General features: G+C 34.7%; 4 protein-coding genes across 6 annotated transcripts; 3 read left to right on the top strand and 1 right to left on the bottom strand.

The window, feature by feature from the left end:
* Positions 1–6,755: 6,755 nt before the first annotated feature.
* On the top strand, positions 6,756–24,166 carry LOC147388305 (inosine-5'-monophosphate dehydrogenase 2-like). The gene is made up of 4 exons (XM_086420445.1): positions 6,756–7,899; positions 9,800–9,979; positions 21,480–21,737; positions 23,810–24,166. Exons 1-4 carry the CDS (start codon positions 6,877–6,879, stop codon positions 23,879–23,881), a joined length of 1,533 nt encoding a protein of 510 aa, XP_086276571.1. The 5' UTR covers positions 6,756–6,876; the 3' UTR covers positions 23,882–24,166.
* A 23,018-nt stretch (positions 24,167–47,184) lies between these two features.
* Positions 47,185–52,392, top strand: LOC147388306 (Haloacid dehalogenase-like hydrolase (HAD) superfamily protein). Of its 2 annotated transcripts, none has more exons than XM_086420887.1 (4): positions 47,185–47,534; positions 49,440–49,868; positions 49,972–50,178; positions 51,844–52,392. In XM_086420887.1, exons 2-4 carry the CDS (start codon positions 49,611–49,613, stop codon positions 52,189–52,191), a joined length of 813 nt encoding a protein of 270 aa, XP_086277013.1. In that variant the 5' UTR covers positions 47,185–47,534; positions 49,440–49,610; the 3' UTR covers positions 52,192–52,392. The 2 variants fall into 2 exon arrangements, with proteins under 2 accessions (XP_086277013.1, XP_086277014.1); XM_086420888.1 differs by lacking the exon at positions 47,185–47,534 and adding an exon at positions 47,572–47,711.
* A 13,561-nt stretch (positions 52,393–65,953) lies between these two features.
* On the top strand, positions 65,954–72,788 carry LOC147388307 (metacaspase-4-like). Its single transcript, XM_086420082.1, has 2 exons — positions 65,954–66,396; positions 71,715–72,788. Exons 1-2 carry the CDS (start codon positions 66,051–66,053, stop codon positions 72,623–72,625), a joined length of 1,257 nt encoding a protein of 418 aa, XP_086276208.1. The 5' UTR covers positions 65,954–66,050; the 3' UTR covers positions 72,626–72,788.
* Positions 72,789–73,692: 904 nt separating this feature from the next.
* Positions 73,693–117,689, bottom strand: EMB1135 (RING/FYVE/PHD zinc finger superfamily protein). Of its 2 annotated transcripts, XM_086420080.1 has the most exons (32): positions 117,041–117,688; positions 110,404–110,469; positions 109,869–110,042; positions 109,651–109,781; positions 108,443–108,519; positions 107,943–108,124; positions 107,060–107,137; positions 102,955–103,087; positions 102,589–102,649; positions 102,430–102,511; positions 99,226–99,354; positions 98,970–99,113; positions 98,759–98,858; positions 98,137–98,268; positions 97,330–97,400; positions 97,069–97,241; positions 96,857–96,950; positions 95,331–95,428; positions 95,104–95,239; positions 94,396–94,502; positions 89,435–89,530; positions 89,258–89,345; positions 89,038–89,158; positions 88,634–88,748; positions 88,415–88,538; positions 88,259–88,336; positions 87,530–87,648; positions 81,005–81,058; positions 80,810–80,912; positions 79,169–79,297; positions 75,093–75,204; positions 73,693–74,065 (listed from the first exon to the last, which is right to left on the bottom strand). In XM_086420080.1, the coding sequence occupies exons 1-32, from the start codon at positions 117,455–117,457 to the stop codon at positions 74,034–74,036; spliced, it is 3,756 nt and encodes a 1,251-aa protein (XP_086276206.1). In that variant the 5' UTR covers positions 117,458–117,688; the 3' UTR covers positions 73,693–74,033. The 2 variants fall into 2 exon arrangements, with proteins under 2 accessions (XP_086276206.1, XP_086276207.1); XM_086420081.1 differs by lacking the exons at positions 73,693–74,065; positions 75,093–75,204; positions 79,169–79,297 and adding an exon at positions 79,318–80,477 and having other exon boundaries at positions 117,041–117,689.
* Positions 117,690–123,831: the final 6,142 nt, after the last annotated feature.

The raw sequence follows: 123,831 nt of genomic DNA on the forward strand, positions 1-123,831 counted from the left end.
TGGTCTGCAAGATGATGATTTCTATGTTTCTGGGGTCGTACTTTCCTAGCGTAGCGTGGTTTCTAAGGTTTTGTCAATTCGAGATACCTCATCTAGATTTCTGAAACAAATCTGGTAACAAAGTAAAGCAATGGAATACACATCCATCATTGGGAATCCTTACGATCGGGTTGACGAGTTGATTAATCAGGCGGATGCAAAAATGGGGTGTCTACAGCATGAAAAACTAAAGGGAAAAATCCCAAATTCGACACATGAAGAAACTAACATAAGCCAAAAAAAATTGGTTGGCCGATGAAGGTAGGGATATTTATCCTGCTCTTGAAATCCAAAATAACGTAGACATATTAGTATTTAGAGATAGAAATTCTCTGAAGAAAACTAATTTTATTAATACTTCTTGGATAGCGATTTCATATCCAATTTTATTTAATATTTATGAAGATGGAAAGATAGTCAATCAGTCCTGTAGCAACCAGATTCTCGAGATGGAATTGATTGCCACATGGTACAGATTCTTAAGACTTTGGCCTATGTATTTATGCAATTTTGAAGTGTCCACAAGTTCAATACAATATACCTAATTGAACCTCATTAACCCTAATTGATGCAAATCTATGATCTTGAAGATATTTGATGAGGTACACCATATCATTATAATGCATATTATTATAATGCACACACCTTATCTCTATCACACGATCACAATTGATGGTCCTTTAGAGCACAGTGACAAAAATCTGTGATTTGTCCAAAAGTCACGATTAATCCTGATTTATTCTCGATGTTTTCCTAATTTTATCAAATTTTGCCATTTTTTCCGAAGCTTTCGCTTGCAAAATTATTCTTGAACCCCAACTTTGTCGTTATGCTTTAAAGAAAGACTATGCAATTAATTTTCTCCTATCTATTATTCTTAAAAAAATTCAATAAAAACCACATCTCTTTCTACATCTTTACAAATCTCCCAAATTCAGATATTCATGTATCACAATTTCATTTTTTTCCTCATCTAAAATCTCTCCAACAAGAGTTCTTTCACTTAAAGTGAACGATCCTATTTTGTATAGTTTTGGGAGAGATCATGGCAAATCTAATCCAGTAAATCATTAGTTCTAACAAATTCAAAAAGAGTTGGATGCGACAATGAAGAACTTCATAGACAAACGGTGACCACCAATAAACACGAGTGACACGTTGGCAATCAATGAACATGTTAGTTAGTGTGATAAAAAAATTATTCAAAGAAATCAATTGCATATCCCTCCTTCAAATAACCATGCAATTGTGGGAGGATATTAGCAAATAAGATGCATTGTATCTCATCACAAATGGAAGGCTGTGTTGGAAGATTATATATTTAAAATAAATCATCAATATATTCTAAAATATTTATTTATATTTAGAATATATCAATTAGGCTATTCTAGAATATTTATATAAGGATAGTTTGCATTTATCTTGGTTGATGTAATGTTCACAAATACCCTATTGAGGTTTACGTAATATTCATATAAGAACTCTCGATAAAAATAAATTTCTACATTCTCCACTTGTTTGGAATTTTACATGTATACTCCTAAGAGGTAGAAAACTTTCCACATGTTAATATAATTATTTAAGTGAGAATGAGCATATTGTGAGACCGAGAAGTAAACACGATTGAGACAAGTGGAAACTTTGTCTATGAATCTCTATCATCTCAATCGTTGGTTTGATCATTTGTTGTTTTGTTTGTGCTTGCATTTTAAATCAACCATGTGATCATTTTGAGATACAAGTAGTAAACAAAATCGCTCTTGAAGTATGATTTGAAATCTTATTATGGTTTGTTGAGTTCATTTTGTGAGATCCAAAATTCCAAAAAATGTGATCTGATGCCATTGGGATGTTAAGGAAAATATTCCAAGAATAAAAAATAAAAAAAAATTAAAATATTATTGTAGGAACCAAAAAAATCACATTCATTGGGATTAGTAAAGTTGTCAAATCAAAGCATTCGGATCCGGTTCAACCCGATCCAAACTTGATTAATCAAGTACCATGGATCTGACCTTTTAACCATTCTGCAAGATGGTTTGGCCTCTATATTAGTTGTCCCCTTCACCCCCTCAAGGAGGTTTGACCTCTATATTAGTCGACCCCTCAACCTCTTCAATCCCAAGATGGTTCGACCTCCCTTAGTAGTCAATCCCTTCACTCATTAACATAAGTTGATTCGGCCTCCTCAAGGAGTCGACTCTTTGCTACATCATTCGATTCTTCTCTCAAACACTAAAGTGATTTTTACTAAATTCTATCAGCATCAGCAACTACTGCTACTACTTCTTCTTCTCCTACTCCCGCTCAGCAATTTACACTTCTCATACTTCTTCTTCTTATCATATTATTGTTTAGTAGCTTATGTTGTTGTTGCTACTTCTTCTCTTGCTTTTACTTAGTAGCTAATACTACGATTATTGTTACTACTCCTTTTTGGAGTTATTATAAGTAGTAGGGGTGCACATGGTTCGGATTGGTTCGGATTTTGGCAAAATTGGAACCGAACCAAACATGATCGGTTCTACAAATTTGAAACCGAACCAATCCAATTACCCTATAGAACCGAACCAATCCAATCCAATCCAATCTTGGTTCGGATTGGTTCGGATCGGTTCTCGGTTCTAATACTTATTGAAGATAGATACCTTATTCCTCAATCCAAGCATTCTATCTCCTCCAATATTCAAACCTTAAAAACAAGTAGGACTTTTTTTAAACGTGGATTTTGGGATAATAAAAAAATTAAAAGGAAGAAGAAGAAAGAAATAAAAAGACGAAATTTTTATTTTTTAAATAATTATATATATATATATATATATATATATATATGGGAGCGGTTCAGCAGCCCCATTGTGGTGCCCCATATGGTGCCATGCATTTTTCAAAACATGGGTTACAAGCTTTGGAATGAGCTGATTTTTTGTGAGGATGATCTTTATGATGAGGAGATCATCCTCATCAAAAATCAGCTCATTCCAAGACTTCTAACCCCGTCAAAAGTGAATTACAAAAATTGGACGGTCTACGATTCTTCAACTTGTAAACTAGGGTTAGAAGTTTCAAAATGAGCTGATTTTTTGTGAGGATGATCTCTTCACCGTAGAGATCATCTTCACAAAAAATCAGCCTATTCCAAAACTTGTAACCCCATCAAAAGTGATTTACAAAAACTACATGGCACCATATGGGGCACCATAAGGGGCTGTTGAACCGCTCCCTATATATATATATAATTGGTTCGGTTTTCGGATTGGTTCGGTTCTATTATATCCTAATCCGAAACCGAACCAAATTAATCGGATTTTTTTTTCTTCGATCCGTACCCGAACCGTGGGTGTGTTTAGTCCGAACCAATCCAATCCAAAAGCTTCGGATTGGTTCGGATCTCGGATTTACCCAATCCAATGTGCACCCCTAATAAGGAGATTGATACATTAAGGGAATTTTGTGAAGCTACATGAGTAGCAACATAACAAAGTACTATAACTAGTCACTATTAAACTACCTAAATAGAAAATATCATTATAATATACTCTACAACCAAGGTAAAATATACATGATACCCGATAAAATTGCAAACACATAATTCAATTGAGTCAACTCGAGGAATTGAACAGTCATCAAGTTGAATCGGCTACAAAGTAAAAGTCAATTCTCTTGTTAGTTGCAAAAGCCAATAGAGAGTGGAGCTTTAAGTCTATTATGAGCTTAGATAGTTGTATTTTAAATTCATTATAAGATGAAAGAGTGGGTCATTAAGTTTATAATGACATCATTAATGAACATCATGGGAAGAGGTTACATGCTTTTAGTAAATGAGTCAATTCTATAAATAGGGAGGCCTCTCCCATTCCAAGGTAGGTTAGAACAGTACCAGTCTATGCCTTCAAACTTCTTCACATTATTCTATTTTTTCTCAAGTTCTAACTCGATTGTTAGAGGTCCTTTGGTCAACATGACATCGGTGTCTTATCAGGTAAGATCAACATAAAGATTATCTCAAAAACAAAGTCCAATCGGAGAAGAATATCAGAGAAAGTAGAAAGTTAACACGCAATTCAAGAATCAAAGTATCCTCAACAATACAAATCTCGAGGAATGGGAGATTCAAAATATCTCCTAAAATTAATTTTACAATTGAATTTTAATTTTAAATTTGGGAGTTTGGTAGGAATTCAATAGCCGTCTAATTTCGAAACCTTGGATCAAATTCCAAAAAGAATATGAATTATTTTTTAGATATGATTTTTTCCATGAAATCTAGAGGGGCTGTGGTGTTGGATTACCAATTTGGTTACCCATTTGAGCTCAAGGACCCTTGCTAAGATAAGAAATCTTACCAAGTGTTTCTCTAAAAACTTTATCTCTATTTTTTTCTAAACTCAACCCTTACGGTTGAGTTATTAGTCAAACAAACATTTGAGACAAAAGCCAACACAAATTATTTTCAAACACATGTACAAAGAAAAGCAAAATGATAAATTATAAGTCAAAATTTGTCGTTTTCCTATGCATTTTTATATAGGGTATAGATAAAAGTGATGATGTGGAAAACAACTATAGTATTAAAAATATTTGTTTAAGAAATAAAAAAATAATAATTTGGACAGGAAAAAAGATAGATGCTTTTGCTTTTAAGATGGTGGAGGATAGAAGATAAGCATAAATAATTTTGTTTAAATAACATAAACTAATGCATCAAGATAATGGCTTCTTGCAAGCCCACGTGAACCAAATTTGTACTGTCGATTATACAAGAGAAATTTTATCGGCACACCAACATTTACTTACAACTCACCAATCCTTATGAAATTAGGGATTTTTCCTAAAATGTTCGCAACTTATGTCCAAATTTTAATTTTGGTACACCATTTATTTTAATTCCCAAAACATGTATTTTGAGTGAATTTGCCACTTTTATAATTAAAAAATTCATAGATATTAAAATTGAAGACCTCATGAGTTTGTAGGTTATAAAAACGACGGATACAAGCGTTTGGGAATTAAAGTGGACAATGTACCAAACTCGAAATTTCGTCATATTCAATGCACCAAAGGGAGATTCACCCTTGAAATTAAATGACAATTCACATAGAGATTGGTGTGTTATAAGTAAAAGTTGGTGTGTTAATAGAAGTTCTATTATTAAATTAGATTATCTCGTCCCATTTAAAATCGTGGGCAATTTCTCAGTGGGATCCCTTTCCAATCACACTATGCCAAACGCGCATACGTTGCTCAAGTCTCCCTCGTGACGGTGGCAGTGATGGGACTTAGGCAACTTTTTAAACTACGCTTTACGGCGCATGTTAGAACATCAGACATTTTGGCCTCGCTTTCAACAAATCACGTGTCACCATTCTGCCTTTTTGAGCAATTTAGATATGTCTCCCCACATTTCGTTTAATTTAATATTAGAGATAACCAAAGTGACTTCAAACTGACATGCCCACTTGTGGTAGATTTTGTAATAGTGATCAGTATGAAATGACTTAAATACCCTCATCTTAAACCTATGCAAAAATCCCCTTATTTTTGTCCTTCAAATCAGTCATCTTCAAGTTATAAACATCTAGGTTAACCTATTTTTAACTTGATCATGGCCTTCAATGTGTTATAGAAAACTCCGTTACTTTTCTACCCTAAAAATTAATCCTTTGTTTCAAAACATCTTAATGTGTTCTCGAGGTTTGAAGGTTGGAAGAGAAATAATTTTAAATTTGAAAAGAATTCTAATTATCTTTTAGAGTCGTGCTGAGTAACATTGAAATGTACATTGATTATGACATTATGATGTGGTGGTGCATGCATGATCATAGATGCTTTTCACTCGTATCTTGATGAAAACGTTTACGATAATGTGTGTACCACCACATTAGAATGTACCATCGAGATACATTTTAATGTTACTTCAGCATTATCCTATCTTTTATCTTCGAGTTTGTGACTTCTAAAGTAAATCATTTTTGACTAAATCAATTTCTTCAACTGAGTCTCAAGAGTTTTGTAAGAATCTTTGAATTTTCTACAAAAAAAATATATCTTTGTACTTCTCTACAAATCATATTTTATCCTTGAGATTTGAAGGTTGAAGAAGATAAAATTTTAAAGTTTAAGATCAAGGTAAAAAATGTAACCTAAGCTTAGAGATGACTGAATTTTAGGGAGAAATCAAGAGTGTTCAAGTCATCTTTTATCCTTCATTATTAAACTAGAGTTAACACAATCATCCTCTCTCGGGTTAAAAATAATTTGGGAGTTAAGAATTTTCTACAAAAGATAAAGGAGAAATGAAAAAACGATGGTGTAGAAGACTAGTATGAATAGTAAAAAATAACCAAAAGAAAGAGATTGAGATGTTGAGCTAGATGGTTAGCCGAGATGCTCATAGGTTGACTCCCTTATGTATCCCGACTAAGGTCTCACAAACGTCCCTTCCCTCTAGATTTCAATATTTGTTTCTATCTCTCTCTTCAAAATCCAAAACCCTAGTTGTTCAGGAAATAAACCAAGGAGTTTTAGTTGATAACTTTGAAGACAACAGATTTTCTAAAAAAATAAAATAAAAAATAGCAGTTTTGGCTAGAGGGTTCAGATAATGATATTTTGGTCATTTTAATAGTCTCTTGAACAAAGTCAATACTATTTTCCAAGAAATTCAAACGACCATACACTAAACAGAAGTCACAAAATCCGACTTTTCTATTCCCTCCAGATTTCAATATTTGTTTTCTAGCTTCAAAGTTACATACTTACGTCTCTCTGTTTTCACTGCCCCAAAACCCTAACTCTCTGCAACTTTTCCAACAACAGATCTCTGCAAATCTCTTTGCCATGGATGGATTTGGAATCGAAGACTTTACATTGGGATTTCAAATCGACGATGGCTTTCCAGCTGATCGATTATTCAATCAGGGATTTTCCTATACATACGACGACGTAATCTTTCTTCCACATTACATCGATTTCTCGACTGATTCAGTCAATCTAAGCTCGAAACTTACTCGAAACATCGATCTCTCGATCCCTTGTGTTGCTTCCCCAATGGACACTGTTACAGAATCATCCATGGCTGTCTCCATGGCCGCACTTGGAGGTATCGGTATAGTTCACTACAACAACAAGGCTTCAGAACAAGCTTCGATGATTCGATCTGCAAAATCTCGTCGGATTCCATTCATATCAGATCCAATATTCAAAACGCCTTCTGATTCAATCAGTTCTGTTGCTGAATTTGATACATCGCCTTGTGTTTTTGTTACTGAGTCAGGGAATTCGAAATCGAAGTTGTTAGGTGTTGTTGGGAAGTCAGATTGGGAGAATTTGACGGATAAAGAGAAACCATTATGTGATTACATGTTAGCATCTGTCGATTCATTTCCATCGAGCTATACATTTGATCAAGCTGCGTCGGTTCTAGCCGTGAAGAAGTTGGATTACTTACCTTTGGTGAGCGAGCGAGATGGTGAGGTTGTAGATTTGTTTACAACCGCTGATGTGGAGAGGATTCGGGGGTTTCCAAAATTAGGACTTCCGTCGTTGGGGAAGGATGGAGAATTCATGGTGGGTGCTGCAATGGGGACGAGGGAACAAGATAAGGAGAGGTTGGAACATTTGGTGAGGGCGGGAGCAGATGTTGTGGTGTTGGATAGTTCGCAAGGGAACTCGATTTATCAGTTAGAGATGATCAAGTATGTTAAAAGGACATATCCTGAGCTTGATGTTATTGGTGGGAACGTGGTTACAGCTTATCAGGCACATAATCTCATTCAGGCTGGTGTGGATGCATTGAGGGTTGGAATGGGCTCTGGATCGATTTGCACGACACAGGAGGTCTGTGCGGTGGGGCGAGGGCAGGTAACACATTTACAATCATTATATGTATTTCTATCTATTTGTTAGAATGTAGAATAGATGCTGAGTTAGAAAATATAAGGTTGTTTTGATCTTTAATTGCTGTGTGGAGACATGTTTTATTGTCTTCCATGCAGTATTATTGTCTCCAAGTTAGGGTTTGGGAATAAGTTGGCATGGGAAAAATTCAATAAAATCGAGAAAAAAAAATCGGGTTTAAATTATTCAAAATATAATAATATTCAATGTCATCCTCATTATCAAATGTTTCATCAAGAAAATGGTCATCATCATCTTCTCTTACTAGTGCTTGAATTTCATATTTCATTTTAATCCGATTTAATCACTAAGTTCATGATTAATCATGAAGTTTGTGATTTAATCGCGAAGTTCGTAAAAAGTCGTGATTAAATTGGTGAAGGAGGGTTTAGACCCACTTTGACACATTGCAAGACAACTTTGCGGTTTTGGGTTCAAGTCTAGCTTACCCATTAAAAAAATTGGTGAAGGAAAAAGTCCTGATTTAATCACAACTTTTTTAATAAGTCGGAGAATTTGGTGATTATATTTACCAGTGTTTAGATGTATGGAATCAAGCCGAGATGAAATCACCCAATTCAAGCTGCCAGAGTACACTTGTAGTTCAAACTAAATCTATGATTAAATGTGAAAGTTGTAAGGATTTTTTATTTGGCATTCTTAATTTATTTTTAGTCCTTACTTATGTACTAAATAAGGTGGCCAGAAGATATTAACTTTTGTACCAAATTATTAAGGATTCTGCCCAACCTTTTCTACATTAGAATTCATCGTATCTGTATTGCTATTGCAATGGGGTTTACCTTGCAACGTTTCTCCTGTTGTTCTTCATTTGGATTTTTATTAAGCCAGTTGATTTGTATCAAATCATTGCCTGTGGGTTTTACAAGACCATTTTTCAAAAACGGAAAGAAGCCTTTGGCTGTGTGATGTCCATAGTTACCCTACCGTACATTTTGCACTTTCCTAGGAAAACAAACCTTGTTTTTTTATTTTATTTTATTTTATTTTATAAAATTTTGCTTAAATTATTTTTTGGGGCAAACTTTCTCTTTTTTCCAATGTGGTGGTGATAAATATGCAGGGAAATTTGATGCAATAAGAGGGGATGTAGGTGGACCCATGGTTTAAAAAATCGTTTCATTTCGTACAAAACATTTCAGGATTTTACCTTGTCGAGATGAAACCACCTTGAATTCGAAATATTCCACTTGACTCAAGTTCTTTTCTTGTTATCAATTTCTTGTATTGTTCACTGAATTTGTATATGAAAATATCTAGACCTACATCTAAGGCATGCCATTTGGAATCGGTTAGTATGGTGATCTTTGTACAGTGATATCTTTAATGGGTAAATCCCATAATAATTGCTTTGGAGGTTTGTTTTGATATGGACTGTTGACAGCAAGCCACCATATTCTGTAATAAAAACCATATGCTCATTTGTTTCTTTCAAAACAGAGACACTTGTTTCCAATTCAAATAATTAGGTCTGATGGAATTTAGGATTAAAAATAAATCATACGATTTTTACAAAGTTGTAAGATTCATCTAAAAAAGGATTTAAACCAAGCACTCAAAACGTTGGAGTTAATATTCAATTTGAATTGTTGATTACAAATGATATATGGTTTTCACCACATTGAGTATATCGATATAGGATAATGCATGCAGTTTGATATGAGTACAAGTCTTTCTAAGGCCCAATACAGGCCTATGTACAACTTGAAGTAGTACATGTTACTAGAATTTAAATATTTCTGTATATTTATTATCATGATAAATGGTTGAGACTTGATAATGTGAAATGGAAACCTTTCTCTTATAGAAGTGCTAAGTACTATTCTTTTATAAAACTCTTTAGGCAACGGCAGTTTATAAGGTTTCATCTATTGCTTCACAAAATGGTGTCCCTGTAATTGCTGATGGTGGCATTGGAAACTCTGGGCACGTTGTCAAAGCTTTGGTACTTGGTGCATCTACTGTTATGATGGGGAGTTTCTTAGCTGGTAGCAACGAGGCTCCTGGAGTTTATGAGTTTCAGGTATTTTCACACTACTAGGTGTCATTTTCTGATACTAAGAGTAGGTTTGCTCATGCTTATCCTTATATCTTCTCCTTTCCATATAATGAGGTTTTATTTTTAGTTAAATACGAACAAATCTTCACGTTGTCAACATTATTTTATTTCCTTGTGATGCATCTTGACGGTGAGCTTTTGTTTTTTGGAGATTGCTTTTCACTAGAAGTTATTGCTCTAGTATTCATTTGTTTCGTGTGTGTTATCTATTGGTTTTGCCTAATATAAATGTCAATGGGACTGTTTGTAATTTGAAAAGCATATTCACTTTTAAGGAATACAAGCTGAATTTGGGATGTGAATTGATAAGGCATCTTGTGGGTTTCAAACTGTGTTGCAATTTAGTTCTCTGATTGAAGCTATTTTGTTTTGTTATAAATTGTAGTTGTCTTTGTACTAGTGTTGAGAACCATCTCCAACTATTATTTTCTAGATAAACACACAAAAGGCAACCTTCTTTATAGTTGGAATAAATTAATCCCCTTTACAGTGACACTGTTGCTTGGTAGGGTATCTTGGCCAGCTTGAAGGTTTTCTAGTTCCCCCAGAGAATGTTAGGTTGGATTATGGAGTGCATCTCAACAGTCACCTACACTGTTCCCATCATTGGTACTTACAAGTGGTGGTTTGAAGGCAAGAAAGGTATAAAGCAGGGAGACCCCTTATCGACCTACCTCTTCATTCTGGTAATGGAGCACTTAAATCCATTGTTTCAAACCAGAGTCATAGAAGGGAAGTTTGATCACTACACCCACCTGAGTTTCGTGAATGACTTGCTCATCTTCTTCCAATGCAACAAGAAGTCAGCTGATGCTATTCACGCAGTGCTTAAGAAATTCTGTGGGCTGACTGGTCTAGAGGTTAATCTAGATAAGAACATGGTTTTCTTGGCAGGAGCAAGTAGAAGAGTGGAAGGCACCATCCTTGCAGCTCTGGGATTTAAGAAGGGAATTCTTCCTGTAAGGTATTTAGGCTTCCTTCTCATGTCTTCTAGAATGAATTACAAAGATTGCCAACCTCTGGTAGAAAAGATGTCCCAAAGAATCCAATCAGGGAACAGTAGATTCTTGTCTTATGTTGGTAGGCTGGAGTTGGTAAAGTTAGTCCTAATCAGAATTCAAGTGTACTGGAGCAATTGCTTCCTCCTCCCAAGCAAAGTGGTGAAGCAGCTTGAAAGCTTATGTGCCAAGTTCATTTGGTCAGGTCCCGGAAGGTTGAAGGAGGCCTAGGGCTTGTTAGCTTCAAGGTTCCTTGACACTAACAAGTAGTAGTGGCTAGTTATGTGTGAATAATAGCAACACAATAGGAGTTTTATGCATCAGCTGAGTTAAAAATACCTCATCATGGAAAATAATTTTTGGAGCATGAAAAAGGAAGGCACTAAAAGCAAGGGGAGTTAGCTTTTGCTCTCCTTTGCCTCCCTCTTGCTCCCTCATTCCCCTCTTCATCATCTCCCTTGTGGAGTGTTTTTCATCGCCAATCAACGCCAAAATGATGTTGCTCAACAACTCTCTTGCCCTTGTTACTCTTTTCTCATTGGTTTTATCCATTGGGATGATGGTAAAGCGGAGAACTCCAACCCACACCCCTCCCTCTCGACGTTCAGTTCGGCAAAAACAAGCCTCTGTTTCTCAACCGTCATCTTTATCTTCCTTGGGTGGGGACGATAATCTTCCTACTCCCTCGACTTGGATGATGGCTTGGATGAAGACCACTGCATGTACACTGAGCGTCAACAATCGCTCAAAAATAGACCAATCATTTGTGAGCGAAAGATTGAACTGGACATTGTACACTTGTTCAGGATTCCGGACATGCTCCATCGAATGGGTTGGGAAGCCCTGTTGGACTTCGGTGGTGATATGTTTCCATCACGTGTCCAACAATTCTATGTTAGCATCATGGACACCCGGAAGAACCCCCCCCCCCCCCCCTTGATGTTGTGGCATTTAGTGTAGACGATCTAGTTTTCACTTACGTCACTGCAGCCACCATTGCCACTATTTTGGGGATTACCTGCACTAATGTGGAGCACCCTCCTCCAATCGTCGATCTTGGAGCCCATCGGAATGCCTACATGGATACTTTCTACGGACGCAGGGATGTCCAATGGGTTAAGGAAGTTGCATTGCGAGGCACGGAGTTGCTTTCGATGTACAAGATCCTCCACAAGATTTTTACATCCAACCTGTATCCTCGTGCCGGCAAAAAGACCGATGTGGCAGCTCATATGGCGGACACAATGAATTGTGTCGCCTCAGGACAAGTGATGTGTCTCTCAACATATATTCTGCACAATATTGTCCTGTTCGCTCGTTCTGGACGATCCTCAGGCACCTTGCGATTCAGGCATCTCGTCTCTCAATTGGTTGTTTTCTGTGGACTACCCACTGATACAGCCCCGATGATTCATGTTGAGACATTTCATGCAACCAACCTATCCAGGATGTGTACTGAGATCCCAGCTCCTCCGGTTCCTCCGCGCCAAGCTCGCTAAGCTCCAACACTATCTTCACCTTCCGAGCCCATTCTTCCTCCAAGCTCTGGATATGACATTGAGTCACGTTTGACTGCAATGGAGGCCTGGTAGTTCCGCATGGAATCTAGACTAAAAAAGATAACCTGATATTTCTAGAGTATAGTTTGTGTATGTCTTCCTAAGGATGGCCTTTCAGAGGATAACACCTTGTCCTCGGGTCCCTCTGGTGGCTTGTAGATGTTATTGGCATAATTGTAGGTCACGTGCTTTCTGTTTTGTTTGTTAGGTCTGTTTTCACGGATTTAGTAGGTTTGTTTATCTATGTTGAGTCTATTTGTCAGAACTAAATCAGGCAATGCTATGTGCCTTGATCAGTTCAATTTTGAACTTCTATGTATTTCAAGACTCCATTTTGATATTTATGAATATGTTTGTGATTTGTGCTGTGTACTAGTAAATATCTTCATTCAATTCATATTTATGCACTTATTGAATGCACTGCACTTGATTAACATATTTTTCATTGTGCATTTTTTTAACATATGTTCATGCTTTGTATAGGTACATCTACTATATATGAACAATATGCTATGTTATTGTCATGTATTAGTTGCTCGTATCGTTAAATTTAGCAAAATGCGTGTCTCCATTCCCCTGTGCTTATAGGTAAATTTGTGTGTTGGCGTTGGGTTGATTACACCTTTTGTCAAGTACTGACAAAAAGGGTGAGAAAGAATCCCATCTGTGAAATAATGTTTTATGCAAGATTATGTAATGATGTAGGTAGTAAGGGGGGAAGTCTTCTTGAGAGGGATAACTTTGTCTTCTGCGAATTAATTTTCATGGGATGTAAATTGTAATAGGAGTTTTCAGTTTTGTAATTATTTATTTGTTGTAAAAACACATTGTAAGGGATATATATGTCTATGGTCATGTTTGAGAATCCCAGTTAGTGGTCTAAGATTGGTTTTGTCTCGTAATTGACAAAGGGGGAGATTGTTAGTACCTCATTTTGTCAATCCCGAGCCAGTCGTATATTGTCGAGTATGTAACCAACAGGTAAACTAGTCCAAGACACGTGAAGACACATGTCGTGACAAATAAAGACACGGCAGACACATCGTGATACGTAGTCACATGTGTAGACACAACTTAGACACATCGACGCACACACACGTCATCGATTTATCTTTCGAGTGCCAAACCCAATCAGGTATGTGGACCAACCCAAGACTCATTAGACATACATGTGAGATGTTAGAATGTGTCTGTACATGTTCATTCTTGAACATTCATGTCCCCACCCCTTTCGAGTCAAATTTCTGATGAAATTATGACTTTCGGTATGCGTGGAAGTGCTCTCGAAGCCGACGAGTCATTTCAAGTGACTCGAGTTTTGGAGATGGCAGAACCATATTTCTGGCGGTGCCACCACTAGTGTTGCCTCCAGTGTCCAACTGTCATATTTTTGACTGTTATGACACGAACGATGCCACCGTCAGGAAGTCGTTGGAATGCTCATTTCTATAAATGAGAAGCACTTGGCTTCATTCCCTCTTGATCATCAACTCCATTTCGAAGCTCAAGCTCATAGTTAAACCTCAAGAGCCTCAACGAAGCTAGGAGACACTACGGGTGAATTCGAGACCAAGTCCATCACGCCGAATCATTGAGATTGATCAAGCTTCAGTTACTTCATTTTCCTTGCAACCAAATAGGCAAATCAAACCAAACAAGGAGTAAAAGACTCTGGAAAAAGTGAAGATCCAAGGATCGACTAACTCAATGTACTCGATAGGCAAATTTGTCGATTTTGAGTAAGTCCTTGTTTGTTTTCAAATTCCAAACATTGTAAAAGTTTCTTGATTTTCTTTCTAAAAATCAAACGCTTATTTGAGTCGAGGACTCAAGTCAAGTGTGAAAGGTTGTTGAGTTTCCGAAGCACAAAACTCAAACATTTCGAGTGGATGTGTTTCACTCGATCTTAAGGTTTTGGATTTTGTCCTAGCGAAAAATTCCATTTTGAGTAGATGTGTTTGACTTGATCTTAAGGTTTCGGATTTTGTCCTAGGGAAAAATTCCATTTCTAGTAGATGTGTTTTACTCGATCTTAAGGTTTTAGAATTAGCCTAGGAAAAATTCTATGTACAGTTTTAGGTGAAGCATAAACCTATGTTTTAGTGAACACCAAAGAACTAATGATTTTGTTTCCTTGGGAGTGGATGTAGGCACGATTGCCGAACCACTATAAATCGCTTGTCTCGTGCATCTTTTTAATTGCCGCAAACTTGTGCAAAATCATGTATGTTTGTCATGAATGAATGTGCCTTGTATGTTTAAAAAACCCATATGACATGAATGACATGTATTGAATGCTCAAATCAGATTTTGCATAATCCATAAAATTGCACATGTGAGACTTAGCACCAAATAGGAAATCGGTGAATTGACACTTAAAATGAATTCGTAGGCAAACTAGCAATATCTAAGTGCACATATTAAAATTTTTTTTTTTAAATTATCCTATTCACCCCCTCTAGGACTTGACACGATCAAAGCTCATAATTTCAATTGGTATCAGAGAGGGTTACTCTAGAAAGGTCTAACAACCTTGAGTTGATCCTTAGCTTTGAATCATGTTTAAAGTCGATAAATGGTCTTCGGCTCGTCCACCTATGTTCAATGGCATCAAGTATGTCTTCTGGAAGAACAAAATGATGATATACATCAACTCCTTAAGTAGGGATGTGTGGAACATGATTGAGGAAGTTTGGGAACCTCCCATTGACATTGTCGAGGTAGATGGTGTCTCTACAACCGTTCGAAGACCATCAAAGAAATGGTTGGAACAAAATAAAATAGACAGTAGCAATAACTTCAAGGCTTTAAATGTCATTACTAGTGCCATTTTCGATGATGAGTATCAATGGATATGTATGTGTCTGTCGGCCAAACAAACTTGGAAAATTCTAGAGGCCGCACACGAAGGCACAAATATTGTCAAGAAGTCCAAACTTCAACTCCGTCGAACTGAATTTGAAAATGCTAAGATGGAGGAAAGTGAAACTGTCCAAGAGTTCTATGAAGACTTCTTCTTCGAAGTCCGCACCGAAGTGAACATCTCGCCTTTGGTCTCAATCCTCTTCCTACGACAATAGGAAAATCATAAATGAGGAGGACGAGGAGACTGAATCGAATGATGAAGACATGGCTTTATTAGCCTCGAAGTTTCATAAATTCTTCAAAAGAAGAGGACCTAGTAACACTAGTAAACGCAGTCATCCGATTGGTAGACGTGCACTTATAGGTAAATCTTTGTCTAAGCCAATAGAAGACATTGAGTGTTACATGTGTGGTGGCCGTGGTCATTACTCGAATGTGTGCCCCACATAACTTAAGTCTAAAGGTCCTGCAAGACCCAAGACTAAGGGCACAACTATGGCTGCGAAAGCCATGTGGGATGACTCAGATGAGTCAGAGGGTGAACAAGAACCTAATACATCTTTAGACACTGAAGATTACAACACCCTTTGGATCCTTATGGCATCCACCGCCTGTTCCATCCCAGAAGTGGATGAAGATGAGGCCGATGATGAGTTATACCTACTTCCGCTCATAACACCTTCTCAAATGAAGAAGAAGAGGATGAAGACATGGATCTTTAGTCTGCTTATGACGAGTTGGTCGTATATCATGTCAAGCTGACCAAAAAACATGGTCAAGAGAAGTTTGATTAATGAAAAACTGAAGATTGACTATGGCAAGGTTGTTGAAGCAAACGCTCATTGGGGTTGGAATTTAATGATTTAAAGAAGCTGTCTGATGAGAAATATGAGGTCCTCACTAATATGAACAAATTAAGATCTTATCTCAACATGGCAAATGTCTTTGTGGCTCGCTTAAACATTGAACTCTCTAGATTAGAGCGTAACTACGCTCAAGGTAGTGTAGAGCTTGAGAAACTCTTATGAGTTCAAAAGCCATATGGGGATAGAGGAGGATTGGTCTATGATAGGTATATGGCTACTATACCTCCTCTACCCATTGTCTTTGTTCACGGAGACTCTTTTGTCTCTAAAGAAACGCCTGTTAAGCTCGTCATGTGCCATACCTGTAGAGTGTTGGGACATATGAAATTTGAATGTACCAAATCCAAAAACAACAACTCCAAAACCACCCAATCCCAAATAGGTAAATCTTTTGTGGTCAAACAGGTTAAGCACGGTGAGAAGGAGGCTTCTCCAAAAAGGTAGGAACCACCTAAGTCCAAAGGGAATAAGAAAGTCAATACTCCAAAATTGGACAACAATGTAAGAGATCTATTCAAACAACTTGCCCTGATCAATCAAAAGACACTAAATATCTTTGGTGCAAGTGAGAAGAATGTTGTGGTGCAAAAAGACAACAAGAAGAAAACCAGGTCAAAAGCATCCAACAAATGCAGATCACCTTACGAGAACTTACCAGGAGAAGGGCAAGCGAAGAAGAAGAAAAACTTCCACTCCTCCTAAACACAATCCTAAATCCCCAAAAGAGACCTTGATGTGGAGTATCAAGTCTAAGGATGAGAAGTCCCTCGTGATACAAATTGCTCTAAAAACGGGAAGTGTCACTCGATGGTATCTGGATGGCGGTTGCTCCAGACATATGACTGGTGACAGGAGTCAATTCAGTCACTTTGTCGAGTTTGATGGAGGCTCTGTCACTTTTGGTGATGGAAACACCGCTCAGATTGTTGGGCGAGGCACGGTCAGTGGACCGGGTATGCCCAAGGTTGAAAATGTGTGCTATGTAGAGGGCTTAAAACATAACCTCTTGAGCATATCTTAGATATGTGATAGAAACCACATAGTGAGTTTCAACTGTAATGTGTGAGATTTTCGATCCTAAAGGGAATATCTTGATGAAAGGTCTCTGCACGTCTGATAACCATTACGACTGGCTCGGGATTGACAAAATGAAGTACTAACAAATTGTAGGATGAACGAAATCCTTGAAGATGAATTCAGTGAAGGGTTTCACTTTGATTCATGAGTGGGACCGAATGCCAAAGTCAGTTCCCTTATCAAAATTGAAGAGTGGAGTATTTCCTGAAGAACAATTTTCTTTCCAAAGAATGGTCCAACATCTGAGCAGCATTCCCATTCATATTGGGGAGGAAGACAAGGTCATTTGAATACTCATCCTGAAGACAAGTTCACTGTCAAGTCAATTGTAAGTTCCACCCTTACCCGCTCCTCTAGGTCCAGCTGGAGTCTCCTAGTTTGGAACAATGGTAGGATCCCTAGACAAAGCTTCATATCGTGGTTGGCCTTGAAGGGCAGACTCAAGATTCTTAAAAGACTCAAAGAATGGGGAATCGCCGACAATGCAACCTGCGGATGTGTAGAGTTCAGGAAGAAGACACAAGCCACTTGCTCATGGATTGCTCATATATATCCTTTATATGGGTTGAGGACCTGAGGAGATGTTCAGTAAAGAAGGCAATAGAGCCATGGGAGGAAGAGGTCGCTTGGGCAGCAACAAACTTCAAAAGGAATTCGTTAATTCCAACCATAAAGAAGGTTGCCTTCTGTGTGTTTATCTACCTCGTGTTAGCCTTAAGGAATGGTTGCCACAAGGTACAAGTTCAGTCTGTTTCAAGCGTGGCAGTGAACATTCTAAAATGAAGATGGGGCATTCCTTGGCATGTGCATCATCTGGTCCTAAATATTAGAAACCTTATCAATAGTTTCTCTGAAGTGTCTATTTGTTATGTGTTTAGGGAGTCCAATAGGGTTGCTGATTTATTAGCCTCTCTTGAGAGAACTTTTGGTTGTACTGAGTTAGATAGGGGTGCCCTTCCCAGAGATCTGTACTATCTTTTGCCAGGATAAGAGCATAGATTGTACCTAAGGTTTTAATTGGTTTGGGGCTGCCTTAACCCCAATAATCTTTTTAAGAAAAAAGTGACGACACTTCATCAAAGTAGATTGGGATTCGCCTCCAATTTATGATAAATCGATCTCATTAGATATGATGAGCCTGCTTTCAATAATGGGACAATTGCAGAAGCAAAGACGAGATTGTGGTAAGAGATGGTCTGATGACAACAGAAATGATAAAGATTCTAGTGTAGATTCTTGAATGCTTGTAGTTGGTGACATATTCTCATTTACGACCAATATCATCAATATGGTGGCATCACTTGCTAGCCAAGACTGTCACAACTCACAACAATAATCATATCATTAGAAAGGGTCCAACTCATTTTATAGAAAAGTCAGGAAATCATACCAATTGCAGCCTCCTAAGCATAAATACATAAAGCGTATGACTCATGTGTTTTTATTTAGTTTTGTCTTCTCTATTTTTTGTTTTGTTTTTTCTACTGACTTGGCTTTGGACATAAGGGAATGGGGGAACAAGATTCATGTAGTAGACCCCAAATCTTTGGGAGAAGGCTTTGTTGTTGTTTTTACTCTTGTTTTAACCGCCCTTTTTCCCCTTGCTCATCTTCTTCTTCTTTCTTTTCTCATTTTATTTTGTTTCTTTGTTGCTGTTGGCCTACAACACCATTAAAACATTCAAAAATAGATTCAAACATATAATGCTAATACATACAAATCAAGTTGTTCAATTGATTCCATTCATGAATAATTTTTTGTAATATTTAGTACCATATGGTTATTCAATTGATTGTAAGTATGTGAAGATTATCCTAATTTTTATATATATTTTTATATAAGTTAGTTATATAGTTTATATTGTTTAAAAATTCCATATATGCGAGGCTTATGGCTTCAATGTCAGCATCGGTAAACATGGGTAGTGATATCTTTAAATGATCCAACCATAGGATTTAGGTTAGGAATACAATCCATTGCTTTGAGAACTGCATCTCCATCTTTGAGAGATAGTGAGTTCAGGAGCATGATCGCAGAGGATTTCAGTTGCCAAACACCAACCTTCCGTTGCGATTTACTGCGCGACAGCCACTATTACCCATGCAAGACTCTTATTATCAATAACATTGTCTTCTTCCATCCTTCTAATCTTCTCCTCCACTTTATTTGACTTCTGATTAGCCGTGCAACTGGATTTTAAGTGCACTACACAAGATCTGACGATTCACCATCTCAAATGAGAGGAAGAGTCACAGAAAGGTAAGTGCTAAAAAATGATAGTTAACACCCAAGAAAGAAAGTAAATCTTCCATGTTTAATTGTTTCTTTCTGATGAAGCTAACGAAACAAGAACACTAGTGCTTCCATAGCCAAACGACTATTCCAAATAATGCCTTGTCTTTTCCGCAAGAGAATCAAAAGAAAGAAGAAAGGTCAAATGAACCATAAATAAAAAGAATACAACTTATTTTGAAAAGCACATCCAAGAATAGAAGGCCACAAGAGGTTTAAGCTACATAAAGAAAATAAACTAGAAAAGAATAATGCCTTGTCTTTTACGATAGAGTCGTCATTTGATTCATCAATGACTGAGGTGAATCTGACTCAACTGTCAATGATTGATAATGATAGAACTCCTTGACAATTCTTGATTGAGCATGCTTGTAGTGTTTTTCGAAAGGTATTATTTTACGAATAATGGTTATCTGACATTTGTGCAAATCAAAGTTCGTTTGACCCTCAACCTGGCTAGAATTCTTGGGGTATTCTTTTAACAAATTTGGAATATACTGGATCTTCCATACATATGGTTGATCCTTTTAGTACTAAGGAATGATAATGCATTTTCTTCTAGAGGAAGGTTTATTTGGAGGCTTCTTTGTTTTGCACCTCTATAAGGCCTGTGGACTACGAGAAACTATTCATAGGCAAGGAGAAGGAGGTCTATGAAATATTTCTTGATAATAAAGCTCTTTTTCTTTTTTTGATTTATAAGCTGAGGCTATAAAGGGTTTCACCCTATTTTAAAGGGGCTACAATCTTTGAAATCCACTAGAGAAATCCTTTGCAAGAATTATCTTTAGCTCAATAATTCATGATCTATCAATTGTATTCCTATTTCTCTTCTACCATTCCTTGCCAAGCAGTCCGTTGCTTGATTAGGTTCCCTCCATGGTTACCAACCTAAGTGTACATTGTTTATGGGTTGAATATACTGAAATGGTTGTGATTTGTGGTATCCAAGGGTTATCTGTTTCTTGTTTATGGAGAGCCATAAAACTTTATTGAGTCTTTGTTGACTATCTGCTGGTTCAGTTATACTGGCTTTCCCCCATTTTCTAGTATTTCACCACAGAAAATTTCCTTTCATTAATTTTGAGAGCTGCTATTGGCACCCAGCTTTTTTACTTATTACGCCCCAGGTTCTTAAATTATTTATCACACCACAATTAAAGATTAAAACACTCTTCAAATGTTACAAAGATTTGGCCCAAATTATAATCTCAACATTATAATACTCATTGAAATAATTTCGGTAGTTGTTTACAATTATGATTAGGCTCATATAAAATTTTAAACTAAAAAATTATAAATCTAGTAAAAAAAATTGAGAGAGCTTCTTGGCACCCCATAAAAATGGTTGTGATTTATTTTCTTTAGGGTGAATCTCCAAATTGTGCACTGAATATGTCGAAATTCCAGTCTCAGTACACTGTTCATTTTAATTCCCAAAACATGCACGTGGTATGCTGTTCACTTTTTACACGTCTACGAACTTGTAAGTTCATCACTTTTAATATCTACGAATTCATAAGTTCATCACTTTTAAACTTACAAGTTTGTAGATGTGTAAAAGTGAACAGTGTACCGAAGCTGTAATTAGAACAAAAGTCGTGGATGTTTTCGTAAATATCTCTTTTCTCAATTCGTAATTGGGGTGTCAATAGTAGTTCCCTTAATTTATACTATTGTAGTAGACTTAAACAGAAAATTCTATATTTCATTATCCATTGACGGTTTGTTTTGAAGTGTACTCCATGCATACTATTTCATTGGTGATTTTTTGGATTTTCTTGTAATTAACCCATTGCTTAATTAGGGTGGTCGTCGAGTAAAAAAATATAGAGGCATGGGCTCCCTTGAAGCCATGACGAAAGGGAGTGATGCCCGATACTTGGGTGACACATCAAAGCTGAAGGTTGCTCAGGGAGTTGTAGGGGCTGTAGCAGACAAAGGTTCTGTCTTCAAGTTCATTCCTTACACAATGCATGCGGTCAGACAAGGTTTCCAGGATCTTGGTGCATCTTCTGTGAAGTCGGCTCACGATCTTTTGAGAAGAAGTGTACTAAGGCTAGAGGTATGGTCTATTGTTCGGTACTGCTTTACATTCTATGAAGTTTATTCATGATGATATAGAATTTTATATCCCAATTAGTCCTATTATTTCCATAGGAGTAAATCGGAAGTATGACTACTTATAGTTGTTGAAGTCGCATGTTTTGACAATAAACCAAAATAGAATAGACTAAACAGGAATCAGTTGGAGCACAATGGGCTTAGAGCTTATTACAATGATACCACTGTTTTTGTTAAGGTCAGACTAGTGTTGGATTCTATGAATCTTGAGAAAATAGTTGTGGCCTTGACAATTGAGTTTAAATAATGTAAAACAAAGTAACTATATTTGTAAAATAATGAGGATAGTCAGATAACAGTGATAGGATATCCTATGAAAACTTTATCTGGCATGTGCACTTAACCCTTTTAAGAAGAGTCTATGTAACACAATTTAAAAGAATCCATCCAACATAGGCTTTAGAGTATATACACTTTCTGGTAAGAATATATAAATGCTCAGGGCTCTGAAAACAAGGAAACCTAATATATAGGCTAATGTTTAAAAATATGGTTCTGTTCCATTCTTTTGGTTTTTTCAAAAATCCAAAACGACATTGAAACACTGGCTTTGAATCAATTAAATTAGTTCTCATTCATAAAAAATATATAAAACTGTTTGAAAGTGTTCAAAATGAAAGTTAGTGTTAAAAATTATTACATTTTTCACATCAATATGCATTAGAAATGTTCCAATGCAAACAAAGGTATCTCAAAAAAAAAAAGAAAAATTCACTTCTGTTCCTTGTAATTGGTATAGGGGTCCATGACATGCATCATGTTTCATTGTTTAGTTCTATGTTGAGGAGCATATTTAGTCAAAGCCTGGGTTTTCATATTATTTTTTCTGTGCTTACCTCCATCCACTTCTTTTTTGGGCTTTTTGTCACCTATTTTATACCTTTTGAGTTGCACATAACTTTCGTTCTATCAGGGTCACCATTGGGTTTCATTTTTCATGGTCGAACCATATCAATTGACTCTCATTAGTTTATCTCCTATTGGGGCTATTCCTAAATTCCCTAAATGTACTCATTTGTGTTTCTCAGTCTGCCCACTCATCAATCTCAGTATCCTCATCTCTGCCACATTCATTTTTATGAACATATGGATGGTCTTGTTTTATCTTATAGAATTTCCCTTCATTGTGACCAATACATGTCAGTCGCGCTACTCTAGGAATGCTTTTATGGTAATCCACTTGGTGCTAATTTTATTTTTCACGTCCTAACCAATTTCTCTATTTCTATGGATGATTGAGTATATAATGGAAGTGCTCTCTTTTACAACACTGTTTATTGAATCTTTTTCTACTATTATACGTGTTTTATATTTAGCATTATATTGTTGAGTGTATATTTTCCTCCACTCTCGGGTGTGTTATATACCCCAGTTAAGCCCCGTGACCTCTTATATTCATAGTTCTCCCCCCTCTCCAACAGATCGGTCATTTGGAGTAGTTGGTTGGTTAACATGGTAGCAGAGCGCTAGGTTCGTATAGGTCACGGCTCACGGGTTTGATTCTTTCCACCCTTATGGGTGAGGGGGAGTGTTGAGTGTATAGTGTATATTTTCCTCCACTCTCGAACAGATTGGTCTTTTCATGGTTCTCCCCCTCTCCAACAGATCAGTCCTTTTGAGCAGGCAGTTGGTTAACATTATCACCTTTGTATTAAAGATTATAATCATTTTCACCAAGCTGAGGGGCTCTACTTCATGCATATTTCTCTCTTTGTAGTCATATCATGTCAGCTCTGTTCCAAAAGCCCCAAATTCCAAGCAGCCAAATGACATTTTTTCCTCTATATGGCTTTTTTATCGGCACTTATCCAACACAGTTCTAGAACTCTTGCCTATTCTCTCCCACTACCGGGGCATCGTCTTTCTCACTTATCATGTAGTCGAACTTTTTGACTTGCTCAATTTTGTTGAATTTAACCAGTGTAACTTCTTTTTTTTTGGCCCTTAACCAATATTGCTTTGTCATTGATTGGGATTATTCATGTCTTAACTGCACCTGTTTGCATTTGACAGGTTCGTACAGGCGCGGCACAAGTTGAAGGTGGAGTGCATGGTTTGGTTTCTTATGAAAAGAAATCTTTCTGAGACCTCTAATCTTGTCCATCAAAGGTTATTTACAATCCGGGAATCAGTGTTTTTGAGCTCCTAATTTGGTTTGATATTTAATTTGGCAGCATTAGAAATGCCCCAATGTCTGGCTGACGAAGTCTGCTTGTATATTTGAGTTTAGAGGTGGATTTCAAATTCCTGTTACGCAAACTGAAACGTTCTTTGCCCTAATCTATTTCTTCAATGTAGTTTATTTTGTTGGAGAATCCCAAAATGTTAAAACTGTATTGATTATTATTGTTATTATTACTACTAGTTTAATACGACTCTTTATTAGTTTTTATATATATTTATTTTTACGTATTTGTTGCTTCCAACCATCTGTTCGTATACTAGGTGTCGTTGACACAAGTCAATGGCTAATTTATAATGAAGATCATACTTGATTGATGTTTATCGGGCCAAGGTAGTGAGCACACATACATTTCTTCTATCAAAGTGATCCTGCTTTCGTGCTGTTTTCCACCCATGGAGATGCCCTCCCCTTGTGTCATTCTCCTCTATGCTTCAAACACATTATCAGATGAGTTTAGTTGAACCAAAATCGATCGGATAAAAATATCAAATCGGATTTTTATTGGGTGATAGCCCCGAACAACCACTCATTTAGATAGGTTAGGTTACTTTTAGATTCTTGATTTTAGTTGAAAAGAATTTTCTTAAAACACATGTCGAGTTCCGTCGATCGAGACGAGCGAAGAAAGAACTTGTAATTTAATTGTTTCATGTAACTTTATTGGTTATACAATTATTAGTCTCAAAAGGAATGATTATACAATCATAATTATGTCTTTCAATAATTTTTCAAGATAAGCATTAGGATTAAGTAAAGATTAAAGATTAATCAAGGAATTAACCAAGCAAACAAAAATCACCAATGATTACCCCTCCAAAATAAAAATAAAAAATAAAACTATTTAGAATGGATTATAGGATCACTTAGATCGAAGTTGAAACAAATCTCAAGGAATTACCTCGAGATACATGCAACAAAGAAAATAAGATCTGATTGGGTTTGACCAACAGAAAGATATATATAAATCAAGTAAGATAGACTATTAGATTGTGTAAATTGGACCTTGAGACATTGTCTCGAGATTTTCTTAATTACTTGTAAGACGACCTTTGATCGGATGATCATCGATGAGATCGAACCACATCATTGTGTAGATCTCATCGAATAAATGAGAATCGACTATTAGATTGTCAAAATAGGACTCAAAACAAATTCGGAAGAACGATCTGAAATCTCGTTTATTGAGAAAATTTTTGTATGTTACTACCTGTAGCATACAATAAAAAAAATTTGTCCTTTGTCACCTTGAAGTGATTGCTTAAATCAATAACTTCATTGTTGTAATTATTACATATGGTCTTGCATGTAAGACTTGGTTGCCATGTGTCCAATCCACCTACTATGCATCCAACCACACTTGTCAATTAAAAATTTAATCCTCTTATTACTATCCACCTCACCATAACTGCCACATCAGATTTTCACTCAAAGACATCATATCTTTAGCTAAGAGACAAGTGTTTAGTTAACCATCATGCATTACTCCTAGTTAGAACTTAACTTGACCATGGTTGCTCTAAATTTTAACTAACCCCAACCACCCCTAAACTAGGTTGAAATTCTAACTAATCTTAATTAACTAACTTGATCCTAGTTAGTTTACCTCCACCTATGATTAAATCTCAATCCAATCTATATGATCCTATGTAAGTACTTTTTTACAACTTGACTCCATCTGCTTAGTCCATATGAATCATATTGCCACATCAATTCATAATTTTCTCCATTGTATAATAATTAGGTAAATCTCTGTCTCTACTCTTTCATGTATTCTCCATTGTCTAAGCATCTCTAGAGACCTCTCATCCCCCTCAATTACCTCCATAAATCTTCATAACTCAAGTCTAGTGTATATACCTCTTCTAAAGTTCTTATCTCAATACTATTAAAAAGTTCTAAATGATTCTTGAAGTAAAAAATCAGCAACCTTCTTATGTCACTTAGTTTGGTATTTGAGAAGAAGTTTTCATTTAATACTTATTAAGGTAAATGGTTTCCCACTACTATATATTATTCTATCTTTTTTTTAGCCAATTCTTATTCTTACACCTTTCTTAGTTATTAGCTCATCCCTTCACTTAGAAACTATAGCATCAATTCTTTTAGGAGAGTCCACCTTCAAACATCTTGAAGAGGAACAAATACAACCTTAGGTAGATCTATTAGTAAAAGAAATTTTAGTTAGAATATGAACTATAAACATTCATATTTAATGGAATCTTCTTGTATTTCAACCTTAAAAGAATTCAAGGTGGCGGAGCCGGAACATGAAACCAAGACTGAGGAATAAGGTTTTTGCAAGTTGCGCTTGCGATTTGATAATGTATGCACCTTCTCACCCTAGGTAGGCCACCCAATATGTTTTCTAAAATACTTGTAGTGTTGATTTTAAAATTAATAATTTTAAAAATCTTATTTATTCAACTTATTTAACATAGGAAGATGACATATAGTGTAGACATTCTATTTTTTGCATCTGCCTAATTCGACGATTCGTCACTCGGTTGTTGTGGATTCCTAATGATGAGCATAAAGAATTCGAAGGCTTGTGAGTACTGCTTGATTCATTTTGTTTCTAGTTTCTTTTCATATCCCTACTCGTCACAACTCAACATAGAAGTTTACGCATGCTTAGGATCACTACATCTTACTTCTGACTTAACAAGCATATACGCATAGGTTCGCTACACAGTTAGATAACTTATAGACCTCGCTACGCTAGGAAAATATGGATTTGAGACTTAGAAATAACCACACAGGGACTGAAACAAATCTCATGCTAAAATTCGTAAAAATCACAAAAATGACGAAAATACCTTTCATAAATTTTGGACCTTCGAAAAATCTCGAAAGTACCTCTATTGCACTCAAAATGTGATTTCGAGTCTAAATAGACCAAATTCGATAAAAACAGAGAAATTTAGGAAAAATCATAAAAATGACCAAAATGCCCCTCAATATCCAACTCTAACATAAAGACCCTGATCCCTAGGAAAATCAAATTCAAACTGAAAATCAAAATAAAATTCAAATCGAAAATTAAACTAAAATTTAACTCAGAAACCAATTAAATATTCAAATCAAATTCAAACTGAAAATCAAAATAAAATTCAAATCGAAAATTAAACAAAAATTTAATCAAGAAATCAATTTAAAATTCAAATCAAATTCAAATAAAAAATCAAATTAAAATCTAACCAAAAATCAAATTAAAATGCAAAATCAAATTGAAAATCAAAATTAAAATTATTCAACTGATTAAATTAAAAATAAAAACCAACCAACCAATACATTCAAAATGGAATACAACTAAATTCAAAATTGAACTCGTTCGACCGAATCAAATTTAAAATAAAATCAAAATCAAATTAAAATTGAATCAACCAAACTAAATTTTAAAATCAAATTTAAAAAAAAACATCAAAATCAAATCATAATCAAACAAAAGTTAAATTAAAATCCAATCGATTAAGCAAAGTGAAAATTAAAATCCATCAAACTTTTAAATCAAAATCCAATCCATCGATTAACATTGAAATTAAGATCCAATCGACCAATTAAAATCGATCAACCAAATTCAAAACTAAAATTGACCAATCGAATTCAAAATTAAATCAATTAACCAAAAACAAAATCCACTTGATCAAATTGAAATTCAAATCCGATTGAATTAAAATTGAGTTTCTACCGACCAATCAATTTAAAAATGGTCTATGAGAAATCATTAAGGCGAGTAGTTTGGGATCACCACCCCCTATTTTTCAAAAATAAAAAAATAAAAAAATAAAAGAGAAAAAACGTGGACACAAATTTTCTTCTCCAACTCTCTCTTCCCCATGTCCTTCATCTCCATCTCTCAAACTTCTCATAACTACCCATGTCCTCCACCATCTCTCCCTTTCTCATGTTTGATGGTAGAACCACCATAAAAGATGATCAAGAGAACCATTGAATGAGAGGGGGGGAACGTTTTTGGGGCTGTCCTTAAAAAAAAAACAGCAACATTTTTTTCACTATTAAACCTGTAACCTTCTTCTTCCTTCTTAAAAAAAAAAAAAAAACACACCTTCTTCTCCATTAACTTCTTGAACTCTTCTCTCCCATGTTGGACGGCAACCCCACTCCTTCTTCTTCTCTATTTTAAAAAGAAAAAAAAAATCTGCAACAATCATCTTCTTCTATTAACATTTTTTCGCTCTCTTCAAACAAAAAAAAAAGAAAAAGAAATCAATAATAGAAGATACCCCCCAACCGTCTTATTTCTTTCACTCTCTCTATTCTTCTTCCTCTTCACTACATCATTTTTTTCAACCATTCAAACAACCCCGCCCCCCCTCCCCTCACAAAAAAAAATATTGATTTTGGAGGAAGATTCACACAGCAAACTCGCAAGATCACGGCACTACTCATAAGTTATTTCGAATTTTTGTTGAAAAAATCCAAACGTTCGTAATCATTCGGCAAAGATAATTTTTCTTTTTATTTATTTATTTTATTTATTTATTCTTGATTTCATAATTTTTTTATGTACTCGAATGGATTCGCCGATTTTTGATATACGTGACACTAATAGCAATATTTGAGTTCTCGAAGTATTAGTGGATCGATTCATTGATTTTTAATGTTGATAATCAATCAAGTTAATTTTTTTTATACAAAATTAGAGAGCCGACTCGTTGATTTTTTTTAATCGGATCGACTCATTGATTTTGTGATGATTGAACCCATTGATTGATAATTTAATCGGATCGACTCATTGATTTTGTGATGTTAATGGATCATCTCATTGATTGATAATATTATTGGATTGACTCGCTGATTTTGATGCACATGGCGATTTCAAAAATCAATTTTCTTTGATCAAAATTATTGAGTCGACTCACTGATTTTTTGTGCATGTGGCGTTAAAAGTCGATTTCATACTTTTCATGATGTAACCAAATCAATTCACTAATTGTTGAATCGACTCACTGATTTTGTGTACATTGGAAGCTTCAAATCGAAATTTTCTATGAAATGGGCACGTGAGTCAACTCACTGATTTCGTGTACATTGGAATTTTAAAATAGAAAATTCCTATGAAATGGGCATGTGAGTCAACTCATTGATTTTGTGTACATTGGAAGGGGAAGTTACAAATTAAAATTTTTCATGAAATGGGCACGTGAGTCAACTCACTGATTTTGTGTACATTGAAAGTTTTAAATAGAAATTTTTCATGAAATGGGCATGTGAGTCGACTCATTGATTTTAATACACGTGGCAATTCAAAAATCAAAATTTCTTTGGTTAAAAATGTATGAGTCGACTCACTGATTTTAATGCACGTGACGATTAAAAGATCAAATTTTCTTTGATAAAATGTCGTCAATGAGCCAATCCATTAATTTTGTGTACATGGCATTAAAAATTGATTTCACATTTTTTGAAATGTAACTGAATTGATTCACTAAATTTTGGTGTCACGTAAACCCTATTAAATCATGGGATTCCACTACACGATATTTAAGAAACCATGTAATTATTTTAGCCATAGGATTTGTTTAGTAAATCCGATGTGATTTGATGATGATTGAACCCTAGTTTGACATTTAGTCTTTGAATGTTGATCGTAGGATATTTTTGGATCGTAGTAGAGACTGATCATCTTGATCAGGCGGGTTCGGTGCCTAACACCTTCTGAAACCTGTAATTTGACCCCTTACTCATTATTCGTGGACCAACCAGATCTATTTTGGAGTTATCTATGATTTCTAGACTTAAATTAGGTGGCGACTCCCTATTCTTTAAAAATCTTCAATTTGAGTAATCGGACCCCTATTTGCAATTTAGTGCCTGCGGGAGGGGGGGAGGGGGGTCGAGGCAATTTCATATAGTGTGTTTTATATTTCACTTTTCATGTGCAAAATGATTTTCTTGACTTAATTATACACGACTTGGTTATTTTATATGAATCGTTAGAGAAAACAGTTTCATTTTTAAATGTTTATATACTTCTAAATTATGGATTGTTTTCACTATCTTGTTAGATATTAGGAATATAACTATTCAAAGAAAGAACATCACTAGAAATCTTAAAACCTATCTCTCATAATTGTTATGTAATATTTCTATTTAATAACATAAAAAACTCTTATGTCATTCATCTAATATTTCTATTTTATAACATAGAAGTACACATTGTTACCATAGGATGTTAATATGAAGTTTATATGTTTTATTATATCTACAAAGTTCTCAATATTTCTATTTTGCTATATATATATATATATATATCATTTTACCATGATATACTTTGTTTTATTACCTAAAAAGTTATCAAATATTTTTATTTTACATCATACAAATACCTCATTTTTATCAAGAAAATTTATGTTTTGTAATATGATTTATAATCTAGAACCATTCATCTCACCCATGAAAGGTGTTGTTTTGTAAATCATAGTAATGTTTTTCTATTTACCATAAGAAATTTATAATTTATAACTTAAAAATCTCTTATGTTTACTATGAAATATCATATTTAGTAACATAAGAAAATCTCATTTTCTTATCAAATATTTCTGTCTTGAAAACAAAGAAACCTCTTCTATTTTCAAAGTTATCTATGCTATAAGTATGTGCATTTACTAAGTATGTATAGATGACTGTTGTGATGTGTACTCATCACATAGATACCCTGTGATGTAATTTAGGTATGATGGGCAATCAAGATATAGATAATACATTGTTTATGATTATAGATGGATTATTTAGTGAATACATCGAAATGAAACACACCATTGGAATTAACGGGCAATTTCTGGGTATCCATGGAACGAGTTGTAATATTTTGTTTTCGTGTTTTGATTTTCTTTTTAACAAATCAAAATTAAAACAATTATTATACCGATGATTTAATATCTCACTATTTTCTTCAGGATTTCTTGCAAATAAAATACATACTTATATTATTTTAATACAATTGATGAGTTGAAAAAATACCGTGAAACTACCTTGCGGGTAATCCCTTGGCTCTTCCAAAAACGAGGAATTACCAAAGATGTTGATAGATTTGACTTGCTCCATGGTGGTATGAGACGCTTTGGAGATAGTTGCTACCAACGAAGATTGGGAAGTACTGGTGTTCGATAAACTTTGATTTTGGTTGTAAAGAGGTTGAGGTCAATAGCTAGAAGGATTTGAGATTTCACGTATGCCTGATAGGCATTAGACGCGAGGTTCACATCTGGTTTAAACATGGATCTATCCTAGACTATAGTCGTCGAATGGTTGACTATCATTAGGTTTAGTTGGGTCGTTGACCTTATTGTCAAACGACAACCTGGGCCGAAAAAGATGGTATATTGTGAACGTCCCCACGTTCTCCATGGGAGCCAAAGGTTACCAGGCCAGATAGGAAAATCAGGGCAGGTGAAGACGCCCGACCCATATTAAAAGGCCAACGATATTAAGATTTCTCATCGGTTAATTAATGGTACCTCGGTTCCATTCTACACTAATACATAGTAGAACTCTCCACGATTGGGCAAGCCGATGCCCAATCGGAAGATCAGCTGCAAGCTTGGACCTGTTAGAGATACTCCTCACTCCATGTATTGTAATGTGATGTTGTATGCATATTTATTATGTCATTATATAACTATAACTAAACTAAAATCAATTGATTATCATTGCAATGCTTTAACTATGCGACTATCATGAGATTTACTTGCTTTCTTTTATTAGTAGATGCATTTAAACATAGTTATATATAATTCACGATTTATACATCATGATTTCCATAAATAAAAATTCATTTCACACACTATATTTTAAATATACAAAACTTAGAAACTAGATTGTTTTCTCGCCCTTGGATGACTAGCTTAGGGTTAATCAATACGTGCTAGGCAACTTTGTCGCTTATACCATTTTTTTCCACCTTTTATGTTTTCTTATAGAGGACACATTCTTGGTGGAAGAGTATGTTGAGGAGAAGTTGTACTAGGATCTAGAGTCAGAGCCGTACTACGAGCCAGACCCTAATTAAGAGGTTGTGCCTTGAGAAGCCATCTGTTTGCCGTTGCTACAATCTGTTTTCCTCGATAGTGGGTCTTTTGCTAGATGTTGGGATGTTTTTTTTTTTTTTTTTTTGTTTATTTATGTATTTTGTCCTTTGAGACTTACTTGATTTCTTACTTTTTCTATACTCTATCTACTACTCTTTTGTTATCGTTATAATATGTTAAGTCACTGAATATTTATATATGATAGTATCACTTATACTTTACATAAAATTCTTGTGTTATATAAATTATCAGCTTGTACAATAATTAATTCTTTCTATTGCTAAGTAATTAAAAAAAAATTTGGGTAGAAAGGTCCTTGAGTTACCTTAAAGCTTGATCTATATCTTGTGAATCACAGGAGTCCCAGGGCGTGGTATTTAGACCAATAAGCTTTAGGTGTTAGAGGATCTCTCACTCTCATAATATTTAGGTTTATGCTCATATTTCAAGTTTGGGAGGGGTCGAGTATCCCCCAGTCATGTGGCTGAGTCGATGATAGTCGGATTTGGGACCTTCGTCCCAATCTATAATTTATTGGATTGAAAAAGATCGAATGTGACTTTGGTCTGATCTGATCTATTGTCATCTTTACCTTTACCTTCATTTTCAACATTATCCTTTCTTCTTGATCATGTTATAGGGCCATTAATCCTACGGAAAATATATGGTGTCTTGGTCATGAATTATATTGCAATGACTTGGATAGTGATACCTAACGTCTCATCTCATGAACAATATCAAGCTCGATCTCAAACGAAACCATGATTTGAGCACCTATTTATTAAATTAAAGGCTTTTAAAATTCAATCAGGTGGCAAACAGACTACAAATGATTTGAAATTATTTTGTTTTGTTTTTGGATCTAAATCCCAAAACCTATTCTTCCAAGATATATCAATTTATGGCATGAACCCATAATTCCGAAATTTGGAGCCTAATACAAGCTTTTACCTGAATTTCACTAATAAGGTTAAAAAATAGAGTTGTGATTTTCGGACTTGCATTTTTTTTTACTCCATATGTATTCGGCTGATGTGGCAAGAGCACAAAACCATAGATCAGTTTCTCCAGGGTACACAAGGAAAAAGGATCTATGATTATGTGCCCTTGCCACATCAGTCGAGTGCAAACCAAATGAAAAAAAAAATGCGAGTCCAAAATTCATTAGCCTAAAAAATAAGGAAAAAGAGAAGTAACACTTAACCAATTAAAGTTCATAAAAAATAGAGAAACCCAAGCTATTCACAATCTAGATTCAACAAATTTTCTTTGAAACAACCTAAAGAAATTAATATTCATGTAGGATTTATTACAAAATAAAAAAGAAGAGAGAAAGTAGAAGATGGTTGATCCACTAAGTCATTAGGATTATATTCCCTTTCTCATTATCTTTAAATTGGAATACAAGAAATATTTATAGAAGAATCCCCTAAGAAATTAATCATAATCCAAATTTAAATTCATCACAATCCAAACGTCTAATATTTACGCACCTTTTATTTTATATTATCAATAAGCCTATTTTTAATGAGTTCAATAATTCGATGCTGGTGGGATTTGAATCCGAATCTCCAATATCATCATCCAAAGACTTTACCAACTAAGTTAATATTTGTGTACCTAACACCCCACTTCACTTGAAAATGGCCTTGTCCTCAAAGTTGAAATAACCAGAATTTCAAATTGCATTTAAGGCAAACACATTTATCTTAACATGCATTATGCACACTAAATGTCTTATAGTTTACAATGATGTTCACCCAATAGTATTTTCAACTTTCTATTCTTAAATCTTCTTGTTTAGGTGAGTTATGAAAAAGATTGATACAATTATGTATACCTAAATTTTATTTAAAAAAAAAAAAGAAAATAATTCTTCTTATTCTTCAAAATTTTCTTCTCACATCAATGTTGTCTTCATATTATTGAAATGTTTTGTTACGAGATCTTTGTGATCATCATTTTCCTTTTTTCTAAGGATTCTAAAAATCGATGGATTTATGTGAAAATGGGTTTAATTAGCATCAACAACAAGAAGAAGAATGATTAACCTAACCATAAATATCTTATTGAAATTGATTGATTGGGATGTGATAAGAAAAGTTGGTGTAATAATATACTTCTTAATCTCGAGTGGTTGGCTCAATGGAAATTTCAGACCAATAAGTGGTTAATGGTCGTAGGTCGTGAGTTTGATACTTAGTATGAGTATTAATTTCCCAGGGGCCACCTGTGAGGGCACCCTCACTTACCTGATGCATGTGATGTGCGGATGTTGCACGTGCAACTGAGACTAGTCCTTGGACAAGACCATGGTTTATGGCTTGGGCAAAGCCCAAATATAGGCCAATCTGCCGTCTGGAGGGATAACTCGATGATATATATATTTCCCTTAAGGAAACGACAGATTGAAGATGAAACTATCATGAAGGGTCTATAAAAAATCTTAAGTACGAAAGATCATGATTTTGGAACTCATCTCATACCAAAATGACTCTGGTGAATCTTTTTAGTCTTAGGGGCAACTAAGCCAGATGATCATTGTGAATCGTCCATCACATTCACTTGTCGTAGATCCATGATGACTTGGCCGATATCTTGAAAATATTGACAAATTAAATATAAAGTTGATAGTCTAATAGTTGACTGATATTATGTGTTTTTTGTAAGAAATAATTAAAATTTAAATATTTACCATGTATAAAATAAGATTTTGTGAATATATTAATCCACCTTAGAATGAGAAAAATTATAAATTATAAACACAATATTATATATATGGGTCCTATTCGTCGCCTACTACTTACCAAATGGTTTGACAAACGTATTTCGTGGGTTGGATAATAAGCAAATGGGCGGACGAGACTCAATTAAACGGCGTTTGCGTTTTAAGTTATGAATTAATGAGTTTTTTACAAAGTCATCCCTCAATTTATTCGTAATTAGTGCCTTCTCCCCGTTCAATTAAAACCCGATAGAACACAGAGTTCTCAATCAACAGAACTCTCAAATCCACTCGTTGTTCTCTCTAATAGTCATTCGGCTTAAACCCTTGAACCTCACTCTCTCCTTCTCTCTTGCTCGAGCCCTACCCTTGAACCTCACTCTTTCCTTCTCTCTCGTTCGAGCCTTCTGCTGTAACTAGATCGTTCTCAACCCTCTCTCTCACTGTTGCTCTTGCTCTCATTCTCGCTGCAACTTGAGTCATGTGGGTTCATTGCCAAATATCAGGATTATAGATGAATGATGTAGGATATTTAATGGGTATTTCGGAAACGTAGTAGAAATGTTTGAAAGAACAGGTTGTGATGTGGTTGAAGTTATTCACGAGACATTAAGAAATGGGTTTGAAAAATACATGAGTGAAGCTTCTGGAAGAAACATACATGGCTATCTAATGCTTTTTCATGAACTTCATCGTTTAAGCATCATGAGATCGACATGGCTACGAAGAATGTTACTTGTGTTAAGAAATATAGGGTTATTTTGTTTTATTGTTTATTAGGGGTAGAATAGTCTTTTCAATTTCTTTTGATTTAACCTATATATAGTTTCTTTGTATTTAGGTTATATTATCTTTTTGTATTCAATTGCATTACACAGAATTAAAGAAATAGCAGTAGCCTCCTCTTCTTCTTTGTTTTCTCTGGATTGTTTAACATGGTATCAGAGCTTTCATAGAACGAGGCTTAATCTCATACAGAGTTTTCACAGATCCAACTCCGTAGTGAGTTGGTTGGGGGTGCAGGGGGCAGCACGCCCCTGCCGGGGTCCGGGGCGGAGTCTCGATTTAAAAAAAAAAATGAAGAAGAAGAAGAAAAGAGACGATTTCGAGAGGGTTTTCATTCAGTTTCTGCAATCTGGTATTTCGTTTTCCTTTCTTTTGTGATCTGGTTATCTTTGTTTTTTTTTAATTATGACTACTGAAAGAAACGATTCACTTCAATCTGTGAATGTGAGGTTGGATGGAAAGAATTATTTGTATTGGAGTTACGTGATGAGAAATTTTCTTTAGGGTAAAAGGATGTGGGGATATGTTAATGAAACTTCTGTGAAACCTAGGGATATGGATGTGGGTTATGCTGATTTGATAGATGCTTAGGAAGTAAACAGTGCAAAAATTATTATATGGATTAACAATTCTGTTGAGCATTCCATAGGTACACAGTTAGCGAAGTATGAGACAACAAAGGAGGTTTGGGATCATCTACAAAGATTATTTACTCAGTCAAATTTTGTAAAATAGTATCAATTGGAGAATGACATATGAGCTTTTCAACAGAAGAACATGAGTATTCAGGAATTTTATTCTGCTATGACAGATCTTTGGGATCAATTGGCTCTTATAAAATCGGCAGAATTAAAGGCATGTGATGCCTATATTGCTCGTAAGAGCAGCAATGATTGGTGCAATTTTTAACGGACCTTCGCAATAATTTTGAAGGACTTAGAGGTTCAATTTTGCATTGTTCTCCACTTCCTTCTATTGACTCAGTTGTTTGTGAGTTATTGGCTGAAGAAATACGTCTTAAGTCTTATTCGAAAAAGGGAATTCTTTCTACTTCTAGTCCTTTTGTGTTAGTAGTACCTTCTAAATTCCTCTCTAATAATCAGAATAAGCCTTACACAAGAGTTGCCTTCGATGAGTGCAGTTCTGTAAGCAGAAAGGACATTGGAAGGCTTGGTGTCCTAAGTTAAGACGGCAGAATCAATCGCAGTAGCAATCTCAAGCTTGGAAGCTTGGCAACCAGTCACAATCTAATGCTCATAGACCACCTCAGGGTTATAAACCACCACAGTCTAATAATGCAGCAATAGTTTCATCAGGTTCTATCACTGATCCTAGTACTCTGGCTAAACAATTTTAGAAGTTTCTCTCCTTACAACCACAAGTTATGTCTGCTTCTTCTTCCATAGGTCAGTTGCCTCATAATTCTTCAGGTATGTCACATTCTATATGGGTCTTGGATTCTGGTCCTTCACATCATATGTCTCTAGATTCTTCATCTTTTGCTTATGTGTCTCTTTCGACTTCTATTCCTGTCATGATTATTGATAGCACTCTTATGCCTTTACATGTGTTGCTTCTGTTGTCACACCTCACTTGTCTCTTCCTAATGTTTATCATATTCCTAAACCCATATTAAATCTTGCTTCTATTGGTCAGTTATGTGATTCTAGTAATTTAGTCACCTTTTCCTCTTCTTCTTATTATGTACAGGATCTACGGTCTTAGAAGCTGATTGGGACAGGCCGTAGGAAGGAAGGACTATATATTTTGGATGAGTTAAAAGTAACAGTTGCTGTGGCTACTAGTGTTGATTTATCTTCCTTTCGTTAGAGTCCTTGTTCTTCTAGTTTTTATTTATAGCATTCTCGCCTAGGTCATGTTTCGTCTTTTCGATTAAGATTTTTGGCTTCTATAAGAGTTTTAGGAAATTTGCAAACTTCTGATATTTCTGATTGTAATGGATGTAAACTGGCAAAATTTTCAGCATTGCCTTTTAATCGAAGTATTTCTGTTTCTTCTTCTCTATTTGATTTGATTCATTATGATGTATGGGGCACTTCTCCTGTTGCCACAAAAGAAGGGTCTCGATATTATGTTTCTTTTATTGATGATCATATTCGTTATTGTTGATTTTATTTAATGAAACATCGTTCTGAATTCTTTGAGATATACACAGCTTTTCGTGCTCTTGTCAAAACTTAACATTCTGCTGTTATAAAATGTTTTAGGTATGATTTGGATGGAGAATACACTTCTAATAAATTTTGTGAGTTGCTTGCCTTAGATGGAACTATTCATCAAACTTCGTGTACAGATACTCCTGAGCAAAATGGTGTTGCTGAAAGAAAACATAGACACATTGTTGAAACTGCTCGTTCTCTTTTGTTGTCTACTTCTGTTCCTAGTGTGTTTTGGGGTGAAGTTGTTCTTACTGCTGTATGCTTGATTAATACAATTCCAACTTCTTATATTTCAGGTTTTTCTTCTTTCGAAAAGTTGTATGGGTATGCTCCTGATTATTCTTTCTTTAGAGTTTTTGGTTGTACTTGTTTCGTTCTTCGTCCTCATGTAGAACATAGCAAATTTGTCCTCTTGATATGCTATTTGTGTTTTTCTTGGTTATGGTGAAGGTAAAAAGGGGTATCGTTATTTTGATCCAATAACTCGAAAACTTTATGTGTTTCGTCATGTTGTTTTTCTCGAGCACATACCTTTCTTTTCTATTCCATCCACTACTCATTTGACTAGATCTGATTTTATTCGTATAGATCATTTTTCTGAGGATTCTGATAGTTTGTCATCTCAGGTTCCTAATACTTCAAATGCCCCTTCTCATGTTCTTACCCCATTATCTTTACAACCAATTCGTACTGATCATTATGCTGGCACTGACATTTTGTTTTCCGATATACTTGAAACTCCCTCTTCTCAATTCATACGCATTCGTAAGTCTACAAAGTTACCAGATTTTGCTTATTCTTGTTATTCTTTATCTTTTACTTCCTTTTTAGATTCTATTCATTGTCTTTTTGAGCCCTCTTCGTACAAAGAGGCAATTCTTGATCCTCTTTGGCAATAAGCTATGGATGAGGAACTTTCTACTTTGCATAAGACAGGTACTTGGGATTTGGTTCCTCTACCTCCTAGTAAGAGTGTTGTTGGTTGTCGTTGGGTGTATAAGATCAAAACTAATTCTGATGGATCTATTGAGCGATATAAAGCTAGGTTGGTTGCAAAAGGATACTCTCAACAATATGGTATGGATTATGAGGAGATATTTGCTCCTGTTACAAAAATGACTACTATTCGTACTCTTATTGCAATAGCTTCGGTTCGTTAGTAGAATATCTCTCAACTTGATGTTAAAAATATTTTATCTTCAAGAAGAAGTTTATATGGTGCCCCCTCCTGGTGTTTCACATGATTTTGGGTATGTTTGCAAGCTCAAGAAATTGTTATATGGTCTCAAACAAGCACCTCGTGCTTGGTTTGAGAAAATTTCTGTTGTGATCTCTTCCCTTGGATTTACTTCTAGTAGTCATGATTTTGCTCTTTTTGTTAAGTGCACTGATGCAGGTCGTATCATTATGTTTTTATATACTGATGACATGATTATTACTGGTGATGATATTGATGGTATTTCAGTTTTGAAGACAGAGTTAGCTAGATAGTTTGAAATGAAAGATTTGGGTTCTCTACGATATTTCTTGGGTATTGAGGTAGCCTGCTCACCCAGAGGTTGCCTTTTTTCTCAGTCGAAATATGTTGCAGATATTCTTGAGCGGGCTAGACTTACTGATAATAAGAATGTTGATACTCCATTGAGGTTAACGCAAATTATTCTTCTTCTGATGGTTTACCTTTGTCAGATCCTACTTTATACCGAACTATTGTTGGGAACTTGGTATATCCCACTTTTACTCGTCAGATATTGCATATGTTGTTCATGTTGTCAGTCAGTTTGTTATTTTTCCTACTACAATTCATTGGGCAGTTGTTCTTCGTATTTTACGGTATCTTCGGGGTACAGTCTTTCAGAGTCTTATACTTTCATCCACCTCTTCCTTTGAGCTACGTGCATACTCTGATGCTGATCATGACAGTGATCCCACAGATCGCAAGTCTGTTACTGATTTCTGTATCTTTTTGGGTGATTCTTTTATTTCTTGGAAGAGCAAGAAACAATAGATTGTTTCTCAATCTTCAACCGAAGCAGAATATCGTGCTATAGCATCTACTACCAAAGAGATTGTTTGGTTATGTTGGTTACTTGCAGATATGGGAGTTTCTCTTTCTCATCCCACTCCTATGTATTGTGACAACCAGAGTTCTATTCAGATTGCTCACAACTCGATTTTTCATGAATGACCTTACTCGTCATCATCTCAAGCATGGCACCATTACTTTGTCATTTGTTTTTTCTTTGCAACTTGCAGATTTCTTTACCAAGTCGCATTCTATTTCCCATTTTCATTTTCTAGTTGGCAAACTCTCGATGCTTATAGCTGCCGTATCGTGAGTTTGAGGGGAGATGTTAAGAAATATAGGGTTATTTTGTTTTATTGTTTATTAAGGGTAGAATAGTCTTTTCAGTTTCCTTTGATTTAGCCTATATATAGTCTCTTTGTATTTATGTTATATTATCTTTTTGTATTCAATTGCATTACGCAGAATTAATAAAACAACAGTAGCTTCCTCTTATTCTTTGTTTTTCTGGATTGTTTAACAACTTGGTTTGTTTTAATTGCTGGTGGAGAAGAAATGAGATATTGAAACTCATATTACATTTTTGTGGTGATGAAGATGGATGTGGAAGGGACTGAGTTCGATTTAATTCCAAGGTCATTTGAGACCGGAGTGATTTATTTGATCGATGAGATATTTCTTGAATGCCATTACAATAGATGGCAGAAGTGCTGCCCTGGAGAGAGGAGTTCTAAGGGATTGAAACTCATATTACATTTTTGTGGTGATGAAGATGGATGTGGAAGGGACTGAGTTCGATTTAATTCCAAGGTCATTTGAGACCGGAGTGATTTATTTGATCGATGAGATATTTCTTAAATGCCATTACAATAGATGGCAGAAGTGCTACCCTGGAGAGAGGAGTTCTAAGGGATTGAAACTCATATTACATTTTTGTGGTGATGAAGATGGATGTGGAAGGGACTGAGTTCGATTTAATTCCAAGGTCATTTGAGACCGGAGTGATTTATTTGATCGATGAGATATTTCTTGAATGCCATTACAATAGATGGCAGAAGTGCTGCCCTGGAGAGAGGAGTTCTAAGTATGTAAAGACCTATGATCAATGCTTGGAGCTGTTTTCTTCTCGTAGAGAGAGTGGAGTTCTTGTTCATCAGTGGTGGTAACAAGTAACAATTGTTTTATTTTTCTCAAAGATACTGTTATATATATATATATACATATTGTTATTTCTGTACTGAGTTTCTTAATGTCTCTTTTTTAAGGTTCAACAAATAAAAATTGGAGCAATTTAGCTTTTAATTTACATTATTATTTGTTTCTAAAGAATTTCATTAATCATTGTTTGCCTCTATTTCCTTGCCTCTCTGAGAGAGATTGTGCTTCTAAGTGAATGGAAAGTTATACTAATGTTATTTTAGTTTTATCAGAAAGTTGAGAGATTCTTTTTACAATTTTATTTTTTAGTTTGTGGTTCAAGAGAAAATAGCATCTCTACTTGGATGGTTCGTTTAACTGGGTAATGGTTCCTCACCACTTCCATAACAGCTCTTCATTGAAGATTGGAAGCTTTGATGTCCACAAATGAAGCAATGCAATTGTGAGAAGGGAAATATGGCAAAACTAGAAAACTCTCCCTTCAAAATCACCTTTTATGTTTAGTTTCCAAATTCGAGACACAATCCAACATTTCATACATGAATATGCAGCACAATGAAACTTATTTACAACTGGAGAATTTGTAATATATGAGGGAGCATTGCGCCTTAACAAATATTGCACAATATTGCATGTTTTACTCATGCAATGGCAGATAACCCAATTCAAGTGGAATTATCATTACTTTGGAATGCATGAAATAATAACACATTTACATTGAGGTTTCCCTTGAGTGAGTTGAATTTAGACACTAACCCCTTATTCAAACAAATATCATAATCCAACAAGAACATGGAAAATAGTTCAAGGAGATAAATAAATTCCACAAAAGTAGATGGGTTGGTTGGTAGAACAACATAAGGAACTTTTTGACTAGTGTGTATATTGAATGACTTGTTGGAAGATGTGGTGCATCTCCAAACCTTCTGTTGGAGACTCATGTAATCGATAGTTGCCAAATTGGCGAGATCAGTGTCTCTGTCTTAATTGATCATTAATAATGGATTCTATTTAAAGATAATTGGAAATTCGTGGATCAACTCTATTTGATTGAGATCACAACATTCGGATTTGTGCACTTGGATTCTTGATTTCGTTATCGGTTCTTTCGGGCAATTGTGTTGCAATCTGGGGCCACCTGATGAAATTGCACATAAAAATGAGGTTCTATTCCTATTGAGAGAATGTGCCTCTTCAAATCAGGCACCTCAACCTACAACTCTTCCAACACCTTTGTAGACCTAAAAATTTACCATTTAAAGAAAGAGAACCATGAGAGTTTTGTTCTTCTGCATTACAACAACACTGTTTGAAGAACTAAACAAAAAGAAATTTTTTTAAACAAGAGCTCGACCTCCCCCATCGACCTCAAACCTCAGTTACTACTAAAATACGCAGTGGGTTGACTGTACTTTTCTTTGAAGTTTTCAATCAGTTTTTTACTTGTCTTTTAGCTATGTTTCAGAGCCTCTTTGGGGTGATGATTGTGTGCCCACCACACGTAATGACCTTGTGTGCATAGGTTAAGTACTTGGCATAAGTTAGCAAGAGAAATGAGGTTGAAGTCACATATTGCATGTTGGTACCACTCATCTTGAATAGAAGTCCTCATGTTCATTTTCCAAGCATAAGTAGCTGTTACAATAACTATAACAAAGAGAGAGAGAGAGAGTGAGTGAGAGAGAGAGAACCTAAAGTGTATTGGGTTTGCGATAAAGAGTTGCCTGGTATAAGAGGACAAATATAATTGTCTGCATGGCCTTTATAATCATGGAGAGATTGAACCTTTTGAACAAGGAAGGCCTGAAAATGCAATACAAGTAGCAAATCAATTACGTTGGATCTCTGCCTTTCCAAATCAATGTTCGTATTTGCCTTTCCAAATCAATGTTCATATTTGACACTTCTCTAAATTCTTCATCAACAGTCATTTCATCATCATTTAAAGCTGAATCTGATAATTATATAGCAAGAAACCACAACAAAGTAGGTCAAAAGGATAAATTGGCAAAAGAAGCATTGCAAAATCAACATTTTTATATTCCAAAGCCAATGGACTAAGTAAAGAAAATACTAAAATTTCAATTAAAAAAATTGTATTCTAAAGCACATTATTGATGGAAATAAGTGTGGAGAGATACTTCAAGAACATCATAAAGAAGGCATACTTTCTTTACTTTCTCTACTCAAAGACTTCATAAGTGGCAGCGACTCCAACATAAATGCCGAAACAACTACATAATAATAACAGTTAGAAAATACTCAAGATCTCTATTTATCTTATCTATCTATTCGATGTTCCATACAAGCTGATCCAAAATCCATAACCTTAATTTCTATTGGGTCCACACTGTCAATCCCAAAATACCACATTTAAAGCATGAACAAAAAAATATATATCCTACAAAATTTATTGTCCAAAGTGATCATAACAAGTATCTCACCTTGTATTTAACATAATGTTTTCTGGTTTCAGATCACAATGAATGATACCAGCATCTTTCATTAAAATCAATGCACTCAAGATCTAAAGAAATAAAATAACACTATTTAATGAATATTCTTGATCATCATCACATATGAAAACTATACATTCAACACATGATTTCTAATCGAAATTCCTCAAAAATGAGAATTTCAGAACTACCCAACAAACAAAAAAAATTCAAATTTTCCTGAAATGGGTGTCTTGATTTCGATTCAATTCGTTAGAAAAATATGATTTTTTTAGCTACCCAAATCAAAATCAGAATTTTCTGAAATAGGTATCTAGATTTGAAACAAATGCCTCTGTATTAACTAAAATCATAACATGATCATCAGCTAGAAAATAAATAACCCAAAAAAATTTAATTGGAAAAAAAAAGCCTTAAATAATTTTGAATTTTTTGTCTTCATAAATCGAAAATCAAATAACAAAATATAATTATTTCACCATAATCAAATATAACTGTCTTCATAATTATTTCATAAATCGAAAATCACAATGTTTGAAATTTCATAAATTTCAAAAAAAATAAAATAAATAACTTACAGAGAGGTCGAGAGTGTTTGCAAGGTCGAGAGTTGCAGCTATCCGTGCTTTGTTGATAGAGTTGCAACGAGGTCGAAGTCGCAACCGTTCGTGCTTCGTCGATGGAGTTTCAATGAGGTCAGCCGTTCGTGTTTCGTGCAAGAAAAAATGCGAGAGCGATAGTAAGGGAGAGTGTTTCAGCAAGTGTTGCAGGTGAGAGCGAGAGAGAGAGAGTGTGAGAGAAAGGGTTGAGAAAGATCTTGTTGCAGCTAGAGAGCTCGAGAGTGAGGGTTTTGTGAGAGAGAGGGTTGAGAAGGATCTGTCGATTAAGAACTCTGTTCTCTGTTCTATCGAGTTTTAATTGAATATGGAGGATGCACTAATTACGAATAAATTGAGGGATGACTCTGTAAAAAACTCATTAATTCATAACTTAAAACGCAGACGCTGTTTAATTGAATCTCATCCGCCCATTTGCTTATTATCCAACGCATGAAATATGTTTGTCAAACCGTAGGATAAATCAATCTCAACTTTGCTTTATGCTTTTTTTACTTTATTGCTTTAAGCTTTAGTTGTTAGTATTGATTTTTGCCTTATATAATTTTAGTCCCACATCGACTAGGAGAAGAATTGATTTGCAATTCTTAAATAGTTATACTTCTAATAGTTTTACAGTTGATAAAAGTAGTGGGCAGGCTCACGCGCGCTCATGGGAGCCCAAGAGAAAAACCTAAGGTTCTAATTGGAATTTAGATCCATCAGTTCCGGAAATCTTAATGTGTGTGCGTAGGAGGGTACACAATCTCAAATTTATACCTCACGTGGGTGCTCACAAAGGCCCATTTTTTTGCTTTAATTATCAAAGCCCATTTTATTTAAAAATCTAATAATTTTAATTCATATGTCTGTTTTGTTCTAAACCAACACATTCGAAGAGGTTTGTGACTGTTCTAAACAGTCACTTCATCTTTTATTTATATCCACTTGTTTAGTCAATTTAAAACGGGTCCCGTTCGGCACCCTAAGTTTTACCATACACTTTAACAAACGTGTTTTGTCCTACATGGGTTAGAAGTTTCGGAATGGGCTGATTTTTGGTGAGGATGATCTCTATGGTGAGAGATCATCCTCACCAAAAATCAGCTCATTCCAAAACTTCTATTCCCATCAAAAATGGTTTACAAAAAATGGACGGTCCACGATTTTTCAACTTGTAAACATGGGGTTAAACATTTCGGAATGGGCTGATTTTTGGAGAGGATGATCTTCTAATCATAGAGATCATCATCACCAAAAATCAGCTCATTCCAAAACTTCTAACCCATGTAGGACAAAAAACGTTTGTTAAAGTGTAGGGTGCTGAACATTTCCCATTTAAAACACTTAATCTCTGATCTTTGATTTTATTTAAGATTTTCGACTATCAGTATACTTTTATTTTTCGTTGTGAGAGCACACAACATCGTCGAGTTCAAAGTTACGTTCCAATTAGAATACCCTCTTGAAAATGTGGGTTGTTATATCCTGGAGAACGAACGCCTACAGATTGTGGTATCGTAACAGGGACGAATTTCGTTTTAGGACAATACTTTGTGCATGTCTCAACCATTTATTTTAGGTAATATTTTTTTGTTACATTCAATTTGACAATTAAGAATTATTTCAAACTTCTTTTCTCTTTCCATAACAAATCAGTACTCAAAAGAATAACATATATATATTTATTAATAAATAATTTTAAGGTAAATTACACTTTGTTCCCGTATAGTTTGGCATAATTTATTTTGACCCTCCAACATTTTGATGATTACATTTACCTCCTTTTTCATTGACGATGCTAAAATTCAAATGTTATTTTATTATTTTACCCTCTTATTTTATATCATTTTTATTAAAATGTCCTGGTCTAAGTACTCATTGAACCCATTTTTTTATTGACATAATTTTATTTTAAAAAAAAAAAAAAAAATTTCAAATAAGGCAGAATGATCTTTATAAAAGGAATTTAACGGTTAGGTTTACAGCAATTTGACGGAAGTGGGTAAGTGAACCGTTAGATAAATATAAGCGAGGTAAGTGTAATTATCAAAATGTTAAGAGATCAAAACGGAATTATGCCAAATTATAAGGGGTTAAAATAGAATTATGCCAAGTTATAAAGGGTCAAAGTGTAATTTACCCATAATTTTAAAACCATGAGAGAGGACACTGGAATTCTGAGACGTCTAGAATGGGTCCCAGAGCCAGTTTCGAAATTGGTTTCTTTAGAAAATGAGGCGACACGTGCCATTATCTTATCTATCTAACTACACCCGAAAAAGTAATCGAGTGGAACTGTAAAACAGAGGCTATCCAAAATCCAAAACTGCGGCAAGCATCCCCGGTTTCGGAGATTCCAATATTATATTTTGGGACCAGCGCTAGTTTTCTGGGGCTGCACTCCAGTAATCTTCCCTGGAACGAAGGGTTATAATTTTTTTAACTATATATACCTTCAAGTGGATGCAGTACCAAAGGTCCCACACATCAATTTCATTGTCTATCTAATTTGATTGTTTTTTTTTTTTTTTATAAATATATTATAAAATATTCTTTTTTTTTTAAATTCATAAACATTCATCAAATTAATCAATTAAATTGACAAATCATTGAATTGCCATTTTATGTGAATAAAGTAACAAAATTTATCCTTCAACTTTAATAATTTATCTTTTTCTATCTTAAAAGAAAAAATAAAAATTTTCTGAAATCTTTTCCCAATTTAGCGAACTGATAATAATTGCTACCTAAACGTGTATGGTACAACAGTGAAGAATATTGGAGTGCAGCTCCAGAATAATTTTTGTCATCGTTCCTTGGTGCTTTAGACAAAACCTTTCGAGGTTTGATGAATATTTGAGATACCCTTGTAGTTTCAATTTAATGATTTACTCCCTTGACATTGGTATTCTCTGATAGATTAATGAAAATTATTTAAATACCCTTGTCTTCAACTATCAAAAACCTTTGATTTCTTTTCTTTTCTTAACATCCATCGTATTCAAGCTCTACAATTTCTATAATAAATTATTTTTAAACTATTCAACCTCATCCTCAATCCATCATTTTCAATCTCTTGGAAATTTTTTTTATTTTTCTGGTATCCAAAATTCCATCATTTTCTTTTTTTTTTAAATTTCCTCTCCTTCTTTAAATTTGTAGGTTGAAGCAGACATAATTTTACCTTAAACAAAATTATCTTCAAATCCATTGAAGATGACTGGTTTTCAAAAGAAAAAGATAAGGTCTTTTCTTCCTTGACTAAAGGTTGAAGAAGAAGGCATTTAGGTCATTTTTTTATTAGTCAAAATAGAAGATCAAGGTCAAAGGGTGCATGCCATCAGTTTGAAAACACAGGGAGACATCTAAAATTTCACCGTAATGTGGAGGGGTACATCTAAATTACCTTGTTTTAGTCTGGAAAAATGGCGTCAGGGGATGCTCCATCCAGGTCACGTAAATAGATAAAGAAACGTTCGTCGTTCAACCTTTTATTCAACTTTTGGTCCTCCCTTCGAAGAATCACTGAAACAAACTTCAAAACTGGCGATTTTCTTAATTTTAGCTTCTGGGTATGTTTCAAATCCTTTCATCTTTGATTGGTTTTCTGTTAATTTTTTGCTGAGTTTTTGAATTTGTTTAATTAGAAATCGATCATATATATAATCCACATTTCTAGGTGGATTCTCTCAGTATCTCATCATCTGTACTGAAATCTAGTCAATTAATCTGTCGATTTGAGCTTCTGGGTATGCTACAAATCATTTATTCTTTGATGGGGTTTTTTTTTGGTGATTAAATGTGCTGAATTGAGTGGGAATCTATGAAAAAAATCCACATTTTTCTTTGTGTTCTCTCTATTTTTATGTTTTATTTTTTTTGAAATTTTCTATTCTTCTTTTTTGGTTTTATGGATTCCTGATGATGTCTTAAAATCTGTGTTTATTTTTTCTTTTGTTTGATAAAATCAGTAATTGTTGCCCTATCTATTTATAATTTTGTTTTGAATTTTTTTTTTTTAATTTTTTTTTATGTGATAGTGTGGACTAAATCAGGCCAGAAATGTATCACAGAATGCACAATATTTTCTCTCCCTATATCTCTCTCTACTATTCTTTGATAGACTTACTTTATTCTTGATTTCTTAATCACTCTTTGTTATCCATTTCTTGGATTTCAGGGAATTTTTGGATTATTTGTTTAGTTAGATTTAGAGTCTCCTGAAAGCTATAAACTTCATTCTATTGGATGAGAAAGCTATCCTCTGTGTTTATCATAAACCGGATCAATTAATCCTATCCAATATAGATTTCCTCTTTAAATCTTGACTATGATTTAATTTGCTAAATATTTCTCTTGATCCCAATTTGAAATCAAACAGACTCTTGACATTAATGACATTTAGCTCTTGGTGGGTATTACTGACATCAATGACATTTAGCTCTTGGTGGGTATTTGAAATCAAACAGACTCTTGCTAATTTTCTTTTCTAGTCGAAACAACTTTGTTACGATGAGTCAAAATTACAATTAGTGGATGCAAGAGCAAAGCTTGCAATAGGTCTGTGTCTTGCATATACAGGTTCCTAGAGAACGAATCCCCTCTCGAGCCACCTAAATTGATCACCTTGACCTCCAGGGGTGGATTTAGAGTGGGGGCTGTGGGGGCACTTGCCCCCACAAGAAGTTTCAAATTCTATGGATTAATGTGCTATTGCGACAGATTTTAGCGGCAGATAAAGAAATCTGCCACTATTGCCCCCTCAAAATTTGTTTCCACTCTTAGTTGCCCCCACAACTATTTTTCAACTCTTAACTGTCCCCACAAATTTTTTTCTACTCTTGGTTGCCCCCACATTAGCAAAATCCTGGCTCCCCATGATCTCCCTTTTTTAATTAAATATCTTTACTTACCCAAAAAAAAAGGTAGGCATTTGATGGAAAATGAGTTTATCAAGTGAAGCTTTACTTTGACGGGACATTTATGAAACTTAAGGATTTGTTTATTTACTTAATGATAAAAATAATACTTTTGATTATTTAGAAGTCTTTGAATAAAACCCCTACTATGTTCGAAGCTAATAAAATGTTGAAGACTTAGAGTGAGAAACTAAATAAATTGAACAGGACAATAGGTCTATATTATGGCAACTAAACATATCTTACGAGGAACCATGCAAAGGAAAGAAACATGAAATAAGATGTAAAGTTTCTCAATTCAATCTACCTTTCTTTGGGCTTTTCCCTCTTATTAGATGATCTAGCTCTTTAACTGCATTGCGGATTTGATGAAGCTAAGGGCTGTTTATGAGAAACTTATGCTTTGATGGATGGGAAATCCTTTTGTGGCAATTATAGTTAGCTTTACACATCGTGCCTTCTTTCTTTCCATGCAATTTGCTTTTTGTTTTATATTGTTAAATCGCTTGATCCTCATTTTTTACTGAAAAATACTTATTTTTGACATCTCATATCTAGGTGGTTTGATGTGGGTTGCATGGAGAGCTGGATTTACTGAAATAGTTGGGACTATTGGTGCCACAATTATTGTCCTCATTCCTTTCTCATAGAATATATACAAAAGTTGTGTCATTGATGTGAAGTTGTGAACTATTCATTTAAAGCATCAGTAGGACGGTGTTAAGAAAAATGTCGATTTTGTCAAGATTACGCTGTATCACTATTGATGTAACCGGCACACTTATAGCTTATAAAGGAGAACTCGGAGACTATTATTGCATGGCTGCCAAATCTGTCGGATTGCCTTGTCCTGACTACAAGAGAATGCATGAGGGCTTTAAAACTGCATACACAGACATGGCAAGGCAGTATCCGTGTTTTGGCCACGCAGCGAAAATGCCCAATATTGTTTGGTGGAAAACATGTGTGAAAGACTCCTTTGTCAGGGTAAGAAAAATCACCACACCATTGTATTTGTGCATCAAATAGCATTTTAATCGAATGGGTTTCTCTAATTTTCTATGATATAAAAATGTTGTTTTGATGACAGGCGGGCTACGATTACGATGAGGAGACGTTCGAGAAGGTGTTTAGACGCATATACTCGGTTTTTGGTTCCTCTGCGCCTTATACTATATTCCCAGATTCCCAACCATTCCTAAGATGGGCACGTGAACAAGGGCTCATTGTTGGGATTGTCAGCAATTCAGAATACCGATATCCGGATGTCATTCTTCCTGCTTTGGGTTTGAATCAGGTAAATTGGTCATGGTTTTTTCTATACTTTTAATGACTTAAGGGAGTGTTTATCATTGATTTCAAGTCTATAATAAAATGTTAAGTAGCTTAAAGTCTATGTAACAAGGAGATTTACATGTGTCAGTGTCTGTCATGGGTTGGTGGTGTCAAAATGGCTCCTGTTTTTTGTTGATAGGTAAATGGTCTTGACAAGAATTGAACTCATCAACACTGCTACTTTGATAAGTCGAAAACTAGGACACTTCCATACACATGTATTATAAATAATATTTTAATTAAATTTGAATCAAGAGTTTTCTTTAAATAGAAAAATTATAAAAAAAGAAATAAGAAAAAAAAATTATAAAAAATAAAGAAAAATATGAAAAATAAAGAGAACTTTTTTATTCATAATAAGAGTAGATATGTTATATCAAATCATGGTTGTTCCTCTGAATTAGTACAAGGATGATGTATTGCATCTACCTTTTCCCATGGGTTACTTTTTGTAGAAAATCATTAAAATAAAGGGTGACACTACCTTGTTTAAGATGTGTTTGGTGTGTTCATGTCAATATGTGTTTGATGGCACAAATCCTAATATTTTTATCCTTGTTAAATAGCTTAGACTGAAATAAATGTATTTTGGATTAAACTAACATATTTCTTCAGAGGGTCCGGTAGGTTCAACCCAAAGTATAGGGTTGGCTAAACGAATTGTGTTACTCCATTCCATTGCCTAAAGCCAAGTCTCATGTTATTGATAGTTAGTTCATAACTTCTTTCACTATATCTATCCACATTCTTTGTGTTCATGTAGCTCTTTTGGAACCTTTGACTTGAATAATTCTTCTATTAATAAAAAAAAATTCTTCTATTTTTGAATATGTTGAAGTCAATCCCAATTAACTATCTCTTAGTTTATCAGCAAGTTGAGCTACTCCAATATATTTCTAAATGTGTTCGTTCCTAATTTTATCTTTCCTACTATTTCCACGTATCCATCTCAACATCCTTATCTCTTCTAAGTCAGCTCCATAAATAAGTCATGTCTAGTCTCCTATTGTCCTATAGAACTTTTCTTTTAATTTGATTGGTATGTGTTGGTCACATAGCTCTCCGGAAGTGCTCCTCCCCTTTAACCATACTTATAGCCGCCATATCAAACAAGTTCAGATTTGGCAATTAGTTAGCAGAGATCAGTAGATTTAATTCGGATAAATCCGAGAAATATTTTAAAAAATTCGGGGAATTTTTAGAGGTTATACAAATGACATTTTTTGGGTTTATTCCCCAAATCCCATCAACTTCAACCTTTAAATAAAAAAACCTATCTTGTTCATGAGATTTGAAGAACATAGAACCCTGAGGGCTGAAGGTGGGGAGGGGATGATCAGTCAGCAAGTCACCAATTTAATCGGCTGATCCCTTGTTCAAAGAACTTTTCCAAACTTTTGGAAAAATTCACTAAATTTTGTGACAGTGATGACATCTACTAGAGAACACCGAAATGGCTAAAAACAAACCTTGTTGCCGGCCCATTTTAACATTTCAAGATTTAAGCATTATCCAACATTTACTCAACAAAAATTATTTCATGATCATTTAAGTTGATGACATCTGCTGTGCTCATTGGGTCTGTAGAATATTGATAATGTCACTTGTACGATGTTTGATGAGTCAGGGAACCGAGTGGGACTTTGGTGTGTTCTCTGGTCTCGAAGGTATTGAAAAACCCGATCCAAGAATCTATGAGATTGCTCTGAAAAAAGCTGGAAACATTGTACCAGAAGAAGCTTTGCACATTGGGGATAGCTTTCGCAAAGACTACATACCGGCGAGAAGTGTTGGCATGCAAGCATTATTGTTGGATAGGTTTAAGACACCTGATGCTGAGAGTTGGAAGAAATCTGGTGCACTTGTTCTTCCTGACCTTGTTGCTGTCCGAGCTTGTCTTACTTCGGAGAAGCTATGCCGTGAAGCTTCTTTCACCCCCCAAGATGGTCAGATATCTTCGTCTTCGATTGGTTAACTGATTTAAATAATATTTATGAGTGGTTCCCTTCAAATTTCAGATAAAAAGTTCGCTCGGTTTATTACTTTGTCTTTCCGAGGACTTATAAATAGCAAGATTGATGTTATTTCTTATTCGCGTTTTCTGTAATGGACTCGGGGGCTATCACATATGTACTTAACATATTCGCGTAATAGAAACTCTCCTTTTTTTATGTAATGGACTTGAGGTTGAACGTAAGGATATTTTGATATTTTGGTCATTTCAGTTTCTTTATCAAGAAAGACCAAAGTCTAGGGTATGTTATCCGTTAGAAAACATAGGTGGTAGTGACAGTGTGGTACAATTAATTTTCTTATCAAAACCTGTAGGGGTACCCCCAACATTGTTCTTTAATCTTCAGTTCAAGAGGTTCTTCTTTTGGGTTTTTTTTTTTTTTTTTGGTTTCTTCTCTCTCCCAAAAGATTTTAAAAAAAGGAGAGTTTCTATTAACACACTAACTTTTACTTATATCACACACCATGCTATATGTTGATACTGTTTAAATTCAAAAGGATTGGTGTGTTGTAAGTAAAAGTTGGTGTACCAATATAATATCCAAAACACAGCATTTTTTTAGAGTGGTGTAGAATGACAGTATAATGATGTGGTATTTTAATAATTCATAATTAATTGAACAATCCTAGGAAATAAATTGTGAATTTTATGAGGACAAGAGAAGAAATTTGACTATCAAGCATAGGTTTAGTGGTCGAAAGGGATTTATTTATTTCTTTTAGTAATCTTATTTTTAATGAGATTAGTAATTTGGTAACGATGGGAATTGAGCCTAGACGGACGGAGCAAGGATTATCTATTAGTGGGGACTAATTTCTAATGATGATCGATTGATAATCTTAATCTCTTTCTTTGCCAATGTTGGGCTCGTCACTTTAAGCAATGGTTGGCCAATAATCTCAATGAGTTTTTTTTTTTTTTCATTAATATATTAAGAAGATTGATGTTACGGAGGATGTCATCAGTTTTAAAACACAACGGATATCTTTGAGTGCAATTTTAGAGATTATAAGATATCTCATATTCATATTGGTCCACATGTATTGAGGGCATCTTTAATGTAAGTATTTTTATAGATTGAAGATCCCCTAAGGTGGGTATTTTGTAAATTAAGAATGCCCTTGTCACGTCTTCGATTTAGAATCTAGATTTTTCCAAATTTTGAAAGTAGAGCAAAAAAAATTAAAATCAAAATCAAGATATTCAAATCTTAAATATGATGTAAATTTCTTCCAAATAATTTCAACAAAATTTCACCTAAAAATTGGATTTATGAAAAAAATTCCACCTATAAAGATATATCTATATTATCAAAGTCCATAAATCCAACTGCATTCCAACTAATATATCATAACGAATATATATCAATCCAAAAAAATAAAAAATATATATAACTATAATTACAACCCAAAAGTGTACATACTTCAACTATATAATTCATATCGATCGACAGTTGTCCACTTCATAAAAGACAACTCTCACTCTCTGGATATATATATAACACATGGTGTTAATATATACTAAGAAGTCCAAAATTACGCAAAATAGTTCCACTAAACTCTAATCTCAGTTCACATATAATAGAAATAATGCTCATCATCTTGATTTTGCGATCCCTCTATTAATGTTCCCCATCAAGAATAGTCTTCTCGATAGTTGAGACATCTATAATGTTTTGTTGGTAGGGTGAGTAATAGGAAAGTTACTTAATAGTAAACTCACATTTCAAATTAATAGTTCTAATATTAATGGATAAACAAACTAATCAATTATAAATAATGTAAATTTTTAAATAAATAAATAAAAATGAATAACACTCGAAATAGGATAATCTTTAATAAAATAGTAATGAAATATCTTCGTGTCATAATAAAATAAAATAAACATAAACATGACATAAGAATATCAATCATGGTGGTATATTTTATAAGAATGACGAGGTACACGACCAATACAAAAGTACTGATCTGTATATTGATACTCAAGTACTTAACCAGTGTGTAATTCATCGTTAGCTCCTAATTTTATGGTTGGTCTGACAATTTATCATAATCGATTAATCGTGTTTTTCGATTTAGGTTGGCCGTTGATTTATACTAGAGATCAATCATTTGACTATTATAGAATGTAAATGATTATTTGAAAAATTAGTTTCATTGTACCTCTTTGGTATGCATGTGTCCTCAATCAATCTAATCTTTTAGAAACTATTTTTATATTATAATTTTTTATTTTTCAATAAAGATAAAATAGAAATTTCATGAATAGTAGATACAAAGATATTCTCAAGTAATATCACATGTTACTGAATTATTTTAAAATTTTATTGTCCATTAAAGGGATAAATTAATATATATATATATTAACTTTTAAAATTCATTTGAAATAAATTAAAACAAATTTACAAGTATGATAACCTTCCCAGGTATCCTAGAATTATAAACATTCAATAATATATCGAAAATAGTAAATATGCAAGTACACCGTCCCACTATTACCATCTTAATTGCATTCTATGCTTTATTACACAAAACTCAAAAAAACTTTAAATTGAAAAATTCCTCAATGTAAGTACATACAACTGAGAATGAATCGAGACTTTCATTCTCGATTCCATTTTAAATTTAAATATTTTATAATTTTTTATAAATTATTACCTAATGAAATACACTTTCAAAACAGAACGTTTTAACCATTTTTAAATTAACACTCTAAGAAAGTTACTATGAAATCAATTTGTTAAACAAATTGATTTTCTAGTTACACTCACCCAAATTCATTTATTTTTATTTTACAATATTAAAATATCTGAGAAAAACTATAAAATGAATTATTCTACAATTTGATGCATGAATCTTGAATTTAAATCATAATAAATTTGAAACTAACTATCAACATGTAAATAAAACAGATTTTATTGAAAACTATACTACGAATTTGAAATTATAAATTTCTTACTTTTACAGTTGAGTTTACACATTCTTATGACATTAAAATTATTTTTTTAATTAATTTTCTTGATGATTCGATAAAATATTCTACTAACTAAGTAGATCTCGATGTCATAGATATTTTGTTTTTTAGAGTCGGATTTTAATTTACGTCCAAAACATGTTTAAATCTCAATCGAATATGACATATATGAATCCACTATTAAAACCCACTCATCTCTGATTTTTTATTTTTTTTTTCTCGTAAGAATGAATTAACATAAGGTAAGATTATAATATATAAAATGAACACCCCTAGCTATCTAAATTGTTAACATATTTATAACTTATAATATATTATAATATTTTATTATATAATATAATATAATAATATTTATATTAATTACACCTCACCTTTTTAATATTTTAATAATTTTAAATCAATCTCAATTATATAAATAATTACACTTAAACCCATTTTTATCAAAATAATTTATTTTAATAATATAAAAATTAATAAAATAATAATATTTTTTCATATATATATATATATATATATATATATAGGGTAGCGTTCAAGGGCAAACTTTTTAGCAAACTTTTTGGCAAAACATTTTTCAAAACATGGGTTAGAGGTTTTGGAATGGGCTGATTTTTGGTGAGGATGATCTCTACGGTGAGTAGATCATCCTCACCAAAAATCAGCCCATTCCAAAACTTCTAACCCATGTTTACCAGTTGAAAAATCATGGACCGTCCATTTTTTGTAAACTGTTTTTGATGGGGTTAGAAGTTTTGGAATGGGCTGATTTTTGGTGATGATGATCTCCTCACCATAGAGATCATCCTCACCAAAAATCAGCCCATTCCAAAACCTATAACTCATGTTTTGAAAAATGTTTTGCCAAAAAGTTTGCTAAAAAGTTGGCCATTGAACGCCCCCCATATATATATATATATATTTGTTATATTTATTTACTTTAGATCAATTTGAATTGTGCATCTCAGATTTTCGAAATTCCTCACCGATTTTTCTCTATTTGTCAAAATACTTCATAAGCCATAAATTTTTTTGATAAAATTAATATTTTCATAACTTATCTTACTAAATTCGAATTTAAGCATGCTGATAGTCTAAACTGTATTTTTTGATGCTTTTAAATTCAATAGTAACGTCCATTTGACTAAAAGAATTTCTCATAAAATTTTGAGTTTTATTTATTTTGACTAAATATTCTAATTCTATAGTCATAATAATGGTAAGGTTCCTCGAATTATACATTCGTTAAATTCTCCTTCTAGCAAATCCTCATTTTAGATTGACATTATCATAATTTATCTTAATATTTTACTCTAAATTAAATAGGAACGTAAATTAACAAAATTGACTTAATTCCTCGATATACATAATAAATTTTCATGGTGTTATAACCCTTAATACACGAGAGCTAATAGGAATGTGTAGTATCTTGTTATCTCTAAAATCATACTCATCTAATATTCACCATGGGAATATGTCTAAATCACATTCTTTTTAAAAAAGGAATCACGATAATCTGACGTTCTTTTTATCACATTACTATCAACAATTCAAAAATATGATCGTAAATGAAAAACTTCTAAAAACTTTGAAAAAATAAAATATTTTTCACCATTGAATTTTAATTTTAAATTTGAGAGTTTGGGAAGCTGTTCATTTTTAACATGGATAAAATTCAATTTTATTTTATTTTTTGAATTTTTCTGCTTTAAATTTAAGTTTTCAATGAAATTATAAGGTTGTGGTGTTGGATGGCTAATATGGTGATCCATATGGGCTCAATGACCCTCTTGAAATCTTACTAAGTTAGTCAGGCTAGAATGACACTCTTTTAAACGGACCAAAGTGACCAAATGAGTCATCGATTGAAAAATGTGAAGGGTACGTTTGATATTTATAGATACGCAGGCATCGAAACTTTTTTAGAGGTTTTGAGCTCATCCACATGGGTTTAAGAGTCGTCACAATTCAATTAAAGTGTGAATAAACACTATAAAAATTGTTTTGTGAAATTTTATTTTTTGACTTGTAGTAACTCACGTATCCAAAAGATGAAGAAAAATGGTCTTCCTAGATTTCTAAGGTAAGGAGGTTCGGTTGAGAGACAAATAAGGTGTTAGGCACATTATCCCTCCCATCATAAGATGATTATTAATATATGACCATAGATGTGGTTTTGAAATATTAACTTTATTTTTTTTAAAAACAAAGGAAATTATGGTGTTGTTGAACTAAGACATCCTTCATCCTTCTTTACCAAAGATTGAAACTACCACTTTCGTCGAAACTTGAATTTCATATTTGAACTCTTCATTGTCATCGTATTAAATCCTAGTTTTGTGGTACGTTCCTTTACAAAAAATCAAAAGAAAAAATAATCTCCAAAATATAGCCGATCTCTCCATATAAATCCAATTGCTTTAATACCAATTGTTGTGAATATGAAAATTTCTATTCAATACGATTACGAAGAAAATAACAAAGAAAATTGAGAAGCAAACTAAATGACATTAAGATTTACGTAATTCAAAAACAATGCCTACATCTACGAAAAAATCTAATCTTCTTCATTAAGAAATCAAAAGAGAACAATATAAAAAATAATTACTCAAGATTTTAATCCTTAACAAAATCCTCACATACCCTTCTCCCTTTCTTTTTCAATTCCTAGAATAATTGATTTAATAAAAAGTACAACCCAATACTCAAGTGTATAAGAAAAAGACTAATGATCTAATAGGATTTCAATTAGAGGTGGAGTGAAGTTATAAATCCAATGAGATAGTGGTTGATTGCCATTATTCTAATGTAATTGAAAAATCATTTTCACTAGAAAACACAATCCAAATAAAAACCTAAAAAATGAAGAATACAAGACAATACTAAACAATTTCGTGTTATTTTCGAGTAGGGATGGTGTAAGATGGCCGTCCCAACTAACATCCTTCTAGCTAGTTGTTGGAACGTCGTTATTAATGTGCCATGTGTCCAATCAGGGATGGAGGTTTTGGGCCCATTATACAAACGATAGATACAGATGGCATGCCACGTGTCCTTAAGTTACAAGTTTTTTTTAAATTGTTGAATGGTTCAAGATATTATCTAGTACTACTTGATCGAGTTTAAATAATTATGGCCCACTCAAGGAATGATCTAACCACATTAATAGTCTAGATTGATTGGCTCAGCTGAACATTAATGAAAGATAGGTGAAGGGTCTTGTCCATGTATTTGATTCACACTTGTGTTGCAGGGGCATTGATTTGGGTTGTCTATGGATCAGAGCAGACCCAAAATCCGATTTATTTTTATTCGAGATGCAGATCTAGGATTAAGGGATTGAATTGGATCCGATCCAATACGGGTCCAATTTAAAAACTATCAAACATTTCTGGAATCTGAATCAATCATTTCCCAATCCGATAGGTCCTTTACCCGATAAAATGTGATAAATTACATAAATATTTATATATCAAATCTTATTGGAATCAATCTTGACAATTGTTATTAAATTGGATTTTGATCATAATAGTAAGACCTGGAAGGAAATAAAACCAATCCCACAAGGAATGACCCTTATTGGATTGGTTTAGGATCCAGTCCAATATTTCTCAGATTGATCTGAGTTGGACCCAGATCCAATCAATTGACATCCCTAACATTCAAAAATGGGGCTGTTAATGGATTGCATTTGGATCACTATTGCGTACCAGAATTCTAATCACATGATCCGATCCAATAATACTCATGATTTGCATTTGATAATGAACCGATCCATTAGCTTGTCGGCCGTGCTTCACAAGTCGAAAAGTGATAACCCATCACGCGTAGTTGATGTGTGGGTCCACCAAAATTAGATATGGTTAATGGTCTTAGCCAATTATAAAAAGGTCAGAGACAAAGAATAAGGAAAATTCCCAAAACACCCCGGTCGTGTATCTCAGGTCTATTTTATATAAAAAATAAAAAAAAAGTCAAACCATTAAGAAAATCTTAGTTTTCAAACTCATCATGTTGAGTCGAAACATTGTCGAATGGATTCAAGTGAGATTTTCAAGGTACTTGGTCCCAAACCTTTAAATGATAGGTTTTTAAAAAGTAATTTTTGCAAATGAAGAAGAGGAACCACTGCATCACCGATCTATATTAATTTTCCTATACGGATCTTTCTTCCCCATATTTAAAGATAGAGAAGAGAACATTAAAGATGCTATTTCGTAAGTGGTTTAGTTGGACGTGGGATTTCTCTTAGGTGTAACCCTTCACAACTCGTAAAGCCAAGTTTTTATCCACCTCATGACTAGGAGTGCAATTTGGTTCAGTTTGATTCGATTTTAGGTCAAATTGGAATCGAACAAACATAGGTTGGTCTTACTAAATAAGAACCAGAACTGAACTAAATTCCATTGGAAACAAACCAACCCAAACCGAATTAAAGTCGGTTTGGTTCAATTCAATTCGATTCTAGAGATTGCCAATATTCTATAAATTATAAGTAATATTTTTTAATGAAAAAAAAAAAAACATAAAATTTTATACAATAAATCACAAATTTATCCATAAAAAGTCATTAGTTTATTCATAAAAGATCACTAATCTATGTCCTAACTCCTAAAATTATTCATAATAACTATTATATACATATATATTTATTTGTTGCATAGGGGTTCCGTTCTATACAAACTTGATTCGAGAACCAAACCAAATTGACCGATTCTTCATTTTCGTAATCCGGAACTGAATCGCAAATTGTTCTAAACCGAATCAAATCACCCCAAAACTATCAGTTTGGTTTGGTTCTCGATTTGAACCGGACTAAGTTGCACCCCTTCTCATGACTGCCCTAATTCCAATGGGAGTAGATCCTCTATAGCCTATTTTTCTTGTAGCTATTAAAAATCAGTTTAGAGTGTGTCATAACATCAAGACCGTTACATCTGATCATTTAAACTTAGGAATTCATTAACCATCCACTTTTAAACACTTGATCTGACCAAAATAATATATATTTCAAATTAGATCTAAAACATGAGTACAAGAGCACTCAGTTTTTTTTTTTCAATGTGATGTTTTGTGGGCGGTAGAACAAAAGCTACAAGAAAAACATTCTACATAGGATTTGTTCCAAATTTCAACTAACTATTAAAACCATGCATCACATGGATAGCTAGTGATTCTGTGTACGAAAAAAATTCGATATAGGATTAATTCGACAAAGATTCAAAATATACAATTAGCAATTCGTTTAAAATTTTGGTCAACAAATCAGAGGACAGCAAAAATGCAATACGTGTGTATACATAATAAATTTTTCATAGTACTTATATCTACATATTTAGAGAACTCCCCAATTTTTGTAAGATTTATTACTTTTACATCTCAATTTTCAAAATGACCACCATTAAGCTTCATCTTTGAAATCTAAATTTTCTAAATTAAGAAAATTTGATATTTTTGTGCATGTTTATCAAACACGTGAGCTTTAATACAAATCAATAACAATTGGATACTTCTATTAACAAATATTTTCATCGGCAAAACACATACTCTCTTACTTAATTGAGTTACCATGGCTCATGTTGAAAATATCTGGGGGCGGGGGGAGGGGGGGGGAGATATGAAAGACATGAAAAAATTAATTTGTTGGACAATGTGGAGGATATTTCTCGCTAGGTACCAAAGAGCGACACATGGCACCTAGGGACTCGATTTTGGTATGGAGATACGAGGGTAAGTTCGGCGACTCGTTCACAAACCAACCATAGGTTCAAGTCTCGATCGGAGAAAATCATAGATTAGATCAAAAGCGGTTAAAATTCTGATTGGGAAAAGTCCCAAAAAAGGATAAATGTATGGGGAATCAAATATTTACTAGATACATTCCAAATCATCGATGAAGATCTACATTTTAAATCGGATAAGTGTTAAATTGATAATAGGATCTAAAGGGATCCTAGGGTTTCATCTCTATAAATAAATAGATAGAGGTACTAAAAGGTAGAGTTATCCTTCTCTAAATTTTGACACTATTTTTGTACTAAAGTTTTGATTTGGGCGTCGAAGAGGTGTTGTTGCAGGCACACCCAAGAGCACAAGGAGAGAAAATCGCGAGGCATTGTCACATATCTCAAGATAGAGCAAGTTTTTTGCATATACAATTTGGTACTATCTATGGGAAAATGTTACAAGGAGAAACACCTACGTGGTAGTATGAAACAAAGTTATTCCTAAGATCAATGGCATATTTAAGGTTCTTGATCTGACATCAGAAGTGGATTATAACATGTCGGTCAAATAATGATTAAGGGGTTTTGCAAATTCATATTTCATCTTAGCTTCATATTAGATTTGGGGGGGTTCTGATCACAGTCTTTGAGGATGAAAAGTGATACAATTGATCATGGTTTTATTCACGTAAGAGCACAAAATAGGTTATGATGTGTATGTTATGGGGGTGTTGACGCAAATAGGACTATAGAAGGTTGCGATCGAGGGTTAATTACAACAGCCATGGCTCAAACCCTACCAATCATTGCAGGTTATATTCATTGATTAAACCTCATTAGTGAGGAAAAACAAAAGAACAAACTTTTGCTCTCAGATAAAGTCAAGGATTAGTAGGATCCTGGCATAGGTGTAATGGAGGCAATCATTAAGAAACGTAGTCACAGGCAATGAGATTTGCAAGTGATAATGGCAAAATTTCTAAGGGGGGAAGATTCGTTGTTTGCACAACACGCCACAAGTGAGGTATCTTTTTTTTCTAAACCCTATACTTAGTAATTGTTGAGTGAGATGACTCGACCGAGTCAAATAATGTTATCTTTCCGAGCCAAATCAACTCCATAATTCTAATAAGAAACATGGAAAAGGTTAAAAAGGGATACAATGATTCGTATCACATCAATTTTTTGTGTGCACTCAAACTCCTTTCCATTGAGTGATAAAAGCGCAAAACGTAGGTGTATGACATATACATCATTCTTGATATGTGGAAATACTTTCTATTTAAAGAAAAGTAACTACAAACATGTAAAAGTTGGGTTAAAATTATTTTTTTGTTCGACCTGGGAAAGGTCCTAAAAAGGGCAACACGTATCCACTCCATTTCTGTTTGTAAACAAACATAAGGTATTGAAATTTAAATTGTTTTAGAAAACAATAGTAAAAGACAAAATTTGGTTGATGTCAATCCGATTGGTAGGGATTCCCTCAAAATTGGATCAACTTTAATTCTTTTTTGAGCCCAATTGAGGTCATAAATCAATTGAAATTGATCGATTAATGACTCAACCGAGCCATGAGGATTCAATCTAATTTGATTTACTACTTGACAATTCGAACAAAGTGAGGGACGCAATTTTATTAGACAAAAACTCACTCGAGAAAACGATTTTCATTTGATTCGAGTAGTTAAATTTATTATTTGCTAACTTGACAAAGTCAATGGACTATTAATTTAAGGAATTGAATTTATTAATTAGAAACTCGATAAGTCGAGGGACTCCACTAAGTTGAGATACTAAGTTGTAATTCAGAAATTTGATCAAGTCAAAGGGACTCCGTTGAATTACGTGACAAATAATTAAGAATTCTCCTGAGTCAAATAACTCAATGGATTATTGGAAAATGCGTGTGAGGGTTCAATTCAACCCCGACTCCCCTAATCATATGGTATAAGAGTCTAATTTATAGGACAAATTTGTTAATAGGAAACTAAACCCGACTCACTGATCTTGACTCAACGAGTCGAGTGACCTAGGAAATTGATTTGTAAACTGGATTTGATCAAATTATGTTGTTTTATGTAAAAATGCAAATCGATAACATTATATTGAGAATACATTATTTTTTTGGTACAATTGTTGTTTCTATTGTTTAAAGACATGCATGTTGCAAAAGAATCTTAGCGCCACACCCGACTTATATAGAGAATTTAATCCACATCCTAAGTCGGTCGTGCGGGACCACTTATTGTCTAACCCGACTCATATGGGAAGTTTGATCTACATTTTAATTCGATCATGCGGGACCACTAGTGTCACACCCGACTCATATTGGGAGTCAAGTCTACATCCTAAGCTGGTCATATGGGGAGTCCAGTCCACATCGTAAGTCGATTGTGCGAGACCATTCAGCACCACACCTGACTCATATGGGAAGTCTGGTCTACATCTTAAGTCGGTTGTGCAGAATCACTTAGTGCAAAATCACCCTTTAGGGTTGGCAAGTCTTGGGTCATTGGGAAATCTTAGCCTAATCATTTGGGATTGGCAAGTCTTGGCTCGTTGAGAGAGCCAAGCCTGACCATTTGGGGTTGTCAAGTCTTGGTTCGTATGGGAATCAAGCACAATCATGTGAAGTTGGAAAGTCTTCGCTTATTGCAGAAATCAAACCTGATCGTTTGGGGTTGGCAAACATTGGCTCATTATGAGAGTCAAACCCAATCATTTAAGATTGGTAAGTCTTGGCTCGTTGGGGGAGCCAAGTCCAACCATTAGGAGTTGGCAAGTCTTGGCTTGTTGAGGGAGTCAAGCCCGATCATATGAGGTTGGAAAGTCTTGGTTCGTGCAGAAGCCAAACCCGACCGTATGAGATTAAAAAGTCTTGGTTTGTATAAGAACCAAGTCTGGCCGTTTGGAATTAGCAAGTCTTGACTTGTTGGGAGAGCCAAGTTCGTTAGCAAGTCTTGGCTCATGTGGGAGCTGAGCCCGACCATTTAGGGTTGGCAAGTCTTGGCTTGTGTGGAAGCCAAGTCTGATCGTATGGGATTGGAAAGTCTTGGCTCATTGCAGGAGTTAAGTCCGACCATTTGAGGGTTGGCAAGTCTTGACTTATTGGGAGAGTTAGCCCGATCATTTGGGATTAGCAAGTCTTCGCTCGTTGGAGGAACTAAGCCCGACCATGTGGGGTTGGAAAATCTTGGTTCATTTTAGGAGTCAAACCTGACCTTTTGGGATTGGTAAGTCTTGACTCATTACGGAAGTCAAGCTTGACCGTTTGGGGTCGGAAAGTCTTGACTCTTTAGGAGAGTCAAGCCTCACCGTATGGGATTGGCAAGTTTTGATTTGTGTGGGAGCCAAGCCTGACCGTGTGGGGTTGGAAAGTCTTGGCTTATTGCAGGAGCCAAGCCTGACCATTTGGGGGTTGGGAAAGCTTTGACTTATTACGGGAGTGAAGGTCGACCATAAAGAGGTCGACTTACAATGAAAACCTTGGCTCATTACAAGAGTCAAGCCCGACCATTTGGGAGTTTGAAAAACTTTGGCTCATTACAAGTACCAAGCTCGATCATAAGGGGTCAAGCACATACTGAAAGTTTTAGCGTATAAAAGAAATCAAACTAGAACATTAGGGGTCGATTCTTCGTTAATAAGATCTTGATTCAAGAGGAAACCAAACTTGACCAATGAAGGTCGGGTTAATTCATCATTATTTTTAATATTGATTGATTCATAAGGGAGTAAAGTCTAACCATTGGAAGTAGGTTTAATTGATTTTTGTTTCAAGCTCGATTATAAGGGATTATTTCTATTGACTTTGAAGTTTTGGTTCATGATGGCACTAAACCCAATCGATAAGCGGAAAATGACAAAAAATGGGGGAATAGACAATGTATTTGTAAAAGAAAAATACATCGAGACATGTAACAAACCAACAGTTCAAATAAAACGAGATCATTTTTCGAAGGTAAAATAGATGGATAACACATGACATGGACATTGACTAAACAAATCTTAGACCTCAAAATGAAAATTTATAAGATGAGCGGCCATATGTTAGATGGTACCGTTCATTTATTCTCAAGCTCTTAGATTAAAAGTCCAAACTCCTAAGAGAGGGTATTGTGGAGGATATTTCTCGTTAGGTACTAAAGGGCGACATGCGACACTTATAGATTCAAGTTTGATATATAGATACGATAGTAAAATCGACAGCTCGATCACAAACCAACCATGGGTTTGGGTCTTGATTGGAGAAAATCAGTGATTAGATCAAAAGGGGTTAAAATTCTGGTTAGGAAAAATCCTAAAAAAATGAGGAATGTATAGAAATCAAATATTTATTAGATATATTACAAATCACCTATGAAGATCTATCTTTTAAATTGAATAAGAGTCAAATCGATAATAAGATCTAAATGGCTCCTAAGGTTTCATCTCTATAAATAAATTGATAGTGGTACTAAAAGGTATGAGTTCTCCTCCTATAAATTTTGACATTATTTTGTATTAAGGTTCTGACTTGAACGTTGAAGGGGTGTTGTTGCAAGCACACCTAAGGGCACGAGGAGAGAAGATTATGAGACATCGTCATAGATCTTAAGGTAGTGTAAGTTTTTGCATCTACAATCGATCCAATAGTTAAATCTTTAAGTGTAAAATTAGAACAATAGAAATATTATCATGTGTATTGAGATATATAATTATTATTTTTATATAAAAATAATAATTAATTTCTATTTTTACCATTTTTTGCATAAAGTATTTTTGATTTGTTTAATTTGAAAAAAGAATAAATCTTGAGTAATTTAAAAAGATAAAAAATTCATTAATATTGTACTAAAGTTTTAATCGCGAATTATTTGGAGAATTACTAACTTTCACAGGTAAGAAATCTAGATTGTAGCTCCAGAAAACTTACACCCTTAGAAGGGCATTTTCGTCATAACATAAAAAAGCGGATATTCGGGATCGGGAGTGGGTAGTCGGGACCCATTTACAGCAATTAAAGAAATTAATAAATATATCTTTTTCTCACTCACTCTTTCAATCTCAATTCTGTAGATCGAAGAGCAAGAAACCATTAAAAAGCTTTGTGAGATTCAAATCAGATCCGATCAGATAAAAATGGTGAAGAAAGGTCTTCTTGTAGGTTGCAATTATCCAGGAACAAAAGCAGAACTAAAAGGCTGCATCAACGATGTCAAAAGGATGCATCGATGCCTCATCGAACGTTACGGATTTGCGGAAGAAGACATCATTATCTTAATCGATACAGACGATTCTTACACACAACCAACTGGGAAGAACATACGAAAGGCTCTCTCTAATCTCATCAGATCTGCAGAATCAGATGATGTTATCTTCTTTCATTACAGTGGCCATGGAACTCGTCTTCCAGCTGAGACTGGAGAAGATGATGATACAGGTTATGATGAGTGCATCGTCCCTTGCGATATGAATCTCATCACTGGTAACAGTTTCTTTTTTTAATTTTTCTTGAATTTTGTTTATTTTTATTAGGATTTTACAAGTATGAGAGGGATTTTACCCTTTCTTTGTTGGAAATTGGAAACCCAATTAATCCATCTTAATTTGGTTGAGTCAATTGGTATGGATCGGTTTTGAATTTCATCACTGGTTACAGTTTTTTTTATTATATAAAATTTTGATTGAATTCCAATTAGGGTTCTGAAATTCGGACGAGTCACCATGAATTTAGTGGTCAGTTGATTTTTTTTTGGGAGTTGGTTTAGTCAATTGGTTTTGGATTTTTTTTTATTTTAATATAAATGATTGTTTATTAAAATGAGATTTTTTTTAGTGTGTGTAGCATCTATTAATCCAGTTTATAAGACAGAAAATACAATTATTTTTAATTAATGTATATATTTATCAAATTCTTCTGAACGGGTTTTGAAATGGATCGACTTCTTTGAGTCAAATTGGATCATCTGATGTTTATAGATTTATGTGTTATTTCTCTTGTAAATGTCAATGGTTGCTAAGATTTTAAATGTTTGTAATCAATATAAAATGAGATTTTGTCATTATAGCAATCAACTAGTATAGATTATAATGAAATAATAATTGTGTTTTTAATAAATGTATATATATTTTTGGATAAATCTCGAAAGCATTTTGAACCAATTTGGGAGGGGTTTGACTCATCCTGCTGTGCTGATCGTATCAGAGTCATGTATATATTTTGAAAAATAATTATTTTTTACTATTATATCATTACATTTGGTGTTATTATATCATGGGTCTTAGGCAAGGGTGTCAATGGGTGCCCAATTAGTAATTACTAATGTACTCAAAATTGATTAGTCAATTTTGGGTCTATCATTATGGATCCGATTGTTTTTGGGTCCAATAAGAATCGGGTCTCCTTCAGGTAAACTCTAATAGGATTTGAGTACCTGATTAGTAAATTTATTTTCTTTATAATAAAATTATTAGTCTAATTAAATACTAACAAAGAAATATCTTTAAGTAAATGTACTTAAACTAAATTACAATATAAGGGGAATGTAAAATTTAATTTAATTTTTTTTACTTTTTACCTAGGTGAACGTCCATTCATACACATTTTTTATAGAATTTCAACCACAAATAAATGGTCTATACCATAATTTTATTCTCAAAAGTTTGATTTGCTTGAAGAATTCATTGGATCTTAACTTTCAATTGAGGAGTCACAAATTAAATGGTTACATTTATAAATAATTGTCTATTTTATTGAATTCTCATTTTTTTTTGCTTTTCTCATTCAAAAAATAGTATCTATCTTAATGGGTACTCGATGGGTATTGATTATTTCTCCCACACATAGAAAGCACTTCCCTCTTTCTCCCATCTCTCTCTCTCTCTCTCTCTCTCTCTCTCTCTCTCTCTCTCTCTCCTCTCATGGAGCCTCTCATCATCCTCTTCCCCTCCAAGTAGCAAAATAACTTCCAAATTACCATCTTCATTGTTGAGGTGGGAAATTGGATCCATCTTATCCCCCCTTCTTCATGCACACACATTCAAAGCCTTATCTACATACAGAGATAATATTTTCTAAATATTTAGCTGAATACTAAAATTATTAGGATATCCGTCTTGGCAGATAATGTTGGATAAGATTGAATGCAATTTAAGTTGTATTACTTATTTATAAGTAACAAGTCCATTTATATAGATAGATTATTTGTTTTCAAAGACACGATGATTCATTTTTATGAATAGATGAAACAGAGGCCAATGAGTTTGATAATCCATTGGTCAAAAAACTTATATAGAACCTAGAGAAGGATAAAAATATTAGATATGCATTTGATAGAATGCAATATTTTACTTGTAATATTTATTTTAATTTTGATTATCATGTCAGTAGTAGTATTTTTTACTTCAATGTTGATTAAAGAGATGGAATAAACTAAAACATCTGATGACAGGTTTATGTTATGTATTTGTAGGACAATTATCAAGGTTGTCAAAATATTTCATTTTATAGTTTTTTTACATGTAAGGGCATTATGGTCATTTTTCCAAAATTCAGTAACTAAAAGTGGTCAAACAAACATGATTTCAAGGCTTTTGTGCGAAGTCCAATGCTTTAACGGCTTTTGTAACAAACAAGATTCTCCAAGACGCAACTTCCCAAACTCTAAGGTGCTGATTGATTCAGCTTTTTAAATCTGCTGTCAGCTTCTGCTGTCTGAATCTGTTGTCAGAAGCTGAAACATTGAAAAGTCTGTTTGATAGAGCTTTGTAAAAATGTTGTGCTATTGACCAGAATCTGGTAATTACTGTTTGATACAGCTTCAAGAATCTGTTGTATTAGGGTAAAATGACCAGAATACCCTTAAGGTTGCTAGTGACTCCAGAATGCATTAAAAATTATCATAATACCCCTATAAATATATAATTACAGTAAATATATATAAATATAATAAAATTATATAAAAAATTAAAAAAATAATTGTTTTAATTTTAAAATGTTTATAATTATAAAAAAAATTATAGAAAAATTTATAATTCTATAGAAATTTCGACACCACTCCTCTTAAAAATGAACTTATGAAATTTTCCTGATAAACAAAATACCTGCTTAATACGCAATGTTGATCATAATGCACCTAGAATGCATAAAAAATTATCTGAATACCCTTATAAATATATAATGAAAAAAGTGGTCTAGGGTCAAAATAGAAATAATAAAGCTATAAAGTTGGACCACAATAGCATTTTGATTTAGAAGAACAATAAGACCAGTATTTCACAATGTTTATCAAAACAGTAAATCTAAAAAAGAATCGATAACCATAACGTAGATATTAAGTACAAAGTGCATCTAAATCTTCATTAAACAGAAACCAAACATACATTTATACATAAATTAATGTAAATGGATTGATACTAGTAAACTTGTCAAAGCATAGCTTCTAACTAAAAAAAGTCACCTCTTCTCTATCTTACAACAAATACTCCTTATCATCCAACTCAACAAATGGAACATTATCTTCTTCTAATCCCCCCAATTCAACTTCCTCTAGAACATCCTTGCCGAAGAATACATATTGTAATGCATCAAAGAAGGCACTTTCTACATGACAGTGAAAAACAAGTTTATGGTAGGGATCCAAAATAAGACAAAGTGATCATAGAATGTAGATGATCATTCGCAACCATGCCAGCATAGGAATCAATATCAAATTGATAAATCAAGCATAATTTCTTAGGCTCCACACTTTCGTTGCATACTACATCAAAGAAACCAACATATAACTTAATAAAAAGAAATCATAATCTATCAATCTAGTGACTTCATCGAAGGGCATCGGAAACATGCAAAATTCATTCTCAGATGCATCTTTGTGGCTTCATAGAAGGGTACAAGAGTCAAAACCACTAAAGAGTGGGCCGCCACAAATGTCAACTGTGAAGGGTGTGATGTGTGCAACCCAAAGATATAAGGACCATCACCACCTAGCCATACCTCGTATCTTACTTGCCCGTGTATCCACAAAGTTGTGTTAAAAAAAAATTTTGTTTCTTTTATTCAAAACAACAACACTACTAAGAATTTGGATTTAGCCCAAACCCAAATTTTACTCCATCAAAGAAAATCTAAAATGATCTTCACTATGAACATAATTACCAATAACTCAAAACACACATCGATAAGACTTCAACGGAATCAAAATGCTAATGAATTATTTTAAAGCTTCAATTATAGTTCTGCTCAACTCAAGACTTCAGTCAACATAGAACCAAAAATAAAAAATAAGAATAAGAATAGTTCAACCTCCTCATTCCCAGTAGTCATAACATTCAACAAATCAAGCGGAAGACCAAGGCTGAAATTCATGTTCTTGAAGTCCATACCATTAAATCCAAAGATCAAACCCGGATGTTAGTCAAAATGAAAAGCTTTAGTGAGGTGAAAATTAAACCAAAACTTTGTCTTACAATTTAAAAACATGAACAACCACATATCAAATGTCTAAAATAAATATCATTAAAACCAAATACCTTGCAAATGCTATCGAATGAAGACAACCAACAGAAGCAAAGAAAATGGTAGAAACTGCTCAATCCACTTGGCAATCTGTTGTATATCATATCTTTGGGAAGAAGAATCCCTGTTATTACCACCCACATCATTACCAGCCTCCCCATCGGTCCTATCTCCCAAATAAACAGACGGAATTGAAGTAGACGATGACAAATAACCCCCTCACTGGACCCACTTTCATTAACAGACAAGATTAGTTCTTGATTCACACAGTAAATCTGAAAAATTTCTACGATTAGAATAACATTTCATAAATTTCCCGTAAATCTAGGGTTGTTTCGTCTCTCTGCCTCGCTGTCGCTGCATGAAGAATCTATGGAGAGAGAGAGAGAGCACTATGTGGGTTCTGTCGATGGCGTCGATCGGAGATGCTTGCCGTCGTCAATGGCGATGTAGAAGTGTCTGTGGGGTTTAGGTTGAACGAAGAAGAGAGATCGATCGGTTTTTACAGTCGGACATACGTAAGAATTACTTTATTAGTTGAAGGGCATTTACGTCATTTCACTTCGACACTTTTAAACGCGGTTACACGAAGCTCCTGTCATCCACTTTTCAAAACAGCGGTAAAAATTACAAAACTGCGTTTAAAAATTCAAAATGCAAATTTTTGAAACGCTATCAAGCACGCAAATTTTTGTAAATCTCTGCTTTTTGACGCCAACGCAGATAAATCTGCGTTTAAAAGCGCAATCAATCGCCCCCTAAGCTTCTGCTTCTCCTAGACATAGAAGTCTGAAGCAGAAGCTGGAATCTGAAACAGATAGGCCCTTACATTCCAATCTATTAAACATAATAGTTTAGTCTAATCTCAAAGGAAGATGAAGTTATTGTAGACCGAAATATAATTACTTGGTCACAAGATTAGTCAGGAATTTATTTAAGATGGTTTTTGTCTTTACCTTCTCTAAGTTCATATTCTTCATAAAATTATTATTATGATTTCTCTTTTTTGACAATGATTTTCTGACTTGAAAATTTCACTCGGTTTGTACTCGGATGATGTGGCAAGGGCATATCATGACTTTTTTTCGAGTCGGAAAATCATGACTTTTTTTCACCATATTTTTGTAGGATAATAACCTTTTTGTTTCCATTTATAATATGTGGGTAACTTTGGATACTAAACAAGGACTACTTTTGGGAATCCCAATTACTAGACTAAATCATCTTCTATTGATTGTCAATGTGGTGATGAATTCACAATGGAAATCTCTCTCTTGTTTGTGCAGATGACGACTTCAGGGAATACGTGGATCAAGTCCCACGTGGTTGTCGAATAACAATTGTATCAGATTCCTGCCACAGCGGAGGCCTAATTGACGAAGCTAAGGAACAGATTGGTGAGAGCACCAAAAACGAAGAACAAGAACACGAATCAAGCTCCGGGTTTGGTTTCAGAGGCTTCTTGCACCAAACAGTGAACCAAGCATTCGAGTCCCGTGGAATTCACCTCCCTGTAGGAGAACATCGCCGTACAAGACACCACCGAACTGAGGACAATGAGGATGAAGAAAACGAGTATGACGAACAAGGCCACATCAAGAGCAGATCTCTACCTATCTCGACTCTCATAGAAATACTAAAGGAGAAGACAGGAAAAGATGACATTGAAGTAGGGAACTTGCGACCCTCATTGTTTGATGTCTTTGGAGAGGATTCAAGTCCTAAGGTGAAGAAATTCATGAAGTTTGTCATAGGCAAGCTTCAACATGGTGATGGTGAAGGTGGAAGCGGTGGTGGGGGTTTTATGGGTATGGTCGGAGGCCTCGCTCAACAGTTCTTGAAACAAAAACTAGAAAATGATGAAGAATATGCAAAACCCGCTGTTAAAACCGAAGTAGGCAGCAAAGCAGAAGTTTATGCCGGATCGAGTAAGCGGGCATTACCCGATGGTGGAATACTGATTAGTGGATGCCAGACTGACCAAACATCAGCAGACGCAAACCCTTCGGGCGATGCCAATGGTGCTTATGGGGCTCTTAGTAATGCAATTCAGACCATTATTGCTGAGACCGATGGTGCAATTACGAATCAGGAGCTTGTGTTGAAGGCAAGGGAGATACTTAAAAAACAAGGTTTTGCGCAGCGCCCTGGCCTTTACTGTGATGATCATCATGCTGATGCTCCTTTTGTTTGTTAATAATCGTTGAGTCCAAAGAGTGGAACTTGTGGTTTTTAGGTGTGTACTTGTGTTTGGTTTTTTAGAGTTTGTGGAGAGAGCTTGTTTGGTTTGTAAAACAATAAGGATTAGATAAGACAATCTCTTGCAATTTCATCTTGAATTCAATGGGTTTGTTTTAGTTTGTCGGTTTCACAAAATATGGTTAAAAAATTAGAGTATATTTATAGAAGAGAGTTTCTATTGGCACCCCAACTTTTACTTATCACACCCCAGTTTATTGAATTATTTGTTCACGTCCCAATTAAAGATTAAAACACTTCAAAATTTACTAAGTTTTTTTGGCTCGGATTATAATCTCAACAGTACAACACTCCAAATAATTTCAGTAGTTGTTTACAATTATGATTAGTCTCATAAAATCTTAAACCCAAAAAATAAAAATCTAGCTAAAAAAAAAATACATACATCTTTTACTTATTCTCAACCATTCCCTTATTTTCTTTATTTTTAATTGGGGTTTAATAAGTAGAAGTTGGGTCGTGGCAGCTTTCTTCTACTAGAACTTCTATCCACTTGCTTTTAAGGTAATTTAGCTTATCAAAATTTTTTTTAAGGTAATTCCAAAATTGTTTGGAGAGAAATTAATAATGTTCTCAAACCATTTCAATATTGTATTTTTGAAGTTTTCTATTCCTTTTAGTTAGAAATTTTATCAAAACTGTACTAGAACTTTTATGAGTCATGTTGGATTGACCTCAAGATTGTACCTCATATCGCACATCTTGACGTAAAAGTGCATAGGAAACATAGATGATTTTTCACTCCTATCTTGATGACAGCATCTACAGTTCTATTATCAGACAATATTATTTATAACTCTTTTTTCTAATAATCTGTTTGGGACTTAGCCCTCCCCCAGTTTTCTTCTTTTCTTTAATATAATATTTTCCCAGATTTTTTTATTTTAATCTGATCTGTTGGTGTCTCATCAGATCTTATAATTTCAGAAATTAAAGTGTTATATAACAAAACTCCTAAATAGTTTTTTAGAAGAAAGTTGGTGTGGAAGTAGTCACAATTTTAAATGTGAGAATGAGGATGGAAAAGTTTTGCCATGCAACATGAAAATAGCTGTTTTTTGTATTTGCTTACATCACGACGCAAAGTAGTTGATGATTTTTACAAGATATAAGCCAAAAATAAGTACAATAAAAATGATTATAAAGATTTCTTGTTTCACATCACGACGCAAAAAAAAAAAAAAAAAAAAAAACATTTTCTATTCCTTCTTAAGGCTTCACCTAAACTCTCTTGGACTGGAGCAAGTTATGATCTGAACTATCTCGGACTGGAGCAGGTTTATGATCGAATATGTTTGATCAGTTGCTGCCCGGTAGCAAAAAAATACATCTTCAATTGTTCCATATCAATCTTCGACCTCATGAACCCACTTTAAATCTGCCACACAAAAATTAACAAGAAATAAAAATAAAATCCATCGTGTATTAAAATTGGCTTGCATGTGAGATTGTCTGGACTCTGGATAAAACAGAGCGAAAATGTGAAAATTATGACAAGTTGGGAGGTTGTGTCCATGGGCAGAGCTCTATAGCAATGTTTCATGTCAAACTCAAGTTAGGTGGAAAACAAAAAATTGAAACCAGTCCAACTGATTCGAGAAAAGCAGGACTTCCAAAATTCTCTCTTGGCTTAAAACGACAAGAAAAATGTCAAAACAAAGCAGAAAGGAATGAGAAGAAGATGGAGAAAAAAAAGATAAATAAAAAAAATTCTAAAAAATAATAATAATATGTAATACATTAGACATTTATTCCAACTTTCCAATATATCTTTTAGCAAAAAAGAAAAAAAAAAAAAAATACTATTGAATATCTATGCATGACAACATGTTTCCACACATCATTTATGATGCTAAAAATAAACCTATATATTAACATATCTTTTAAGCAAAAGTAACACACTATTGAAAAAATTAAAAAAATCATGACATTAAGACATTATCATCAAAATCCCATCTTAAACAACATTTATGGATCAAATCATAAAACAACCACAAGGCCATAAATCAACCATAGGCCTACAAAAAATGGATTTTACTATTTTTATTTTAAAAATGTGTTCAAAATGTAAAAGTCGAATTTCATTATTGTTTTAATTATTACAGGTACGAAACGTGTTTTAAACGAGACATTAAAAAAAGAGTTTTTTGTTATTATGACGCTCAAGTCTGGTAATGCTAGTGATATAAGCGAAGGATTGTATTTATACGATGGAAAAATGTTGGGCAATCCCAAATTGTTAGGATAAGGCTTTGATGATGGTGATGATGAACAAAATGAAGTTTGAAATTCCACGAGAAATAAGTTTATGCAGCAAAAGACCTTTTTGTACTGGTTAGCTGGTATGATCTGGTTGTTCACTATAATAAAGAATAGAAGCTTCAAGCAACAATAAATGCACACACCTCGAAGCACTAATTCAACTGCTGTATTAGGAATAAGAAGCCCAATGATTCCCTCGTTATCTGTAGTTGTCTCTATACGCACAACACGAAGCCGTTTCTGACTTTGACGGGCCTATATAAATGGTTAGAATGAGGTCTCGATCATTGTAACATAACCAAATAGTCAAGATATTAAGACAATGAAATAAGTTACAGCACCAACCTAGTAGATCTTGAGATTTTATATTTCTATAGCCACTAAAAACTGGCTAAACAATAATAGCACATTTTTGTGTATATAAGAATCATCAAAGATGTATCTACATTGCATTTTAAGTATCTCTGAAGATGAAACTTGAGAATTTCGATTAATTTATTTATTTCTAATTTCAAGCATAAAGGAATGCCAATATACAAACAAAACGAGTAGCTAAATGGAGAAACATACCGATAAAAAAAAAAAAAATGAAGGGAGAAACATTAAATAAAGTATACATGAGAGGATTGAGAATACAATGGAGATCCTCAGGAATATTGCACATAAACGACTTTATTTTGATGGGAAGACGAGGAAATACAAGAGTAGTGGAAGGGGGGAGAGGAAACTACATTTACTTGTATTAACTTCATGTATAGAACTCACTTCACTCATAATTACAGTTTTTTAGAGAGATTCTATTGCCGCGCCAACTTTTGCTAATGCCACCTCAATTCATATGTAAATCACCGAAGAATTGGCACACATCTTGGGGTGGCGTTAGCAAAAGTTGGTGTGGTAATAAAAGCTCTCTTTTATATAAATATATAAACTCTTCTAGGTATTTTCACTATAACTTCCCACAGATTCCCAACTTTTGGTGAAAAAAATCAAATATGACAAGCTAAAACTCATCAAATGTCTCAGAATCCTTTAAAAAAATGTATAGCAGAGTTCAGAACACTTGTCATAATACTTACCCACTATTATAAATGTCTAGCAGATTCTTTATAATAATACTATGTAAGGCAAAATAGAAACATATATAGTACTTTCTTAACACTAAAAATGGCACAAGCTCATAATATGAGTAATTAGCAGAAATTTTAATTGATTACATATTCTTGCAGAAAATCTATATATAGTTTGGATATCATAACTGATAACTGGGCGAAACTCATGGAAGCAGGACAACTTTTTCACTTTTGAGCATGGAATTAAGTATTGAAATGCTTCCATTACTTGAATACTCTATTTTCCATACATTGTTCTTTTTTTTTTTTTTTTAATTTAAATTTTCGTGTTAACATCATCTTCTCTTATCCCGAACACTAAGGTCGACAACCCGAATCTCACCTCACCTTTCAAGTCTATTTTGTGCCATTTCTTCATTCAAGCAATAAGACTTCATATGTTTCATTACGAGCACCACCAACTTTCAAAATACTATACCCTTAGAAAATTTAAAAAAAAAAAAAAAAAAAAATTGTTTTCTTTAGTGAGTCAATTTTACAAGTTGACCTTGCAAACACTACTAAAATTCCAACTACATCAATTCAGTCGAGTTCCTAATTTACTTTCAAGTTATAAAACTATCAACGATGCAAATAATTTCATTATAAAACCCACCCACCATGAGGTTGGACCCACACGACCTCCCACTTGGGTCAATCATACCAAAAGTCTTGAGCTATCCAATGTTGTCAAATGCGACCACATATGCAAAATCTTATACCATTGTGGTATATACAACATTTGAGGGGACTGCAAAGTATGCGATGGTGTACTTAAAATATGCAATCGCATATAGCATATGTGATGGCATGTGTCCAACAGCTAGTTTATATGTGATGGCATTTGTACAACGGCTAAAAAACTAGCTGTTGGACAGCAAAGTTTTTTGCCTTCTTATTTGCTTCCAAATAGCCTACTCTTGCATCCCTCCTTCATCCTTCTTCACAGACAATGCAGCTACATATGTGGCTGCGGGTTGCTTGTTAATGGACAAGAGACCTCGTTTGTATTGGTCGCCTTATATTGATCTCACTTTAGAAGACATCGGTAAATTACATATTAAAATTGTTGTTAAAGCTATAAAAATTATTGTTTTCATATATAAACATGTTTTGTTGTTGCAATGAACGAGAAAACACATTGGTGGAAACTTAGACCGGCCATTACCCAATTTGCAACGTCTTTTTTTTTTTTTTCACACTACAAAGCTTGTATGGAAAGAAAAGTGAACTTAGAAGTTTTGTAGTGTCAGCAGAATGGAATAACAGGCCTTAGTCAAATAAGACTAAAGAAAACTAATTGCCCAAATCATTTTCTCAAAACTTTTGGACTAATGTTTGTAAGGCCTCAAGAAATGTTGGAACACTGATTATTATCCTAAGATTGGTGGATGATGATGAAAAACCACCAATGGATTACATTTATGATTATATGGAAAAGGCTAAATTACAAAATAAAGGAAAATCATGCATCTAGATAAAGGAGTTATAAGCTTGTAATTGACATTATAAACAAGAGATGAGGAGCCAAATGTCGTCTGTCTGGTATGCGGCAGCATACATTCTCAATCCAGCCGTGTACTTTCATGCCATTGATCATGATGAAATCGAATCAACACACATGATTGGGTTCCTTGATGTTTTGGAACGAATGATTCCAACGAAAGATGAACAAGATAAGATATCATCGCAATTGGATCGATATAAGAATAATGAAAGAATCTTCAGGAAGGAGATTGCTATCAGACACATAACAGTAGGAAGGAGATCACTATCATACACAGAACACCAAATACTCCAAGTAAGAAATATTAAATATCGTTTAATGATTAATTTAGATTCATTCAAGTCTTCAAATTCAAACTACTAAAATATTTTTGAATTAAATATGATCAACTGATTGGTGGGCACAATATGGAGTGGATCAAATTTCAAAGGATCTAGATTTGAAGAAATTGGTTATACGAATTCTTGGTCTAACATATTCTGCATCCAGATGTGAATGCAACTGTAAAACATTCGAGATGGTAAATTTTACTTCGATATATATTTTGAATTAAATTTAAAATTCCTACTTTATTTTCTTAATCTAACTTTTTAATTGATGTGTGTTTATCTGAATTAAAATAACAAATTCACACCAAGAAGAGGAATCGACTTGAGCAGAAAAAGTTCAATGACTTGGTTTTCGTGCAATAAAATCAAAGATTGCGTGAAAGATTCTTACAGAGGAAAGAACAACCAGAGTTGTACGACCCCATCTCCCTTGATGAGTTTAATGGAGATCATCCGTGGATTTCTGATGCAATGGATGAACTAGTGTTTGAAGGAGAAGATCTCACTTGGGTATAAGTTGAGCAAGTTGTTTTGCACTGCACCCGGGGAGAGCTCAAACCAAAGGAGAAGAGGTTGCCGATCGAGTTAACAACTACTTGATGAAGAAGACGAAATACAAGAAGAAGAAGATGAAGGTCAACAGCCTTTGCATGTGGGTGAAGTTTTGGTGATAGCTGATGAAGATGAAATTGAAGAAGATGAAGAATACATTTAAGAAGGTGATGATTCAGACGATGATGGGAATGGGAATGATGACGACAATGACAATAACAGAGGTGGTGAAGATGGAGATGTATACGATGGATTAAGGATGGTTGTGTGGAGTATATGGCGGGTTATCATAAATAAAATTAGGTGCTCACTTGTTTTGTACTTTGAATATTTCCAATTTCTATGTGTACAACTTGTATTAGATATTTTATATTTGGATTGATGCTTCATTCTTGTGTTTTTTGGTATCTATGTATTTAGACAACATTTCTAAGTTAATCAATATTTATTTTGGTGTTTTTCAATTTTGTTTTTTAATATTTTCTGATAAGTTGTTAGATATGCTAACACTGGAGCTATCAGAGTTGGGTGTGTAACTATATTCATTGACTCATTAAAAAAATCATGGCTCATTGGAGGACCAAAAACTTCAATGTGTACTATGTATGTATCTATGGCAACACATTAGGCATACAAATAATGAAAAAGTCAGAGAACGGAAAGCTCTAAAGGAGGACAATACATTCTTAATTAAACATTAGATTAGGTAAGTAAGATACCTGGTTAGAAAGGGCTTTATCAATAGTTCCCCAAACAGGAAGAATGAGGCCGCCCAACACATTTACTTCTTGAAGTCTTCTGCCAACTGTACAGGAGCTCCCAAGCTTACATTTGGGTCCATGCATGCACTGCAATGTCACAAGGTTAAAAGGTTCATATATATCGAAGAATACAAATTCTGCGATAAAGGAGTTATGTTCAGAACCATGTTATGCAATCTCAAGCAACCAAAATCAGCCAGAAACTCCGGACCACATTACACGAATAAATAGTTTAATAGGAACAGTTGGACCTAAAATTCCTAAAGTAGATCTTACAAAACGATTTTCTTTCTGAACCCGGTGCAGGCTGCACAAATATTTTACATTAGCACATTAGCTATCAACCAATTTATTTAGAGAGATTCTATGGTCACACCAACTTTTGCTGCCAAACCAATTCATATGTAAATCACCAAAGAATTACACACATCTTGGAATACTAATAGAAGCTCTCTTCATTTAACTTCACCCTATGATAGTAACTGTCATTTTAGTTTTGTGATACACAAAACCACGAAATTACTTATTCATTCATGCACAAATATTTTCCAGAAAACTACGTGCTGTAAAACAAACAAAGCCTAAAAAGAATCGAATTTCTAAAACTGAAAGTATGTGAGTGTGGGCATCCCATGATTTATTTCTTTGAAAATGAGTTGTCCAAACAGAAACCAACATAAACAGATTTGGTAGAGCAAACAAGTCTAATACAAATTCTATTCCTTACAAGAGACATGGGATATCCACCCGTGAGAGCAAATATGTTTACTAATTTTTTTAAGAAGAAACCAACAAGACAATAGATCGATACGCCTCAGTGATGGTGATTGAGAAACATCAACCAAAAATTACTTGAGTAAAAACCAGTGTTGTCAAATGTGGTCGCATATGCTACTTTCAAAGTGAAAATCGCATATGCTACAGTCACGTACCCCAAATTATGCAATCTGCCAATATGCGATGGCATACGTGATGTGTGCGATGGCATATTTTTCTGCATTTTTTTCCAAAAAAAATAATTCTGACAGCATATGCCACCACATATGCAATGTACGAAATCACATATACGAACAGCATGTGCTGGTCGCATATGCTATTTAACAACATTGGTAAAAACATGAATCAAACCGAAAATTATAAAACATAAAGTAAATAAGATTATGGGAATAAGTTTGCAAATCATTTCCGATGCGGGCTTAGACCCATATCTCAGTTGGTTGACATGTTATAATGAAACTTTGAGATCGTGCGTTCAAGTCCAGTTTACCTACAAAAAAAAAAAAAAACATTTCCAATGCAGAAAATCAATCAGTTTCTTGGGGTATGAATCAATTACTTCCTTTTATGAACAGTCCATTATGCACCTAAAACATAACGAGTCATTTTTTAATAAACAAAAACAAGGTTTTGGCGGGAAAATTTTCTTTCGAACAAGTCATATAATCATTAAACTGAAAAATCTAAGCATATCTGCAATGAGGAGAAAGAAAGGAAAGAAAGAAGTCCATTAGACTAGTCATACTAATTATGCCTACCATAGAGACAAGTTTAAGAATGGCCGCATCCTAACCAGGTTTACTTCATTAAGGATCTCTTTACCTGTTTGGAAGAAACCTCGTATTCATCTTTCCAACCTGTACAAGCCTTCTCTAGCGTTGCAATCTTTCTGTACTTATTTTTTAGCTCAGACAACGGCATTTCCCTGGAAAAAAGACAAGATATGAGATGGGTCAAAAGAAACAAACAATATAAACCAAAGAATTCGATGATTCCAACTTAAATGCAGTATGATACCTCAATGCCTCTCCAACAGCTGGACGTATTATCTTAAAAAATCCTGACGTAGAGCTGAAAATCGAATGGAGTAGAAAAAATACAAACATTAAGTTGGAGAGTAGTTATCCCATGCAGCATCTTAATGTGGCAGAAATAAACGTTGAAGAACTAAGAGGAAACCCAAAATAGACAAGTCAATATAGAATTGGGGAAAATGAAAAAGAAAACTCAAAACAGTTGAGAGAAGAGTCTCACTGAATAAAGTTTAAATTATCATTATAGACATTCCCCCACAGAAACTTTCAGGTAAATAATCAACCTAATAATCACTATGGAGCTTAAGAATTATTTTTTGATAGGCAAAGCAAAAAATACATTATAAGAAGGAAAAGAAAGGAGTCCGCCAAACAGAACAACAAGGAAGAAAAATAACCCCAGTCCAACGGCTAACTAAAAGGAAAACTCAATCCGAACATAACAAATCCCATTTAAACAAAAAGTCGTCGAAGAAGCTTCCTCTAAACTCATGAAACATATTGCCCCAAAAAAATAAGAGCCCCAATATCCAGAACAGCAATTCTTCCAAGGAATGCCCCTTCCTTTCATACGCGCTACTATTCTGCTCCAACAAGATTCCCCAATAAAAAAAAAACATGGTTGTGGACTATAAGATTCCTTTCTTGATGGAGACAAATTGAAATACCAATTTTAAAACAGAGCTAGAGTAGAGAAGTGAAATGTAGTGCCCCTAGCCCAAACCAGTATGACATTGTCTACATTGAAATTTTCCCCGCACAACTTTGAAACGTGTCATACCTAAATGTGTATCCAGCCGATGTGGGACTAAACTCACAATTCTTCCTATCATTACATACAACACACAAAATGGCTCCACTACGGCTCATCAGTCTCAACAGCCCTTTCCTGGTCTGGGTAGGTGAATCAGCGAGATATTAACATTCTCCCCAAACAACTAGATAAGCCATCCTCGACTCTGATACCATTGGTACCGTCCCTTACCCACACTAGTATGATATTGTCCGCTTTGGGTTTCACCCCGAACAGCTTTACAAAGCATCATACGAGATAGGGTCAAGCTTGCCCTTATAGCCAATACTCTAAACGTCTACCCAATCAATGTGGGAGTAAACTGACAACTCCCTGTATCATTCCATTCACATAGGACTGCTCCACTTCGACCCCTTGGTTTCAACAGCCCCTTTGTTAGCACAAGAAGGCATACCGATGAGAATGTGATAGGAAAGCCCATTGAGTTTCAAACACGAATATGGGTCCAGATCTCACTAGCAAAGGGGCAGTGAATAAGTGATTGACTAATTTCCCAAATGACTTACAAAGAAAACAAAAATTAATTGAGGGAATAGCCTTTGCCATAATTTGGTCTAGTGTAAGAATTTCTCCATAAATCGCCAACCAGATGATAAGAACTATTTTTAATGGAACTTTTGGCCCCCCAAACTGTATTGATAGGAAAGAAAGAAATTGGATGAATGATACTGGACTTTAAAAAAAGATCCAACAAAGAATACTTTTTCCTTTCTAACCTCCCACTCCCTTTTGTCCTCTGTTGTGGAATAAATGTTGATCTGAGAGATACAATGAATAAGACTTGCAACCTCTTGGAACTCCCAGTTATTAAAGTCTCTTTTGAATCCGAGATCCCACAAAAATCAACTTCTAGATGGAACCAAGAAGTGTATAACCAGAACCACTTTATTCTAGGATAACAAATAAAGACTAGGAAAGTGAGCTCTGACAGATGAAGCCCCACTCCAATGATTTTCCCAAAATTTTACCACTATCCCCTTCCCTACTTTGAGATTAATCCCCTTTCGAACTCAGCCATATTGTTATACACCCCTCCAATACCCACACCCATAAGAATTAAAGTATCAATATTCTTCGTTTGTTGTTCTTTTGGTGTAAGCAATTTAAAGATTTTAGAGTTCTTTTGTGAAGATTTCTTGGTTAGGTGGATATTTGTGATAGGCCAGGTCACTTTCAGATTCTTGATTTTAGTTATCCAGAATTTTCTTGAAACACATGTTGAGACCCATTGATTGAGACAAACGAAGAAAGAACTTGTAATTTAATTGTTTCATGTGACTTTATTGGTTATACAACTATTAATCTCAAAAGGAATGATTATACAATCATAACTATGCCTTTCAATAATTCCTCGAGATATACGCTAGAATTAGATAAGGATTAAAGGCTAACCAGGGAATTAACCAAGCCAACAAACATCACCATTAATTACCCCTCAAAAATAAAGAAAATAAAAAACTTCCTAGGATGGATTATAAGATCACCTAGAACGAAGTTGTAACAAATCTCAAGGAATTACCCCGAGATACGTGCAATAAAATTCAGATCTGATTGAGTATTACAAACAGAAAGATATAGCTAAATCAAGCAAGATAGACTATTAGATCACGTAAATCAAACCTCGAGGCATTGCCTCGATATACGCATAAATACTTGTAAGGCGATCCTTGATTGGAGCATCATCGATGAGATCAAATTACACCGTTGTGTAGATCTCGTCAAATAGATGAGAATCGACTATTGGATTGCCAAAATTGAACTCAAAACGAGTCCGGAAGAGCGATTCGAAATCTTGTCCATCGGAGGTAACTTTGTATGTTACTAAATGTAGCATACAATAAAAAAATCCATTCCTAATCACCTCAAACTAATAGTTTACATCAGCAGCATCATTGTTGCAAATTATTACATATGGTCTTGCACGTAAGACTTGGTTGCCATGTGTCCAACCCACTTACCATGCATCCAATCACACTTGTCGCTTAAAAATTGAACCCTCTCATTTTTATTCACTCACCATAGCTGCCACATCAGATTTCCACTCAAAGATACCATGTCTTTAGCTAAGAGACAAGTGTCTAGTTAACCCTTATGCATTACCCCTAGTTAGAACTTAACTTGACTATGGTTGCTTCAAACTTTAACTAACCCCAACCATCCCTTAACTTAGGCGGATACTCTAACTAATCTTAGTTAACTAACTTAACCCTAGTTAGTTTATCTTCACCCATGATTACATCTCAACCCAATCTATATGATCTTATGCAAGCACTTTTTTTCAACTTGACCCCATCTACTTAGTCCATATCACACCATATTGCCACCTCAATTCATAGTTCTCTCCATTATATAAAAATTAGATAAATCTCTGTCTCTACTCTTTCACGCATTCTCAATTGCCTAAGCATCTCTAGAAACCTCTCATCCCCCTCAATTACCTCCACAAATCTTCATGACTCAAGTCTAGTGCATATGACTCTTCTAAAGCTTTGGGGTATTGACCCTATTGTAAAATGGCAACCTGGGCCAGAAAAGATGGCATATTGCGAAAAACCCCACACTCTCCATGGGAACCAACAGTTACCACGTCAAACCTAAAAATCAAGATAGGTGAAGACGCCCGACCCGTGTTAAAAGGCCAACAATATTAAAATCTCTCATATTTAATTAATGGTACCTCGGTTCCATTCTACGCCAGTACATTGTAGAACTCTGCACGATTGGGCAGGCCGATGCCTAATCGGAATATCAGTCGCAAGTTTGGACCCGCTAGAGATACTCCTTACTTCATGTATTGTATTGTAATGTGAAGTTGTATGCATATTTATTATGTCATATAACTATAAATGAACTAAAATTAATTGATTATCATTGCAATGTACTATCATGATATATACTTGCTTTCTTCTATTAGTAGATGACATATAGTAGATGCATTTAAACATAATTAGATATAATTCTCGATTTATGCATCATGGTCTTAATAAATAAAATTCATTTCACACATCGTATTTTAAGGACACAAAACTTAGAAACTAGATTGTTTTCTCATCCTAGGGTGACTAGCTTATGGTTAGTCGGTACGTACTAGGTGACTTTGTCGCTCATACCATTTTTTCTCCACCTTTCCTTGATAGAGCAATACATTGAGGAGGAGTCATATTGGGAATCGGAGCCAGAGCCGTACTACGAACCTGACCCTAATTCAGAGGTCGTACCTTGAGGAGCCATCGGTTTGCCACTGCTACGATCTGCTTTCCACGACAGTAGGTCTTTTGTTAGATGTTGGGATGTCTTTTGTTTATTTATGTATATTGCTCTTCGGGACGTACTTGGTTTCTTACTTTTGTTATACCCTATATATAGATATGTTATGTCACTGAATATCTATATATGATAGTCTCACCTATGCTTTAGATAAAATTCTTGTGTTACAAATTATTAACTTGTAGAATAATTAATTATTTCTATTGCTAAGTAAATTGAAAATTTTGGGCAGAAAGGTCTTTGAGTTACCTCAACTCTCGACCCATACCTCGGGAATCACAAGAGTCCCAGGACGTGGTATCTAAACCAATAAGCTTTAGGTGTTAGCAGATCTCTCCCTCGCATATATTGAGGTTTATGCTCAAGTTTCAGGTTTGGGGCGTGGCAAAATTGTTAGTGTTTAGAGTTAGTTTCTTGTATTTTCATGAGGACACCTTGTCCTCTCACCAATAAAATTCACTTATCAAAAAATAAATAAAAATTATCACTATGAACCTTAAGAAGGCCCCACAAAACCATCTTGAAACTAATAACCAACATAATTTTACCGTTTAAAAAAAGGCCCAAAACAAACATTATTAAATTGGTTAATTAGAGTTTAACCTCACCTTCTAATTCCAAGTAATATTCAAAACAAGTTCCTACTATCTGCATTACTTCACTAACAAAAACCATTACCTTCAAGTTCTTTCCTTTCCATAATGATGAATAAAAAAGAGAAGAAAATCCAACCTTCCAATCCATTTGCCACAAAAAAATACCCCCCTCCTTCCTTCTAACACTATTTGCCTTGTAAGTGTGGTAAAGAGGAATCTATCCCCTTTTAAAAGATCACATGCTGAATTTCATCAATGGGAAAATATCCCTGGCTGTGTGGTTGTGGCATAAGTTGATGTCATCTTGTGTCTAGTGGGTCTAGCTAGCCTTTCACTGCCAATTGGTCTTTGTGGGCTAGACCCGAATTGTATTGTCAACCAATAAAGAAGGAAACTAATCAAACTATTTTGTAGTCCAAATGTTGATTATAGAGGTAGAAACAAACAACTACAGTAGATCTTTAAAAGTGTTTTCCAATGCCTAGTGGACCATTGATTAGATACTTGGGTGGAGACTTTGAGCTACCGAAGTCAACAAATGTATTCATCATGCAAGGAATGGAAGATCTAGAACGTCTTTCCTGCAGCACATCTAATGCGGAACACAAATCAAGTCAACAGTCAAAGATTCCAACCAAAAATTTATAATTATTTAAGTTTTCACTTAATTAGGTCTAAATTTGTCGTTGAGATTTTTTAGATTAGTTGTTTTTTTTTTAGTTTTGAGTTGTTTTAGGACTATTTTTTATGTTTTCGGGCTTATTTTCATGTTTTATTAACCCATGGTCTTAGTATAATATTTACGGACAGTTTGGTCACTTAAAGATGTGTTTTATTTAAATTTATTAGGGTTGAAAATTTAGGAGAGAAAATTACGAACATTAGGTATTTTAATTTTATTAGAACTCTTGGTTGATTTTCTTTATTTTTATAGATTGTATTAGGTTTATTTATGGAGAATGAATGGAATAAAGAAAATTATAGAAGTTCCTATTTTCTTTAAATGTTGGTGCTCAACATAGTTGATGCCATGAAAATTATTGGGGTGATTCCAAGGTAAATATCATTTTTTCTTTCTTTAAATTTCTTCTTATCCTTTATCTCTTCTACGATCCATCTTTTCTATTTTATTTATTTATTATTATTTGTGAGAGATCAAGAAACCTTTAATCCTTTCAAGAAACCAATCCATAAACTAAGTTTTTCTAATTCTTGATTATTGATTCTTTATTCTTTATTCTTGAAACTCCTTTCTTGATTCTTGATTCTTGATTCTTGATTCTTGAAACCTACAAACCCCATTTTATTTTACTATTAATCCTTCTCCACTTTTTTTAACACTTACTTCATTAATCACTTTTTTCAAATCTTTAACCCTAAATCCTTTCCTCACCCTACAAACCTTTAACCATTTTCATTGGGATTGTAGTCATACTTGCCCAAAATCCAAAATTAAATTTCCTAAACCCCTCTATTTTCTTATCTCCCCTCATCATCCTGCATCAACATCCATCATGGAATTGGTTATCACTCCATCCCCGGCCTAGTTCTCAATAGTGCTACCACAAGTCTTGTATTCTTGGTTATTAATTTGGATTATCAAGTTCATGGAAATACTTTTGAGAATTTCAAATTCAGCAAGTAAGCTTCAATGATCTTCTAAAATAGTATTGGTACATAAGAATGTATAAAGTTGAAAAAATAATAATAGCAAGAACTTCAGTTTCCAGGTCAATTGCCTGAAATAAAAACTGATCTCTACGAAAATTCTCATCAAATGGTGAAGAATACGATTAAAGAACAGATATACAAAGACAGGTAATCATCATACCCTTCAAATGCTAATAGAAAGTGTCTTCTTCCCATCCATTCCCTCCTAGATTCATAAAATCCATCATGTGTGGAATCATGCCCCCTCTTTTGCTTCTCATCAAGCAAGGCCGTTGCAGACTACAAATGGCAATAAATTAGAAAATCAGTGCACTTAATCTCATTATACCAATATCCTGTATTGCTTATCTAAATATGTATATAGGGTCAGATTCAAGGGCCATATACAAAACCAACCATTGTGAGGAATAAGGATGATCTCTATGGTGAGGAGATCCTCCTCACCAAAATCAGCCCCATTCCGAAACTCCTAACCCCAGTTTACAAGTTGAAGAATCATGGACCATCCAATTTTTGCAAACCAATCTTGATGAGGTTAGGATCGGAGGACACTATTTGTTACAACATTTTTTTACAATGCCCAGATGTAGTTCATTTTACAAGATCCTACGGCATCCAGTGGTGTTTGTAAAAAAACATTGGAACAAACATCTCACTCCAGCTACCTGGTGGGTCCCACTCCAACTACAGTTTTGTCGGCTATAAGCGCCTCCAATTTCATTATCTTTCCTCTTCTACCCCTTTTTTCAATAATATCCCTCAAACTTTACAATATTTCCCCATCTACCTTTTTAAACTCTAGTGTTTATATATGTATATATATATATATATATATATATATATATATATATATATATATATCTTGTATTCAGTAAAAAAAAGCCCATACCTCCCATGTGATTCCACGATCCATAGTGTAGGTATATAGTTCAGTGGTCGCCTTAGACATTTCATCCAGATGAACATGCTGCAAAAGAATTAACTCTATAAATGAATAGAACACGTAGCGGTTAGCGATGACAGGAGTTCTTCTAGGAGAATTAACCTTTGGTTTGCCTTGTCGAGTAATAATGTTAGCTTTCAGATAAACAATTCCAGAGTCCAAATGTCCTTCAGTCCGTGCATTCTGAACAAGAAGATCAAGGATGCTGACGAATAACTCAAATAACCTGTATTTAATGGTAACAAAACATTTAAGAAAAAAAAAAAACAGAACTGTTAATCCAAAAAGCAGATCAGTCATATAATCACCCGAACAACAAACCTATTTTGGATTTCAGGAGGCAAACCCAAGAGTCGATTAAGGAAACGGCCAACATCATGCATATCTGAATCAATTATTCGGCCAGAAAATTTTCCATAATCCTTTCCTCCATTGGCTGTTTGCAAACAATGTACACTGGCAAACTCATCATCAAACATTCCATGGAATGACAATAAAAGATATGTTCACTAAGGTATTGAAACCCATAACTAAAGAAACAATGACAACAAAGATAATAAAATGAAAAAAGTTCAAGAAAAAAAATTAAAAAAACCTGAATTGAAATAACACTTAAATTGACCCCAACAGTAGTAAAAGGCAAAGGAAATACAGTTTTTCATTTGATATTCTACTCATTCAAAAAGTAAGTATTTTTCCAAGAAAATAAGAACAAAAAAGAATACCAAGAACTGTGTCCCTAACTATTCCAACAGATACAAGAGCGGCTTTTGCCTTGATGATGAAATCTTCAATTGTATCTGGTTTTTCAGAAGAACATCCAGGCGGTACAACTGGTAGAGAATCCTGAAAATCTAAATATCAGTCAATTTCCGAAAAATTCAACTTGCTTTTAATAATCGAAAAATATATGGGTTAATGAATGAAATAACTAGATGATAAAACCTGCTCCATTATTCCTCTATACATCATCATCAGGGCTTTTTTCCCGTAACCACTATCATAATTATAAGCACTCAACGATGGTCCCGCCCTGCAATTAATGAAGCTGTAAAGTGAGCATATAATGGCCAGCAATCAGAGTTCTTCTGTAAAGCAATCAGCAAAGACAACTGAACTTACCTGCGATCTCCTTGAGTTAAGGCCCCAAGAGACTCTAACCTCTTTGCAACAATAGATGCAAATCGGCGTTCACCTCCAAGATTGGTGAATAGAAGCCTGACAACAATGAAAACCAAATCGACAATGAGAATCAATGAGAAAGAAGCCAAGATCATCTTGTATGCCTACTATTAGTGTCTACTCAAAAGTACAATTTTAAGCCTAAATGATGAAAAGATTATGCAAATTTAAAAATCCCTCATGTTGCTAAACCTCTGATCCACCACTCAGGTGGTAATTTCTTCAGCTAGTTTCAGAATAATACAAAAGGAATATAGAAAAAATTATCAACACTAAAGCAATTAACAGTCAAAGCCTCACTCTAACCACTTACATTCATATAATCAACATGGAAACATAATAAACATTTAATTTTAATAAAACGAATTTGTAGTCCTGCAACGAAGTTTGGGTTTTAATCATTCCACAAATTCTGTCTTTTAAGTAAAGTTCTTAATATTGATTGTCTCATGCAATTCGGACTTGGACAACAATGGGTTACATAAAGCAGCCCACATTAGTATATCATATAACTTAAATACAAATATAACAGAGGAACCTTCATAAAGATAGTCTAGTCCAGCGAATCAAGAAGTAGAAACTCTAATAAGTTCATCTATAACATTTATTGCATCCAGGTTCAGATGGACAAACAAAAGACACAGAAAATCATAACCATAACATCAAATATTCTGACCATCTTCTCTAGGTGACACCCCATTAGTCCCCCTCCCTAAATTGGGTGTACAATACTTCCCATAGAGTTGTGACGTCTCAAAATAATCCACTATGAACAACAAACTCACTAACCTGTATATATGAAAAGGGAACAGCAAGCACAACAATGTGCACATATAACATAGCTATGAGATATAAATGATAATTTGAATCTCATCAAGTAGTTTCAGAAGAAACAAAGATAGTAGTGAGGCCTATCTTGCCACGAAGAGGAAACTAGAATGCTCACGTTTGTTTAATTTATTAATTTCCATGGGGCATCAACATTCGTAAAGCACGTAAAAAAGACCACTCCATTTTACAAAAAATTGCCTATATGTACAATACATACAACAATTGCTTACAAACATATCTTAATAGTTTTTGCCAAGAACATATCATAATTTATTTAAATATTTGTTTTCAATCATAATGCATATCATCTTAGCTGAGTGATACTACTACATTGTATCCTATAAATTAACTAAAGTCTCTAAAATATCTACCACTATGAGGAATATTATGATGATGATTGAAGATGATTACAGCGATAATCTCTCACTGTCCATACTTATTTTAAATAGTTCGTAGATGTTAAATTATCTATTTGTAAGAGCAATTTGGTTCCAAATAATTGTAACTTCTAAATTATCATAAATAAAAACAAGAAAAAAGTATAATTCTCAGAGGTTGCTTCCTTTTCTCCAGCCTCGACAATTACGGCCAATGGTCCCAACAAAATTCCTTTCTTTGGACGAAGACCTTGGGAAGAATCCTCGCAATAGACAATGCCATCTGAAAAGGCTGCATTATTCCAAATATGTGTCTCACCTCTTAGCATTTTTTGGCATTCATGCCTGCTTTCCGAATTCTCTTAGCACACTGTTTGAGAATTGGTTCTCGCTTGGCTTTGCTTTTCTCTGTTCAAGAGGTCTTTGTGGAGCATTATTCTCTTTGCAATCTATTGGGGCATTTGGAAGAAAAGAAATGCGAGGGATCTTGATGATACAAAAGTTCATTCCAAGAAATAATTTTATCCATTTTGGTCTTCTTTTCTTTTAGTATAAAATCTTTCAAGGAGCCTACGGGATTTTCTTCGAAAATTTTAAGGGTAGGTGGGATTGGGCTCACTGTGGAGATAACAAATTGCCCTTACTAAAATTTTATCAACTTAAATAAACAAAAGTTTTCACAATCAATGATAAAAGTCCACGGGGTTTTTTGATAAGTTAAAATTTCCCAGTGAAAGCAACTCGTTTGTGTTTAATTTTCAGTCTTTGTTTCTTTCGGTGTATAATCTTTAAGGAGTCTACGGGGTTTTTTGATGAGTTAAAATTTCATTAGAAAAGGGGACGAGAAGTCCCAAATTTATAATGAGTATCAAAAAAAAGAGGAAAAAAAAAAACCACGAAAGCAATAACTAATCTCCCAAGCTACAAACGAGATCCTATTAAACAACAAAATATCCAAAGAAAATGCCCTTAAACTCTTGAAAAACATTTCCCCAATGGAAAAGTAACCCCAACACATTAAACTTGAACTGTTCAAAAGATGACTCCTTTCCTTCAAAAATCTGCTTATTCTTTTCCTTCCATAGACCCCAACAAACAGCAAGTGGCAATAAGCTCCACAAGATTCATTTTGAATGACGAAAAGAAAACCCCCACAAACTGCCACAAGTCAAAACACATTCCATACCGAAAAGGCTAAGATAATGAACCCGCAACCGATCCGCTATTTCACAGTGCATAAAGATGTGGTCAACCGTTTCTAGATTTTTCATACACAAAACACAACAAATTTTTTTTTTTTTTATCGGTAAAGATAATTTTATTAAGAGAAAAGAGAACAAGGGGGGTCGAGAGGACTAACCCAAAACAAAGAAAAGAAACAAAACAAAAAGCAAAACATCAAGGTACAAGCAACCAAACTCTCACTACAACGAACAAACCCTATCCCATCTTACAACAAAATCTTCAAAGAAAACCCCCTTAAATACCTTATACAATTTACTCCAAGAAAACATGAGCTCCAAAATAGAAAGAACTAAACCCTCTAGTGTAAATTCTTTTCCTTAAAAAATGCACCTATTGTGATGATTCCAAATACCCCAACAAATTGCGAAATGAACCAAGAACCAAAGAATCCGTTTAGAAGATAAGAAAGATCCTCCCTACGTCAACCAAAACTCCAAAGCCAACTGGACTGATCTAGGAAAACAACCCACGATACTAAATAGAGATAAGAAATGCGCCCAAATGTGATAAGCCACCAACAGTGAATAAGAAGATGATCCACCGTTTCCGCCTGAAACTTACACATACAACACTGATTTGGCAAAATAAAGTCCCTCTTAATTAACTGATCCATCGTTGCGTATCTCCCTAAGGTCGCCATCCAAAGAAAAGTCGAGATTTTCGGCAGAATCTTGCCAACCCATACAAAAGGGTGAGGAAATGACAATGATGTACAAAGAGCAATACCATCATACAAAGACTTGACCGTAAACTTCTCATCCTAGTACCTCCCCACACTCTCTGATCTTTCGAAGAGCTCTCCATGCAATTATTATCCACCAAAGAAAGTAATCTCCCAAGATTATCCACCTCCCAATCATTAAAAGATCTTCTAAACCCAAAATCCCAGTTCATTACCCCATTCTCCAGACTTCTAAAACACGAGATAACTTGATTCTTTTTCAATGATAGAGCAAAAAGATTCGGGAAAAAATCCTTAAGAGGACTATTCCCACACTACCAATCCTCCCAGATTCTCACCTTACTCCCCCTCCCTACCTTACATTTCACTCCTGTCTTAAGATACGGAAGTCTTCTGAGAATACCTTTCCACACCCCGCACCCCGATGCACTTTTAGCCGGACCGCTCTCCCACCCATTCACCTTCACCCCATATTTATCTACAATTACTTTCCTCCAAAGACTGTCTCCCTCCTCCCCAAACCTCTACAGCCACTTCCTCAGCAAAGCCGAATTCATGTAACCAAAGTTACGAAAACTCAATCCCCCATTCTTCTTAGGCAAGCATAGCTTTTTCCAACTCACCCAATGATGTTTTCTTGAGCCCTCTTTTTCATGCCACAAGAAATCCCTGCAGATATTATCTAATTGCACTTCCACATTCCTAGGTAGGGAGAATAGCGAAAATGTATAAATGGGAATGCTAGCCAAAGCACTCTTAATGAGAGTGATCTTCCCCCCTTTGGATAAGAGTTTTGCTTTCCAAGAGCTTAATTTCTTTCTCATCCTTTCAATAACCGGCTCCCAAATCTCCTTACTGTTATAGCCCATACCTAAGGGAAGCCCCAAATACGTGGAAAGAAGAACTCCCATCTGACTCCTAACAAAGCCGCTGCCACCTCCAACCCTTCCACCACTCCTACTCCGAACAACTTACTCTTACGAAGATTGACCGGAATTCTAGAAATTACCTCAAAGCATCCTAGCAAACAACTTAAAAAACTTAATTGTCTCGGTGAGTGATCTAAAAAAAATTAAGGTATCATCCGCAAACTGGAGGTGAGATATCACCTGCCCTCCCTCCTAGTGGAAAAGCTAGTAAGCTCTCCCTCCACCACCGCCTTGGACAACTTCCCCCAAAAGAGTCCATGACTATTACAAACAAAAAGGGCGACAGCGGATCTCCTTGACGAAACACAACAATTTGATGTTTGGAAACCTCTTTTAATGAGTTGATCCATAATGGTTAACCTACCCAAGGATGCTTGCTATGCAACGATTGAAATTTTGGAGGGAAACTTTGTACCCCAAATCATGGAAGCCAGGAAAAGGGTAGTCCAATTCGATATTTCAGCCGTATACATTGAGCGTACGGTAAAGCCCCCTTCTCTTGTATGATCCCATAACCTACAGGGGGTTTCTTTAAAGATTTTATGGCTAGGTGGGATTTGTCTCTTCATGGGAGAGAGCTAAATGACATTATTGTAATTTTATCAAGTTTAATAAACAGAAGCTTTCATGATCAATGATAGAAGTCCGAACGAATTAACCATACTACATGAAATCGACTCATTTGTGGACAACTATGATGGCCAATTCGTGTCTTTGGGCAGGTCTGGTTTTCCAGATCGAAGAGCATCTACCAGATTGATGTCACACTAGTTTGTCAAAGAAACCAGTGATTAAAACGGACAAAATAGTAATTGCCAAGATAATGAAAAACCCCACCTATACTCGGGTGCAGAAGCTTGATTTGACCGATGAGTTCTTCCAAACTGTTGTATTGCTCGATCAGCACTCCAAGGAAGTTCAAGAGTTATATGAACCCTTCTTCTCTGGCATGAAATGTCAAATTACAATCAATTAGAGCAGAAATACAACTTAAGAAAAAACTAGGTGTCTTAAAACACATTGATCAACAGGAGAGTTCATAGCCAAATCATTCCGATAGTCACTAAACATGAATAAAAATGAAAGCACTGAATTTTAACCACCATTTGAGGATTATGCCACTGCATGGTTTCAAAACTTGGTTACGTCTTGCCTCGTTCATTGATGAGACCGAGTTGGCTCGTCCAAGTCAACTCGTCTGAGACAACTTTGTCTCAGACGAGATAATCCATTTAACTTGGTTTATAATTATTTGTTTGTATATATTTATTAAAAATAATTACAACTTTTTTATAAAATAAGGTAGTTTAGAAGATGTTAAATCATAAAATCATCTTTTATTTAGATAATAAGTGTTTAAATTTAAAATATTATTATTATTTTAATTAAAATATACAAAATCCCAGTTGACTCAGACAAGTTTCAGTAACTCGACGGAGACTTTCAAAGTATCGTCTGAGTCATTTCGTTCGTCTAGCGCGATTTTGCACGTGTGAGATGCCTAGTCTATCCATCTCATTCACGGATGAGAGAGAGAGCATATACCTGATTAACTGCCCTTCTATCTGCCTGTAAAGAAACGCCAGCTGATCCAGCTTCAGAGATTATAGCAATAAACTTTTTGCCATCCATGAAAAGTTGCTTCTCATGCATGTTAACCATTTCCATGGACACATCCTTTCTGCAAAGCAGTTGACAATTGTCATAACATCTTGAACACTATGAAACAAAGTCAAAGAAATAAATAAAAATTAATAAAGAAAAACACTCACGTATTCCGCATCTGATAAATGACACCTTTTCCATTTGTAGCCCTAACAAGCATGCCTCGCCTGCCTGTCATTTCTGCCACATTCTCAGGACCTCCAAGCTGCACAACGTTGTAAGTGGAAGTTGATTTGCTATTATTGTACACTAAACGCAATTTTATAGGATGAATAGATGATTATGTAAATTTGGCAAGTAATAGAACTGCATATTACACACCACAAGATATAAACAGCGAAGGTTCTCATATCATTCCCATCAACAAGAGACTCTAGAAAGATAAAACCTGTATTATCGGATTACTAGGCCGAACAGTACACCAGTTCGCAGTAGGTTCGTGAAAAAGAGAGAACCGCTATACCCCTGTTTTGGTCAATATTAGATTCCCCCACTTTTTGGTCAATATTATAGATATGCCCATGTTTTGGTTAGTATTAGAGATATTCCTTATTTTGAGTTTTCAAAGGGATGGCATGCCCCTTTACCCTTTACCTAGGTCTTCTTCTCAACTAACATAAATGACCTAAAAGCCCTCTATGAATCGGGCTCATTCTAGAGTGGCAAACCCAGAACCCTAAACAGATTCAAAACAACAAAAATACCACTTAGGAACCGCTATTGCCTAGGAGAATCATCCAGAAATACTAAGGTATCTTCAGCAAATTGCAAATGAGAAATTATCAGAACCCCTAGAGCCAACCGAAAAGTAACTAGATCATTGTTGCTCACTGCCTTGGGTAACATTCTCCCCAAAGCTTCCATAACTGTTATGAACAAAGAGGAGGGGGGTTGGGGTTCACCTTGCCTCAAACCCTGGAACTCTTAAAGAAGCTAGAAGGCATTCCATTTACCATGATAGAGAAAGAAAGCAACGAATCACAATCCAGGACACATCCAACCCATTTTTTACCAAAACCCAAATAACAAGCACATATCTCAGCAAGTTCCAATTGACCCAATCATAACCATTTTCCCAATCAAACCTTGCACACCAACCCCAGCTTACCATTCTTAATTCTAGAGTCAATGCATTCACTCACAATTAGAATACAGGGACTAATGGCAATTTGCACGTTGAGGTGCATTCAGATGCAGATTGGGCAAGATCTTTGTCCAATAGGAGATCTATCGAGGCATTGCACATGTGCTTGGGATAACCTGGTAACTGGTCGAAATGAAAAGCAAATTGTAGTGAACAAGTGTAGTGCTGTCACTAGTGGTGAAGGTCCATGAAAGAGTGGGAAATCAATGGCACATGGACCGAAAGACTGATATGACAATATTTTGGTTTTGCATGACAACAAGCCTCTACTACAGCTCCACCTATGCTAGCCAAACTATGAACAAACACTAGTTAAAAATCAGAGAGAATGCCAGAGGTGCAAAAACAGACTTGACTTTTTGCAGATACTGGAAGTCTAGAATCAGAGATGCTACATCTTAGTCCAGATCTCAATCTTGTTTATTTCAATTATTTTTTATTTTTATGATCAATACTCCAGAAATCAATCAAAGGTTAAGCAAGCACTACCTGATCAATGAGATCATCCAAAGGATTGTTCGGAAGATCCAAAGAACGAATTATTTCTAATATTTTTGATTTGCGCTCCATAGCTGCTTCATACCTAATATCCAATTTATAAAACAATGAAAATCCTGTATTACCCCACTTATTTGTTCATAAAAATGATTTCAGAAAGGAAAATGAAATATAAATTGGTGGATCAATAAGTAAATAAACACCTCTTCAAAAGTTCAGCTAAATAGGCTTGTCTTGCTTGAAGAAACTCATCTGTCTTTTCCTTGCACGAATGACACGTCCAATCCTCAGATACCAAATCTATCATAGGTGGCACCAAACATGCAGGGTGGACTAGTTGGCCACAACAAGAACAGCGAAGTAATTTCTTCCTTCCCTGAATAAAGTAAAAGGTGCACATATCAGGAAAATTAGTAACAATTTTATCAGCAATCTAAGCTTGTAAATGTTGCTAGATTAGTTACCTCTTCACCATTGCAAATTTCACAGATCTGAAACTCATCGTCAGACTCAGTAGATTCATGATCAGACTCAGCTGCATGGACCAAAGCTCTTAATTCAGTAATATGGAAGTAGTCATTCAATTATTTTACAGAGCTGCTATTGGCACACCAACTTTTACTTATTACACCCCAATTTCTTAAATTATTTATCACTCAATTAAAGATTAAAACACACCATTCAAACAAAGGTTTGGCTCAAATTTTTATCTCAACACTATAACACTCGTTCAAATGATTTCAGTAGTAGTTTACAATTATGATTAGGCTCATACAAAATTTTCAACCCAAAAAATAGAAATCTAGCGGAAAAGAAAAAACGATCGCTTCTATTGCCACCCCAACTTTTACTTATTCTCAGCCATTTACTTATTTTCTTAAAATTTTGATTGGGTGTAATAAGTAGAAGTCCGGGAGCCAATAGCAGCTCTTTTATTTTATGTTCCACCAACTCTAATCAAGAAGAATTGAACCCAGAAAAGCTATACACACACATGAGCAGATCAAAATAACAGATTTGAGACAAAAGTGGTAATTAACTTAAAGTAATAAAACCTACGAAATTAAAATAAATCAACGTGTGATTACAATGAGCAGGTCAAAATAACAAAGAAGTGTTAAGTATGGAGACAATGCAAAAGTCCTTTTAGAAATGCATTAGTAAGACTATCTTTCCAAAAAGTCTACAACCTGAGAGGCAAATACTAGACAAGTGCTTGTAGAAATGTACTAGTATTGTCACCAATCACCACTCGATCCCAAGAAACTTACTTTCAGATTCTTCATCAGTTCCCCCATCACTTTCAGCTTTCCACTTTGCAACTTTTCGTACTCTCCCTTTAAATGAAACACCAGGAGATGCTGAGTGCCTCTTTCGTTGAAGCTCCTTCACACTTTCCTCTCCTGTAATCAGGTCAAAAGATAATTCAACCTACAGCAGTCTACAGAACAATCACAAAAAACCCAATAGTGGACCCTAAATACCTTTCCTAGGGTTGGTCAGCTCGACCATCTCTTTTTTAATAATACTAGAGTTTGTCTATGCCTACAGCACAGGCATATCCTCTTGGGGGGTTAAAGGGGTAAAAGAAGAAAAATAATAAAATTGGAAGGATATCATTAAAAAATCTTTGGGGTTAAAAGAGCAAAAGAGGAAAAATAGTAGTTAGAGGGGTATTATTAAAAAAAGGGAGGAAGGCTGGGGGGGAGGAGAGGAAAGACAATAAAGTTGAAGGGATGAAAAGATAAAGCAATACAGTGGGGCCCACACAAAGGGATAGATGGGATGTTTATCGTTTAACCCCCATAATCATACCAATGATGGGTCCTACAATTGTGTTTTATTATATAGATATTTTCATTCATAAAAAAAAAAATAGCAAATCCTAAATACCTGGTAGTGAGTCGGGCTTTGGAGGCAGAGGATAATTTTCTTCAACAAATTTTAGCAACAGTTCCCGAGGACCAGAAACAAAATCATCCAGCTCAAGACCCTATTTCAAGACCATGAAAAAATTAACCATTTATTTTAGGACATTTAAGAATACAAAATAAAGAAAGAAAAGCATAAATAATCCAGAGAAGCATGAAACAGAGGTACAAACATATTTCGTCACAGCTTCTTCAGTCCGTGCTTCTCCAGTACTCTGCAGTCCAATAACCACGCACTTATTTTCCATCAGTGCTTGCTTAGACAGCCTTACAGCAGCAGGCACCTTAGCTGACATGCACATGTGCCTGAAGAAACGCTAACATAACACAAACAGAGACAAAAATAATAATTTAATAAAACGGATGAAAATAAAAGCTTCTATAGATAATGTTCGAGCATGTAAAAACCATTTGAAGTATATTCTAAACCTGATGGCTTGCCCAGTACAATCGCCACAATTGACTAGAATTAGGCTTGTCATCAATAAGAAATGCACTTGCTGACAATAATTCCACCCGCAGTTCTGCCCAAAATTCAGCAGCCCTTTTATACATGTCCTGTAAAGTGTAAAGTGATGCGGCATGAAATGAAAAGATCTGATCAATAATATGGAGACACTAAGACATTCAGAGAGAGAATGAAGAAAAAAAAAAAAAACTGAGGATGCTGAATATTTTGTGAGAGAAGTGTTAATAAGAATTTTCAGAACCAATCCAATCGTTCACCAATAAGAGATGCCAGGTTAGGTTGATCATGACATCAAAAATAAATTAAGTAGAAAATTCTTAGAATTAAGAGACTATATACATTGGAAGGTTGTGTTGAAAGATTCTCAGAAGGTTTGAATTTTCAACCTTGGATTATGGGGAAGCAGAGTCATTAGAAGGAAGTTTGAAGCAGAACTTAAGAAGTTCTCTCGACTACAAAACGTCTGAACCCACAGATGATGTCATTTGTCAAGGTCTGTTTGGGGACTGTGAGATCTTATGAAGGTTTTCGGAAATCCTATATAAGGGACAAATAGGGAAAAGGCTCAAATCCTATTTTGAGTCTACAAATAGCTTTTACATGAGACGGCAGTGATGAGCTCTGCGATTCCCCCTTTACCTAACTTAGCTTAGGCGGGTGTGCCCCTCCCAAATGCAAACCATGCTATACTGCAAATGAGGCTCCATACAGGGGAACAGATTGTTAGGGATTTGTTGAAGTAGGCATCGAAAAGCAGATTGCAAACCCGATATTCACTCAACCCCCGGAGGTGAACAAGAACTGGAAGTGGCCCTAGTCCCAGGGGGGTGGGGGGTGCTGTACAGATACTTAACATCACATGTCGAACCTTTACTCAATTCCTTCATTTCCTTGTCAGGAATAGTCAGTCCGGTGAAGCACTACACTCGATGTCCCTTAATTCTCTCCTAAGAATGCTATCAACAATGTGTTATATTCATTTTGTATTTCAATATACAAAATATATAATATTTTTAACGATCGTTTTGATGTTTTTCGTTTAGAATTGAGATCGTTCAAATATATTTTGCTGCTGCATAACATAGAATTTCTAACATTACTATTGTACTTGAACTTTCACAAATGAACATATAAGCACACCGAGAAATGAATTCTCTTCCTAACCCTACAAACCAGGTTCCTTCTAGAGTGAGGAACCATGAACCCAATATCAAACCGACGAACAAGGTAACATAGTTTGAGAGTGACGGGGTATTGAGCAATGTTCTAACCGAAAATAGGAACAGTCGATATGAGTTAACCATTCTATCAAACCCGAATTGCGGGGTTTTCACCAGCTCTACAATTCTTTTGCTTTTCTTCTTTCTTTTCTCTTCCTTTCCTTGACTATTATTCCCCATTTCATTTTTCTACTAAGCTTCTATCATTATCAATCAAAACAAACATGCACACAATATTATATTTCAACGTATTTCCATGCAATACCTTATAATCAACTGAATTTGATTTTAACAACTCGAATAAAATGGTTCGGAACATTTAAATGTGTAAGTCTCACCATGTGAGGCCAAGATTATGTGAAAAAGAGATATTATAATAGCTATTGGTAAAACAAAAGTGGGAAATTAGATTTCAGAGAGTTCAAAGAGAGAGACGGAGGGAGATTAGAACTGTTGCTCTCCATCTTATTAACAGAAAAAAAAAACGGGAAGGAATGAACTGTGAGATATTTTCCTTAGAAGCTCGGCTCAAGTTGAGCCATTTTAAATTAACTCTTAGAAAACAATTGTTCTATCATGCAACTTTAAGCCATTGATTATTTTCCATCAAAGATAGGTAATAGATGTAAAAGTAGGCAGTAAGAATGGGGAGTGTCTCTCTCTATCTCTCTCTGGGCGTTCAATGTCCATATACAAAGCCAAACATTTTTCTATATATGGGTTAGATGATTTAGAATGGGCTGATTTTTGTGCGGATGGTCTCTATGGTGAGGAGATCAACCTCACCGAAAATCAGCCCATTCCGAAACTTCTAACCCCATCAAAAGTTGTTTACAAAAATTGGACAGTCCATGATTCTTCAACTTCTAAACTGGGGTTAGATGTTTCGGAATGGGCTGATTTCCGAAATTTCTAACCCATATATTAAAAAATGTTTGGCACAATGTTTGGTTTTGTATATGGCCCTTGAACCTGACCCATAAATATATATATATATATATATATATATAGAGAGAGAGAGAGAGAGAGAGAGAGAGAGAGAGATATGCGATTCTCTATAGTTGTTTGGTTGCTTTTAAAATACTTATAAGTTACAAGTTACTAACAACTTAAGAGATCATCCAATTACAAAGGATCCGACTTTGAAGAGATTGCCTATTAGAATACTTGCCTAACATGTTTTGTATCATGATGCAAATGTAACTGGAGCACATTTGAGATGGTATTTACTAATCTCAAATGATTACGATTCAAATTACCAATAGTAAAGAATATAGATTGTAATTTGTAACTTTTTTACTTAAATTTAATAAAGATTTGATTATTTTTACTTACCAATTTTTATGATCTTCTATTTTCTATTTTTGTGATTTTTTTTTTTTTTATACATTTTTTCTTAATTTTTTGGTTTAAAAAAAAAATAAATTAACCAACATACAACCACATATGTTGGTCACACATGCTATGACAATATTGATTGATAGATAGGATGCACATACACACACAAACAACTGAATCATAGAAATAATCCAAAAATATACAGCTCAAAACTATCACATCGACAGAAACCTATGTTTTCTTCTTTCAACATTATGCAACTTCTACATTACAACAGTTTTACATGTTTGTTCCTTAAATTTCAACTGATATTTACCGACATTTGAACCTAAAGAACAAGCAATGAACATGGTGCATGCACAACACCAAGCTCTGTGAAGTTGGAAGAGCAACAAAATTGGTTCTGGATTCAAGCATCTATTAATAGGGAGCTGAAACAGAGAAACAAGAAATTCTTTGACTCTATTTTTGAATTTCTACTTAGTACCACAATCTTGCTTTAGCCCTCAAGATAGTTCCGAAAGGATTTAAAACAGTTTGAGTAACCTCAAAAGGGTAATTTTCAACTTATGTCTCAACCAGCAACACGGGAAAAGTGCCACATACCAGCATTGCTTCTTCTAATGGGGCTTCAATAACTTCAAATTCAGCCCCTTTGTAGCTGAGTGTACGACATACATACATACCCCTAAACAGAGAAAAGGGAAAGTAATTAGAAATGTTAAAATGTCAAATTATTACACACAAAATTTTGAGCTTTCTAACCTTGCCTTCATGTCCATGGCAACAAGCTCCAGAGCTCCCACACCACCTTTTTCAATAGAACCTTCAAATATTTTCAATGCACCATATCAATATTCATTTCTAGATATTTCAAAGAAACAATATTCATTGCATGGATCCAGACTGCATTGGATTTGTTTTCCTGGTTAATGGGGTAGCATCCCCAATTTCCTGGCAATTGTCCAGAGGTGTGTAATTTGGGTTTCTCCTAATTTCCAATGTAATGTTGCACTTACAAACCAAAAAAAAACTTGCATTTAAAAGTGATGAACAAAATAAAAAACATAGTCAGGAATATGAATCTCAATGAATTCAGGATAGGTCATAGGCAAAAAATATATGACAAACCTAGAAAATCAAGAAAATTAATGAAACATGTTCCAGCTCCCCAAAGACCAAGTCGGACCATGTAACCCAAATTGCGTGGTTCCGATGCACCAGTTGCTGAGCAATAAATAACCCGACCAAGAGGGAGCCCTTCCTGTCATGTAGAATTTGAAATAAACAGTTTAAAATAATTTACTGAACCCCTATTGGGCCACTATACAAGAAAGTAAATAGAGATCATTCCTTCTGAAATTAAGACTGGAAGCATCTGGTTTGAGAACAAACACATGGATGAGGTAAAAGTAAGTCTCACCATTGACATGAATTCAACTAATCCAAAGATATACAAGAAACTCCAAATTAACCCAAATGGGATACACAAGCGTAACACAAACCATTTTCATTCCCAAAAAGAAGAAACGGAACGAGGAATCATAACAGTGCCATCTCTACACAGATGGGAAACAACATGAAATGTTCCTTGGATTATGAAAGAAAGTCTCCACCCAGATCATAGTTTCTAGGATTATATAAAGAGAAGAATCATGGTCTTCCCATCAAACGACCAAACTCAACTTTGATGTTAACTCTCTTGGTAAACCATTGAATACCAGAATCAGTGGAGTGCTGGTAATGATCGAAAGGTTTTCTCTAGCCCACTTCATAACATAGACGGGTACGAGATCAAGACCAAGACTCTTTCAAAGCCACTAAATCAAAGTCACATTATGTGTGGTGGAGGGGGAGCTTACTGGTTTTTCTACCAAGGTGGGAGGGCATGTGATCTCTCACCTCCAGTTTGCGGATAATACCTTAATTTTTTTGGATCACTCACCGAGACAGTTGAGTTTTCTAAGTGGTATGCTAGAAGTGTGTCAGGGTGTGGGGTGTGGAAAGGTATTCTTAGAAGTTTGCCGTATCTCAAGAAAGGTGTGAAATGTAAAGTAGATAGGGGGAGCAATGTGAGATTCTGGGAGGATTGGTGGTGTGGGAATGGTCCTCTTAAGGATTTTTTTCCCAAATCTTTTCGCCTTGTCGATGAAGAAGAATCAAGTTATCTCGTGCTTCAGACGTGTTGAGAATGGGGTGATCAATTGGGATTTTGGGTTTAGAAGATCTTTAATGATTGGGAGGTGGATAATCTTGGGAGATTACTTTCTGTGGTAGAGAATAGTTGCATGGAGAGCTCTTCGGAAGACCAGAGAGTTTGGGGAGATAAAAGGGATGGGAAGTTTACGGTCAAGTCTTTGTATGATGGTATGGCTCCTAGTACTCCTTCGTCCTTCCCTTATTCTTTTGTCTGGGGTGGTAAGATTCCTCCAACGATATCGACTTTTCTTTGGATGGTAGCTTTAGGGAGAATTGCAACAATGGATCAGTTAATTAAGAGGGGCTTCATTTTGCCAAACAAATGTTGTATATGTAAATCGCAGGCGGAAACGGTGGATCACTTACTTATTCATTGTCAGGTGGCTAATCACATTTGGATGCATTTTTTATCGTTGTTTGGTATCGTGGGCTACTTTCCAAGGTCTGTTAAGTCGGCTCTAGAGTCTTGGTTGTCGTGGGGAGATTCTTTCTTGGCTTCTAAGCGAATTCTTTGGTTCTTAGTTTCCTTCGCGATTTGTTGGGGTATTTGGATCCGTCACAACCGCTGCATCTTTGAAGGAAAAGAGTTTACGATGGAGGGTCTTGTTCTTTTTATTTTGGAAATCATGTTTTGTTGGAGTAAACTTTATAAGGAGTTCAAGGGGGTTTTCTTTGAAGATTTTGTTGTGAGATGGGATAGGGTTTGTTCGTTGTTGTGATAATTGTGTTCATTTTCCTTTGTTTTTGCTTTTTGCTTTATTTTTTCCTTTGTTTTGGGTTGGTCTTCTCGTCCCCCCGTGCGTTTCTTCTTCTTAATAAAATTATATTTATCGATAAAAAAAAAACATTATGTGTGGTTGAAGATAATTCTTCTAAAGCTTAATCTTGGGCTACTAGAAGGGTATGGGTCAGTGTCAGTTTGCAAAAACCACCGACCACATTCAGGAGCTCGTGAGTGGATCGATGGATGCTAATCTTTTCCTGTATATTTAGGAGTATAGTTTTAGCAACAATGGCAACACTAACAGCCATCAACTATGCATGTGCATTGTACATGCAAATAAAGCCCATATAATAGCCACTGTTAACCATAATCCCTATTATAATTGTTGTCATTTCATCACTTTAGACTAATGATTTCCTATGCCTTTCGAGGATTTCCTACGCCTTTTGATTCTTTAACAACCACACAAGAACCTGAAACGCTTCCAATCAATTAGATCCATAAGATGTTGAGAAATGAGACCATTAACTATCGCCTACAGCCTCCACTAGTTTAATTATCGTTAAGCCAAGTTTTCAATTGCATTGTAGTAATGGGAGGAGGGGGTTGAACCATGAAAAACAGTCAGAATACAATCAGGCTCCAACACCATTAACCACTTTATTTTAATTTTTCTTAGGAGTGCAAAAGCTATTGTGGGTTAATAACTAGTTTCTAGAGTGATCTTTTTAACATAAGTTTCTAGATGAATTTTTTGTAAATGACGAGAAAAAAAAATTCTTCCTTTATAATAGTCATAGTTACCTAATTATACATTCCACACACAAAAAAGAAATTAGCGGCAAAAGGAATGCCCAACACCATGATTTAAACACTAATGATGACTACAAATATTCATGTCAGCTCAAAAAATTAATTATACGCACAATAGTTGCTTTCCCAATTAAAAAAAAAAGGGCGGGGGGGGAGTTCCCAATCCACTCCATTAAGGTGATGGCCGCTCTTCTCTCATACATGCCCTCAAGGATTGTAAACTAAAGCACACTAACTATTTTCACCTGCAATGATGGAGATCAATAAAAAGAAGAAAAGTCAATTGAGATGGTTTGAGCATTTACGACAAGGACCAATGACAGCACTAGTAAGAAGAGAAGAATACCAAGAATGGCATGGTTAGTGATAGTGTAAAAAGTGTTGACAACCATTTACCCCAAAAGACCGATCTAATGGGGAAGGAGCAACTATAAATATAAGAGGGTCACAAGTCGAACTGGGGCACAATATGTGAGCACATGACACCCGGGAGCGGAGACGGATAACACAACACTCAACACTCCCCTTCACCTATAAGGGTGAAAAATTCCTTCAAGGAGATTCAAACCCGTGACTCATACGAACCTAGCGCTCTAATACCATGTTGACAACCATTTACCCCAAAAGACTAATCAAATGGGGAAGGCGCGACTATGAATACTAGAATGTCGCAAGTCGAACTGAGGTACGATACACGAGCACATGACACCTGAAAGCAGAGACGGATAACACAACACTCAACAAAAAGTAATATAAAAACATAAGCCTTGACTGAAGATTTGGCTCAAGATGGAGTTGAATGAAGAAGATTATTTGGGGTAAAACAAATATGCTGACAATGATGAATGTCGGAGCTAAATAGCGATTTTAGTAATGGAGATGTCTATATAATAAAACACAATAGTGGTCCCACTCCAACTACAGTTGTGGGGTATAAATGTCCCACTCCAACTACAGTTGTGGGGTATAAATGTCTCACTCCAACTATAGTGGAGTGGGGTCCACACTACCCCACTTTATTATTTTTCCTCTTCACCCCCTTCAACTTTATTGTCCCCCACCCCCACCCAATTTTGCAATAACATCCCTCCAATTTTACTATCTTTCCTTTTTTACCCCTTTTTTTCAATAATACCCCTCTACTTTATCTTTCCTCTTTTACCCCTTTACCCCCAAAGAGGATGCTCTCTCCGTAGGCACGGGCAAACTCTAGTTAACAATATAATCATAGCCCAAACTTTTTCTTTTGGTGCCAGAGACTAAACTAAAACTGCCTAAAATAGAAGTTCTCATGCACCACTGTGCTATAATCTTTGAAGAACTTTTCATTTCTTTCAATAAGACATCAAAATTTTATGAGATGGAAGTTAATATTCTTCTATGTAATGAACCGAAACAATATATCTCCTGATGACACGATACAGAAAGAAAAAAAAAATACAGAATGCAGAAATACGATCCAAGAGTTTTTTTTTTTTTTTTTTGTCTAACAGCACTAACCTGGAGATCGACAACAGCTTGACCCGTTCGAGTTGGTTGTGATCCAGCTTCAGGAACCAGATTTTTGGCTTTATGGCACTGTAACAAAGTCATTGACCTTAATAGATTTGCTTTGAAAGATGGACAAGATACTAAAATCCTAAGGCAATAGTTGAAGTCAAAGCAGAAATTATTTAAGATTGGTGCTCACATGGTATACTAACAATGAATATTCATAGTAATCACAGGTGGCAGTTTCTCATTTGTGCATTCTGCCTCGAGCTATTAGCAAGCCCCAGCAAGTTGGTAACAAAAAAGTCGTAAAAGACTTGTTTTACCTTTTCCAACCAAATCAGAAACTGCCCACCCACCTTTTACTTGCCATTACACTTGTCTCAGACACCAAACCATGAGAGCTACGCTTTTATAACAATCCAACTAGCCTTAGTAAGTTAGTAAGGAATCCAACCTTACTAACAGTAGTTGTGCTCACCTTGTGGCATCCAAAAGCATGATCCACTTCAGGATTTTAGAGGACAAAATTCTATGAACTTTCAACCTAAAAAAAAATTTTCACCGTTGAATTTTAATTTTAAGTTCAGGAGTTCCACGGAAGTTCAGTAGCCGTCCATTTTCAAAACCTTGGATGAAGCCCCCCCCAAAAAAAAAGATTTATCTTTTCTTGAATCTGAGTTTTTCCCCAAAATCTAGAGGGCTGTGGTGTTTGATTACCAATGTGGTAATCCATTTTAGTAAAATGACCCTTAGCAAGGCTTAAAATCTTACTAAGTTAGTAAGGAAAGTGGTTTTCCTTGTATAATCAATCAGACAGAAGGATGGAAGCTAAAAAAAAAACACTGTCAACTAGTCACTTCAAACAAAAACCTCATTTTACATACAGTACCTCATCAAACACCACAAGACCGTCATACTTTGGTCCGCACCACTGCAAAAGTTGCTGTAAACGAGTACGACCTTTCTCAGACGATGCTATAAGACTACTGTACGTCAAGAAAATGACCCCCTCCCAAACACCAATCTTCTTTGAATTAAGCTTAGAGTAAGGTAGCTTGTTCAAAGCATGCACTGCATGACATAAAATTCGAAGGAAAGTTTGAGAATTGGATTAAATAAATTGGACAAGGTTGGAAAAATATTTTAAAAAATCTCACAGTGGAATTAAACCATATACAATGTAAAATCATGTAAAAAGTAATAGCGGAACATGCAAGCTAAGTGAAGAGAAAATTAGGAAATACACTGCAAATTATTTAAAAATATAAATAAAAAATATAAGTTCCAAAGCTAAAATTAAGCAGTTCCACCTCCACAAACTTTCAAGCTATACATATTTCTTAACTGAACAAGATCATCTCTTCAGATTACTAACATTTGGGTATCTACCTTCAATGCACATGGCACCCACATCATCCAAGTCTCTCCGTGCATCAAACTTCAAGTCCGAACCAACAGAGATCCACCTGTGTAAGATTATTGCAAAGGACAAAAACGCAAATACCATGAATTAAACATAAAATTCCTCACCAAACAAGCCAATACCACTCATTAGCTGGACAAAGTAAATTATGTACAACAGCGGAAAAAAAATTCCAGAGATTACTAAGAAAAAAACATCCAGAGCCTCATTGCATGGAGATCTGCTGGCCTCAATCGATTGGGAAGGCCCTTTCGAAGCTAATTCCCTCCGTTGTGTGTTGGGTGGTTTGGAAACAGAGGAACAATATGTAGTTCTTAGGCAAAGAAGAAGCAGAGAAGATAGTTGTCCTTGCCATCAAAGCCTCATATTCTATTGGGCCTCTATTATCCCCGATTGCGAAGGTCATAGACTTGAAGAACCTATTTTTAGATGGCGAAAGTTGGTTCTAAATATGTAATTTATCGTTTGGGTGAAGGGAAAGTTTCTCTCATTAATCCTTCCATAGTTGTATACCATTCTATTTTAGGGCTTTGCCTACTTCAAAGGAATTCAAATAACGCAACATTTTCCTCTTTGTTGTCTCTTTTTCAAAGTTGGGACCAAGTCATGTTCTTGGGGCAGAAGAAAATCTTCTGGAGACTCCTTCCCTTCGCCATTACTTGGGGGCTTTGGTTGGAAAGAAATGGAAGAATTTTCAAAGATGCGATCTCTTCTTTTCAAGATGTGGTGCTTAAAATTCTTGGGTTGTTGTTTTCTTCTTCTTTTTTTTTGTGTAAATTGTACCCAGATTTCAAAGTTGTCTTTTTCGAGGAGTTTGTTTTTAGATGGGACCCCTCATGTGATTAATTAGATCATTTAAGTGGGTCATCTCGACCACCTTTTGTAACGCTTCTTTTTATTAATAAATTTACACTTATCAAAAAATACATATTTTATACAGTCGAACTCATAGAAGCACAAGAATGTGATCATTGGCAAAAGAAGGGCTAAGTAGATTCCCACTGTCTATTTGAGAAAATCTAGCTGCCACTTTGCACTATAATTTACAATTAATTATCAAAAGAAAACCCAAACTAATAATAATAATAATAATAAAATTTTATAAGATAATAATAATAATGATAACAGATAAAGCACTAGCACGGTAAGCTGATTGCCCTAATATAGAACTTACAATGCTTTTTTCCTCCCATGGTGCCAATTCTCCCATATTAACCCAGCAATTGTTCGACCTTTACCTACACCAGCTCCGTCACCAATAAAGAATCCTGCCTTAGTACCATCAGGAAGCATCTGATTGTGTCTCTGTCACAAATTCAGAAAAATAAGTATGTGTTATGGGTTACCAACTCACTCGAACAAATTAACCCAAAAATTAAGATGCACTACAACCTGACAAGCATAAACTATGGTCTCAATCTGCAAGCATGATAATGCTTTGGAACTCTCCACATCATCCTTGATTCTTAGATCATAATCTGGTTCTGGTGGCTGCACTGCTGACAAAGAAGAAGTTTCCACTACTGGATCAGGATGGGGAAGACCAATAGATAGTTTGGGAGGGCGCTGTAGTACAAGTCCACACAAAAGAAATCAGATTACTTGAAAATTGAATAGTTTACATATAGTCCAACTGGCAACTGAAGGGAGATACTTAAAATAATATAGGGTTTTGTTACCAAGCGCACTAGGGGCACATGTTAAGCCGCATTAAATACACCTTGGAAATAAGCATTTGAGGGTATTTTTGGTATTAAAAAAACAATCTTTTGAGGGCATTTTTGGTAGGAAAATCAATTTCCAAAGTATATTTAATGCACAGCTTAACATGTGGCTTTAGGGCACATGTTAACAAAACCCAATAATACAAAGGAAAGGATCTGTATAGCAACTCAGAATCAGAAGTTCAAAAATAAAAAACCCATACATAGTCTGTAAACGTTTCTCCAACCATGCCACCTTCATCTTCATCTCGCTCCACATCTCTCGCTACCTAGAAGGGTAAAATGTTTGGAGAGAGCAAAAGAATTAAAATTGAGCTCAACAATAGAAACATAGTATTAAAATTATATCTAACGAGTATAAACCGAAAGAATTCATTGAAAGAAGGCAGAAAGCCCAAGAAAGTTTCAGATATCCAAAGCAATAAAATGTGCAGCTGTAGTTTTCAAGAATCTTGGGCTTTAGGGTTTCACAAAAAATGTAATCCAGCATGAAATCCATTGCAGTAATAAGATTCCAAGAATATTACTATTGAAAGCAGCCAAAGAATCCTACCCAAAAGAATTTTTTTTTTTATCAGTTATGCTCATGTCCTGATGTAAATTATAGTTTCTATTGGACATTAAAGAGGAGTAGAAAGACCATAAAATGGGCTGATGAAGAAGAGCTGGAACCAACATATGGCTCAAATCTTATGAAGGTGGATTAGATCAAACGAGGTCGTGGAACTGAAACAGAACGTTCAAAGACAGGAAAAGTTATAAATTAAGCTCATATACGCATCTCATCATCAAACAAAAATCAAAATGTTTGAGGGGGGTGCAGAATTTCTTTTGTAAAATCAATTTTATTGCGAGATTGGGGGGGGTGGAATATAGGAAAAGGAATATTAGGGAAAAGATTGTATATTTAGATGAAGCTTACCTTGTAAGGAGCCTAAGTGAGGTGTGTTTGCGCTTCCCTGGGGTTGTTTTCTTGTTTGTTTTCTCTTTCTTTTTTTTTAAATAGGTGAGTCTGCTCAACCTCCTCTCCTTGTCTTTCTCTTTCTCTTTTCTAATAAAATTTGTATATCTATCAGAAAAATGAAGCTAAAATTTATGTCTTAGAATATTAAAGGTCAAGAAATAAGGAGAAGGTTGGTTACAAATATATATATATATATATATGAGGAAGGTAAACATTGTTAATCTTCTGAAAGGTGGAGAACCTGGTGCATCAGTGATAGGATCAAGGAGATTATGATAAAACAGATTATAATCAATGTGTATTTCCATCTAATGAATTGATCCTCGGCAAAACTGGAGCAGACTAACTCTTGTGGACCTATAGGGGATTATGGACCTATATATAAGAGGCAAAGGTTGCTTTGGGGGAGAAATTGGAAAAACATCCATGGTTCGTGGCTTACATTAATGCATTGGAGGTGACTTTGGTGTGATCAAATTTACAAAGGAGAAGAATCACAGGGACGAAATCATTTAGCAGGTTAGGCAAAACTTGTTAACAGGAATGAGTTTATGGATCTTTCAATCATTTTTGGGACTACGCTTTAAAGGTGATGATCTTTCAATCGATCGGACCACAGTTAAAATGGGGTCTAACAATCAAGACATGCCAACCTTAAGCAAACATCATCATTTACTTATTTAAAATAGAGTCAGGAAGCATCGTATTTTTGGGGGGTTTGGAACGAGAGAAACAACAGGGTGTTCAATAGTAAGACTAAAAGCTCGCATGCAGATTTTTTGGAGATCTTGGGCTATTTGTACCTTTGGTCAAAACAGTATAAAGAGTTTGCAGGATTCTCTTTCGATGATTTTGTCTTTAGATGGAACGATCTTTGTAATCAGCGATGTTTTATTTTCCTTCTTGTTCTTTGTGAGGCCTCCTCGGCCTCCTTGTAATTGTTTTTTCCTTTATCAATATATTACACTTTTCAAAAAAAAAGAAAAAAGGAAGCATCGTATTTCGACGTCAACTAGTTGGCTCTTCCGAGAATGCACCCCATGTTGTTGGATAGTGGTGGTTTCGTGGAATTCCTTCCTGCTCATTGGAAAAGTGGAATGCATCATTTGTAAGAAATTAGGAGAAACTTAAGGACTGGAATAACAATGTGTCTAGATAAGTGGAGCTGAAAACGAACTTGTTGCTAAATGTAATTTCCGGATATATAGGAAGATTGAATCGAGTGGTTGGCCCAAGAAGAGATAAGAAAGAGAAAAGCCTTACATTTTGAAGTATTATGTATTTATCATAATCGCCAACACTTGTCCCAAATATTTGATTTTTTTAATGAATGGAAAAAAAATTATTAAAGAGGGAGTGGTCGAGATAACCACTCCAAAAGTAAAGAGTGCAAACAAAAAAGGAAAAGGAAAAAAACTTAAAAAACTTCCCGATCTATCCAATCCCATCAACTCACAAAATCCTCAAAGAAGACCCCTCTAGCTTTGATAAAGATTGAATTCCAATGGACTAAGAAACCCAAGCGTCTTTGATGACATCATGATTCCCTCTCACTTTTAACTCAAACACCCTCGCATTCATTTCTTTTCACACCCCCTACAAATGGCAAAGGGAATGAAACTCCACAATTTCCTCTTAAACACGAAAGAAGCCCACACCCAATTAAGGCCAACTTTCAAAAACAAACCACTTAAGTTCTTGGGAGACACCCCAGAAAGTATGACAACTTTCGACGCCACCGCACAATGAAGAAGAAAGTGATTCACAAATTGCCCACCTTTTTGCACAAACTATAAAAATTTACTGAGGTAATTCCCTGCTTTATCACATTGTCCAAAGTAAGAATTTTTCCTCTAACAGACACCCAAATAAAGAAAGAAATCTTGGAAGGGATAAACAACCTCCACACCCCAATTGCTGGAAAACTCTCAGAAGAAGTAGACAAAGCATTGTAGAACTAGTGAACTGAAAAAAGTAACCTTTCTCTCAAGCTCCCAAACACCAACATCCTCGACCTCTTGGTTGAAGACCATTGACAGCAAGACATTGACTAGCCCGAAGATGGAACCAACTCCCAATCATTGAATTGTCTTCTAAAGCCACAATCCAACACCACTACCTGAGCAGACGAAGCTAGGAAATCAGATATCGGAGATTGTTCCTTTGAAGAAAGGGTGAACAAATCTGAAAATCGGTCCTTGATACAAAGATCACACCAACAATCTTCCCAAAACTAAATATTAGCTCCACACTCTACTTTGAACCTTTTCCTGTCTTGGAACAACAAAAGGATTTTTTAAACAACCTTCCACACCCCACAACCATAGGACAAGCGCACACATCCATTCTCCCATCCAAAAGATTTCTCACCAAAAACTTCACCACAATCACCCTCTTCCAAAAGCTAAATTGCCCGCATCCAAACCTCCACATCGACTTGCCTAAGAGAGCCTGGTTCATTTGTCCCAGGTTGCGAAGCCCTTGCCCTCCATTCTTTTTAGGGCAGCAAATACATTTCCAATTCACCAAATGAAATTTTCTCTCTCCTCCTTTTCATGCCACAAAATAACTTTGAACAGTTTGTTTAGTCTTGCCTCCACACTATTGGGGATCAAGAATAAAGGGATGAAATACACTAGAATGCTAGACAAGGTGCTTTAAGAAGGGTAAATTTATCCCCTTTAGACAGATAATGGGCCTTCCATGAGGATAATCTCTTGGGTCCCAAATAAACTTACAATCATAGTCACAAAGTCGGAGAACGGGTTTAAAATGACAAGGGAAAACTTCGAAAAAAAAATCGTGGGGAAATGAGGGAAAAAGGGAAAAAAGATGAAAATAAAAGATAAAAAAATATATTAAAAGTTATGAAAAAATATATATCTAATGAAAATTAATAAAATCAAGTTATTATCATCAAATCCCATATTTTTACATTTACGAATTACCAAATTATATTATGTATCAAATCCCACATTTAAAAAAAGAGAGAAAAAGTTAATTTTTGTGTGTGTGAAAAAAGGGGGAAAAATTCGGAAAAAAATGACGACTTTTGTGACAAATGAAAAAGTCGCATTTTTTTTACCGTTTTAATCGGCAAGGATGCAAGTCGCGTTTACAATGCGTTTTTTTCACACACACAAAAAAATTCATTTTTTATGACTATGCTTACAGTTATACAGAGTTCCCAACGGCAACCCAAGATAAGAAGTCGGGAAGACTCCAACCTAACGTCGCAAGGATGCCCCAAGCACCTCAATATCACCAACATTTCCAATTGCATACACCTGGTTTTTTCGAGAATTCGAAGGAATTCCAAAACAGGCCTTGAAGTTAACCAAAATACCACACAAAAAGAAAATATGTTGAATCAAGACGCCCACCAAGAACAACGTATCATCGGTGAACTAAAGATGAAACACCATTAGACCCCCTTCTTTAACCACAAAGCCAGAAATATAATTGTTTGCCACTGCCTTAGACACCATTTTCCCGAAAGCCTCTGCCACAATGATGAACAAGAAGGAAAAAGCCTTCTGTAGATCAACTTTGGCTAAGGCCCATCAAGCTTTTGAAAAACCCAGCAGGAGAACCATACCAAGATCAAGAATGAAGGGGGGGGGAGACACGTTTCATCACCCTCTTTATTCACTTCTACCCAAAGCCCATACAACCCATCAAATATCTCAAGCAACTCCTTGTCTATCGATGGGGTTCCTTGTGTAATAGCTAAGATCTTGTTTTTGGTTGGTCATCTCGATTGATCGTTATACTTTATATATATACCCGTTCGGCACCCTACTATTTACCCTATGCTTTAGCCAACGTGTTTTGTCCTACATGGGTTAGAAGCTTTGGAATAGGCTGATTTTTGGTGAGGATGATCTCTATGGTGAGGAGATCATCCTCACCAAAAATCAGCCCATTTCAAAACTCATAGAGATCATCCTCACCAAAAATCAGCCTATTCCAAAACTTCTAACCCCATCAAAAATGGTTTACAAAAAATGGACGGTCCACGATTTTTCAACTTGCAAACATAGGACTAGAAAATTTGGAATGGGCTGATTTTTGCTAAGGATGATCTTCTAACCGTAGAGATCATCCTCACCAAAAATCAGCCCATTCCAAAACTTCTAACCCATGTAGGACAAAACACGTTGGGCAAAGCGTAGGGTAAATAGTAAGGAGCCGAACATTTCCCATATATATATATCAAACAATTACAGCTAAAATAGTCATAAGCCTTCTCAAGATCAATTTTGTAAACAAACTACGATCTTTGCCTCGAATCAATACACCCATAAGCAATCAACAGACGATCCAAAATTTGTCTTCCACTCACATCCATCACCATTCTTAGTATAGATGCAAGCAACTTTGATCTAAAGTCTGAAATGTGTTCCACCCCCTCCTTAGGCATCAACGCCACAAAAGTGCTACTAGAGCCAAAGTCAAGCGTACCATTATCGAAAAAATCCAATAAGACAGCCATCAAATCATCTTTCACCACATGCCAACAAGATTTAATGAAATTCATGGAGAAACCATCTGGCCGTGCCTCATGACTACTCAAGGCCAAGATTGCTTGGACGACCTCTTCTTCCTCAAATGGTCTTTCAAGCCATCTTTGATGCTCCACTAAGATCGTATCAAAAGCCAACCTATCTAGAAGAGGTCGAGTCAAATGTTCTTCAGCATAGAATTTTGTAGTGCTTCACAATGCTCTCTTTGGTGTGTTCATCCTCTTGGAACCACTCCCCATTTATCTAAAGTTTCTTGATAAAATTCACCTGATTTTGATAAATTCCTAAAGAAAACAATTCCCCAATGATCTTTTTTTTTAATGGATACTTCCCCAATGATCTTAAGCCACATGAATGTTATTCCACCATTCAATTCTATCCTCAACCATATCATTTACTTATGTAGAAAACTTCAAAATCTTTCTCACCACCTTGATTTATTTCCTTTTCAACCTTCCCCTCCTTTTTAATAGATTTGACCATAGTAGCATGCTCCTCATATATATCACCAATGAACATGTTTCTTGATACCCCAACCCAACGGTCTACTTCATACAATTGATGGTCTTAAGATTATCTCATGAATGTCTGCCTTGAGTAATATAGATTAATATCACAAAGAGACCTATAGAGGAATTATTGCACTCGTTATTTTCTCAGATTTCCTGTTCAAAGATTTGATACAACTTGCTGGCTAACTGCTAAATGGAAGACTTCTAAAACATCACTACATTTGGATCCACCAAAGCAAAACTTCCTTTGGTGACTAAAAACTCATACAATAAATTATTTTGAGCTATTATTACTTTAAAAAATGAACAGTTTGTGACATCAGTGAGTTATAATGCTATACAATTCTTCTTAGTTGGTAAAGTTTACCACAATGATACCATGACCTGGGTTCAATTCCCACCACCACCAAGTTATTGATCTAACAGGTTTACCAAACAAAACAAAACAAAAAAAAACTATTTCTTTTTATTTTTTTCATGACGGGCAAGTGAGATTAGTGATTAATAATTGGTAGGTGAAGGTGGGGTTCAAACCCCCATGTCATGGAATCAACACTAACAGACTTTAACCCAACTTAGCAAGCTAACACATTCAGGTTACAACCAATTCGCAAACGAAAAATTATGAATATTCAGGTTCAAACCCTTAATTCAATTAGAATCTGAAATAATTGCTATATTTAACAAACACATTTCGTAAATTTCATACCCAAATTTCACACAGCATCAATTAGGTCAATTAGGGATTATTTTTTTTCCACCTAACGAGTTCAATTAGGGATTTCTAAACTAGAAAACAAGTGTGCGTGAGAAAGATTAATTGTGAAAAATTGAAGACCTCATTGACTTCTTCGGGAGGTTCGAAGTTCTTCTTGGGCTTCGAAACATCGAAATTGATTTCGGTTCCACACTGAGGGCAAGAGAACCTCGAGAGACCATGAGGGACATTAAGGAGAGCTTTGCAATGGTTGCAAGGGAACTGGATCTTGGTTGGATCGATACCGAGAGCTTGAGGTGATGGATGCTGTTGTGTCCGCTGCATCATCTCTGGAGGTGGATGATGATGATGATGCGGATGTTGTTGGGTCCGCTGCAACAGCTCTGGAGGTAGTGTTTGAGGTAGTTGACACGTGGGACAACGGAACTCCGTCAAACCTGGTACTACAGTTAAGATCGTACGGCAACCGGCGCATCGGACTTGGCAAGGGAGGTGATGTGGTGGGACCGGAAATGGAGGGACCGATGGTCTCCCCATTTTTCAACCAATCAATCAACGGGAGTAGGTTTTTTATGTGAGTGAGAGAAGCACTGGAGCAATAGAAGGGAAAAACTAGGGTTTGTGATGGGGGAGACGAAGGGACAGAGGAAGGAGAGTGGGAGAGATTTAGTTAAGAGCGCCAAATGGTTTCGTTATGTTGGCGCTCTCTCTTCTCTGTTTCTTTCTCTCTCTCTTATTCCGATTTTCTCGCCAATCAAAGTCGAATCTCGAAGGGTTTTAATCTATTGGTCTGGATCTTAAAGCAAACGTTCTATTCGAGACGAAACTATTATTTATTTGGGAATTTTAGTATTACCCTGCGAAATTGGCAATATTATATTTACCCCCTCCAAAATATAAGTGTAGGGGATGTTTGTTTCAGATTCTAGAATCTGATTCTGGCTCATAGTATCGTTTGCATTGAATTATCGATCTTATCCACTTATGACGATCTTGAAATACATCTAATAATAATTATTATTATATTATTATATACTATAATTATTAATAATTATATTAATAATAATAATAATAATAATAATAGTTTTTATATAAAATACAAACCATCATAATCTTTGGATAATCTTAATATGCCTCTTAAACGGAAAATTCAATCTCTTTTAAAAAAAATGAAATTTTCGCTAAAACATTCACTATCTCCAATCTTCAAGACAAATATTTCTACTCTCATTTTCAATATCAAGATATACAATTGGATAACTTTTCTCCACAAGACCAATTTTTAGAGACAATAATAGACAAATAAGATTTTGGATTCTGAAAATCAATTTTTGCAATTTGATTTTGAGAATTTATAATCAGAATTGAAAATCAGGTTATGCAATCCAAACTAAACAGCCCATTGGTTTGCCTTGACCAAAAGTCAAGGTTGTTTTTTGTTGGTGATTTAATCGTGAAATTTTGATTTTATTCAAATTTTCATTTAGTATATTTTAAATTTTAAGGGTATTTTGAATTATATCAAATTTTCACTATTAATTCATTCACGACACTTTGTAAAAGGTGTAGACACCCCAATTTATAGAAGCCTGCTTTGAGAAAGATACACAAAAGGTGTGTTAACCCAAAAAAATATTGACAAAAAACCCAAATACTCAAGAATCTACTCGTTTGTTCAAAATAAAAGCTAAAAGGCCATTATTGGCCCATGGGTCCACAATAAATGTCATTTGGCAAGTGTCTCGTGCATCTATGCATTTTCTAAACCAACTCTAAGCTCATTCTCATTTCTAAGCCCACAATCATTCCTTAAAAAACTATAAGCCCATTACCACTCCTAAACCCCAACTCATGTTCAAAACCCAATCCAACATTTTCGTATCCATTACTATTCGTAACTTAAGTCCATAACTATTCTCAACTCAAATCAAAGCCCATTACCCTAACCCAAGCCCAATCTCATATCCAAGCCCCTCAACCATATCTCATTGACCCATGTCAAGGCCTAAAAGCACAAAGTCATGCTCACACCTATCCCCAGAAAATGGCACATGTCACCCCCCAATTGGCCTAAATTCAAATGCATGTTTTAACCTTTATTTTTTTGTTTATTCACAAATTAACCAGGAAGGTGGTGACACGTGGCAATGTGATAGGGGTGAGTGGAAGTATGCTTAAAATGTCAGAATCACACCTAATGGGTGATGTCAGCATATTACAATGTTTTGCTATATGTGGGTTAATGAACGGATATTCAAGGTAATTTACTTTTGAGTGCATGTTTCCAGATAATAGGTAAGAGCGTAAACTGAAATATTCTAGAGCTACAAAGATAGTTATTAAATCGTTAGCACCACATAAAAACATTACTCCTAGAGTAGCTGTTAATACGAATAACAGAAACTTTGTTATAGCTATTTTTGTACGGTTCTGTAAAGTGACAATAAGGGTGACTTATCGGTCAACTTCTCCACTATCACCCCTAAAAAATCAAACTCTGCCTTACGTAAAGTTGTTAGAGTACGATTAAGGAACAATACCCATCCTCTTGATAGAAAAAGAAATTGGGTATTACTTATTCACCTTCAATAACTCGGATACATTAAGACAAAAATCTTATCCATTTGTCGCTAGAGCTTCAACAACAGTTAGGTCCTAAGGTGTTGGTCTAATTTTCGCACTGTTATTTAATTTAGGCTAGGGGGTCCCAATTGCATCGTAGAAAATGGGATATCCATTATCAACTCTGTAATGTTAATTTCTTATTTGTTTTCAAAGAAAAATGATATATATGGAATTATTTTGTGAATTGTTAAAGAGCTTGTGAATACTTAAAAGAATAATCCGTCATATCATCTAGAATGATGTACTATCCTGGGATGTATAGTAGGAACAACCAAGCTCATATGTGATATATGACGCATATGAGAGTGAAATCACAACTGGAATCCAGGTTTATTCATTTATCTCTTTATCAATGAAGTTGCAATGTAAAGGTGATCGTACACGAATAAGGATGTATAATGGGAATCACATGCACACCTGATAGGCATAGACGAAAATAATTGGTCAGTGATCACTAATAGTCTATAGTAACCAAACGTCTTGACATATAGAAAAGAGACCAATTGTTTACGGTCATATCAAACGATCAGTTTGAGCCTGATAAATGGTCAACTATGTATGGTAATGCAGCGATCAACCACAAAATCAAGAACTAAAAATAGTAAACGATTGAAACATCATGTCCTTACTAGGAACGGTCCAGTTGTAGAATCTCAACTCTCTAATTCCACTATTTTCCTATTGTGTATTATGTATCTATTGTTATATTTTAAATTATAAAATGAGAAGCATATTACTATTTCAATGTTATTAATTAGAATTGTATAAAAAAATGTTATATTATAAGTATTGTTGCTCATTGTAATATGAATTTCAACTATTTAATTGCTCATCCCTAGCTATATGTACCAGTTAATCGTAGTTTGTCTTATAAAACTATGCATGTATTGAAATGATTGAGAATACTTACTCGTTCATACTAAGAGAGGTTATTAATGGAAATTGTTTATTTACCTACTGGATAACCATTGTTACTTACTATTTACTTTCCATTTTTTAGTTTCAAAACCTATTATTGTTGAGGTAGGCGTGGAACCGACAAGTGATAAGCATCTAGTTGGTCATATAGACGACCAGAATCCACTACCTAGTAAGCATTGGGACTATATCTAACTGAGTCAGTCCATGCAGTATGTATATAGATTTTGGGGTCAAGAATTAGGACTTTATTTGCGAGAAGACATTTTTGTAATCATGTATACTTTTATTCATTCCACACTCTGATCTATCTTTACGTTATTCAATGTTTACAGTCTTCCACTACTTGTATATTTTTGGCATATATGTATATACATGATTTGTTATGTACAGTTTATCAGGTTGTCGTATGTCTTGGAATGCTAACATAAATAGAGGAAATCATGTCAAAGTCCTGAGGCACCACATAGTATTTCAAGATTTGACATGGGGATTTATGTTAACGTTCCCGGGGCCCCACAAAGAGGACCCACTTCCCATCAATTGACTCTAATCAAGTACACATCCCTTATCATCTCCACTAACTCAATCTTTATTATTAATCCAAAATTGGATCATCAATACAAGTCATGACATTCTACATCTTTGATTTAAATAGGATTTATTACACATTCTTAATTCACATCAAGTCCATGCTTTATCAAAAGAGACTTGTTACCTCAATATGACCTAATTGGTATTTAATACCAACCATTTTTACCTAAATAAAAGAAGGTCAATCCTCTACCTTTTGATCTAAATCGGGTATTATACTTTTCTCATTAGTGTTTTTACTCAAAAGAATGGGTGTTCAAGAACTTCTTTCGATTTTGAAGACGGTAAATAAATAATCAGTTGTCTTCTTGAATAAAGTCATTCTTGAAAGAAAATTATTTTAGATTAATACAAAAAAAAAGATTTAAAAAAAGAATTGATATATCAAAATAATCTCGTTAATGATTAACTATAAGATCTTATGCTCATCTATCTTAACATGATAAAAAATCTGGATTTTAAATAGATAAAGATCTCACATTGATCGATTATTTGAAAATAATAATAATAAATAGAAAAATTCAAGATTGATCTCGATCAATGATGCTTGCAAACATTGAAGTCATATTCCTCTTCGTCAATGTCTTTGATCGATTTCACTGAGCATATCTGATTGATCTCTTATTTGATATTATTTTTCTTTAATTTCTTCTTCAAGATATATATTCTCGTACCCTTCAAGAATAATCTTGAGCCTCCAATCGTATGTACGTGATATAAAGACATTTTCTCTTAATAATTTTTACTCACTATTTTTCAAAAATGAGTAAGACGTCTGTTGGACTTGGACTCCTCTCTGTAGTGGTCTTGCAATTTTATAAGTAAACCTTAAACCCCTAAAAAAAATTAGGAAGTCAAATCCGAGTCAAATATCTCATTTTATCTCCAAAACCTTATTGGTTACAAACGAGATATCTAGAACATTATATAATACCTTTTAGAATTAAAAATTATTTGAAATCCAAAATTTTAGAAACAAACAATAGACTTTTGGGCAACCCACAAAATTATGAGTTAGCTTTTTACTTAAAGTTCACTTAATTATATCCTAACTTTTAGAGCTAATATTATATAAATTATTTAATATTATTCTCTTATAATAAAATCACGTATCTTAGGTATACCACATAATAATTATTTAACTACGTCATAATTGAGAAAGAGCGATCCTATTTTGCAGAAAAACAACAATTGTAAGCAATTATTTTTAAGCAACAGATTCCATCAGTTGTTAAAATAAAAACGACATCATTTTTAATTGTGTAATAATTTTTGCATGAATAAAGTGAGTTACAAAAATGGAATAAAAATTTTGTAATACGGATTTTTTTAATATAAAATATATTAATAAATATTTTTATTTTATATATTTTTCATTTGAGAATGGATTACCCGGGACTCAAACCTGGAACTAATCAGATGGAGTAGAGAATTTCCTTGTAGAAATAGGATAAAAAAATCCCCTCCTCTCCCCCAAATCGTGCTTGCATTTTTCATTGCACACGGCTTTCTTTATATAAACATCTAAAACTTAGTTCCCAAGACGGGACTCTAAGAAAGTTGAATACTCAACCGATTCAACCACTATGAGCATTTTATAATTACATGGAATTATTCTTTTTATTTTTATTTTTATTCATTTCATCATTTAAGGATCAGTTCCATTTTCATTAATGTTAATTTTAACAACTTAGGACTGGAGTTTCAATGATGTCATATGGGACTCATATTAGATTGATGGCTCACATTCGAACGGGAACGAGAATGACATCGAACCTAAAATTTGATTTCTCTATTATCCACATTGATCTTTACAAAATGTCATCATTCCTATCTTCAACTACAAAAATCCTAATCTCACGTCTAATTTTTTTTCTCTCAAACCCTTGTTCTTCATCTTGATTTCTCTGTTCCTTAACTCGATTATTTGATTCTTCATCTTTATTTCGATATCGATTTCAAAATTGTTTTGATTTTCAACCGTTGAAGTGAAAAGGAAGTTTGAAGAAGTTAGATCTACAAGAAATCCTCATGTCATCACAAAACCCATGGTTTTTAGGGTTCTAGAACTTCTTCGAAAACTCAATTCGAGTTGTCGATGGGTTTCTTCTAGTGATTTTTGCAAAAAATTTTGTCTCTTTAAATCCCTATTTCTTTGAAATTGTTCATAGTTGAGGTTTTTAAGAAATTTTTTCTTATTCTAAGGGTTGAATGAGATTTTTTTGCCAAAACATTGAATTTATGGATTATGATTTTCCTTGTTGGTTGTGAGGATGTTTTTTTTTTCTTAGAGTACAACTTTTTCTCTTCAATCAATCCAATATAAACCATTGTTCTTCGTTTTATAATAGGAATTGTTATTTTTATTAAAATAGAATGATTCATCTAATTTTTCATTAAATTGATTGGAAAAATGATAAGCAAACTATTGAAATTTTGATAATTTTTTCCTTCCACATGGGTTGTTGGTTGAGTAACTAGATTGGTATCAAAACATCAAAGATATCATGGCCTCAATAAAATTTTCACGACATACATTGCTAATTTCTCCATTGTTAGTAGATATTGCTATTGTCATAAATTTTCTCATATATCCAATTCATTCAATTTTTTATTTTTACCACTATTTAATTTTTTAGATTTGGTTATTGTTGAACAATGTGATAATCTAATAATTAGTTCTTTTATAAAATTGAAATTTAAAAAAGTTAATTTAACTACAAAAGAAAAAATAATTGGAGCATGAGTTGTTTTTTAGTTGAATCTTGTTACAT

Source organism: Akebia trifoliata, chromosome 13 (assembly GCF_017979445.1).
Source record: "Akebia trifoliata isolate Shusen 1 chromosome 13, ASM1797944v1, whole genome shotgun sequence".
Taxonomy (NCBI): Eukaryota; Viridiplantae; Streptophyta; class Magnoliopsida; order Ranunculales; family Lardizabalaceae; genus Akebia; species Akebia trifoliata.

Excerpts from the sequence above, each read along its gene's own strand:
- LOC147388307 (XM_086420082.1), top strand. The coding sequence starts at position 66,051 with ATGGTGAAGAAAGGTCTTCTTGTAGGTTGCAATTATCCAGGAACAAAA. Across the intron at positions 66,397-71,714 it reads CGATATGAATCTCATCACTG|ATGACGACTTCAGGGAATAC; the intron begins GTAACAGTTTCT and ends TTGTTTGTGCAG.
- EMB1135 (XM_086420080.1), bottom strand. The coding sequence starts at position 117,457 with ATGGGGAGACCATCGGTCCCTCCATTTCCGGTCCCACCACATCACCTC. Across the intron at positions 107,138-107,942 it reads GTCTTGTGGTGTTTGATGAG|TGCCATAAAGCCAAAAATCT; the intron begins GTACTGTATGTA and ends ACTTTGTTACAG. Across the intron at positions 102,512-102,588 it reads GCCATGGACATGAAGGCAAG|GGGTATGTATGTATGTCGTA; the intron begins GTTAGAAAGCTC and ends TTCTCTGTTTAG.
- LOC147388306 (XM_086420887.1), top strand. The coding sequence starts at position 49,611 with ATGTCGATTTTGTCAAGATTACGCTGTATCACTATTGATGTAACCGGC. Across the intron at positions 49,869-49,971 it reads TGAAAGACTCCTTTGTCAGG|GCGGGCTACGATTACGATGA; the intron begins GTAAGAAAAATC and ends TTTTGATGACAG. Across the intron at positions 50,179-51,843 it reads CTGCTTTGGGTTTGAATCAG|GGAACCGAGTGGGACTTTGG; the intron begins GTAAATTGGTCA and ends TTGATGAGTCAG.
- LOC147388305 (XM_086420445.1), top strand. The coding sequence starts at position 6,877 with ATGGATGGATTTGGAATCGAAGACTTTACATTGGGATTTCAAATCGAC. Across the intron at positions 7,900-9,799 it reads GTGCGGTGGGGCGAGGGCAG|GCAACGGCAGTTTATAAGGT; the intron begins GTAACACATTTA and ends AAAACTCTTTAG. Across the intron at positions 9,980-21,479 it reads CTGGAGTTTATGAGTTTCAG|GGTGGTCGTCGAGTAAAAAA; the intron begins GTATTTTCACAC and ends TTGCTTAATTAG.